Source organism: Platalea leucorodia (genome assembly GCF_965183815.1).
Source record: "Platalea leucorodia genome assembly, chromosome: 4".
NCBI lineage: Eukaryota > Metazoa > Chordata > Aves > Pelecaniformes > Threskiornithidae > Platalea > Platalea leucorodia.
In genome coordinates this window covers 95,626,538-95,770,716 of record NC_138826.1, presented here as the reverse complement: position 1 = coordinate 95,770,716, position 144,179 = coordinate 95,626,538, and the positions used below count along the sequence as shown (strand labels likewise).

General features: G+C 38.7%; 1 protein-coding gene across 1 annotated transcript; it reads left to right on the top strand.

Annotated features, from left to right (window-relative positions):
- The first annotated feature begins 41,793 nt into the window (after nt 1–41,793).
- CNTN1 (contactin 1) lies at nt 41,794–141,045 on the top strand. Its single transcript, XM_082308077.1, has 22 exons — nt 41,794–41,917; nt 57,870–57,999; nt 61,868–62,040; nt 66,478–66,573; nt 67,607–67,813; nt 69,110–69,206; nt 69,361–69,542; nt 70,726–70,850; nt 72,831–72,948; nt 74,580–74,730; nt 75,225–75,352; nt 77,992–78,167; nt 91,690–91,810; nt 96,264–96,422; nt 99,871–100,020; nt 103,574–103,644; nt 109,109–109,343; nt 112,977–113,080; nt 119,341–119,527; nt 121,099–121,211; nt 122,351–122,507; nt 140,525–141,045. The coding sequence occupies exons 1-22, from the start codon at nt 41,806–41,808 to the stop codon at nt 140,602–140,604; spliced, it is 3,072 nt and encodes a 1,023-aa protein (XP_082164203.1). The 5' UTR covers nt 41,794–41,805; the 3' UTR covers nt 140,605–141,045.
- Nucleotides 141,046–144,179: the final 3,134 nt, after the last annotated feature.

Sequence of the window (144,179 nt, the reverse complement as noted above, 5' to 3'; positions counted from 1 at the left end):
CTCTCTGTAGTCCTCACGTGTCACCTGACCTTGCTTCCACTGGTCATACTTTTTTTTTTTTTTTGCCTTAGTTCTAGCATAAGATCTCTGCTCAGCCAAGCCGGCCTTCTACGTAGTATCATTGTCCTCAGGCTCTTCTGTGGCTTTGCCGTGCACGTGTGCAGTACCCACGCAGTTTGAATGTGCTCTTACAGATGATTTGGGTTAGCGCAGCATGGCAAGTTTGCTGACTGAGACTTTCTTTAACTGCTTTCATTGTCCTTCTCTCCCTGCCCCTCTACAGGCACAGGGGAGCCTACAGGGGAATTTATTAGGGATAACACGTCTTTAAAGATCTCTGTTAAGAGAAGTCATAAGTAACCTTTATGTCCCACCTTTATTTGTCCAGAATTAACTCTGCTGAAGTCCTTAGAGTTATATCAGTATAAAACTAGCATCTCTTCTGGCCTTTGTGTTTCACTCTCCCAGCTCTCAGGCCTCCTGGAGTCATTTATTGGAAAGCACAAGCAGGGACAAATATGGCTTTCACTTGTTGCTCTCCTAGTACAAGATTGATGGGAGAGCAGGTGGTGACATGCACCATGGTAATCGCAGATCAACAAAATGTCCTCAAGATGGTGATGTCAACTAGAGTATTTGTCACGTTTAAACTGAATAAATGTCAGCAAACCATCTCATGGGATACTTTTTGTTAAGGCTTTTTTGTTGAGGTTCACCTGACTCTGGTGGCATTAGGCATGTATAAGTGAAGAGGCTTGTGTGAACCTACCCAGTGTCTCACGGCTCTGAAAGCTCATCAAGCACGTTTAGTGACAAATGGGCAAAAACCCATCTGGTGGTCCTCTCTGTGCAGTATTTTGCTTTGTCACAGTTCTGGGTTCAGCACAGGCACACCAGAAAGTGCCCTCCGGCCTCTGAGCAGGAGAGGAATTAAAATCCCATGGTCTACAGATGCCTCAGGAGGCTCTAAGTCTAGGACAGTCTTAAAGTCACTCTTGTTTTATTCCTTCAGAACTGAGCAAGTTCATCCATCTTGTTTGTACTGAAGCCTGAAACGACACAGTTCTTTTTTTTTTTTTTTTTTTCCATTTCCATTTGCTTGCCTCAACCTTCTGAAGATTTCTGTCCAACATGAGTACAATGGTATCTTTTTCCTGGTGCCTGCCTTATTTAAACACCACCGCAGTTCAGTCGTGAAACTCAAGGATGTCCTCCTTTGATTGAACTGCTTATTTAGTGAGGCTAACCAGTTTCTTACAAAAATCCAGATTTTGCTGCATAGCCTTTTTCAGAGAAAACAGTTCCAGATTTATATAGAGTTAACTCAGGTCTAGTGGCTTCTTTAGCTGGGCAGCCGTAAAATAAGAGTGGGACGGGAAACCTGACAGCAGGAAACCTCTCGATTGTTTTTCTGCGGGATGCAGAATCCGCTCTCCATCCGAGCCCCTTGGCAATGAGATTGGCATGACCCTTCAGTAAGATTTCTCAGGTTATCAGGACTGCTGGCGTAGCCAAGCACAGCAGTAATGCACTGTGTCGTGGCTGCAGCGGCAACCCTCTTATTTTGGTACAAGCAGATGAGGCCTGTAAAAAGCTAATGAGAAAGAAAGAAATGGATTTCCTTTTCAGCTTTGAGCTACTTGTTATTAGCATTTACTTAGAATAAGAGATTAGGAATATGGACAGGAGGTGATTCAACTTCAGTTTTTCTTGAATCAGAGAAAGAAATACCTGAACTGGGAGGACTGGCAGAGGTTGTAAGGGAAGACATCGGGGAGTAAATCACAGCATATAGATGGAACTTATTCTGCACTTCAGTTTAAAAAAAAATGGGGAAAAAAGTTGAAAATTAACTTTGATACTTTTTATTGCATGCATTTATCTTTAAAACATTTCCTTTTTGATGCTAGTTCTAGCAACCCTAAATTGCAGTGGTCAGAAAGGCTGTTTTGTGGTAATATGCCTAATTAAACATTTATAGAAATATTCATTTATGATAATGAAGCAAACTAATATACTGATCAGGCTTGAAATAATGAATAAGCGATGAATCAGAATCAGAGAATAGGTGAAGCACTCTTTTAATTTTGTATTCATCTTCTAGATTTGTGATACTGAAGAGTGTGTGTATACATATATATATGTATACACGCACACACACATACCTGAGGAGTTTAGAGACTTTGCCTTCATTTTGTATCTTGCTTTTTAATGAAATGTTCACAGAATGATTAGACTGTTTTAAGAAGTTCCTACAGCTATAAAATTCTCTTGAGATGTAGGAATACAATAATTAGGGGTTGAATTATTTTATGTTACACAAATCAGAGCAGTTTACAGAAGTGTTTTTAACTACATCAGCTGAACTCAGAGGCCATATTAAAAAAAAAACCAAACAACAGACCCTTTGTTATATTTTAAATCATGGATAAAAATAAATTTAGAGACCTTTGAGAGGTTTTCTGTAGCAAGTCCTAGTACAGAACAAGGTAACAGAGATTAATCTATCATTGAAAGTGCTGCTTAAAAAATCTCCCTGCACCACTCATTGGTAAATATTGTGATAGGCCAAATCCAGCTGGCCTTTCTCAAGCAGGTTTGTTGGTCAGGACTCGTCGATACAACAGACATTATATGCACAGAGTCACCAGCAGAGTATGCCCTCCATGTAGGTCAGGAGCAAAGAGAAGTTTAATTCAAAACAAATGAAAACATTAGAGTGCAGCTGTCAGATACTCCATGCAGGAGCAGGATGAGACCAAAAAAGAGCTTCAGGCATTTGGAACCTCCTTCAACCTATCTGTTTTCTATGAATATTAGTTGGTGCTCAGACATTAAGTATTTAGGGCATGTCTACAGCACACATCACAAAATGGCAGAGCAGTATACCCAAGTAAGCTGGCGATGCGGTGTGGCCAGACTCCGTGCCTGTCTTGGTGCGTACAGCGCGCTTCAGGGCTCTCGTGGCTCTTCCACGCTGTGGCCTGCGTAGGTTCCCTAGGCTCAAGTCCAGCGGTGCCGTGTCCCAAAACTGCAGAGCCTCAAATGGTTGCATGCAAATAGATGTTCAGGTGAGGATGTTTTCCCATCTGATCTCAAGTTACATAGTGCATCAGTATATTATTCCCAAAACCGTAGCTTGAATGGGTTATAAATTGCTCGTAAGAATCTGTACAGATTCTTCATACTAAAAGTTTGGGGAATTAAAAAATGTTACAGAACTTCAATAGCTCAAAATTATCCCTATTTTAAAATTATGTTAAAGATTTCTGTATTGCACACAAATCTAACAACATTGGCAAAACCACACAGTAAAATAGAAGACTAGTAATTAGAAAATTGATAGACTGGAAGTGTTAAATGCAAAATGGAAGCCTTGCAATGATGGGTGTCTCCGAGCTAAATGTCAGTGGATTTGCTGTGTCATCTTTAGACCTTTAGAGGTAGGAACAGTGTACCTGAGATTGTATCATTTGCAACTAAAAGAAGCAAGAAACTTTCCTGGGCCTCTAAAGTTAGCCTCTGAACTCCATAACTTAAATAAATGTGATCAAGCTTTCAAAAATGCCGACAAGCTAATTCCAGTCAACTCCAAATGGATATGTAGATGCATGAAATGTTTAAATGCAAGCCATTTTTATTTAAAAGACCATATGTGAATTTTAAACTTACCTTTAAGAACCCAGGTTTACAAAAACATGAGCTACAAGTTATACCTGACACTGGATCACGTACGAGCTCTCCTGTTAGGGCAGTGCAGGCATTCCCGCTTTGCCCGCCCCTGACATTTCCTTTCCTTAATTACTTTCTTAAACGATTCCTTCTTAACACAAATGTTTTTATCTCTGGTCTTCATTCAGAGCTGAAATACGTTTGTCATTCTTCGATAATCACGAGACTCAAAAATTGTATTTTTTCTTCTTATAAAAATCTGAGTGGTAAAGTGACTGACTGTAGGTGGAAGAATGGATTTGAAATTCTGAAGGAGTGGCTCTTAGCTGAGGAAATGACTTTGAATGTCCTGGTAAAAAAGGTTTCATTTGATTGGCTTCGAAATTACCGGAGTAAGCAGCATTCTTGTTTTTTCCCTCCTCCGACAGACAAAATATGTGTCTTAGAAAGATGTTGTCCATAGAGGGCTAATTTCACTGTAATATGTGTAGTGAAGGCATGCACCTCATCAAGGGCATATGTACACCTCCAAATAAACCTCATGCAGCCAAAGAAAAATGACAGTGGCTTTACAGTACCTGGCACTATTTGAGACACTCTATGCAGCCATCCTTATTCCTATGTTAATGCAGAAGTGCTCAGTATCCTGGTGGAGAGGTGGCCCTGTTGTTCCCAGCTTGATTCTCCCTTTCCCAGAGAGCCCATGTAATTGCAGGTATTTTTAACAGGACTGAGCTCTTGAGAGCTGACAATCTGGTCACAGTACTAGAAGTTTAAGCCTATGGTGAATACACAAGTGTGCATTGAGTTTAAGCCTATGGTGAATACACAAGTGTGGACTGAGTTCAGTTGTTTTTGTCATTTTAGCACAGAGTGACAAGGAAGAGAGTATGAAAATACTCTGTGTTGAAAGGAAATTGTCTCTGGAAGACAGCCTTTGAGCTGTCACGAAGGAGAAACATATTCTAGTGTGATTGTGGCTAAACCAAGAGGCCTGGTTATCCTGACTTTGCCTGACACTGACATTTGAGTGTTTTACTCTGTATAAACAAGTTTTTTATAGCTATATATAATAGTACCTAACTTTTATGCAGTACTTGAGCAAAGTCATCTATCTGGCTAAGTAGGATGGCAGTGCGACATGACAAAGTAAAATCAAAGAAGCCGCCTCCAAAAAGGCTCATATTTTGTAACAGGAAGATGAAAGGAGACGGCAATGAAAAACTACTGCTTTTTTCTTTTGTATGGAAAGGGGCATGCATATAAGATTTACTGGTTTGTGAATAGTGCGAATACACGTGAGCAAAATTCTGTGCACAAACAGAAATTACATAAAATTTTAAAAGTGGTCCATCTGGCCTAGTATTTTCTCTCCAGGAGTTTCAAATAACATATAGTGAGGAAAGAGTATAAAAAGAGGGAAAAGATTGCATAATATACTCCTACAATATTCCGTCTATCCCCAGCAATTTGTTACTTGGGAATTCCCAAATCACAGCTGCTGTCTTTGGGCTTAGTCGTATTTTCGAGATTTCTGTATTGCATGGTTGTGTAATTGCTTTGGAATTCATTAAAAAAAAATTGACATCCTTACATAATTAGTGGTGAGCTCCACAGTAAACATGTTGCTACCATGGAGTGAGCTTTTGATGCCAATCGCCAAATTTTCCTCTTTCACTGTAAAGCTGCAGGGAGCACACAAACTGAATTTCTTTTGATGAAACTAAAGTGGAACTTATGCTCCACATGCATCTTCATTTTAAATGAAGCCTCTCTCTGGGACATATTGCATGAGCAACCTGTTCCTCAAGAGACTCTGTAAGCAGGATATACGCAGCTTAGGAATACGAAGCATAATTTATTGCTTAATATATGTAATAGATAGGACTAAAAAGCTACCACTCTCAAAAAGATGTTCCATGTGTCCTGCTGTGCCACAGCAGGCATCAGCCACACGAGGAAACGATGAGCCTCCAATGTGCCTTGCATCAGCTTTGATGTTGCTGAGTTGCCATCTCCTGATTATTGTTTTTTTTTCCTTGCGGTTTTAAACCTTGGGGTTTAAACCATTACTTTTCCTCTAGAACCGCTGAGCTTCTGTCTTTTACCTTCTCAGCAGTTACACTGCTGTCTGTGCTTTTCCTTCTCTTACCTTGCCTAATTTTAGGTTGCATAGCGTTTCACACTTTGCTAACACTTTTCACGAACAGACCTGAGCGAAGGTCGCACAGCTGGGCTGTGCTAAGCTGGCTCTCGCCCCAGAGGCGGCTGGGTCCCTGGGCTGAGGGGGGCACTGCCAGCAGCGAGGGTGCAGTCCTGGCACCACACTAGAGCTAGGCAGAAGTGAAACACCCAAAGCGCACGTCGCGAGGGTCTTAGGTCCTCTGTGACGGTTCCTCCCCGCTGCTTCTGGTGTCGCCGCAGCATCCGTCACCGGTACCCTTACACCTACAGCGTTTTGCAGAGGAGGAGAATGAAGAGACCAGAACTGTTTGCAGTGCCTAAGCTGGGGATGTCAGGCGTCTATAGAATGACATTTTCTGGTGTGTTTTGTGTTTCTTTTCTAGTAACACTTAGCAAATTTTTATTGACTGTTAATGAACAATGAGTTGACTTTCTTGTTGGCTCCTTCAAAGAACTCCAGCAGAGCTGGGAGGCATGGTTTCCTGCTAAAAAAACCCAACTAATCTTCACTGATATATCACACTTAACAAATTAGAAGAATATATATGCAGTTTTGAGTTACCATTCTATAGAAGATTTCATTTTTAAAAGAATAATTACTGCTTTTTCTCATAACATACATAAGTATGTTAATTTCTTTAGTATTTTTAACAAAAATGATACTATTACATACTGCGTTCAATTCCTAATAATTAATGTACTGTTACTAAACATGTAGCATCAATGACTGCAAAAGAATATAGAATACATAAGGAGTATAAAAATGCTGCAGTTTTTAGTCTGTGCACAAAGAAATGTTACAGAGAAATAGCTCTTACTAAGTCTCAGCTGTGCCTTGACTACTAAACATATTATGGTATAAAAGAATATATTTTAATGCATTTGTATTAATTTGTTATGGTAAATTTATTAGACATAATGCATATAAATGAACTATGGTGTATCAAATCAATTAGTATTCTTAATTGTGAGTCTCAAGTTATTTATTCTGAGCCCACAAGCAATGCAATAGATGTTGAGTTTTTACAAAGCTACAGTGTTTTGTGGACTAAGTTTACAAAGCTATTTTTAAAAAATAAAAATATCTTTTAAATTATTAATTGTAACATTATTGTAATTAAAAGCATAAAACTTAAGTGAAAAGCAATAAAACCAAATTATTATAATTTATTTTTCTTCCCCTTCTGCCTTCTGGGGACATCGGAGCAGCTGTAATTACTGTATGCAAGCATTTACACTTGCCAGGGAAAGGCTAAATACATGTAATTGGTAGCAACAGTTCACTTTCTCAAGTGAGGAGAATGAGTGCTTGTGCTTACATCCAGTAACTGCAGCCAGTTTTCCCTTCCCAATCTGCAGCAAGTGACCTTGCCGTGGCTGCAATGAAAGATAGCTGTTCCCTTCTTCAGGGAGTAGAAAACAGGTAAATCCAAAAGAATGTGGCGCTTACAGAAATTAGAGTGACTGTTTTCTAAATTAGGAAGCAGAAGCTAATGTTGCTATAGTCTCAGTAATACCTGTCTGTGCATGCTCAGTTTGCCTCAGGTCGTATCCTGTTGTCCATCTGAAAGATGGACACCCAGAAGAGGGTGAACTAGATGTAGGGAGAGGATGCCTGCGTTTGTTATATGGCACATTCTTTCCAGTTTCTGGGAATAGCAAGATGGTAGTATATGTCTTCTTTAAAATCTCTTTTTCAGATTGCAGACCAGCAAGAACACAGATCCTGATTTAGCTTCACTGGTTTGAGAAGGGAAGTTAGGGCAAGAAAGCCAGAAACAGGGTGCATACCCAGCATGGATCCTCCCTGCACATTTTTCCACAAGCAGTTGTTCTAAGGCATTGTGAGCTGGAGGTCGCATCTGAACCATCATTTTCCATAACTGCCAAAAGTCTGAATGTCTATTTATACTTTTGGCTTCCTCACCATTCAGTAACCACAAGTTCCCTAATTATCTATTTCTTTAAAGTCCAGTGCCTGATGATATCACTAGTGATATCACTGATGACATTGCAAGATACAGTGTATAATCGCTCTCTTCATTTCCTCTACCTCATTCACAAGGTTAGAGACCTCCTAACATTACCAGTCACTGCTTTTATGAAACAAGGAGTACAGGTTTATGCAGTTCTTGTGTGGAAGATGTTCCATACCCCTGGTCCTCTTTCTTCTCCATCTCTCTAATTCTCAAATTCTGCTTTTTTCCTTTTGAGTATGCGTGGCCACAATGGCAGCTGGATAAAAAAGGTGGGCACAGCACATACTTACAGAGCAGCATAATGATTTTTTCTGTTCTCCTGAATTACAAACATCAGTCTTAGAGGCGAAATGCAAGCTGAGAGCAGTTGTTTTGAGTTCAACTTCAGTGTTTAAATCAGTTAGACTAGCTGTGAGAACAAAAGTTTGTAACCTGTGATGCAAGGTGGGAGTATTTAGAGAAGAGGGATGAGATCACTAGTTGTTACGAGAAAGACAAGCAATTTATTGCCTCAAGAAAGTGGCAGCGTTTGCTAGAAGCTAGCTGGTAATTTAATATAGCTTAAAAAACTAATGACCCTATTGAGTCCAAGATATTTGGTATATGATCTTCTTGTTCTGAGGCTTATCTTTAAAAGGTATTGGGTAGATCTCCTCAGGTCTTCAACACTGAAACGTCAGAGAAGCAGCTGTCGTTTTGTAAGATGTGTTTTCCCACTGACGACAGGGTGTTTCTATCCTTTATCAAGGGTAGAGTTTGTTCTGATGCAAAATGGTTGTTTAGTGTTAGCCGCATAGGTGCACATGGTAGGGGTGTTTGGTACATTGCATCAAATGTATTGCCGGCCATGCAGGTACAGGAGTTTGGATGGTTCTTGTAGGAGCGGCACTTTTGTTTGCTCATTGTGGAGATGGTCACCAAGCCTTGCATTTGCTGCCCTGGCGTAAGCTGGTTCCAGTGGCAGCCTATGTTTGTGTGAGGAGAGTCTGCTCCTACTGAGGAGCTTAACAAAGCTGAAGGATTGCTTGAGCAGTAGGAGCAGATGTTCTGGAAAAAAATACACGAGGTAGGATCATTTTTCCATTGAGGTTATCATTCTTAAATTATTTTTCTGTATAGCTTTCCTGGGAAGGCCGTATGTGGCATCTGTGGATATAGGACAGTGTGAGGCTTCTTTCTCCATCAAAGCAAGTTCGCACATGGCATTTGGAAAGCTCATTTAAAGCTGCCCATTCAAGTTAGCGTACTTAACACTCCCTATCTGCCCAACATGGTGTAACCACATGACATAGTTAAGTTGAACTCAAAATTATTGTTCTCAGCTTGTAGTAAGCTTTGAAGGCTGCTGCTACTGCTAAGAGCTGAAGAAGAGTTGGAAAGTCTGAACGCTTTGTAGTTTTTTTCCACCCGTATGAGATACCACTGGTTCAGAGACTGCCATTGCCTTTATCTAGGAGTCATTACAGCTACAACCTGACCAGTAGTATTCCCAAGTCTAGTTCCCTTTTTGACCACTGCTGAGAACTGGATTGATATTTTTAGAGACCTTATTCATGCTAAAATGTGGGGGGTTTTGAGTGGTGATGACTGATTTAGACTCTATTTTTCTGTATGTACAGTTGATCACTTTCTATTATCAGAACTGAATTTCATCTGCTATTTTACCATTTTTCCTTCAGTTACTTGGTATCACAGCCTCCTGTAATTCTTCATGGATAGCTTAGATCTTACTGCCTTGAAAAGTGTTGTATCTTCAGCAGTCTTCATCATCTCAGTGTTCTGCCCCTTTCCCTCTCCTTTATGGATCTGTTGAACAGCAAAATATCTGACAGATCCCTCTGGCAGCCTTGTTGCATTGTCAAAACCAACCCATTATGCCTACAGTTTGTTTCCCTGCTTTTAATGCTTATTAATCTACAAAAAGAGATTCTGGGAGGAGAGAATATTTGCCAGGGAACAGCCCTGTGAGCTGTGGGTAGAGGCTGCATAGAGCTCTAGTATCCATTGCTTTGCTAGTTTCTGGGTTTGGTTTCTTCACAGAGCCTGAGTCAGCAGAGAAGGAAGCTTCAATACAATGCTTATATGGCTAGGCCATTTTTTCCCTTCTTTCTAGATTTGCCACTGGCCTAAAATAAATAATCTGAAGAGTCTAAAGATACCATTTTCATTATAGCTATATCCCATGTACGTGAAAGTAAGGTTGTATCATGACTGAATTCTGAAGCAAGATAACAGTAGATGCGTGAATTTTGATAGTTTCCAACTTTAGCTGTTGGGACACATCTATTGCAAAAGTTGCTGTTTAGATTTGTGGTGAGTATCCCATTTTACCTGGCCAGTAAAATTCATGGTGTGGTAAAACACGAAGATGCTAGCGTACAATAGGGAAATTTTCAAGTCTGTGTTGAGTGGACACAAGAGTAAATACAACAGATGATATTACAGGTGGCCTGGTATACCTACTTTAAAGCAAAACAAAACATGATGTTAGGATTAGGATAATTGCAGTAGTATGGTTGCCAGCTGTAAAATTAATTTTCTTCCTTTGCTTCTTTAAGTGTTATTGAGGCTTACTGAACAATTTCAACTTCTGAAGTAAGTTGGAGAGATGATAAAAGTGAAAAGCACGCTAAAGAAAAGTGTTAGCATGAGAGTATTTGTAACTCCCAGTACTGCCATTGCCAAGCTGTGCAGCCTGATAAATGCATGTGCAGTGGCTTTTCTCTGAAGCACCAGTGACATCCAGCGGTGGCATCCAGTTAGACAACACCCAATCTGTCAACTTGTAGATTATCCAAAGATCTTTAATACTCAGCCATCTGAAGTTGGCAACTCAGGATTGTTTTACATCCTGACCCAATTCAGCTTATCTTTGTTTTATTGTTTTCATTTTGGTAGAACAGGATTTCTTTTATTGCTGCATTGACAATGAGGTTCAATGAATGCCTCCAGCTGGCATTGCCTTTTTTGTTGCTCTGCATGATATCCTAATTGACATAGTATTTGGGAATCTGCTTGAGATTATGAACTGTATACTTTGGCAAAAGACTCCAGGATCATTAAGATTGCATAGTTGCCTTCCTGCAGTGCTTATTAGGGATGAATTCATGTTTATTTGTAGTGTTGACAACAGAAGCTGAAACCACGTATCATTCTACTTTATTTCATTTTTATCACTTTATTGTGAAGTAAAAATAGCTGGGATTTGTAGGAAATAATATGTAATACAAATCTTAAATCTCAGCTGGTTATAAACTGTTATTCCTGTATTAAATTTCTCTTCAGGTTTTTAATGGGTTGTGCTCAATTTTGTCTCTTGGTACTCAGCGTTAGCACAAGACAAATGCAGCTAGGATGTTAATTGTCACACTTACTAGAAAATAATTTCACGGTAATAACACCTGTCTGGCATTCAGCTGCCCTCTAGATGTATTACATGAATTAGAAGGACTGACTCATTTTTAAATGCATACATTTTTAAAAATAATTTTAGCAGTTTGTGAGGTTGCTCTTTCGTGTTGGAGAAGTAAGTGACAGCAGAATCTGTTTCAGTTAAATGTTAGATTGTTCTCTCAGTAATTTAGTGTTGTTGGGTCTGTGTGCTTTCAGCTGAACTGAGAATATTGATTTTCTGTAGGGCTTTTTATATAAAAAAACCTGAAAGTAGCAGCTCAAACAGAAATTATGGGGGTTTATTTGCCTTTTCCCCTGAGATACAGTCTTTTTGAGATCATAGAATCATAGAGTATCCTGAGTTGGAAGAGAATTCAACAACATTCAAGAAGCAATTGGACAACACCCTCAGACATACGGTGTGATTTTTGGGGTTGTCCTATGCCGGGACAGGAGTTGGACTCAATGATCCTTGTGGGTCCCTTCCAACTCAAGACATTCTATGATTCTATGATTCTCTGAATGTTGTCAGGCTTGGCGCCATGACTGCCTCCTGGGGGAGCTTGTTCCAGTGCTCCACCACCCTCGGGGTGAAGAACCTTTTCCTAATATCCAACCTGAACCTCCCCTGGCATATCTTCCTGCCGTTCCCTCGGGTCCTATCATTGGTCGCCAGGGAGAAGAGATCAGTACCCACCCCTCCTCCTTCCCTCGTGAGGAAGCTGTAGACTGCGATGAGGTCTCCCCTCAGTCTCCTCTTCTCCAGACTGAACAGACCAAGTGACTTCAGCCACTCCTCGTACGGCTTCCCCTCTAAACCCTTCAGCATCTTTGTGGCTCTCCTCTGGACACTCTCTAGTAGCTTCGTATCGTTTTTGTACTGTGGCGACCAAAGCTGCACGCAGTACTCGAGATGAGGCCGCACCAGTGCAGAGTGGAGCGGGACAATCGCCTCCCTCGACCGGCTGGCAATGCAGTGCTTGATGCACCCCAGGACATGGTTGGCCCTCCTGGCTGCCAGGGCACGCTGTTGGCTCATGTTCAACTTGCCGTTGCCCAGAACCCCCAGATCCCTCTCTGTGGGGCTGCTCTGCAGCCTCTCGTTCCCCAGTCTGTATGTACATCCAGGGTTGCCATGTCCCAGGTGCAAAATCCGGCACTTGCCCTTGTTAAACTTCATACGGTTGGTGATTGCCCAGCTCTCTAATTTGTCCAAATCTCTCTGCAGGGCCTCTCTGCCCTCGAGAGTGTCAACAGCTCCTCCCAGTTTTGTGTGTCATTGGCAAACGTAGATAACAAAGCTTCAAGTCCTGCATCCAAGTCATTTATGAAGACATTAAAGAGCAGTGGCCCCAAGATGGATCCCTGCGGAAACCTGCTAGTGACTGGTCGCCAGCCCGATGTAACCCCATTTACTATAACCCTTTGAGCCCGACCCATCAGCCAATTGCTCACCCATTGCATTATGTGTTTATCCAGCTGTATGCTGGACAGATATTCATGAAGAGGCCAGTCCTGCAAAGTGAGAAGTCATGTCTTTACTCCTATATTTCAGCATCATTATTTTGTTGAATGTCATCTTCTTTTCTGAGGGGGACCATAACTGAGACTGTGTAGAGAGGTGCTAAGTATCATAGAAGATGAAACCGAAAACCAGATGCTGTCACTAATCAGAAATAGATTGAGAACTATGCTTTTTATAAGTTCTTTGTCTTACTCTTTGCAGGTTTGCTCCTAAAAGGAATAGAATATACAGATCCTATAATTTTTAATACAGCAAAATGTTAAGAGCTAGGGACCATACTCACCACATCTAACTTTATACATCTAAGTGAGGTGCATGAGCTACGTGTATACTCTGCTTTGCCCCTCTAGGAGGGGGCAAGTGAAAGAAGACAATCAGGTACCTACTAAGAGGTTTAGATCTTAGGTAGGCTGACATGTTCTCTAGATGGGTAGATCTCTGTCCTCCAACTATAGACAGTATCTTGAATGACTCTGCTCTTAAGTTTGTCATATCAGGGCTTCAGGATGTGCTTCACAGTATTGGCCTTTGCTTCTAGATTATGCAACCATATAAACCAATGTATTTGAAAAATCACCCATTAAAATGTGATTTCCCAAGCATTAACTTGATTAATTTGTAAAAAAAAAATGCACGTTTAAAACCATTAGCTGTTTTTAATTACATTTTCAAACCATGAATGCTTTTTTCAAACAGATACTTTAACATAGAGCAGCATTTGTTTATCTTTTCCACTGAGTCCATAAAGTATGTAAATGGCTATTATAAACTATAGGATATTACAGCTTCTATAGCAAATCTTGGAGTTTGTGCTGATTGTTTATAGCACAATTATAGTGATCAACGGTGTCCTATGTATTTTCTGATGAAGCAGAACAAACACTCCCTGACTAAGAGAACTTCAGGGCTAAAACTCACAAATTAGGAGCCTGTCGCAATGTAGGTAGGTTTCTATTTATCAAACTGTTAATGTTGTTATCTCTGTTAGTTCTGTTAGATTCAATTGTCTTAACAGTAACAATTTAGTGGAGAAATCTGTTGGCACAGAAAAAAAACCAAAGCAAAATATAAGCTAAATGTCTTTATTGTTGAAATGTAAGTCATTTGTAACAACACTCAAGTTCTTTCATATTCCCAATTCCAACATGGAAGAAAAGAAGATCTTTTCACTTTTCAGCACTAATCATAACATCACCTGGGGGAAAAGCCAGGTAAAATTTTTTAAATGTCTTTGTCTTCAAATGTGCTAATTTACATTTATTAGCTATTTATATTATATGTATGACTGCACTGCAAACCTAAGAACCAATATTCCTTTGATTTAATGTAACTTAGTTTGTATTTCTATCTCAATTACATGAAATATTATAAAGTTTCATTACATATGAAATATATGTAAGGTGAAATAGGTGAAATTGAAAAAAAAAACAAAGCAAGTTTTGTTAGGAAATCTTACCAAGTTTTCCTCTACTTAAAACATATTCCAAATCCTGACAGGTTAATGCATTGCAAGCATTAGTACTCTTAATATCTAACTGAGAGAAGACAGCCGTTGTCCACAGCAAGGGCAAAAAATCTTCTACATGTTCACTGTAAGAATTTCTAATTCTGTAGGTCTTCTCCTTTTCAGTCTCAAGTTCTTCTGTCCATTTGAACAAAATTACTAAACCTTAAAACCTTACATGCAGGCAGCTGCTCCGCAGCACAAAGGCAAGCTGGCTTAACTTTATTAGCAATAAATAGGTTTTGTCTGACTGTTGTCAGGATAAGAGCTATTGTATACAAATAGGAGAGTAGGGGAAGGAAGATGCTGGGTTTCTAGGCACATGATGGAGATTAAGAGTTTATTCATTCCTTCTGGAAATCCCGTAGATTTTTTCTCAATTAAAGAGATGTAAAATTTAAAAATAAAATTTGCATACGGAAATTTTAGTTCTAAGGAAAAGTTAAAGCACCAGACTCATCAGCAAAGATAGTCTCTTTGAAATTGTCTTTCCTTTCACCTCTTAGGTCAGTTAAATGTATTCCTTACAGGTATCATTTACTATAGCATTTATTGAGTGTTTTCATTCATTCGTCAACATTATGGCCAGACACTTGTTAAAATTAAAGCAAACAAATAATTTACAGTGACAAAGGACTTAATTTTAAAAGGTGCTGAACATCTGTAACTACTACTCACACCTGTTGGAATGAAACAGCAGATTATGAGCATCCCTGGAAGTTGCTGGTTGATAGGAATAGCAGGGGTCCAGCACCACTCTGGATTAAGCCAATGTCAGGAAAAATTGCATTCTATATTGCATTATAAAATTTCAGGCTTTCTTCATAAGGAGTGCACGTTCTCCCAGAGCTTTAGGGAGAAGCTGTGAGATTTGCAGTTTGTCCCTCTTTACCTTTAAGCTTCTTCAGCAAGAAGTAAAAGGGATTTAATAGGCAACCTATGGCACTTAAGTAATGTTCAGTACACTACAGTTTGCGTAGTGCATGTTATGTGCTTTCCACACAGACCCTTAAGGAAATTTCTATTTTATAGTAGTTAATTATTGAAATACCTTTTGCTAGTCTTCAGTCTCATCTCTCTCAAACATTTGCAAATGCTTCTCCATAAAAGACGTAATTGCCAAACAGTTACGCTCTACTGAAATTACCGTTGGCATCAAAATTATTTACAAGAATACATGAATGAATTATTGGATGCTGCTGAGCAAAGGCACTAATACAGTTACTGAAAATCAAAGTAATCAAAGGAATGGACTCCATGCTCCACTCCTGGAACTGTTCATCCTCCAGCTTAAATGAACAAAGCTCTATTCAGATCCATTTATCTATGACTCAGTGTCCAAATTCAGTCTAAATGATTATGCATAAGGATCACCGTAAGGTGCCAATTTTGTGTAACTGTGCCAATGATAATAAAATAGAATAAAAATCCAAATGTGAATAGCTATAAATAATTGAAGGGAATAAAGCTGAGGCATGGAAAGATTGGAGGTGCTTTCAGTAAGTTACATAGTGAAGTTTGATACCATTTACAGTAGTACATTATTCTATACCATGTAAATGGAAGAGTCCCATCCTAGAAAACACCACTGCAATTATCCGATGTTGTTGACCACAGTAGATGGCCTGCTTTGCCAATGGTCTTTTCTTCAGGAGACATTAAGAGGGGATTAGGGTAGAATTGCCATCAGTGTTCCCTCTACTATTTTTAACCCACTCAGAACTTGGTTTCTAGTGCTGTGTAGCATATTTCATAAGTTTCCTCTTCATGCTTACAGTGTGTTTAAAAAGCAAAATCTGCTTGTAATTAGCATTCCTAAGGTGGCCTGCAGGTCCACCAAACCCCAGTAGGTGGACATGGGCAGACTTTTGTCATCACTGAACAACTTAGCACAGCAGACTGGAGAAGTGTGAACTTTGCTGGAGTGCCTGATTATCTTACCTTTAAGGTCCTGCAAAAATATAATCACCATAATGTAATGACAGCAAAGAAGTGGGCTAGCAAAAGCATCACTCCCCCTTGGGAAAAGGTAGGTTATACTGCAACAGGTGTATAAGGCATTTTTTGTCCCCTCTTGGATGGCCAGCTGCCTGGGCTTTCTTCCTATAGAAAATGCCCTTTCATGACAACATCCTACATTGGCTCACGACTGCTGCAATCAATTCCTGGCAGAACAGTGAGAACTGGTCTCCTGGAAGTTAAGTATTTGAGGCAGGCACAGGCCAGTCAGGACTTGGCAGCTGTGACAGGGTAAGTCTGGCTGCTTCATCCTGGAGCTTGTTCTGGTGGTGGGCTAAGGAAATATTTCTTCTCTCTTATTGCCAGAGACCAGAACAAAACAGACTGTAGGATTTAGCTTCCATCACTGATGTCTTTTTTGTTTTGGGTTTGTTTTGGCATTTGTAACGCAGATAATCATCACGAATAGAATGTTAATTTATCCCTGCAAAAATTACAGCTTGGTTTTGGGAGACAATCTGTGGGTTCGTGTGAATCTTTCCTCGCATTGAAGAAAGATATATACGTGCTAATGCAATTTATCTTTGGGGAACTATGTGACCTTGTACACTTCATGAAATGGATAGAGTTCTGATTTAATCTCATGATGGCATTTTATTTTAAATTGTAGAGATGGACCTTTTTATTGTGCTTTTGAAAAATAAGCCGTTGCTCTTCTGAGACATTTAAAAGGAAGCATGTGTGGGAAATCCTTCACTGCAGACTGAATGACAAGGAGAAATTAGAGGCTCAAGAGAGGACTAAAAGACCTTGTACCAGTTATCTATACAGAAACAGGTTTCTTCTTTTTATTACCTTACCACTAAGTAAAGGTTCATGTTAATATGGTTAGTTTCCTAGTAAACTAGTTGGCCAGGTCTTCAGGCTTCACCAGTCTGATTTGGTGTCAGAGGGACATAATGTCGATGGTGGTACATAGGATGATAACACAAAGAACCTTGAGATACAGAACCATAGCTGCTGAATTTTTAGTTATCCCTGAAAAGACAGGGACTGTAGCAGGATTTTTAAAGTGACATAACATTTTCGAGCATAATACAGCATAGAGCTGTATGAAGATTTGTCAGTCAGCCTAAGCCACGTAGAAGACTTTAGCTTTGGAAGCAAGAAGAGGCAGGACCACTAAATGAATCATCTGCACCTGAATGAATGTCACTGTGGATGCATATTTTTTATTGAAATAAGTACTACAAATATTTATAAGCATTTTAGAATTATTTGTTTATGAAGTACAAGTATCATCTGATTCCTGCAAGTATGGAAAACATAAGATTAGTTGGTAGATAGTGGAACACTGTCTATCAGTGTGTACAGAATAATGACAGTTAAGTATTGGCAGAACATCATCTAAACGAGGATAGACTTTTCTCACCATCATTGTTTTACCTTAATTTTTTTAAACATGTAAAACAAGAATAGTTCTGCATGTTAGCATGAGTAAAAATAGAATGTTTTTAACACTTTGATTGTCAAATGCAATGATGGAATTTTTACAAGCATGATTGGCATTAAACAAGCAAAACGAATACTTTTCATGCGTCTATTGTATATGTACTTTTGTCTCATTATATACATACTTTTACAGGCTGTTCAACAGTAGAGGTATTGTAGAATGTCTTATATACCAGCAGTAGACAACATCAAGTAATGGATATCTCTAAAATTAACTTTTGAGCAGCTACCTTTGTGCTGAAAATCATCTTTGCTTGTAAATGGTTGGTAGGTCAACACAGGCTATTAAAGATGAACCCACTGCAGAAAGCTAGGAAATAAAGTGTGCGCGTTGGCTTTATTTTGCTGTAACTTACTGAAACTGGGACAAACAAGCTTGGCATTGGGGCATTTGGAACTGAGCAGTCCCCAGCTGCTTTCATGACGTAGGAAACTTGCCACCAGACTATAAAAGCATGGACAATACCTCAGTGATCGTCCTGGAGTTCTTCTCTGGCTCTGCAAATGGAACTTGAAGCTTGGCTGGCAATGAACAGTAATAATCCTCTGGCTGGATGCTTACACAGAGCACAGCAAAGTTTTAAACTCTTCATTTAATTTTATTTTATTTCCTGAAGAAATGCACAGAATGGAAGTGTCTCCTTGATGTGAAAATTAGCAGGTTGTCTTCAGAAAACACCATCTTAACTTAAATGTAATAAACTGTTGGAATCAGTAAATTCAGAATGGCTCTCCATGACCTTATCATATCTGATGCAAATTGTTGTGATCTATAAAAATTACCTATTCTGAGTCTTTTTCCCCTTGTGTACAAGCTCAGATCTTTATTTGCCTTTAGAAGGAGATAATGCAATCTCTCAGGGCCTGCAAGAGTGGGCTGCTCGGCAGGGGAAGGCACGCCAGGAGCCAAGGCACGGGCAGTGTCCTCAACGAGACCACCACCACCCCACACTTTGATCTGACCATTTCCCTAGCTTGGACACACATGCATCAACTCGTTACAGTCCCTGTTTACACACACAGCATGCCATAACAGCCTTCCCCACTCACCTTTCATACACACAGACACACACACACACAAACATACGAATCCTTTTGTTTCTTATCGCTTAAACCATACTCATGCTCAGATGTACATAGACATATGCCTCTCTGCCTATAACTGAAGAAGAAGAGCAGAGGAGGTCCAGTGAAGGAAACCAGGAGTCGGGCAAGAGTCCGGATTGCCAGACAGGTTCACAGTGATGAGGCAAGTCCAAGATCAAGTCAGCAAGGCAAGGTCAGGGCAGGGCACAGGTGCCTGCAGCATGGCTCAGGCAGGAGCCTGAGCTCAATACAGCCTCCAAGCCAAGGAGCAGCACATGCGTGAGTGGAGGCCCCAGGGAAGACTTCTCACAGCCCTTTCTCATAACTGGGTTATGAACCCTATGAACTGTGTTCAAATACCTGTGCAAAATGCAGACATACAGGTTAAGAACAGCAAAAGTTACTTTTATAAGGGGCATTCCCACTATCTGTGGCAAGCATCAACTTTTAGCGGGGCAGGAATCGGACTAACTCTGTGTGTCTCTGAGCAATTCGCCCTAACGTTCTTAATAGCGAACTTGGTATAGTAATCATCGACCGATGCCTACATTTCATGAGGTGAGTTGAGTCCTCAACCCCCCAGTAAATATTTTATGAATGCAAACTTTATCAGTCAAATCAGTTTTGAGGTTTAAGAGTGGGTATAGTTCTAGTCTTCTTTGATATTACTATTAATGCAATCTTTTGAACTTTGAGATACATTGATAAAACAAAATCTTGCGTCTTAGTATTATAGCTGAAATCAGGTGAATTTTAGAGTACCAAATATTCTGTATAGACTCTATTTATAAAATTAATAGATGGTTGACTTCTTTCCAAGTAACCTGCAGCCTTATGATAAGAACATAATTAATGCTTTTAAGACTATTTTCAGTTTTGATATTATATTATTTATTTTTATTAGATAATTTGTTATTGTTTAGTTATACTAGACTTAGTTCCTCATAGGCTTTCATGCAGTATAATTGTTTCTTCTTCAAAATAGATATAAAATGCCATGAAAATAACATGTTTAAAATCTTTATTAATCCTCTTCTGTGATACAGGTTCTCCTTTAATATATAAAATGGTGTAAGAAATATAATTTTGTTTAGATGATAACTAAATTCTTTGGAGAGAGAGAGAGTTTTGTGCTGAAAACCCATGTGGCCAGTGTTGTTCTACATCTACATCATTAATTAGGATTTAAATAAAAGTTAATATATTAATGCAGAGCAAAAAAATTGTACATATGTAATTAATATCGCTGATAAAAGAAACTGAATTTTTTTAATGAGATAAATTCAAAATAATTTCTTATACTTCTGCATAAATTTCCTGGAATTAGAGTTCTTCTCCTAACCCTCTCATTGGACTAAGCAGAAAACATCTGTAATCTTAATTTTGGAGAAAACTCTTATACCTGGTAGTTCTCAGCTATGAAATTTTTCCCAAAGAGCTGCTTGCATGGTTTTGCAGTGCAGAGGTATGAACCTAGCATGAGACTGGGTCCAGTGCAGTAGCATGGAAAATATTTCATTGCCAAATTCATTATCCTTTGAAGTAAAATGGAGATTAGAAAACAAAGAGTTCTCTGAGCAGCAGAATTTATAAGACGTGTTTTGCTGTGGCATTGCATATTGTGTTTGCATTATCCGATCCATGGTGAGCTGCCAGCCCCCAACAAGCTTCTCCCACGGCTGAGCCGTCCCTGAGCGACCACCGTCCTTGTGCAGGCTTGTTGTTACCCTGGCTGTACGCCATTCCTGCGGTTCCCTTAGGGGTGGTGCTTACCAGGCCTATCTATCTCCTGCACCTAGGCAAACATTTTCATGACACTTTTAGTAAATTAACTTATTTATGTCCAGCAGACTTCTGTCATCTTTCGTTGAAATACCTTTGCTGAAAGTATAAGTTACTTAGGAGGAAGAAACTGCCAGGCAGACGGAGACACACATGCAAGCAGCTTGATTGCTTACAGCTCCTTTCCTTAGGAAACTGTTCTCAAAAGAAGGTAGTATTTTTGCAAAGATTAATTCATTTTTGACAGCTGTTCTAGCCAGAGGCTGGTGTAACAGGTCAGCATTTGCTGTGGGCTGGGAACAGATGTGAAATGTAGACCTAAAAGGGAAAGAAACTTGACCAAGAACCCCAGCGTGTCGATCGTGCACAGGGCACAGGAGATTGGGGCTTTACGTTAACCGTACCTGGCATGGCAAGCGCAGGAGGAAGTACCAAGACCTCATGCAAAGCATACATAAGGGAAGCATTTTCATGGTACCTGGCAGGCAGAAGTCTGTTAACAATCTAATCTTTTCTCTCTCTTCCGTTTTCTTTTTTTTTGGCTTGTTCTCCTGGCAGAAGGTCTCGTGAGCTCTTGGAATTGGGGTCCGCTTGCTTTCATTACTTATATTTTTTGTGAGCTTGTTCAGTACAAGCTCTTGTTGTTTACCTCTAATAATTTTCTGTGTAATGGTTCTGGAGGGCAGACAGAAGCACACCTTTGGATACTGTATTTTCCCTCCGCTTTGTGACAATAAGTGAATGCCAGCTCTGTGTTTCCTGTGCTAAAGAATAAGAATACTGATGTAACCTTCTCTTTTTCCCTGAAATTAAGTTTTAGAGGAAGCTTTTAAAAAGTGTTTTGAGATCTGCTAGAGAGCAGTTTATTTTATTTCTAATGCAATATTTTGAAAAAAGCTGGTAGGTTTCTGTGTGAGGAGAAGCAATGTACCAGACTTGTCGGGAGCTGCAAACACTTAACGTTGTCCGAGGATCTGCTTCTGCATAATCTGGGTAATATAAGCCACTCTTTCCTGATAGAAGGTATTTGTGTTATGAATCCCCAAATCTGCTATTATTTACTCTTGGCTACAAAGGCAGGAAGGTTCTTGTGATGCAGGTTGAAGAACAGGACACAGGGGAGCTGATGAATACGTTGTCTGAGCTGCCTATCACCAGATCCTTGCACAGGCTAGCCTCCAGTGGCACCACTCGTTCCCTTTCCCAAAGGACTCAGATTTTATACCCATTCCAACAAGAAGATAAGCAGCTGACAGAAAATTGGTGATTTTCAATTATGTTTCTCTCCACTGTGATTTTACATATAGATCGAATCAAATCAAACGCCTTATGCTGTGAATTAGAAAACCAGCAACACCATATGTACTGGCATGTTTTCTGCAAACTCTGAAGGAAAGAAACATGTAGGTATTGTGTTAGGACTGTCACTCATTATATAGTCTGTAAGTTGGTTTGCTCTAAGCTGTTACACGTGGTAAAATTGCATCTGTGGGAGAGATCTTTGTCACCTGCCCATCGTTGTTCACCCAGCTTAGATAATGGGGGGCAGTTTATGAGCAAGCTCCAGAGCAGGAGATAGAATCATAAAATCATACAATTGTTTAGGGTGGAAAAGACGTTTAAGATCATCAAGTCTAACCGTTAACCTAGCACTGCCAAGTCCACCATTAAACCATGTCCCTAAGCACCACAGCTACATGTCTTTTAAATACCTCCAAGGATGGGGACTCAACCACTTCCTTGGGCAGCCTGTGCCAGTGCCTGACAACCCTTTTGGTGAAGAAATTTTTCCTAATATCCGATCTAAACCTCCCCTGGTGCAACTTGAGGCTATTTCCTCTTGTCTGCTTGTTACTAGGGAGAAGAGACCGACCCCCACCGCACTACAACCTCCTTTCAGGTAGTTGTAGAGAGCAAGAAGGTCTCCCCTCAGCCTCCTTTTCTCCATACTAAACAACCCCAGCTCCCTCAGCCGCTCCTCCTAAGACTTGTGCTCCAGACCCTCCACCAGCCTTGTTGCCCTTCCTCGGACACGCTGCTGAGGCTCACATCAGGACCGTGCGATAGTCAGCTTTGTACTAAAGCTGTATCCTTCTACTAAAGCCACGTTTATGGGATAGCAGGAAGCAACTCTCTCATTTGGCACAAGGCAGTGTAAAGAAAAGCTTGGGAACCCTTCGCAGGAAATGAACTGTATCTAATCCAGTTTGATATAGTAGGCAGCATATTATTAAGCCAAATCACCATGTTTATCCCTTTTTTCTTTGCACCCTTGTCCCTGAGGCCAGTACCCTTCCCTCCTCCGGGCAAGCTGTGGAGAGTTTTATAATTGGAGGGATCAGTAAACCTTCCCTCTGTCCCCTCCCCTCTTCTACTCGCACTGCGTCCCAAGTTCATGCCAATACTTACTGCTGAATAAGATGCAGCACTCCATTAAACCCCAAATCACTGAAATAATGAACTGGAATAACTTGCCAGAGGCAAAGTGTGTTTTGTTAAGATACCGGAAAAGATCCATAGACCAAGTCCACAGGGGCCTGGTCTTTGCATTTACTCCCATCAAATGCAAAAGAAAAGACAGGAAAACAGCACAACTACTGGGAGGCTATCCTGATTTTATTTTGAGGCTTCTCTTATTTTCAGCATTGAATCCACTTTTCCTTTTTGTCCAGTTTTGGGTTTTTTTCTGTCATTTTTCTGTCATCTTCTGTCATGTTTCTTTTTCCTTGCTTTTCAAGTGATGCTGGTCAGCCGAAATGGTAATTGGCTCCCTGTCAGGCCAGCTCAAGGATTTGCAATTTATTTTTGCCTGTCACCTGTTGAAAAAGGACTGGAGATTCCTTTTCTGCCAACAGAGGAATCCATTAGTAACACAAAAGCAGCAGCTGCATCACAGCAGGGATGCACAATAGTTATATACATCACTTACTCTTTATCTGCTTCAAGACATTAGGACAGATTGTTGCCTTTAATTCTCTACCTGGAAAAAAAAGAGTCCATATAGCGCTTAAAATCAGCTGCTCTCTTTTTTAACTCCTGAAAAGACATTTCTTATCCCACAAAGCCCTCTTGAAAAATGATTGAAATACAAACAGAAAATTGTACAGCTAAGACATAGTCCTAGTTCAGTGCTGCATTGCTTCAGTTTTTAAGTTGTATAACCTTATCCAGAAGGTGTAGTAGCACAGTAGTAAATCAGGCAGGTTCTCAAGACACTTTCAAAATCTGAGATTCACTTAGGCTGACTTAGCTGAGAATTCAGGTTATAGTCTGAAGCCATAATGGTCTTACTGATGCAGAAAAAGCAGCAGCAGCCAACATATTGGTCATTTCTTTCCTCATCCTCCACTTGTTATACTGCAGCCAGAAACATTGCAAATATAAATGGTTGCATTGTATTTCAGTTTTCATTAAAAGGAGGGAGAACTAATGAAAATAAAAGCTGTAAGAAAGATTTATAAGTTGATTACAGCCAAGAAATCTGAAGAATGCTGTGGTCATTTTTTAAGCTTTTTTTATTCTGTTCTTTTTATACAGCATCACACTGACCTTTGGCAGGATACTCTCTATTGAGACAGTGTTTTCGCGATCTGTTAGCCTTCTTTAGTCTTTGCCAAGTGCTGGTAGTGATGGGTTTTAAAAGACACTTTCCAATGATGGAATTTCATATACCCTTTTCCTTTGCTTCTACTCCTTTCAGAAGAAGTAAGTACTTTCTGTCCTGGTAACCTGGTAACATCAGCAGTGCATGCAATGCGGTATGTTGAACTAATTGCCAATTAAATAATAGGGAAGGCCAAGATCTAACAGAAAATCATTGTGCACAGTTCATTAACTGCATTTCACAGAACCAAAATCATGCCACAGGATTTTTAGAAGCAGGTTTAAGGAATGAACAGTTTCTTCCTTAATACTGAATGCCTACAATGCAGAGCAGAATGGAAAGATATTCAGACTAGCAGTTCCTGGGGTTTACAGTTCTTTCCCCCTGTTCCCCCCGCAAGGTAGATATCTCTACAATTCAGTAATTTATGAGGATTAGTTTATCTTCTCCATGAGATAAATGGCTTCAAAAAAGACATGGGGAGTCTCGGAGATAATCAGTATCTTAGTGCTATGTGTAAATATGCCTTCTCTGATGTTCAATTATAATAAACTAGGAAATGCTAAATAAGATTGAGGAAAATGCTGCAGATGCCTTTCAGGCAGATTTTAAAATATCTGAGTGGCTTCACAGAAGAATCATGACCATAATGAAAGTATCAGAAAGCATGCCTTATGGCAGGGGGTGCATACCATAGAGTACTTAACTTACTTACAAAGATTCAGCTAGTAGCTACAAGCAATGGTAAAGTGCTTTAAGAGGAAGCTTTTGTTTAGTAAATAAAGGTATAACAAGGCTGGTTCTTGATGCTACTGTTTCCTGGTGCTAGACAGATTCAGACAAGAAATGAAACGGCTGTGCATGTGTTCATCTGAATGTGCTTGAATATAGGCAAAAATGGCCAAAAATAAAAAATGAGATGGAAGAAGTGAGTTGTGTTTGGGGAAGGAGCAGAAGTGTAGAAGGTCTGAGAGTGAGGAGCATTTCATCTAGAGCAATGGGCTTTGAAATCTCAGTGCTAAATGCATTGGTGGGAATGAGTAAAATATTTAGAAAAAAGGAAAGGAGGGAGCTCCCAAAAGAAAATTTGCAAATTATAATTTTTATAATAGACCTAGAAGCCAATCTTGAAAATATTTACCTTTAACATTTGAAGTACCAGGATGAAAATTTCTCAAAATAAGCTCTTTGACACATGGTCTATTGCATAAACTTAAAATTTACCATGAAGCTTGTTTTTTAAGAGAGAAGTGACACCTAGCCATAATACATCGAGATCTATTTTTAATCTTGCTGCTGATGGAATGCTGAGTGGCTGCTGGTTATAAAGATCTTTTTCATGCAGGTAGTTTATTTCTCTGTGAATGGAATGTCTTTCAAGATAATTCATAACCCAATATCATCTCAAGGCCTTTTGTTATTGATGTAGCTATTATCAAGAAGTTTTTTGATGATCAGTTCTTTCTGTATTTTTGATCTCTTGGTCACAGCTTTGTTTGCAGTTTCCACAGCTGTTTGTAGCATTCAAACATGAAGTAGGTTGGAGGATTTTTGCTTGTTAGGAGTGATAAAAATTGCTGCTCACTAAAAAATTATCTACTTTGAACCTCACTGGAGCCTAGCAATTTAATTTGTGGTCTAACAGTAGCCTTTCCTGAAAGCACTAAAAGAAGGTGCTATAAAATGGGGTAGAACTGGAGGTTCTGGCTTTGGGAACAGGTAACAAGGCTTGCCAGTCCAAAAACACAGGATGCCACTCTGGGGAAACACTGTGCCAGAACATCATCATCTGCCTTCTTTCTGCAGCTCCAATTCTTAAAAAACTCTGAGAGCTCAGAGGTAGGTCAGTAAGTTCCAACCAGCTGGCCCAGTGCTTAGTCCAGTACTTTATGCTTTGCAAGAAAGTATTTAGTATTACTGAAGACCTCAAGAACTAGGAATGTCACTGTATTCTTTGCTAAAATTTCCCCATACATCCTGTCTAAATCACTCCAGAATCAATTTCCAGCTTTTTGTTTTTATTATGCCTTTCTCTAATAGATTAAAGGACCGTTTTGGCTCCAGTATTTCCAACCCATACTTATGTCCTGTAACCAGGATATTCCTCAGTCATCTCCTTGGTATGCCAGACAGGTTGAACAAGGAAAGTTCTTGCCATAAGGCATTTTCTCCACTCCATTTGTACATACATGTATATTTTACATCTCTCCACACTCTTTTTTTCAGTGTCTTTTAATAAATATCATCCAGCATCGTAATTATTTACAGTGTTCCAATATAAGTCATCCTAGTTCCAAGCAAATTTGCTTATTTCTAATGAGCAAATTCACATGGTAACTGTACTTCTTAGTCATTTAATCCCTAAGGGTCACACAGTTCTTTAACCACAACATTGTCCTGGAAACCCCAGTTAAATGGCTTGTCCTCTGTATCCCCTAGATGCTTTTCAGAGTTGCTGCTGTCCAGAGCGCACCCATTCTGGTTTATGACCTCCGTAATTTATTCCTTTCTGCACTGAATGCCGTGGTTTTCTAAGCATTGAAGAACACTGTGGCCCCTTTGTTCTTATTGTTAATTGTGGGGTTTTTAAAACCAAACTTTCTTCATTTCTAAGTATAGCAGGAGTGATTTTACATTTACTTCCAAATAACAAATATTATCAAGCTGAACAGGTCAAAAACCTCCTGTGAAATGTAATTTCCTTTTCCATGTCCTTCCCTTGGCATTATTAGATGGGAAATACCTGAGACTTCAGAGCTTTGGTTGTAGCGTTCAGTTGTGTGCCTGCCTGGTAGCACGAACATCAATAAAGTTCTGAAAGGGAAGATGTCAGAAAGGAAGTTTCCTGCATCAAAATGACCCTAAAATATAGTCTCAAAAAGATACTCTTTAAAGTGTCTTCTCGAATTGAAGGAAACTTTTACAATACCTGCTGTAAGAAGCTAACAAGACCTGTCAGACTTCTGCCACCTGAGTGTTCTTTTAAGATCTATCCTGTGTCTGTTGGGAATTACGAAGAGCAGCGGGTTTTATATCACATAGAAAATGAAAAATGAAATCTGCAAAATCAGTAACCAAATTTTGTGGTTTAAACACTAAACAACCCTTTAGAACCATCGTCAAGATACAGATTCAGTTTTGAATACAAAGTTATTCAAAATATCTTCAAAATATGTACAGATTTTAGTCAAATTCATTAAACTGTTTAACAACAGCAGAAAATCACTTCCAGATAACCCTTAGAATTTAAAAGAATTGATTACTTGATAATGTGATGCCAATGTAAAGTCTTAACTGATTTGGTATTTTAAGCCTAATTTTGATACTAGCTTGTTTATGTAGCTTTGATTTGCAAATACTGCTTCACTCTTAGTTTAGTATTAATAACTGTAGATCGTTATGTTTTTTACATTTTATTTTAGCTAAATGGTTTAAATCAAATTTATGAGACATAAAATGAGTCACATTTATTTCAGAACATAATGGAGACCCAGTCCTCTTGATATTGGTCACTTAAGACTATCACCTGACCATTTCTCTCTGTATTTGATTCAAATGCATTTGGTTTTCATTGTTGGTTCACATTCTTTGCAGGATAAATAGAAATTGCTAAATACAAGCATTTTTATTAAAACCACTAATGATGTGTTAGAACAAATAATCTTTAGATGTGCCATGAAGCATAAAATAGTGGTGGTAAAAAAGTATGAGCAATTAATGAAATCATCTGACCCATTATATGTTACAGACATAGCACTATATTATTTTGTGAATAGTAATCTTGTACATTAGTAACTGGTTTCTTCAAACTGTATACTGCAAAACACACATCAAGACAGAGGAAGATCAATGGTAAACAAAGGAAAGAAAATCTGCTTACTCTGTTTTTTTCTCCTCGCTTTTCTTCTGATAAGACTTGAAGGAAAGTATGAAGTGTATTCTCCACATAATTTCCTTGAAGAGTATAGCAGCGTGCTTTAATCTCCTCAACTGTAATCTCAAGTGTCAAATATGATATCATAGATGAAGAGAGGTTTTCTTTTTGTCTGTATCAATAGATCGGTTCTTGACCATGTTACAGTAGTTACAGGCAAAGGGGGTTTTGCCCATGTCAAACAGGAGAAATTTAGCGTTTATTCAGTTCTCATGTACAACAGAGGTAAATGAACATACATTATTTATCACTTTATTGCTGATGCTGGGACTGTCATTTGCTCTTTTCCATCCATGAGAAATGTCCATAGACTTCAGCTTATAAATGGTTGAGTAGCCTGCTCAGACTGAGCACATATACACTGCAGTGCTATAACGCAGGAAAAAGCAGGAAGGGAGCTTCATTGTTAGGGTAGGTCTTAAAGCTGTCTTTGGTACGCGCTCTATTAGGGGAGCTGTTGCCTCCTGGAGTGAAGGTTGCTGCATGTCTTCTGAAGCTCATCTTTTCATGAAAATCACATAGCACTTTATTCCCATAGAAAACCTACCATACCTCTCAAACGCTTAGCTTTCAACATTTTTTATGTCCTAGTATCTGATCTTAATTCTATTTCTACTCTAAGAAAATGTAAAGCTGGAGTTTAATTTGAAAAGTAACAGCTTTGAAATACACACATCAAAATGATCACACAGAAATTATTCCTGATTTTCTGGTCCTGAGGTCCTAAACCATCATATTATTTCCTTTGTTCCACTGTGCTTCTACTCAAATCCTTCAGTCCCCACGCGCCATACTGACAAAGGACTGTATGCGCCTGTCTCTCTTTGTCATCTTGTTTCTGCTTAAGAGTCCAAAGAATGATCTGCAAAAGTTTGGACTTTAGATCCTGTGACAGCTCAGAAATACTGAAATTTTAGCTCTTCAAAATTGCCAATGCATTTCTGTGATTACTATAAAAGAAAAGCCAGATTGCAGCATTAAAATAAACTACTGAATCAAACAGTAATGTAAGATGCCATCTCTCAGTTAAGATAATACTGACTTATTATCAAATTTCACTATCTTAGAAAACTAATTTTCAGTTATACCATCAGCACAGAAGCTATCTGTGCTGTGACCTAGAGTTACTCTGTGTTAATGAGAAGAAAAAGGTGATATATGAAACTGCGTTGCAAAATGCCTGGTGAGTTTAATTATGAATATCAAATATTTTTGCAAGCATTGCCCCCATTAGAAGATTTTTTTCATATTATTGGTACTGTAATGAGAATTAGAAAATTTTCTTATCAAAAGGAGACCCCCAAAGTTCTCAAAATGTTTCAGAACATAATTAATATTACAGTACAAATGTTGTACATATTAAAAATGATTTATTGCAATATTTTGAGAAATAGAAAGACCAAATGACCAAATTTGTGTTGCCAAAATGATTCATTTGACAGATGCGTTAGCAGACCACAGAATGTGATATACAGCAGTTTTTGGCAGTTATAAGTAGCTGCACCTTTCACATTGCCTTTTTAAATGTACTAATAATGCATGCTGGACTATGTTCTTGTCCTATCTCCATCAGTATAAAAGCACAGAGATGCCAATGAAGATAATGATGCTATTTCAATTTCTGATATTGGTTACTGTGAGTAACATTTTGTCTGTTCTTCTCTTGTCATTTCATCTGTACAACAGGGAGGTAATTTTATCAATTTTTTTTCCAGATAAATTGAATGTGAAAGGTACCTTAAATGCCTCTCCAGTTAAATTAGTTCAATCGAATATTTGAGGCAATTAAGAAAAGTTGAGCGCTTTGGGGAAGAGGTCAGGGGAGAAGAATGAAGGCAAGCATGGTAGAAAGTATGTGTAAAAGTTAATAGATTAAAGCATCTATAATTGATTTTCTTTAAAGACATTAATGTTTGGATATTCCTAACTTGTAGATGCACTAACATATCACCTAAGATATCGGAATATATGCTGATTACTTGGCTTTTACTGGGTAGAAAAATGTCTGCAGGTGATGATGTGCTTTCCCTTTCCTTACATAATGAATATATTACTCTTCAATTGTGGGGCCAGGCAATGAAAAATCAGAACAGTTAATATTGTGTGAGTACTTAACAGTACAATTTGAATGACCAGCCTTGTTTGTTGAGTACTTCTGGTCATATATAACCCCCAAATAAACCTAAACTAATTGAAAAATTAAAATATAATAATAATTCTATTTTTTTACCCAAAAGTTTGGCATCAAGAATTAGGAAGTATTACTCTTTGTCCTAAATGAAAAATTTATGACATAGGGAAAAATATTAAAATTTCAGTACATTTTCACAAAGTCTGTTCAAGGTTTAGTAAGCACAGACAGTGGACATTGTAACATCTGAACTCTTTAGTGCTGCAAAACAGGAGTAGTAAGCACGTGAACCCCAACACTACTACATACTACATCTCATACTTTCAAATTAGAGATTTAATCAAAACCGGTAGGATGCATGTTTTGACAAAGGATTATCTCTTTCAGATATACTTTGCTGCAGTTTTCATTGTACCGGTTTTGTCAGGAGCTCCTAAACAGGGGAAGTCCCTGTCTAGGAGACCACGTGTTCCTTGGTTTGAACACTTCCAGGTCCGTATCAGAAATGCAGTAAATGCAGAATAGCTGTGCAGGACCTGTAGGGAGTTGTTCAACGGGCTCTGTTTTATTGCTTGGAAGAAGGTGGAGTTGCTGCAAGATGTTATGGCATTACTTTGCAATCAACACCACCTAAATGAGAAGGTTATTTTGATTTCTTGGCTTAACGCCATCCTGAAATAGCATCTGTGAAAGAATACACTCATATGTTATGTTCAACAGAATAGTTATAAACTAAAATATTTGTAATTATTTGAAATTCGTCTATTGGATTGGAAGTACTTACTAATGCAACTTTGATAACTACAGAGAAATGTCTTTTTTTGTGGCTGACTTGCCTAAGCTGTATTTATCTACATATCAAAATGTATTTTTTGTCACAACAATATGAAACTTGGAACAAGATCTCTAAAATGCAGTTTTCTAGGCTTCAGTCCTGCCAACTGATGAGTGCCTCCTGTGATTTTGCTGTATGTGTTCATTCTATACTTAAATATTTGCAGACACTTCAGTAGATCAGGCCTTTGGCTCTCATATACCTGTTTGGTTTTTTATTTAACTTTTTTCTCCTTGATACTTAAGAATAAAAACCAAAGCAGAATGATTTAGATGTATCAAATCAAATGCTTCTCTCTTTTGGCTTTATTTATAGACTTATTAATTGCTTAGAAGTGATCTTAAATGGTTCTCTGGATTCAGTCATTAAACTGATTAGTCATACTTTTTATAATGTAATTCTCATACTTCAAACTACTTTCTGTATGCATGAACATTATTGTATTACAAAGATAAAATACTGGCATTTTCAGATGTATTGCATTGCAAAGATACAACACTCGTGCACTCGTGGAGCCAATTCTGCACATCTTTGTAGAAATTCAAGGTGAGATGCATCTCACCAAAATCTTTGGTTGTTTTTGTTGGGGGCTGCCAAATCCAGTTGCCTGAGAGAGGCGAGGCTGCAGCAGCTCCCTGTGCCCAGGACCAGCAGCAGCGACGCTCAGCAGCTCACGTAGAGCATACATACATCTATATGTGGCTGGCCACATAGATCAACAGACAGAGAGCAACAGCAGTTGCAAACAGAAACAGCCTCATCCTGTCTGGCTGATCAAGATGAAAGCCTGTTAGTGGAAAGCATGTGTCCATACATAAATGTGGACCCCTCCAGTAGCTGGCCTTAGGCGCTCAGGCTGCCCCGGACCTGGCCCTGGATCCCCAGGTGACCCCAGCTGCTGGCAGCAGCGGCTCCAATACCTGCTCCCAAGCCTCTTACCCTAATTGCTGGCTAGTCCGGCTCGATGTCCGCTGGCGATCACACACTGGCATACGCACCCACACCACACATACCTACTCCAGTTTCCGCAGTTGCTGGCACCCTGGATACATGGGCCCCTGCGACCTGTGGCCCCTTGTCCAGTTGCCGCCACTCAGACCCCTCACACACTCTGGTCTCTCCAGTTGCTGCCACCACGAGTACCTTGGTCCCTTGGGCTTGTAGTCCCACCCCAGTGGTGGCACTTACACCTCCATACACACACGTGCACACAGAATAGGGAGCCCCTCTCCCAGGAAATTAGTCACAGATGGAATTTAATAAGAAAACAGGACATGCTTTGGTGATCAGGCCAGACAAGTGGACTGATCACCCACTGCTGATATGCAACTGGGCCCTCTTGGCCCCTTACCCGTCCATTTTCCCACTTTTGTTCCTCCCCAATCCACCTTGATTTCATAGAATCATAGAATCATAGAATGTCCTGACTTGGAAGGGACCCACAAGGATCATCGAGTCCAACTCCTGTCCCTGCATAGGACAACCCCAAAAATCACACCATATGTCTGAGGGTGTTTTCCAAATGCTTCTTGAATATTGTCAGGCTTGGTGCTGTGACTACCTTCCAGGGGAGCCCAGTGCTCCACCACCCTCTGGGTGAAGAACCTTTTCCTAATATTCAACCGAAACCTCCCCCAGCATATCTTCCTGCCATTCCCTTGCGTCCTATCGTTGATTGTCAGGGAGAAGAGATCAGCGCCTGCCCCTCCTTCCCTCATGAGGAAGCTGTAGACTGCGATGAGGTCTCCTCTCAGTCTCCTCCAGACTGAACAGACCAAGTGACTTCAGCCGCTCCTCATACGGCTTCCCCTCTAAACCCTTCAGCATCTTTGTGGCTCTCCTCTGGACACTCTCTAGTAGCTTCGTATCGTTTTTGTACTGTGGCGACCAAAGCTGCACGCAGTACTCGAGATGAGGCCACACCAGTGCAGAGTGGAGCGGGACAATCGCCTCCCTCGACCGGCTGGCAATGCAGTGCTTGATGCACCCCAGGACATGGTTGGCCCTCCTGGCTGCCAGGGCACGCTGTTGGCTCATGTTCAACTTGCCGTTGCCCAGAACCCCCAGATCCCTCTCCGCGGGGCTGCTCTGCAGCCTCTCGTTCCCCAGTCTGTATGTACATTTAACCTAAGTGCAATCATGACATCAGTATTCTTTCTGATTAGCATGGGACGATGTGATGTCTCTCAGGTGTAGCGGTTTTGACACAGGGATGCATCTAAAGGCTCTTCTATTGGTATATGTCCATGTGTCCCCCCTTGCTGACTAAGTGTTAAGAGAGATTTCTGTAGATGCTGTGTGCCTCTGGGGGTATACTGGGGTTGACAGAAAAGATGTGCATGAAAAGTACCGACTGATAATTAGCAGGCAATAAACTAAGCTTTCAAAAAAAGTTTGTTTGGCTGGTTTTTTTTTTTCAAAAAAAATTTGAAGACTACAGAAGCAATGCTTGAGTTGCAGGTAATGAAACCAATAGTAACCATCATTTGTCTTTTAAAATCCTTCAGGATGCAACTAAGTCTACGTCATAAGTAAATGTCCTTGAAAAGCAGTCTTTAAAACACAGAGGATCTTTGAAACGGTGGATGGCAGCTCAAACCTGTAAAAAATGCCCATGGATCTCACCAATAGATAGTCTGAAATGTGTAAGCTTAAAATCAAAAGGTACAAATAACCTATTATTCCAAAATCCACCAGCAAATTCTAGTAAACATTGAATTGATTTTCCTTTTTTCTCCTTTTTGCAGCTGCTAGTCTGATTCGAACTGTTTATTCACAGGATGAAAGAGATGTTTTTAAGCATTCTCAACAGTTCCAAGTGATTGATGTAAATTTAAAAAAAGCTACTCTGATTTAAAGAGAGTTGCTAGGAAACATGCAGTTTGAAGATGAAATCTCCCACTGAGCTTGTCTTTGGCTGTACAATAGGAAGTATGTTATAGGGTATCCTGAGTTACAGATTATATGGATATACTGTTACATTTTTATGGATATAAGTACATCTGCTATGAACTTATTGAATACACAATTCATTCTCATATCTTCATTTACTGGTGAATAACAAGGTATTACTATGTTTAAGAAAACATGAAAATGAGATAGAAAATGCCACGGGTTTGATAAAGATTTTCATATGATCTTGTTTCATTTTTCTAAAACAGCAAAGGAATTTTTTCTTAGAAATGGACCTATTTAAGATTTAATTTCAAGATGGTGTTCTGAGTAGTCTGTTCTTTTCTTTTAAAAACTTTAAGAAAATTGAAACTCCAAAAGATAACAACAATTATACACTTAATTCTGCTGGAGAAGTTAGTGGGTTTTGTCCCTTGAAAGCTGTTGGCCAAAGTAACCAAAAAATCCTCTTTATTCTATGAAAGAATGCCTAGTTTTAATAATGGATATTTATTTGTATTCATGGCTGGTTTTTTTCATGCTGGTTTTAGCGCATTGTGTGTGTTTGGTTATCTTGGAGTCAAAGTTAAACTAATTAGGCTTTAAGACACAAACGGAAGCTACTTGTAAGCATAGGAACAGAGTAGTATGCTGTTCTGCGTGATGCTCGGTGCTTGGCAGGAGGTTTACTGATTTTTGTTTGCTGAGATTTTTTACCAGGCAATCTTTAAGCAGCAAAGCCCTTAGAGCATGCTTTCAGAAAAGTGTGAGTAATGCTTGTGAGTTACGGCAGCAGTAAGTGATCTTTTTCTTATTTATTACCTTAGAAGAAAGAACAGCCAGTTGCTGATGGAGCAAACGGTGTGAATAGGGACTTGGAGGACTGGCTGCCTGACCCTTTGCTGCTGACATGATGATTAAAGACAATGTTTAAGTACCACTAAGCAACACTTCATTATCTAAAGGTATTTCAAAACAAAACCTTTTTGCAGCTCAATGACTCAAGAAAAGTAACCAAACTGTATTAATAATTAATAGTAAAGCTGAGTTGTTGATCTTACCACAAATTAGAAGATGCCTAACCTTCCTAAAAAATATGTTTGTAATAGCAATACTAAATGACCCTTTGTTACAGAGTCGTTCATTAACTGCAAGATGAGATAGATGCATGACTGCTGTAAAAACCTTGTAGGGAAAAGAATTAATGTTGATTCATAATGAATCTGTGGATGCAAGTAAGAAAAATAAGACATCTCATTAGTTGCATGAACCATCTGAGAGGACAAAATAAGAGAAAGCCAAAACAAGGAGTGAAAAAATGAAAATGGGAAGGATGATGTAGCAGGCAAGCAAAGAAAAGTCCCCTAGGGCTTCTTAATTGCCTAACAAAAAAGCAAAAGTGCCTACTGAGCAACTGACTGAAGAAGTTACTGATTCTCAAGGTCTGAATTCTTTGATGTGTAAATATAAAGGAAGCAGGAGAGTTAAATTCACAGTGTGATTAACTATCAGCGTGTTGTCCTACTTGAAAAAATGATGCATTAGAAAATTGCCACGGAAAAGGGACATCTTGTAACAGTAAGGTTGCCATTCAGATCCCTGGTACCTTCTGTGTCATAACAATCTTCTGCCAATATATTTGATGTTTTTGTTTCTTGTTATAGGCGCTATGTTTTCTTGCTTTGTAGAATAGGCACTATTGCTTTCAAATGCAAAAGACATGGCTCAAAACACATCTAGAGAAGGAATTTATTGTCTTTTTGGTGCTTGATTTTCGGAGAGAAGTCGCAGCTTCCAAACAAGGGGGCAGGAAGGGGAGAAAAAGGGTAACTCTGAGCCAGAGTATATTGCGGATCATCAGTATGCCAGGACATCAGTTCTTTTAAGCCTATCAACATGAGACTTTAAGTGGAAAAGAAGGCACGAAGAGTAAATTTATAAATATTTGTAAAAGAATGGAAGTTTTTTATTGCACTCCAAAGTTAAGGTTTCCTATTGAAACTTGGGCCAAGCCCTGTAACAACCCTGGAGTCCTCATCACCTCCGAGACATTGGTTCTTTGTGCTTCCAAGTCAGTGTTTATTAAGCAAAAATACAGAGTTGGTTGAATTGTCCGCTAGTGATAGAATCACTTATTCATTTAGCTTGTCTAAATATATTAATGAACTGATCCCGGGGGGGGTTATTTATTTATTTAGCACCTGTAAGCAGTAGAAAAAAAATTTTTCAGTAATTGGGGGCAGGGATTAGACTGCTCTTTGCTCCAACTTGGTGGTTAGTCATTATGTTATTGCATGTTGTACTTGAAAGTGTAAATTCTGTTCAGGAAGAGTATCTTATTTATGGGCCATCAAATTGATGGCTTTCTTAGCTGTCTTTAGTTCATGTGAAATGGAGAGAGTAGCTACATTCTTTAAGTAGGACAATGTGGAAAATATTAGAAGCATGACTGTTTGGACCAGTGGGCAGTATTGGAGGCAGTGGGTTTGAACTTGCGTTTCCACTTGAACAAATCTGGCAAAAATGAAGAGTCTAATTATAGAAATCAAAGATGGTCAAAAGGAAATGAAGTGTTTCTACAAGCCTTTGTGAAGGGAACTAAAGCCACTTTTGGACTCTAAGAGATAGCCAGCTATCATCAAAAATCTTCTGTAGACACAGCAGTGCTATAAGAGCAGGGCTGGCTTGGAAGTTTACTTACAGTAATCCCAGACCACTGTAATGAGATAAATCTGTGCAGTGGTAAGGAACTTGACTGTCATCACCTTTTTGATAATAGAAAAGACTAGGAAACACTAGTGGCTAAGGTATTGGTTTCAGAAGTAAATCAAGGGTTTGTGGGTGATGGTTGAGAAGCCAGACTAAGATGTAGTGCCCCTTCTAATGGCACAGTCTAACCTAGAATGCCAAAACTTGTTGATTGATCACAAAATTAAATGCAAAGACAAAAATAGTAGAAAAGGACAAAGGGTGATACAATAAATAATACGCAATGTACATCATTATTTTTGTTAAATTAAAAAGTTTCTTTGTAATTCTAAATACTGAGCAACTAATAAGATTTATGAGGAGTTAGTTATCATAGCAAAAAATGCCAACTCTTATAAGAAGATCAAGATAATGAGCAATTAGATGCTTACTAAAATCACTAAAAGAGCCTGAAGTAAAAACAAATACAAAACACTGATTAGGTTCAACTATTGTGTGGCTCCTAAAAGGCTTTGGTTTTGACTTGCCACTGTGTTAATTTTCTAGTGAATTATTGCAATTATATGTATTCATGTTTTGAAAAAGGGTGGAGAACCAGAGATTTCTTCTAGATTGCTGTATCTATTTATAGTCTAATTTGGTCGGAATCTCTACCAATTCTAAAACTTGAATGTGTATAATTATCATAATATACCAGGAAATGAGAATCGTAACAAGCAACTTGATTTACCTCTCCTAGCTAAGTGTACCAAGCCAGAGCTCCTAACTGCTTTCCTTTGCTCCTTCTTTGCCCGTTCAGCACTTGGGGTTCCCGAGAGGAGCCCTGAGCAGATGTTGGGGGCTGATGCAGCGATCACGCTGCTCCCACGCTGAAAGCCTCAGCGAGGGAGGGACAGGGAAGATCTTCCCATGGTAAACGTTGAGATTTACTGGCAGAGGCAACTGCTAATCCTCATATACCTTCATCTACCTACATCCCCATCTCCATCGGTTTCCCTCTCTGCCCTTCTCTCTGACTGCCCTTTTGGGTCGGTTTATTGCTTCCATCCTCCCACACATCGTGTACATGTCCCACATGACATCCCTCCCCTCTGTAACGCTGAGTTCTGTTTCTTTCCTTCCTCTTCACCCCTTTAACATCCCCCACTGTTGCTTCGCTTTCACTTCTCTGTTCCCAGTCCTTGATTTCAAATCTAGTAGATGATGTAGCCTATTTGCACCACTTTTGATCTTATGATCTTTACTCAGCTGACTTCTATTACCTGCTCTTTGTAATGTCTTTTTGTGTCTACATTATGAATGCTTTATGTCCTTGCAAAGTGATGATGTTATCTACATGTTTGGATTAAGTAGGGAAGTGATGGAAAACACTGGCTGTTTTCATAGCTGTAAAACAAGTGTCTTTTTCTCCTTAATGAATGCTGAAGTGTGTGGTGAAGACCTGAAGAAAGCCACACAGAAAATGGAAGAAAATGTAGACATTTTCTTAAAGTGCATTTTGAGAGATTAAAGAATCCTTACAATTGGGTAGTACAGAGAGGTAGGTCTGCCCTTGTGTCCTGGGAACACCTCTCATCCTAATGAAGCATCACGAGACACTGCAAGTGTTCTGGGAGGTCCCTGTGTTCAAAATTGAACGTGCTTCCTATTCAGCAGCCAACGTCCCAGTTCTCCCCCACCTCCTTTAGGAGGGCTGCACTCCAGACAGCTCACCAGGAGTTTTCTTGAATCTAGCAAGGCAAAGGCCCTGTAGTGGTGACTGGTTCTTTTGGGAAACTGAACAGTCAAAAGGGACCTAAATGTGTTAATGAGCATTAGATAGTAATTAAACTTGACACAGTTGCAGTTAAATGCCTGCTCATTTTATTACATATTTTAAAAATTTCATACTCATTTGCTAAAATTATGATTCTTTGCTGTGAGAAAAGAAGGGTAGTATACTGTGCAGACTAAAAGGAGTACATCCAGGCATGCAATCACTCTCTGCTTTTACGGAGGAGAAAAGTGAGTCGTACTAATGACTGTTCTTTTGTTCGAGAATGGTTTTTACTTAGGCAACAATATCCTTCTCACTCTGCGAAGAAAAAAGGGCAAGAGCTGTAAAGCAAAAGAGGCAGTAGATAATGCCGTGTGAGCATTGCAGCCCATGGTGCTGCCTCCAGCGCGAGTGCTGCTGCCTCAAATAAGCCTGGACTCACCCTTGGGCAGCTGGCTGGTAACATCATGCACAGCCGTACTACTTCAGACATACAGATGATAACCTGCGTGCTGTCTCATCTCGTAGCCGGCAGTTCTGCCAAAATGCAGCAGAGCAATGTGAAGCAGCCTCACTTCTCGTCCACAAGCTGAGATAAATCAGGAGGGATGGATGTGCTATGTATACAGAACCCACTCAGCTGAAAGAAGTGAGAGCAAGGAAAGGATTTTAATCCTGGCAGGGTGGATATTTTTGTATCTGAATAAAATGAGGTATTTATAGCATTTACTGACACAATTTTTATTTACTGTAATTCGAACCACTGTTCAAACCATTTTTTACTGAGCCAACAGAAAAGCATTTTTGGACAGCTAGAGGACAAGGTAACTTTCCCAAATCAAACCTGGATTCTGCAAAAGAGAGGGAGGAGGGATCATCTGCCTGCAGCAGTGCCTGTAATGTCAGAGAGAGAACGCAGGTTTACTCTTAACATTTTCATCTATCAATACATTTGAACACAGTTATTATCACCATGAGTTACTGTGTAATTACCGTTGTTCCCAACAGAGTTCCTGTTTCATTGCTGTTTAATTATGTGCATTATTTCAGCGTAACCATGCAATTTAACTCATGTCATTTGGAAATAAATGTTCTAGGCGAGGCAGTGTCATAACACAAGAAGCTTCATAGCCAAGATATGTTTCCTGGAAAAGTATACAAAGTCATTTGTTGATGTAGCCTACCACTGTCTTTTGAAGGAATCGTATAGACACAGTAGTTCATACCTTAGTCATTTAAGGTAGATGCCCGAAATAGTTGTGAATATCCTTTGTGTAACAGAGTCTGAAGAAACTTTAGTGCCAACAGAAGCAGGAGGCTAAAGATGTTTAGTAAATTCTTCCCCTTGGACCCAGCTACAGTAAGCATATGCATTTGTTGCCAACATAACAGCCTTTTTCCAGGGAATATTTCTAAATAAATCTCAGTTCTGGAGATCACTGTTTAGCTCTTGTACGTGTTTTGATGAGCACTGTTTTCATGTAACAGCCATAATTTTAGGGTCATGGCAACTAATACAGTTTTGACCCATTTGTTAAAGATTTCATCTGCTAAAAAAAAAGGAAAAATGTGAGGTGCAACAGCTTCTGTAGTTTCTGAGCCAAATAGATTCTCTTGTGATATTTCTTGCTGTTTTCCTACACTATGAATTTAATAAAACACCCCATGAAACTCTCTTCTAAGGAAAGTTCACTGTCTGAGGCATGTTCAGATAAACGTCGTCTTAGCGTTATTCTGAGGAGGAGGGGACGAGTGTAAGGCCCCAATGCCTGAGCAATGTTCCTAGCCACCTCGAGGAGAGACATGAGACACACACACTGAGACAGGCCTGTCTGGCAGCAAGTCAAACCAGAGGCTCTCTGTTAATCAGAGCAGCATTTATCCCAAGCACAGTTAGGGAGTCAGGTTTGTTTGTACATGTGCTTTGAAATTCATAACTTACTTCCCGTTTCTTGGTGTTGGAGGTGGGAAACAGGGCAATGTCAAAACAAGATCTAAAAAATTGGGATTTTGGAAAAAGAGATCAATTTAGTAAAAATTTTGACCTGGAAAGAGCAAGAGTCTTGGTAAAAGGTAGAAGCCACTATTGGAGTCATCGGTACTTGGCATGGGAGGCCGGAAAACAGTAGCATCAAGATTACATCTTGCAAAAAGTGACAATGCCATATTAGCATCCAACACATCCTAGGATGCATGTTACTGAAGGGTATTCAAGTATGTATAAGCATATTTAATAATGGAATAGTAACAAAAAGAATATACTGAGAGGAATGAATAATATCGGCATGCACCTGAGATACAACAGTATTCTGTCAGTGATAAGCTGGAAGCCTTGCTTTGTGTGAAGGTCGTAACTTACACCAGTGCTACAGCAGAACCAATCAAGAGAAGAAGTATGAACAAGATGTGATGGATGTAAAGGATGCATTTATATATTCATAGCAAGAAATCCATTAAACAAAATGGAAAATTGCACACTGCAAACATGATGACGCATTGCCCTAAAGAAATATATAACAGCCACCAACCAGAAAGAAAAAGCTAGCAAAATATCCTGATGATTGAAAGAAGTAAAAAATGTTATAGAAGTAAAGTATTCTGGAAAATGGTATCTAAAATTTTAAAATATTCAAAAGAAGCTGCATGTTTCTTTAGCTTCATTTTAGTATATATATAGGCAGAGTTTCTTCCATAGGGAAAAGAGAAGACTTCAAATACGATATTGCAATAATGATTATATTCAACATTTAAAAGGAAACTCATAAAAATTAATACCGCCTTTCCAGAGGATCATGAATTGTATGATAAAAGTTTAAAAGGAATGATATACTAGACAAAATAAATGAATCCTGAAAGAGATTCATGTACTTCGGTTTCACTGTAATTTTCTTTTTACAGATTTTGAAATCATTAATTGTAATGTACTATTTACTGAGATGAAGGAGGATAGAATCTGGACTTTCCTCATTTTATTGCAAACTGTAATATTTTAATATTTCTTATAATGTGAAGTGTTCGCAGAGAGAGCATCTGGCTTAAGAAGTTTTGGTTTAGGAAGATGAGTCTAAAAGAGGATGTTCAGTATTAACATTTGCCATATTACTTACTGTCACTGGAAGATCTGAGTACTCTTAAGCAGTGTGCACTCCAAATAAAAGAGATCATGAATTTGATCCAGCAAATTTGATAATGCATTTATTATTCAAAAGATTCTATCCTGTATTAACTCTGAAGTATTCAGTTTAGATAGATAATATGGCAAGTGAAATGTGATATGAGATAAAGCCTTATGTCAGAATTATTCACTCCTTTTTCTTTCTCTCTAATCAGGTATTTTTAGCTCTCTGAATGCTGGTGTTGCAAGGCACAATTCCTTTTGAGATAATCACTGAACAGAAGATAACCATGTGGCTCTTCATCTATCATCTTATTACACCCTGTTTCATCTTCTGCCTGGCAGGTAAGATGACCTCTCATGTTAATTCATTTAACTAACTGTTGTCAGTTTTATGCATTTCAAGGTCAATTATGCTGTTTGTATGGCTTTAATTTATTTGTGCAGATACAATGAATTACTTAATGTGAATGATGAAGCTATAAGGAAATGTACTTAACTACAGTGGACACCATAATTAAAAGCTTGAGAAAATACAGATCTGGACTTTAAATTTGTTTTTGTCTACTTTAATTATTTCTCTAGATTATAAAAATATACCAACCATCTATCTGTGCACAGATGATCAACACGATGAGAAGAATGGGAATGTGCCCACATGAAGAAGCACTACACACAAAATTATATTATATAGACACCATGTAAAATTCATAAAATCGGCATCCTACCAGCACAATATAGTGGTAGTTTTCATAATACACTGGGGCAATGCTGCGTATACTGACTTTAATTTGAAATTACACATGGGAAAACTTGTCATAAAGAGAGATGGGACCATGAACATTAAAACTTTCAGGAGTCATATTTCTAATACCTGAAATGTTAGAGATGTTTGTAACTGAAATTTTGCTTCAGTTCTAAGAGATGGAAGGAGCTCTTTGGAAAGTAAAAATTCAGAATTAAGATCTAGTTACTGTTCCAACTGTTCTGAACAACTTTGAGATTTTTAAAGCCTGTTTCAGACTTCTATTCCAATTTAAATTAATGCTGTTTTTTAGTTGCTATCAGGAATTAGATTGCCAGCATAAGTGAGCTGTTCTCAAGAAAGAAAACATTTTGCTTATGTACAGACATAAGGGAAGGACAATTTGGTTATTTTCAAGGTAGGCTGTAGATCTTTCCCTACTTTGAGGAGAAAGTTACTCATAAAGCTAGTTCTACTGCGTTTCATAAAATATTCCTGTTTTTCTCTGGGTTCTTTATCTAATTAATGAGTCCCTAACTGAAACAGTCTGTTCATAGTCTTGCTTAATCTGTCCTATCATTTCAGACATCGCCTTGATTTCACTATCATGAGATCATATTGTTTGTAGTATTGAATCAAAAAATCTGATTAATACTGTGATGTAGGCTCGTTGCCTTTAAGAAATTACTCCGTAGCTCGCAGGAGTGCTTTTTGGTTTAGTGAGAACACTATTTTATTTTATGAAGGGATTGAACTTAATTATTTATTCCATGTCTGAGTTTTCTAGAGGATATACTGATACCTAATAAAAATCAAGACCTTTAAAGTGTTTTGATCTCATGCTTACAATGTATTTATTATGTGTTTCAAGGGTGTTTTTCTTTGTTAAGATATGAGGGTTGGTGGTGGCACCAAAATTAAAAATTAAAATTAATCACTTTAAATTACTACTGGGCTTTTCCTGAAAAAAGGCTCTCAACTACCATCAGTAATGTTACACATGTGATTTCACTCTGGACATGGTGACAGCAAACAAAATTGTCAGCTGCAGTATCCAAGCAAGTGCTGGACATTGGTTGATAAAAAAGTTGAGTCAGTCACTGAGAACAAATGTTCAGTTGATTTCTTAGTGGACAAGGCCAGATGATTAATGCTATTTCTTGTGTATTATGCACATTGCAGTTGTGCCCAGAAGCCAGAAATCTCGTCACCAGAATGCACCTCATGGCAGGTGCCTTGGAGTGACATGGGAAGATTGTGTGCTGTGAGTGTCATGAGTAAATGACATAGGAAGAACAAAGATGGGTGTGATGATATTGCATGTGGTTGGAGTATGCATTGATATATTCATAGCAATGTTTGTTTAATCTTTCACTTGACTGTAATTGGCTATGTTAGGCGATGATTCCTGTAAGAAGAATAGGAGACATTGGTGTGAGGGGTTTTGAATGGGGCCAGGTTCTAGTAGTGCTGTTCCCAGTTCAGAGAAACTGCCTAACTTATCTTCTGTTATGGAATAAATCCAGGACTGGCTTGTATTTTTCATCAAAAGCCAAAGATAAGACCTACCACCATCTCTAAAGATAAGGCACCATCCTCCAATGTGGAAGATTTGTAGTCTCATACAACCAGAGGCAGTTTGTTATTTCTGGTGTATTATTGCAAGGCTGAGTAGCACATACTCACTGCTCTTGAACCTGCTCTACTTTGCATAAATAATTAAATATCCATTTGAGTTGAGAGAAAGTCTGCTTCTGTCATGTGGAGATTAGGGCGCACTTCTGGATTATATAAATCTCATGTTGCAGTCTTTGTTCTGCCCCAGCACTTGAATCTTGCTGGAGAGTTTCTCATTTCAAATGAGTGCTAGAGCTGCTGGCAGTTAGTCTTAGCAAATTTTCCTTTTCAATGTATTTCTTGGAAATGAAAATGTCATAGAAACCAGAAAATACGTAGCTGCAGTAACTAAAGTGAAATATAAGGGGTTGCTCAGGAGTGTTCCCAATATGGTTAAAAAGTGAAAGATAGATACTGTAGAGAAAGAAGGAACACAACTAGGGTGATCAGGTCAAGTTTTAGGAGTCGTTCTTGCACACATGATGGTATCAAGGGGAATGCTGGCAATGCCAACAGTAACGGAGAATGTGGGAATCAGGGATGGTTTCTGAGTAAAGATAATGAGTTCTCATTTCAATAACAAGACAGACCAAGGACTAGAGTGAAGAGACAAGTTAGCTGGGAGCAGATGTTGAAAGCAGGATATTAAAAAGTTGCTTTAGCACTTTTTAACAAAACATGGGGTTTCTTTGGAAGTATATTGGGCTCACCTTGCCTCCTGTGGTGCTGGACCCACGTTTCTAGGTGGTTCTACCATGTAAGTTGCCTTTGGGCAAACCAATCCATGACTCTGGAGCCATCAGTCATGTTTTTTGCAACCCATGGCTCCTAAACAGACCTACTATATTAACTGGTCTGGAGCCAGGAAACTGATAGCTTCCAGGGTCAATGTCCTTGGAGATGTCTCACCCTGTGGCCTGTCCGAAGTTCAAAGATACCAGCCAACAAGCCTGAAAGTATGGAGAATTCATGCTTTTGATTGAATTTTGAGAGCTTTCAGAATTACCTGCTAGAAGTATTTGGGAAACAAGGAGCTAGGAAGCTGAAAACCTAAAAGCTGTGCTGACTTGAAATGTTCAGAATTTGGCCCAAAAGGGTGACAGTTATTGTGACACTCTGTAAGCTAAGGATTTTTACCTGTTTTCAAATAGGTCTTTTTCCTGCTGCAGGAAATAAAAAAGATTTTTTTTCTCAAACTGACGTACATATTTTTTAGAAATTTGGAGTTTGCCTTGGAATGAAACCCCTGACTTTTAGCCAGTTCTGGTTTGTGGTAATCAAAGGCAGAGATTGAGAATTGTTACAATGATGAGCCATTTCCCATCAGCGGGGAATGTGCACTTACTTGACTGAAGGGAAGCAAACATTACACGAATCAGTGCATCGGAAGCTTAGGCAGGGATCATCTTCTGCAATGAGACAGGAGCAATATTTATTTTCCAGGTAAATTAGTGCTTGAAATGTAGTCTTGCAGATATAAATTGATGAAAAAGCCGTAAGTAATTTGGTCTTTCACTTGCTGATAGAACAGACAGTTATAGTAACAGTTGCTTTTCAGAGTACACTTTGAGCAGTGCAAGGCAAATGAGAGCAGCAAATCACTCCTCAGGGAACATTGTGATGATTGTCAGTCCACTGCCAAAAAAGTTATTTCATGCTTATTACTGGTAATATTTGACTCTTCTCCTCTTTCCCCTGACATCTGGGCTCTCGCCAACATACTTCTAAGTTGCCTTTGGCTTCCTGTTAAATTCATATCCTATTGCTAAGTCTTAATTTTAGACTTTTCTTTCATCTAGCACATCCCATATAAATCAATGAACCAAAGTGTATCTTCACTCGGCATAATAACCTTGCACCAAAAGAATTCAGAGTCTGTTTCAGCAACAGGCTTGTTTTGTTTCTTCCTCCAAAAGACTAATTAAAAGCTGCAAAGACCCTATATTTTATTGTGCTTAATGAATACCTGATTACATTTGGCTATAAGAGGAATCAATAGCAAAAAATGTTACTGTGTTCGTCCAAAATTATATTTCTAACCAAACTGTTCTACTTTTTAGCTTGGGATTTCATAATGCAGAGCCAGGCAGTACCTGAGTTTGGGTCAGATCAGGCCTCAAAAGGCAACTTGTCACTCTAGTGACTATTTTGGTTTGTGCAAAATGAGCTGGTAGTCCATTTTTGATGAAAAATGTCAAAAGTGCTTCTGCTGTTTAGGGAACCTAATGCCTTATTTTCAAAAATCACTAGGACCCCAAGCTTCAGTGAAAGCTGGTAAAGGCAGAAAGCCAGTAATACACAGGGCTTCTCAGTGCAGGGCAGTTACTGTGACGTGTACGTGAGGATGCAATTAGACAGCATGCTGAATTTCTGAGTACGTTGCTGGTATTTCATGTGCACTTGGAAGGTTTGTGTGGGGAGATTGTGCAGAGTAGCTGCTGCACTTTACCTTCATCCCTAATTGCTGAGCACTGTCTTTCCCATGAGATCAACATGTTAGGCTCTTAAGTCACTTTTGCAGTAGCGCTTGTGTTTTTAAGGAAGAATCACTTAAATGATTTAAGTATCCGATAGGCAAATATGGCTATGTTTAAAAGTACTATAATAGGTATTGGTTGGCATTCCTCTTGGCAGGCTGAGAAGACAAGCAAACTGTACCCTGTCATTCTTAGGCATAAGTGGAGAAACTTGCTCTGCCAAGGGCTGGAGCTTTTCTTACTCGATAAAGGATAAACTACATAATTAGCTGTGTGGCTCCTCAAGGACTTCACTGGCACATGTGAGATAGGAGTCGTTCTCCTGCTCTTTTCAGTCCAGAAAAGTAGAGGCAGCCTTCCCAAACACAATCTAACACTCCCCTATAATATGAAGTGGGACTGCTTGAATGGTTACTTTTTCTGTTTGAGTGCTGACTGGTTCTTGGAATCTGATGCCCCTTTAGCATCTTGCTGGCTTGCACTGGTACCTCTTCTCCCTCAGGATGATGGAATACAGACCTTTATCTGTATATCTTTATAGACCACGAAATTCTACATCATGAGGTTTGTGGACATGAACACGTTACTGCTTCAGCACATAGGCTTCCCATGAATGCCAAGTGCAACTTTTCCCACTTGATTATGAGAGAAATAAAAAAAAAATCCAGCCCTCAAACCTTAAGTTATATATAGCTTGGATTTTCTCCGGAACATTAGGTTCAAAAATACATGTTATGAACTGAGGGCCAGAATCTACATCATTATTTAAAGCTTTTTACCACAATGTATGACGTTATTCACAATTGCTAGAGAGAGAGATGCATTTTCTTCTAAAATACAAAGTGAGTGAATATACTTAATACCTGTTTACCTTGTCTGCCATGTCCCTGTTTGGATCTTAGAAGACCATTTCATGCTACTGCAGAGTGTCTGACATTTGTAAATAAATAATCATAATGTGTTTTGTGATCATAATGCTCAGAAACCTGGAAGTGCCTTGTTTACCTTCCTGTAAGCCTGGTAGAGATATTTTGGTTACTCCTAGGCCGTCTTGTTTCTGAGCATGGGCTTCGCAGATACTAGTAGGTCCTCATTTCTGTGACATATTGAAAACAGTGCGAGATCTGCTTCTAAATATCAAATGGTTTCTAGGCTTGTGATGCTGATATGGAGCCTGATGACTTAGTGATAGTTAAGATCATTAATGAGTCTATGGCTGTTCTGTTCAGCAGCCATTAGCATTCAAGGTTAATGTAGCCATGCACTGTGGCAACAGATCTTTGTCCTTCTCTCGTGTGAAAATACGTAACAGGATACAACAATGTCAGTTAGATCAATACTGATGAGAGTGATACCAAATGACTGTCTCGAGCAGCCACCTTTGGCAATGTTAAATGCTGGGGAAGTAGAGAGGTGTACAGGAAGCAGGAACAGAAAGAGAAGGCTCATTAGAAAAATGAAGATGCTAATTAAAATAATACTGTATTGGTCCGCAGTGGGAGTGATGGGATCTTAAGGTTTCCCACCTGTTTTAGCTTCTTCTGACATTGACCTTTGGAAGACTTTTCACTGTGATTTGCTATTGATATTCACGTCACAATTTGTGGTGTTTTTAGAATCTAGTTGATTCTTACCTAGCAGAGGACTTGAACACATGCTTAACATTGCGTTCATAAGTAAGCTTGTTGATTTGGCTCAACTTATTTCCTTAAATTTTATGATGGATTGAGTTCCTGAAAGAATATGAGAGGCCTTTAATGAACTTAAATCAATGCTGTCTCATTATTATTTGCTTTAAGCAAACAGTCTTACCATTTTACCCTTCTTAAAGATGAAGCTAAAGATCTTCATATTTCCAGCAGAAGCTCTTGTAGCCATCTGTTAGTAAAACTGTTACCATCTTTTGTTGGAAATATATTTTCATTATGGTGGAATTACTAGGTGTTTATCCATTAAAACACTACTGCTAACCTTCTTACAATTATCTTCAAAATTAATTGGTTTATGCACAGACATTCTGAAAGGAAAATTCATACTGATTTGCATTTTCTTTTTAAAGCAAAATGGTAATTTTTTTGTTAAAGTATGCAATCTGTAGGCCTTGAAGAGCATTCAAATCTTTCTCCCTTTATTTTTCAGCACTCCCTTCTCGTATATGGAGGTTTGGTCTTCTGGTCTTGGAGCCTGGGATTTTGTTACTATGGAATTGAATGCATGTACAGAAGTGTTTGCAGGATTAGGGCCTTAGAATACATCCACTGTAGTTTCTGAACATATAAATTCGTAGGCAATATAGCCCCACATGTTTTACTGCCAGCCCTTCACTGTATTTCAGTAATATCCATCATCATTTCCTCTGTTAGTTTCGTTTGCATATGGTGCCTTACACACTAATGTTGTTCTGTTTGACACGTGCAAGTTTCTCCTCCTCAGTAAAGCACCTTTTAAATGGTGCTGGATCTGGGAGCCCTTCCAGAAGCCTGAGTGCCCTAAGTATTGGAACGCTTGTTCCGTTTTGCTTAGTCAGCTGTTTCCCTTATTAAGATTCAATTACTTCTCTATTTTTTGGTGTTTTAATTTAAGGCTTTAGTGAGATTAAAGACACTTTAGAACAAATAAGGCAAATTATGGACATCCATTAAAAATCTCTTGCACGTGATTCACAGTGTGTGAATCATTTGAGTGAAGTGACTTGATCTTACATTTGACTTCTCATTAAATCTACTTCCCCAGTGAATTGCCACATGACTGTATATCCACCATTTTTGATTGAAATATTGAAATATATAACTTTTTAAAAAATTGATAAAGCATGAATAACTTTGTAAATAAGGAAGAAGTTAAAAGATTATTTTTACTCCTAAGTGAAGAATATTCCACAGATCCTGCATGAAATATAGATTGTAACTACCCTATCAGCCAACATGAAAAGGTCTATCTTGTAAAGAATGTAGAAAATGAAGACATGCTTGAAATCAGTATATCAAATTAGAAAGTGAGAATAAATGTTAATTTATAACATTTTTGCTTATTCTTATACTAGCCATATGAAGACAGAATGATGTACAAGTGTCCTAAGATAGTTTAGTGACCTGTCTTTGAGAAACATCGTTATAAAAGATTAACAGTAAAATTACAGTATACTATTCCCTTTGGGAATTTTTTGTTTTCTTCTACTTTTATGTTTTCAATTAGATAAAGAATTGATTATGCAAAATGTGAGAATGAGTATATTGAAAAGACAGGTAGCAGTCTGTACAAATAATTTAATTAAATAAATTGCAGGAATGATCCATTTCAGGTTCCCTACAAAATGACATCTCAAATCAGGTATAAAGTAACTCCCTGTGTACTTGTGGCAACTGTTCATAAGCAGAAGAAAACAGATATATTTGATTTAGGTTGGTTGTTAATGTTAGCTGTGAAGTAATGTATAATTATTAGTAGCTGTATCTACCAGTAAACATAGTGGTCTTTTTTTCCCCTTTTCCAAATTTTCTGCCATGTGATACAGAAGTCCTGATTAAGATCATCAGCTCTTTCCTTAGTGTGTGTTCCCTGCCTGTGTGATACATATCAGCCTTATGGTTCCCAGTGCTGAAAGTAGCAACTGAAGTCAGAGGAAAGGTACTGTACAGCTGGGTTTGCTGTGCTGCAACTTGCTCCTTTAACCTGGTGTCCTGGAAAACAATGCACCAGTGGCCAGTTCTCAGCAGCCAATTTTCACCTCGTTGGTGCCAATCCAGGAAATTCCTAACTCTCTGAAGCTATCCAGTGTAAACAGATGATAGAAAAAAGAGAAGATCATGATTGAACCTAGAAAGAGTCATTAAAAATTGGTGGTGGTGGTGGTGGTGGTGGTGATGTGTCTGACTCTGTTAAATGAAGTACTACAGCATGAGTAAGATGGCTTACTTCAGCCACGATGTGCCAGCTGCCTGGGATTACCATTTTCTTGGCTCTATTATAAAATAGAAAATTGCTGAACTCATGAGCTGTCTTCAGCTTCACACATACCCATTTGTCATATCTAATGTCATATTTAATCTGCGCGCTAAACTCTGCTTCATAAACGGATTTAGGAAATCTCTCCAGACTTTACAGTCCCATGAAGGCAGATACCCAAAGAGAGAGTAGTTTCATCCCCAGGAACTTCATAGATTAAACCTACACTTTGAGATTTATTATTTATAGATCCAAATGCAGTATCTGTGCTGGCAGTAAATGATATGTAGAGGTATTGCATCAATAAAATGTTTGGAAAGTTTGGAAAAGGAACTGATGAGTTATCTGATATCATGGAAATTATGTTCCTATATATATCGATAAAATCACTATTTCAATACATTTCTGCATAAGGTTCATAGAAAAAAAAGTATATTTCTATGACGTCCACTAGAGGATGTTCAATTTTGGGTAAGAAGGAGCAGGTACACTGTTATCTTTGGATATGTGAGGATGTAAGGACAATAGTATCACTTCATGCTTGACATTCTCCGTGTTCTTTGGGTGTCTGAGCCCTGCAGAACAAGTAAGAAGCAGAAAGTGCAGCTGCATTTCTGGTGCTGCACTGGAGTGGAATAATGATTTCTTCAGGGCAAGGATTGTTTTCTTAGTACTGCCTGACCATGTGCTCCCTGACCTTCCACAGAGGTTTCTAGATGCTGCTGCAAAACAAGAAAAACCAAGTGTGTAATAATAGGTCCCTCATCAGTTGTGGGAGTGGGCTGTGCCATCATTGTACCCTCCCTCCTGAGTCTTAACAATTGAAGAAATGGGAGATAAATTGCCATTAGCAGTCCTGTTGTTGCTAGTGATGGTGCTACAGCTACCTCAGAAGATTCCGCTCCAGGAGGAGACTTGGGTTCTGGGTTCAGTGCCAGGAGCAGGCTTTGGCTAGTGGGCTCAGCTGAGAGACTCCAGGTCATGTTGCACAGCTGCAGTCAGGTAAATCCAGACTCTCTTATGGGAAGATTCATCACGCTTTATTTTAACCATCTAAGGGTTAAGTATGTGATACAGGTTTTCACTTTCTCTGTAGCTGATGAAGAGAGAACAGGATATCCAAATTACCTGCTGGAAATGCTTGTCTGACCCCTCTAAAGAAAGCCCATATGACCAGTTTGGACAAAATCCCTGAGTTTTAAAATTATGTGAGATAAATCCCACGCTTAATGTCAAGAGTCTCACTTCGAATTTACAGTACACAATTGAGTAGACTTAGTAGAAAGAAAGAAGAAAGAAGGAATTACTATTCTTGCTATCACTTCATTTATTGAACTTTACTTCCTCTGTGTCATCTCATTAAGGTTTGAGATACTGGAGTGCTGCAAGCCCAGGTTATCTATTAGAAAAGCCTTTTAAAGCATTCTATGTTCGATGATTTGCCACACATAAAGCAACCTCTAAAAACATACACAATATGTGCAATCTGCAGCTGAGAATGAGTAAAAAAAAAGTAAACAATTAGCTTTTATTTAATTTTCCATATTGGAAAAAATAAGCCTAAGAACTGCTGTCTTCTCCTATAAACTAAAGATTTCACAAAGTCTTTAATAAACTACATATTTTTAACTTCCCTTTCTGGTTGTCCTCACACACACAGCAGTTCCTGTAATTATAAGCAGCTTTACTTCATGACATTATCCTTAATCTATGAGTAAAATCAATTTTCAAAATAAATTAGATGCATGTAAGGACTGAATTAGCTGATAATAAAATAAATAGACTTGTCTGAAAGTGATTTGGATGACTGGTATTGAAACAAGCAAACTAAGCCTGCTGTCTCTCAACAGAGGAATTATTTGCTCAGCACTCTAACCCACTGAAACTGATGTTTTGGGTTCAAGATTTTATATTGTCTATGGTAGTAACAGGTTGGCATAGTTGCTTAACTAGGTAGAATGTAAATATTATATTTATGTTTATATTTATTTATTGCACATCAAGAGCAAGATGAGTGGTTGTGTGCAAATACTATTGGTGCAATTTTTTCTTCACTATTTCTTATTAACAAGAGGAACGACCCAAGAGGCAGGTAAAATACCACAAGATGCTCAGAGCCCCGTCCGACCTGACCTTGAATGTTTCCAGGGATGGGGCATCTACCACCTCTCTGGGCAACCTGTCCAGTGTTTCACCACCCTCATCGTAAAAAATTTCTTCCTTTTATCTAGCCTGAATCTACCCTCCTTTAGCTTAAAACCATTCCCCTTTGTCCTGTTGCTACAGGCCCTACTAAAAAGTCTATCCCAATCTTTCTTATAAGCCCCCTTTAAGTACTGAAAGGCTGCAATAAGGTCTCCCTGGAGCCTTCTCTTCTCCAGGCTGAACAGCCCCAACTCTCAGCCTTTCCTCATAGGAGAGGTGTACCATCCATCTGAGCGTTTTTGTGGCCTCCTCTGGACCCTCTCCAACCGGTCTCCAGAGCTGGACGCAGTACTGCAGGTGGGGTCTGACCAGAGCAGAGCAGAGGGGCAACCCTTATTGGAGGGTTTTTACAATCAGTCAAAAAGACACCTTTTGAGATTATTTGGTATGATAGATCTGGTAGGATCTACCAAGATCAGGTAGGGAGAAATACCAGGTAATCAGTCACCCTTTTTAGTGATTTTTACAATAAAAACAATAGCAGGTCATTTCCTGTATTTAAAGGGATTCAAATTCATGTATTTGGGAAAATCAAAAGCCAAAAAATGGAAGACATGTTGCCCTGAATATTAGGAGTACTTATGTCTTGCATCAGGTCTTGGACAGGCTGGGACCTGGACATGAAAAGTCTAGATAATTAGAAATTTGGCAACCCTGTCCCTGGTAACCCTGTCCACATTTCTGCCAAAAAGTCATGTATTACGATGTCTACACTGGACAGTATTTTTCTGGCACCTCACTTATACCACATGAAGTTTCCTTTTCCTCTGTTTCAGGTCCTCTGATTCCTTTCCCAGCTGTATCCCAAGCAGTTTTCTAGTTATGCCGTCTCCTCTGCCTAGATGTATCTATTTCTTTTCATCGCAATAATGTCCAAGCAGCCCAAGATCACTTTGGCATTCCCACAAAACAGCCTAACACCTGCATCCTCCCATTTTTACAGTGTCCCAGGCTTCATCCCTGGGATGCTGTTACCGTGTATCTTCTCCACGTCTCAGGCTCCTTATCCTCAAATCGCAAACTGACCAAGTGACCATACTCTCTCTATCCATACTCAGCCTTTTTCCAATCTGCAGCAAGCACATATAAAAGACATTTTAAAAAAACCTCTAGTGTCATGAACAGTGTTTCCCTAAATGTGTTTTTCAGTGAAGACCTGTAAGCTAAGCTGGAGAGTTACTTGGTTAATTTAGGGTATTTTTAATGTACAATAACTGCATTGGGCTTTGGTAAATCGGTCCCTTCCCTTCTTCCTAACAATGTTACAGTGACTTACATCCAGGGCAGCTTTGCTGAAGTCATTCATCTTTCAAAAATCAAGTCAGAATTGGCTTCTGTTGTTAAGTTTATGCCAAGTTTACCTCACATGAGTAAATTAGTGTCAGTGTACCTACAGCAATACATAGAATTAATACATTTATATAGAATTGTATTATGAAAATAAATACTGAACTAATGAAATATGCTCTCTAACAATAACAGACAGTGATTAGGCTTTTGGAATAAGGACACAAGAAGTAGATCTATACGGTGGCTATATTGAAAAGTTTTGAATTACCTGTATATTTATAGATAAGCATAATATCCTTATCAAATTGGAAATGGACATGAGAGGGAGAACCAGGAGCAGGGAGCATAGAAGCTGCAAGACCATTGGAGTGGGCAAATGGTTAGGACATAGGAAGTTGTGAGGTGAAGGGAGATCCATGCAGGACTGATACAAGGATGATCAGCTACTGATTTGTTTTTAATTTTTCTTTTTATGACCGAAGTAATACAACAGGAGTATATATGGGCTGGAAAAACTGTTTGTCTCTGTGTTCTTACAGTAGTGTTTACCACGGAAAATTAAGTCATTTGAAAGCTAGTTCATTTTTTAAAAATGGATTTATATGGAAAAGTTGGACATTTCCTGAATTAAATGTATACGGAGTTAGGATGCACGGAATAAACCTTTTTATTGTGCCTTTCTTTTCCCTCTTCTGATGACATTTCTTGAGATGACTTGAGAATGACTGCCACAGGTGGTTTCTGGTTGTTACTTTCAGGCATCCTTTTGGTATCTCTTCTCTAAATGTGTTGGATATTTTATATTATGATCTCTCCCAGGCTTGTGCAGGGACATAAAGGTGTACTAATATAATTTGGTAGCTTATCTGCAAGAAGTGGTAAGGCTTTCAGATATATCTACCTTAATTAGGCAGAGGTTCTTTCAGATGGTGCAGTTAATAAGACATCTTTTTTCCACTCAAAAGGTGGAAGCCTATACCCCTGCTCCTGTTCCACCCTCTGCACTGGCACAGGTCTTCATCAGTGAACAAATTCACCTCACTAAACTGGCAGAAATGTAACCCAGAAAGCTGGAAGTGAATAGGCTTCCACTCTCTTTAGCTTTAGCAGCTATCTAAGAAGTCAGGGAAGCATGGGTGTTGCAGAAATGCTTAGAGGGAGAATGGCACTGCCCACTTGGAGAGTATCGCTTGGAGAAGGGGTGACAGGGCCACCTTCCAGCAGCATCGGTTCTTACAGAGGAGCCATGATCTCATGAGCCGTGTAGAGATTCTCTTGACCTTCGCAAAGACTTCCTAATACATTTTAACACTGTTGAAAAGTCTGAATCTCATTTGCAGAATTCACTGCAGAATGCCTCAAATAATCAGAATTAGATGATAGCTTTTGCTCCAATTAATACAAATCACAAGAAATGTACCCAGAAAATAGGGCAGTAAGGGTGTTTGAGAGGTCATGAAGTCCATCCTCTTGTCTAAAGCAGGACCAGAACAGATGAAATGTGCTTTTCTTCTCATCCCCAGTTTATCTAATGCATCCAATTTCCTTCTTCTTTTCCCTACTTTTACTTCTCTTTTTCTTGTAGGTACAACTTCATTCAACTGATCTTTTTTCCTTCTACTCTTTAGTCTGCCCTTCCTCGCTCTCCAAACTTAGTGAAACAGGCATAGTACTTCACTTGAAGTGTGAACATTTCTTGCTGATCTTTTCACAGACCCTTTCTCTGCTCTTTTCTCCCCCATGCTGTTTACATATCACTGGTCCACACTCAGCTTATGACTGGGAATGAAAGGTTTATTGGTGGCCACACCTGACGTGCACTCTGCGCGTCTTTTTCTGCTCAGCCAGACATCTGAAACCAGATTCATAATAGATTGCAGCAGAAGCGCCATTATAAGGCATACTCGGTAGGTGTGAGAAACAGACGTTCACTGAGTATAATGAATAGTGCTGGCAGCATTGAAAATGCATGCCATGAAATGCCTAAGTGGTCTGTAACATCATTTGAGTCCTCAGGTGGAAGGAGTCAGCTGCGTATGATACGGCTATTTGCTGCTACAGGCCATTGTTCCTCTGTATTCATATTTAAGAACCGCACAGAAACTGCCGTCAAGTTTGTCGCTCACTCATTCCAGGCTCTGAGGAAATACGTGATTCTTGCCTTTTCAGTTTGAAATTACTTCTTCTTTTGATCTAGCGATATGTAGATTTTTACATAATGTTGTGCTTTAAAATATCAAAGAAAACAGACCATTTTTTCAAAAGCTCTGCCTTTCTTTCTAGCTGCTCTTCTTTGCTTCTGTGAAAGGCTTCTCTTCTCATTACATGAATTAGTTTGTAAAAATGAAATTGCCTGACCATACTTGTCACAGCATAACAGTGCCTTCTGGACCTGCTCCTGTCTCTAAGGGAAACGGTGGTTTATTTTTTTCCCAAACTTGAACTGGGAAGGGAACTTACTTTTTCTCTCTAACCAGTGTTCTGCCAGTGCTGTAATCCAGTGTCTATCTATGAATATGGAATTTAGGAACAATAAAAAAGATATCTGTGTAAGGATTGTTTTTTATATATATATATATATATGATATTTTAATACTGACATAATTTCCATTCTTTAGTTATATAGATAGATTCTTCCTTCTCTCATAGGTTTTATAAAACGTGCCTAATTTAGTCCAAAATGTTTTAAAACCAAAGGCAAGAATTTTAAGTGGATCAGTACAAAAGTGTAACTTGATTATGGACATTCATCTGTTACGTTGCTAGTTTATGTCTCAATCTGTGAAGATTTTTTTAAATGTAGCATTACAAGACATGTAGCAGATTTTTTATGGGCAGTACAGATACTATTGCAAAATGTTAGGATTTTTCCGTCCTTATATTGCTTTTGGAAATTTTTAAGCTAAAAAGATTGAATGGAAAGTGAACCTGGTAGCAGTCATGTACTACTTTGCTTTTCCCATGAGTTTGCTTACAAGTAAGTGTCCATACTGTCAGTTCAATCTCAGTAGAGATCTGTGAGAATGAGACAGCTGTGTTGTCTAAAAATTTTATCTATCTATACTGAGCATGCACCGTCTTCTCACAGTGCCATTCTGTACCTAGAGTGCACATTTGCCGTTTTCACAGAAAAAAACCAGTTACATCCTGGATTTACTGAGCTGAATTTTCCCATAGTGTTCACCTTTGCTCCTAGTCTTGCTTTTAAAGACCCCAAAGAGCAGTCTTGTACGCTTGGAGGAGATAAAGGAGATGGGAATGCAGCCGGGGCAGGCAGAGCCTGCAACCTTTACAACAGCATCAGCAAATGGAGGGTAAAGATTAAAAAAAAAAGTCTGTTGTCAAACCTAGTTGACATTTATTCACCTTTAAGTGCTTGACTTTACAAACATAAATTATTTTCAATGTGGGGCTTCTTTAAAATTTTATTTTGGAGGAGAGAGACTTAACATATACATATACCTAAGCATCAAAGGAAGGACAGAAATGTGTTCTGGAAACAATGTAATTCTCAGCTGTGATCTCCGACATCAGTTTTTCTTTGTCTGATGCAATAAAAATTCTTTCCAAATGTATAAAACAATTGCAGCTGCTTAGGTTATAAGATAAGAAACAATTTTTGGATAGTTGTTTTGCATCTGGACCTGTTTGATGATAATTTGTTGGCCTCTGTGAATTAAGTTGATCCCACTGCATTCCTAAATGGCACATCTTCAATTCATAATTATCTTCATCAAATAATTAATGACGTCAGTGGAGAAGACAGAGAAGGTAGTTTTACAGGAACATAGTTTGAATTACTTTTATTCTCAGAGGACAGGAAGGAAGAAGAAGTCAGTAAAGGAAGGCCAACACTTCTATAACCCGTACTGTTCTGGTTTTGTTGATGCATCTAAAACTTCATTTTGCAGGGCTCACTATTTAGCCTTCTCATTTTGAATGCAGAAAGTGTGATGTAAATTCATCTTCAGTTTGCCTACTAATTAAAAAGTGATTAATTTCAAATTCCATTTTTCAGAGGAAGGAAACAAAGGTTATGGACCCGTTTTTGAGGAGCAACCCATTGATACCATCTACCCAGAAGAATCTTCAGATGGACAAGTTTCAATGAACTGCAGGGCTCGAGCAATTCCTTTTCCTACTTACAGGTAATCATCTCTCTTGTTTTGATTTTCAGGTCTTATGTCTTATGTATTTTACTTAGTGAGTGTTTCAGGTTGTGGTGTTAAATGATTGACTGTCTTAACAGGTTGATACAAAGTCTTCAAGGCAGGAAAAAATGGGGAGATTTGCAATTTTTTTGAGTAAGAATCAACCTTGATTCAATCTGCTAAAATGTCTAGACAGTGTTGAAAATAGTACGTTCCTGTTGTGTTAGAAGTTTTCAGCTTTTGAAAGGAATACTGATCCACATGGCGGGGGGGGGGAAAAGTGACCTTTAAAAAATTATTAGGAGGCTATCTTTCTAGCTTGGGTTAAGGATGACTGAGGTTCAAGTCCTTGTTCTTCTCGATTCAGAACACCTTTTTTATCCTATTTTATGCTGAAAGAAGAAGGACTGTCTGTTTAATCTGGATATTCTACATCCTATGTTGCTTTTGTGTCCACCATATTGTAAAGAGATGCTCATGAATGTATGCTACTGAAGACATTTTCTTCTGGGAAAATGTTTCATCTAGTTTTAGTAGAGATTCACACAATAATTATGTTGTTATTAGCAGAGCAATTCTGTTTCATTGTGGGAACTTGGGACATCTGTATGAGTTTATTGGCTATTATCTATTCATTATGTACAGAGAAATGTACTTAAGATTGTCGTTATTAAGACCATGACTAATTTACAACCTAGTCATGGGCAGAAAAGTACTGTCGTCATACTAAGGGCAAACAGAATTTCTTGCCAACAAAAGAGATCAATTTCATTAAGTCATCCTATGATCCTGTGATCTGCCCCCGTTACTCACTTATGCATCTTCCTAAACTCTGGCTTCTAAGACAGTAAAAGCATTTGAGTCTGCTGGCCATTCTTTTAAATCTGTTACAATATTGTGGTCAACTATGGTATTCTTATATCAAAACAGCTTAGCTAGTCTTCATTGCCTTTTTTTAAAATATGCTTACAGATTGTCTACGTACACAGAGCCACCTGTGATTGAAGGATTTGAGGGGAAACTAGAATACCCCTTTTGAATATGATCCCTGGCTCTAGTATCTTTACAAGTTTTTCTGCATGGCATTTTGCTGTTGTACTTGTTTGCTCTCTGCATGCTTGGAAAAGACTGGAAATGTGGAGAGATCTGATACACTTAGATTTGGTACCCTTCTGATATACTTACACATCACTTCCAGTCTGCCCAGAGACACCCCCACCCTGTATGCAAGACTATGTAAACATACCATCTAGAGAGTGATTACAGGCTCTACGTAAATTTTAGCATTCTTCTTTATCTGTCATGGGCTCTGCAAAATCTGAATTAGTAAAGTCACTCTGGAAGAATTGCCTCACACCTCCAGAGCTCTTCTATCTAGGAACAGATCTGACAATTATTGCTGATAGCTGATGTGATGATCATTCCAATACAGGATAAGGCCACTTCCCTTATTTCCTGACATCATTAGTCTACCTTGATGTATTGTCTTTGTTTCTTAGCCCTCCAACAGTTCATGAGCCAAAATTCCCGTTTCAGAGGTAGATAAGTCCTTCTTGCTGCTTTTTGTTCTTTCTGACCATTCACCTTCTTAGTCTTCTTTTAGAAGTTTTTTATTTTCATTGTTTGTTAAGCATTCATGCACTCTCCCTTCTGTATTCGATGGTCCTTCACCCTTGCTAGAGTTCAAATACTCATTGGAGTTTCTGGGAATCTGTTTTTTCCCCCAGTCATTGCTGGAACCTTCAACACTGCTATGAAAGACAACATACTTTCACGGGGACAAGATATGAGTCCTTTAGTCCCTAGTCCTGTCTGCAAATCATGGACCTCAGATTACTGCACTGTTTCTCCCGAAATGACCTTTTATGCAAATATATACTGGTGATTACCAGTGACCTTTTTCTGTAGCCCTCCTACCATCTTTAGAGATTTCATAGGTCTCTTGGTGGTTCTAGCATTTCTAAGATTTCTTCAAACACCTTCTCTTTCTGCAGGCTCCCTTCAGATATAACCTCTTGGATTGTTCCTGATTCATCTGTAGAGATCTTTATATGTATATTCCTGCAGTTTTACATCTCAACTGGAAGAAACTCAGATGAGCCTTGGAAAAAGAGGAGAGAGATAGATAGCTACACATTTTCTTAATGTACCTTCCCAAGCTGCTAGGTAGTTTATAAGAAAAAAATACAAAGATTTGTTCCCAGCTCTGAAAAGAGACAACTTCTTTTAAATTCAGTGCATCCAGTTGGGTGTCATGAGACAGCTTACTCTTCATTTTCATGTCTGAGAAACACTATGCATGTGTGAAGTCCAGCTGAACCTGGTGAGAACTGCCCATGTGATGGAGTTACTCACAAACACAGCTTTTGTGGAATGGAGGAGCTGCCATTTAAGAGACAAGGTTTGAGCAAGCAGATCGCATGACTGCTTGATGTGCACTCACTTGAATATCTTCGTTAAGGTTAATTTTTTTATACTGCAGAGTAATCTTGTTTTACAAATGCATGTAAATAATACTGTACTCAGAGAAAAAAAATGATATATCATAGAAATATGATTGTGTTTTGATTTTTAAATTAGTAACTTCAGAAGAAAACAATTTTTAATGTGTTTTTTTTTAATTCTTATTCCTCAGTTACGCACTTTGTGCAATGTTTTCCTAATCTCTCTCGTTGCAGCATAAGCTCTCCTCATGACAGTTATTCCTAGGTATTTCTGAACAGTAGATTTATTATTTCTAATACAGACAAGTGGTATGTCTCACAGGACTGAAGTGATACCTCTAAAATCCTGTAAAACCTAAATGCTATTTACTGCATCTTGAAAATCCTGTCATTTGACTATTTTTAATTTATTTTTTATTAATACCACTTTCATTATTGTTTCTATTACAATTACAATTTCAGCTTCCAAATAAGTATTCAGTGCATTTTGGTAAATCTTCAATGAGGAAGGAACTCATAGGGTGTGCACTCTCGTTTTCAAACACTAATCCCTATCTTTACCTTATGGCAAAAAATGGTTTACACTGAAAGAATTTTGTAATCTTTAAATGTATTTAAGTTTTATCTTTCCTATTTGCGCTCAGGAAACGTGCAGTTCCTTTCAAAGAAGGTTATGGGCTCCCCCTTGTGGACACAGTAATAGGTAGAAATATAGATCTAAATCATGAATATTGGTTCCCACTCCTTGTTCTGTAACTTCATTGAAATCAGTAGAATTCAGTAAGGGCCAGACCTGGTCCATCGTGTTCCTCTCGTAGTCCCTGAGGTGAAAGTTACAGTGACTCAGTCAACTGGCTGTGGGGTTTTACAGTAATTAGGTGGGAGTGTCCAGCAAGTTTTTTTAATGTCGTAAGTAGACCTTAAATCAGGCACGCCACTGTTTTTGCACAGACTTCACTGGCACGTTAGGCTTTACGAAACATTTTTATCTCGTACAGCAAATTTGGAAAAAGCTCTTAAAAATTCATTAGTCCATACTTTAAGGGTGCAGAGGGAGTATTTTCTTAGCCAATATGGCCTTAGATAACTATTTGAGGATATGTTTATAATCCCAGTGCTTGATCACTAGCTAGCTCACTCACGGCCAGCTCAAGCATCCTTTACTGCATGGCCAGCAATCAGGTTTTAACCTATGTCACATCTCTGAGAAGGCTGAAGCAGACTGAGACTGTTATGTTTAAAAGACCTATGGAGGTCAAATCTGTGGCTCTTGCTGAAGAAAAACTTAAAACATGTATAAAAGTCTATTAATAACTTCTTGTATAGTTTATCACAACTTATGAGTTATTTTTCAAATCATATTTCTTACCAGGTTTGTTTTTTTGGGCCAAATCTTACATCTGGCTTTTCTTTTTTAATAGGTGGAAACTCAACAACTGGGATATTGATTTAACAAAGGATCGCTACAGTATGGTGGGAGGCAGACTTGTTATCAATAATCCAGAGAAATCAAGGGATGCTGGAAAATATGTCTGTGTAGTGTCGAATATCTTTGGAACTGTCAGAAGCAGTGAAGCCACTCTGAGTTTTGGATGTAAGCCGATGTTTACGTCAAAACGTAGAAACGTTACGGTTAGCTTGGAATGCCCAATGTTTTACACTGTAGTGTCTTCTGCTAATATGTGTTATAGCTCTGTTACTCTGTAAAAACTTAAGTGCTAAAACTTAAGTGTAAAAAATCTTAAGTGCCTTAGTCTGCAGAGATCAGCACAAAATAAATTTTGTAAGCATTTTATATTCTTAGCATTCAGCTGACATGACAACCTTCTCAGTGAATGATTATTAAATTATTAATTGAAGAGACTCATGGAGCCAGATCTTGCAATAATAATGTCCACACTCTTTTTAAATCATGGTAGGACCCGAGGGGAGGTTGTCACAGAAGAAAGATGCAAGTGGGGGCATATGGTGATGAGGCGCTGCTGCTGTGCAAGCACAACTGGGATGCCTTTAGGAGGAAGGCAGGGCAGTCGCAGTAAAGCGTGCTCCCTGACTCCTAGGCTACGATGAAGACCCTGCTGGGGGACATTCCTGTCAGCTTCTGACAGTCACGAACTAGTCTTGTGAATGCATGCATAGGCACAGAGCCGCACTGTCGACAAATACATGCATTATAAAGAACTGATCTACTACATGAAGAGTAATGTAAAATTTTACCAACTGAAGACAGAGTTTGGGATTTTTATTTTATTTTGCCTTAAGATCCTTTTTTCCCTGCATATATTTTTTCATCAGAGGACAAAAAAAGGAATCCACAAGAAAAGGAATTCACTCTTATCTGGTGACCATTCACAAAGCCCTGTGTGCCCTTTAATCCCAACCTTAAGTGCTTAGTGCCCCTCTTGTCTTTCAGCAGCCTCGGTGAGCAGAATTTACTGCTTACTGTATAAGATCACAGACGAAGAAAAAAGTTCTGTTTTCTGCTAGTGATTATAATACTGTGGGACCACATATCTCAAGAAAACTTAAGAGGCTGTCAAGAGCTGATGGATTGCATAATAGTTGATCTAGTCTTAATCTGTATTTTACGCGGTGTATTTTCTAGAATGAATAGAAGGCCAGGTTGTTATTTCCTTCTAATGGAAATGACATCAAAATTCAGTTTACAGGATATTTATTTATACCAAAAGCAGGCATCAGTGGTGCCAGTCCTGAACAACCAGTAGGATAAAAGCTATGACAATAGCTGTTGCTACTTAAAATGAACCAATACACATAACAGATGAAAAAAAGTGCAATCAAAACAGTCTGAGGCATGTTTTCTGCCTACCAGCCCACAGATTGCATGAGCTGAACATTGATAGTTAGTGTGCTGGACAATTATACTGAACAGAACCCTAATATGTAATATTTAACTATTTCAATGAAAATAGGGTAAAGAGCAAGGAACAGAAGTGAAAAGATAGCTGGAAACTGATAAATACTTGTTAAAAAAATGGTACTGTCATTCTTCTTTACACTGTTGCATTTGCTCCCTCTATTTTTTATGATCACCTACAAAAAAGATTTCCTTCCACAACCACTGTTTCTAAAAAATTGAATATAGAGTTGCTAAAATTAATAGAGAAAATGTCTGATCTTTAGCTTGTGCATAAACTGATTGAAAAATGGCAACAACCATTTAGAAGAGTTAAAAAAAATCTTCACCAGCGATACTGGAGTGAGACCTTTTATTTTTGTCTTACTGTCAAATTTGCTGAAATTATGGAACAAAAGCCACACTATCTATCTCATAAACTTCATGTCAGTTAATCCATCTGAGAACACTGTCTTTAGTAGAACTGGGTCTTTTTAGATCCAGTGCTTTAAAACGCATTAAAATCTTTTTTAGCTGTTGCACACATACTCCTGACGGAAAGAATTTTATCCTGCAGGAATATTTAGTGGCTTTTTGGTGTGTGCTGAGCAAAATGAGAAGCTGATGTATTGTTCTATTTGCTGGGAAACAGTTTCAGAGTAGTAAAACACAGCAATTTCAAAGCAGAAAGGCTGCAAGAATGACAAGGAAGAGAAATTTCCATACTCCCTATATATTAAGGGTATGCTTCTAGGAGTGCAGTGATTATGCTAATTCTTTCATTCTAGCTAAAAATGAATGTCTTCCAATTAAGAGTTCATGGAATCACACTTACTATAATTATTGAGTAATAACCAAGTAGTGCTTATGCAAAGAAGACATCAAGACCCAATCAGAGTACAGAGCATTTCTTAAGTGGGAAGAAGGTATACAACTACATCTCAGTAATTGTATGACTTCCCTGCACCTGGTGTAGACCATTCTATTTCAGTACTAACATAATGTTTTACATATACAAATTGCCTGTCCTTTCCCATGTCTTTAAATTTGTGGTGACTGTCTTAGAGTTTCAAAGATTATTCAAGAACACTATAAACAAAATGCCTAGACTTAAAATATAAACTGGAAATAGCTAAAATAACTGAAAAGCAGTGACAAGTTTTCTTTTCACCAAACCCTACACTGCCCATATGCAAAGCAGTATCAAATTAACAACCGATTTGTTCCAATGATCGTAACTTTTTATTTTTCTGTATTTCTGTAACAGATTTTAAACACTAATCTGTTCCAGTGAAGACAGAAATAAGTAATAGTGGCAAGTTTAAACGATGATCAAAAGGTCAGCAACAAGGGAAACAGATGTTTTCAGGAGAGGTCAGTCAGTATTTTGAAGATAGAAAGTAGTAGTGTAGTTAGGTCCACGCTGACAAATGGAGTGGGAATATGTTCAAACTACTGCAGATGTTATGTAAATATTCCAATCTATGTGAAGAGCTTCCTTGTCTTCAGTTACAAAACCTGTCTGGTCAAATAGCTAATTCTTACTAAGTCAGTCTGGTACACTTAATTTCTTTTTTATCAAAGAATACCCCAAATTAATTGGGAGCTAGTTGTGGAGAACTGAATACATTCATTGCACTAAGGCACAGGCTAAAATTATATTAAATTATTATTAAATAATCATCAGAAATCCTTAGAATGGCCCATTACAATGCCTACCATGTACTATTTAATGAAAAGATCCAGTCAGTCACTGGAAAGATCTATATTATCATCTGGTCTGCAAGAAAGATGAGTATTTCATAAGTTGGGAGAGGTGTCTCCCTAGACACTGATGTAACCCTCCTAGGGTTTTTTTTCCATGCGTTTGACAAAGCGTAATGACATTTTCTTCCTAGATTCTTGTAGTCGTTCAGGTCTGATGGCTGTGGTTGGCCTTGGAGGAATCCTTTACCTGTACCATGTTTAGTAAATGTAGCAGTTGTTACAAAGTTAAGGAACTAATTATTTTTAGATAATGCAGAGTGTCTACTGGATCTATCTAACTATACAATGCATTTTACTGTAGTGAATAGTCTCTGGTTTCTACTTAATTTCTTTTTCTATGTAGCTCTGTCCTGATTTCTTCTTTATTGTTTCTGGCTGTCTGCTCTTGAGCTTGTTCTAGGTAGATCTCAGAGCCAGCCTTGGGAATTTAGTAGAACTGGGTAGCTGCCATTGAAGAAAGCTGAAGTAATCTGAATGAAGTTAGCTTAGGTAGTTTCTATGGCAGAATATTGCATTCAGAGGCTGTGCACTTGGCTATTACTGATATACTGTTTACACCACAGTAGCATTTAGAGCAGAACTCTGGTCAGGATCTCTACAATCTCACTGCGCTTGGTGACATGGAGAAGCTTCAAAAGAGACGTTCCCTGCCTCAGGATGTTTATAGTTTAATCTCAGACTGGATACTCAAAATGAGACTGAAAAGCATAAGCAAAATGCAATTATTGACCTAGTTGAAGTTACTCAGGCAACTGTTGTCTTATCACTGCAGCTACCATTACTGTTCTCCCACAGTCTGTGGGATGATACGTAGCTCCACGAAGGACTTGTTTCTTTACCCTTTTACAACAGTCTCTTTACCCTGCTGCATGGAAGTTGGTTTAAAGAGGGTCAGCTAAGGTTTCTCCTGGGATCTGAGCCACTTCTGTCCCAAACCTCTGGCACAAAAGATGTGTCTTAGCTAACTGTTTACCAGCCCTTGGCTGCTGGAGATGTCAGGGAGGACAGCCAGGTTATTTTAGAGAAGCCACTTTAAGTTACAATAAAGAATTAAACTTGCATTTTGGAGAAGCCCATTGAAAAATAACGTAAAATCATTTTCCTTTCTCTTCCTGAGTTTCCTTCTTCAAATGTAGCTCACCTGGCTACTCTTAGGGCTACAATCTGCACCCCTTTTTTTTTCCTGGCATTTGCAATTATGATGACTAAAATATTGTAAAAAAATTCATTGCAGTTGATAATGACAAAGTTAAAATGAGCAAAACTGGCATTATGGGTCCACAGGTATCTTTCTGTCTGCCATATATTGTTGTATTTTTGTACTAATCTCTACAGGGCTGAAAATAATAATTAAAAAAATTGTAGTGAAAAACCCAATTTTCCTCCCCCTCCCTTTCTTTAAACTAGATCTGGATCCCTTTCCACCTGAGGAACGCTATGAGGTTAAAGTGCGAGAAGGTGTTGGAGCAGTGCTTCTTTGTGAGCCCCCTTACCACTACCCAGGTAATTCAGCTCAAGTGCTTCATTTTCAACTGCTTAAGAGCAGAGGACAAATTAGTATTTATTTTTAAAAGTTTCCTTTAAGTTGACTTAAACGGTAACTTTTATGCAGCTTGAGAATCACTGTTTAGATTAGGTTTCCATTTTGAATATATGCTTGTAGTTGACCATAGGTAAAAGATATTGTTGAATTTGCAAATAGGTTTTGATACTACAAATAAAATTACTCAGACTAATCTGGATAATAGAGGGGACACTTGGCCTACCGTTCAAAAGACCTGAGTACATGTCACTGTGGCATGCCAGACTTTCTGCTGGCCTTGGACAGGGCCCAGCTTCATTCCACCTAATGAAGTCACTTCAACAGAAATGATCGTGGGCTCCTGTTAAAATCATGGAACAGCAGCAGGCACCCCCAGAGGGTCAGAGATGAGGTGATTTATGCTCTGGAAGTGCCTTTTTTTCATCATTAGCTACTGAAGAGCTCTGCAGGGATTATGCCTGTAACCTCAAGCATCAGCAGTTCCATCATGAGGGGTGAATTTGGCTGTTAGCATCTCTTTTACCGTGTAAAGTGGGATAATGTTTTAGTTTTCATACTATATGTCTAAGTATTGCAAGAACTGAAGAACTGAGACATATTTCTTGTTAAAATATTCTAAGGTTTTGCCTAAATGGCAAGACTGGTGAGGGCTTCCCACCTTCTCAGTTGCGTGAGGTGAAGACGCAGCTGCCCATCTCCTCCCACCCCACTCCAGTTCCTGTGGGAAGGCTGTGCCCAAGGGCAGCTGTGTGCACTGTTGTCGGGTCCCCAGTAATCTGCACTCATGGCAGCAGTACCTCGATGTTCAGTGTAGACAGGTTATTAGCTGGCTATTGAGACACGTATATTCTCTCTCACATAGCTGCCTCTCCTGAAGAAAAGATCTATAAGCTGGAAATCAGAGTGAGGTAATTTATACGCAGACAGTATTCCATGGCTTAAGTAGCTGATAGTATTGTTTTTTAATATTGACTAGAAAATATTTTCCTCCAGATGATCTCAGTTATCGCTGGCTTCTAAATGAGTTCCCGGTGTTCATTGCTTTGGATAAACGACGATTTGTGTCCCAGACAAATGGCAACCTCTACATTGCAAATGTAGAAGCATCAGATAAGGGCAATTATTCGTGTTTTGTGTCCAGCCCTTCAATAACAAAGAGTGTATTCAGTAAATTTATTCCACTTATTCCACAGTCTGATCGTAAGTATTTATTGGAAATACTATGTACGTGCAGTGTTCTAACTGTTTTTTATTTTAATTTTGCTCATTAATAACTACTTTCAGCTCTGTGAGGAGAATTATATGGCAAGTTATAATGGCTACTACACAATGTTACTTAGTTTTCCGGATACAGAGGTCCAAATCATTCCCATCCACAATGAAAACTGTGAAGGAAATCTCCCTGGGTTCATTCACGAATTCCCTTTCATATCATAGAGAAGAGAGTTCTCACCCCCAGAGTCCCTATCTCTTTTATGTGATAAGCCCCTGTACTCATCCCCAAATCTTTAATATCTTTTCTGGTCCTGGCATTGGTTCAAAGGGGTATGATTGTAAAGCAGAAAATTTATGTAAAAGTTGATAAACAGATTCAGGAATTAATTTTTTTCCCAGGAAATCCCCCATGAAAATGGAAAATCCTTTTCCTCTGTTGAAATTTCCTATCCAACAGTGGCCTAAAGGCTTTGTGTTTCATGGCCAATCCCCCAAGACACCTATGTGGCTTTGTGTCACTAGATTATTCTCTGCCATTTCTTCATGAAAACTGCATGTTTTCTGAATTGTAACCAAGTTCCCTTTTGCCACTTCAGGCTGTCAGTCACTAGAGCCTCATAAACTGATTATCAGGATTTCAGTGCCCCTTTTGTCTGTCAAATTTCCCATATTGCAGTGAATAACAGTGATTGAATTTGGGTAATTACAAATCAGTGATCTTTGTGCAAATTTTCCATGGCCAATGCTCACACTGAGGTCTTCATCTAGAAGAACTGCAAGAGGAGTCCTACAGGGATCACCAGTAGGTAGATTTGATTACATTTGCATCCCTGTGCCCTCATTAAGCTGTAGATTTGCTGGCTCTAGCTCCTTCATACCTTTACTAAGATAATATTGAGCTTAAATTCACAGTAATGCAAAATATCCCATCCAGTAAAAGAATCTGTAGAAAACAGAGACTCAGGCTTTTGTCTACCCACACATACACTACATCATCACACTTCAAATGCAAGCAAATGAGTTTATGTTAAAGCATTGTGCTGTAAAAAATGTTAGGCATTACCGTCCAGAGAATGATAACTAGTTGCTGAGTAAAACAATTCTGCCTTACTATTAAAAGTTCAGTGCTAAATCAGACTTCATGGATGGCCAGGCTATTTATTCACTGTAAAGAAGAATTTGGCCTGGAATTTTAAGAACAGTTTTCTTGAACTATGGAGACTTTAATACCTGTATTTGTTTCTGCCTTGCCTTTTCTGAGAATCTCTTTTTTCATGTTAGGTGCAAAAGTATATCCTGCTGATATCAAGGTGAAGTTCAAGGACACGTATGCTCTCCTGGGGCAAAATGTGACACTGGAGTGTTTTGCTCTTGGGAAGTAAGTATGTTTTAAAGTTATTGTAGAGCACTGTTTGCTTTCATATTCCAGGGAATGAAAATACATGTTTCATCATCAAACATTTTTTTGTAGTCTGCAATTTAACAGCCAGTTCTTGAACATGCTGATTTGTACTTTACTGTATCTTTTTAAGTCCGGTTCCTGAACTCAGATGGAGTAAATACCTTGAACCCATGCCAGCCACTGCTGAGATAAGCATGTCTGGTGCAGTTCTTAAGATCTTCAATATTCAGTATGAAGATGAAGGACTTTATGAGTGTGAAGCTGAAAACTATAAAGGAAAAGATAAACATCAAGCAAGAGTTTATGTACAAGGTGGGCAGCACAATTTTATTCTTCATGCTGTATGTTGCTTCTACTTGTGTTGGAAGCATCTGTGTTCTCAGACTTTATGTCAGTGCTGACTCATTGCATCATCCTGACACAGTGCTGTTCAAGTTAATAGAGCAAAATGAAAACTCATGCACTGAATGCTAGGCATAACATTTGTGTATTAACTGAACAACTACTCAATTTGTCTGGTTATGATAGCTGTATATACACCTGGACAGCAATGTCTGTTAGTATTAATAAATTTATGCATAATGGAAATCAAGGACATTTAGAGCACTTGAAGTGAAAAAACAGCCGGGAAGAAAAAGAGACCATTGAATTTGTTATGCTTTCTCATTTGCTCCTTTTGTTTGTCTTTTCTAACTGTCTTAACTCTCTTACTAGCTACAGTCAATTCTTTATTCCTTCAGCCTCTGTCCCTTCCCCTCATGCATTTGGTTAAATGAGGGTACCAAAAAATTGTATCTTATTGCTCATAGTGGAATCATCCCAAGTAACCTGACTCCTTGACTGAGACTTTTGCCACAAAACTGTGACATGAAAAGATCATAGGTAACATGAATTTCCTTTACAAGATTTCTGTCTCTTTTCATTGACTGTAAAGAACATTTCCTGAGTTGAGATCCTCAGTTAAGTGCTTGAACTTCAGTGGGATAAATTGAAAATTGGTGTGGGAAGGTTGTTACTGGGTTTTATAGGTAAAGCTAATTAATAGATTCGTTTGCTTAGTAAAAGCTGGGACATTTTCAATATTAATTTCTTAAATATCTTCTCTGGACCAAGAGAATATTTTTCTTGGAGACCCAGTCAGTACATAGATGATTTTGCACAATTTCATGTAATTTAACTATAATTTTTATGGCGTTACTGAATAATTTCCACAGGTCAGTGTAAGCAGTAATATCTTTTATCTTTGGACATTCATGAAGCATTATTTCAATTCCATATTTTCTTCTCATAAAGAATAGTTTAAAATTATTTTGAGTCTATGTGGTAAGACAAAAGCATCTTCATTCTTTCTTGTGCTGGTGCGTTGCTGAGTTATCATTATTACTTTGTGCGGCCTCTGAAGTATCATGGAAAAAACAATGGAATTAATAGATTGTAATGCTAATTAAGTATGTAACTGCTATATTTACAAAGCATCGTGTTTTTTATTCTTCAGCTGCTCCTGAGTGGGTGGAACATATCAATGACACAGAAAAGGATATAGGCAGTGACCTATACTGGCCTTGTATAGCTACAGGCAACCCTATTCCAACAATTAGATGGTTGAAGAATGGTGCCTCGGTAAGTACATTGCCATAGTTAACGCAGGATTGATTGGTTAGCTGATGGAAACGATTTTTTGAAGCATGCATTATTAAAAGGTTAAAAGAAAATTAATTATAATAATACAAATATTTGCTGATTCCACTTGCATTAGGGATTAAAATCTATTTTTTTAAGTTTTATCTCAATCTTCTCTTTGGTTTTGAAATGCATTTCTTCAGGCTATTTAATATTCAGCTCTGAGTCATGAACTTGCCTTTTTACCACATGTTTGGGAGGTGGATATCCCTTTTTCTCCAGGCCTTTATAAGTAAATGCTATGTTCTTCTCCCTGGATAAAAAACGTCTGTCAGCTTCTCTCTAAAAATAATCCTTTTTACCACATTAAACATGACTTCGTCTAAAAACATAAGAAAAAAAGGAGTCAGTAGAGACAAGAGAAGAAAGAATAATTTTCAAATGATCAGTAGTGTTCCTACATCATGTACTTTTTCATATTTTTTCTAGCCACAGAATATTGCAAAATTCCATTATTTTAGGTGATGTGAAGTTTAAATGAGTACCATTTGATAATTTAAGTTTATTGCATTGGATATTTTGTTTAAACGAAGTAGATTTTCTGTCCAGGCATTTCAACAACGTATTTAATATCCATTGCTTATACTGTATGATGAGCCTTTAAAGAACAAAGAGAATAGAAGAGGGCACAATGTAACGCTGCATCTGTTGAGCTGTGGTGACACTGATCTTGGCAAGCAAACAAAAAAAGACAATGAGGCAGCGTTGTTTTGGCTGCGTATCTTAAGAAAAATGTGGGAGGTTGGAGGGAGAACAGAGATATCACCATCTGCCATATGGAGATGGCTTAAACCAGAAAAAACAATGACGTTTTCTAGCTTCTGTAGTTATTACAAACAAGTAATTTAGCAAGTGAATTGCTTGACAGTCCCCACTGAACTTGGCTTTCGCTGACAAAATCTGCATACTGGATTGCAGGAAGGGTTGTGTAATTCTCCAGTAGTACACCAGAAGATTATGCTGTGTGTTAATATTACGAGACGATTTCCAAATGAAAGATAGCAAAAATATTTAAATTGCCTTGAGAATATAGCTTGTTTCTAAATCAGATAATTTTTAATTAGGTATTTCACTTAGCACGAAACAAAGATTTCTTGTAGAAAAACTGATTCAAGTGTTTTTCAGTAAAACAGTACAGGAAATACAATTCCTTTAATCTATTCTTTTTTTTTAGATAAATAGTATTCTTTTAATCTTCCACTACTCTGTGCACTCCAGTTGACTCATACACAAAGTTTAAAGCTTTTCAGCTTCATTTTCACAAGAAAACAGAATTTATTAATATGATCTTTCAAAAACCGATTGACATCTATTTATAATTTACAAAATATCTCACCACGCTTTGTGCATTTTTATACAGTGTTTTTTAGAAATAGATGAAGTACTTCATTTCGATTTACTAAATTTTCTTTTTATATTAAAAAAAGTAATAGAAAATAGTTTATACTACCTCCCAGAAGAATCTTCTGACTACCTCACTGGGACTTGCTTTGAGCTTTTACTGTTGTAAAACAATGTACATACAATATAACATACTGAACAATGAGCATGGCGAAACAAAGCTCATGTGCATAAAATGAATGCAATTTCTTGTTTCTTATTTCTGAATCAGTAGTGTTTGCATTGGTATGATAACAGTGGACTGAAGAATAGATGTGTCTAGTGCCACTCAGCTATGAATTTTCCAGAAAAATACCAATCGACGCTGAATCTTTCTTTAAAAAAAGGTGAACGCATTGTCACAAAGACTGAAATGTAACATGGATAAAACAAAATCTCATCAGTGCCTGAATGTTGTGTGAGGGACTCTCTTCTGAACACTGTCACTAAAAAAAAATGAAGAAATGTGGATGGGTGTGAATTCTTCAGCATATGTAGTCTCCATGAATATCTTGTTGTTTTATTGATTCTGTGTTTCAGTTCCGGAAAGGTGAACTAAGAATACAAAGTCTGAACTTCGACGATGCCGGCATGTACCAATGTATAGCAGAAAACACGCATGGAATTATTTATGCAAATGCTGAACTGAAGATTGTGGGTCAGTGGGATTATTTGCTCTATTTACTCTTTCAGGTTTGAGTAAGATAGCAGTCATATTTGCAAGCATTGTTTGGTAACAGATTCCTGTGAGGATAAAGCTAAGAACCCTCACGGAATCTAGGTGAGGTGGGGTTTATTTGAGCTCCCTAGCTGGGTATTGGTAACGACTTGAGGAACCAAGTTACTAATTTATGGGGCATGTTTGCTGTATTATTTCTGATATTTGCCTGCTGTTGTTACCCCTCAGAGGAACTGGTAATGCAGAAATTATATGAAGCACGTAGAGTTGCTGACTACCCTCTCAAGCTTGCAAAATTGGTTGAGAAGTGTTTTTTTGCTCACCCATGCTCACTCCTCTGTGGGGCAAAATCTGCTTATTTAGAAACCATGTTGTCAGTCACCAGTCCTCTTCACTCTCCCCTTTGCTTTTGCCTTCCACAACCCATTCGGACCAGCTGCAATGTTGGTGTGCAATATAACTGTCTCTCCCATTTGATGGCTGGATATAGATTAATATATCTTTTTAATATCCTTTGTGTTTTCCTGAGCAGCACCCTGTTGAAAGTTTGCTTTTCGGATCCAGAGTGCTCAGGCTTAAAGCAATTTCTGACATTTTTACTGATGTCATTAGAGCAGGCGTACTGGCTGTATCACATGGCCTTCTTAGGAGATTTCCCTGCAGTATTTACCCTGGGTTCTTTCCATCTCACACTTGCCTTCAGACTTTCCCAAGAGCTAAACTATTCTTGACTTCCCCAACCCATTGCCCAGCAACACTTCGTTCTTCACTGTTCTTCCATTGCTATGTACTCACTACCAGCCTGGATTACCCAGAAACAAGCACTTTTTGCATGCACATTTTCAAAATTCAGCATTGGTAAGATGTGGATGTTTATCAGAGTTTTTCTCTGTACTGCTATAATTAACTAAGAGCCCTATTTCCTCAAGCTGTGCACACGCTTGCTGGAATGATTAACAATGATGGTACGCCGAGACACAAAATAATTAAAAGCATGGGTTACAAATAAAGAGAAAATCAATAAGCAAAGGTCTGACCTCAGATACCTAAGTGTGGTGCTCGCTACAGTCATGTCTCATTACTCTTGCACATCTGAGAGTACACCTAAGGCCAGTCCGCCAAACAGAAAACTACAAAGAGGAAGAAGGGCACAACCTTAAAGTTGCTAGAGGGGGGTTAAAACCACTGAAAAGTAAACCTAATTATTATTTGAAAGTACGATCGAGTGAGCAACTTTTTACAGAAGTTGGGCTCTAGGAATCTAAATTTTATTAGGACTGATCAAAAGGCCTTTGAAAGGGAGGAACTTTCTATTGATTTCCAGGGACTTTGATCTTGTTAGATTAAACTTAGGTGGAGGTTCAGAAATCAACAGAAAGAAACCTCTGGTGTAACACAGCATAGAACTACATAATGATTTTCTCTGTTTCTTTCAGGTCACCATCTACTTCTCACCACATCTCTGTATCGTTAATATTTTTCTCACTGCTCTGAAAAATGGGCACTTGTATACAATTCAATAGTTTTGTCATTTACCTTTATGTTGCAAACAAACTGTATTCTGCAGAAACATCACTAACAGCAGTACTTGTGTTAATTTTTGCTTTCAGCTTCACCTCCTACTTTTGAACTGAACCCTATGAAGAAGAAAATCCTAGCAGCTAAAGGAGGCCGTGTAATCATTGAATGCAAGCCTAAAGCTGCTCCTAAGCCAAAATTCTCATGGAGCAAAGGAACAGAATTGCTTGTAAATGGGAGCCGGTTAGTATTGACTGTTAGAGGACACTGTGAGTCTTAAAAATTCTGCCTTATGTTTCTATTTATCCTGTAGGCTAGTTCTCACTTTTGCAGATTTCAGGGGCAGAAGAATGTGTAATTTCAGGAAAATGATATGCCAAAATGTTCCTGGCAGCGTAGCTCCAAATAGCTAGCAGGGTATCCAACTTTAATCAGTCTATTTGGTGCTGTTCACATTTCAGAATTGAATTGGATCACAAAACTGTAAGAAAAATATTTGAATGACTAGAAATGCATAAAAGTACACTCTCTTACTCCAGCAACGTGAAGCATCTAATCACGCCACAGTCTGTTTAAATATTTTTTACTATAGGAGTGTTTATAAATGCAGTAGTTAGATGTGAGCTTCCAAGAGATATTTGTGGTTTGTCCTTTCACTTACTACAATTCTACTGAAAGTATTGCTTTCTAATATAAAAACCTAATTTCTCTTGATGTATTTTTTGCACTTTCAATAGCATACGTATCTGGGATGACGGGAGCCTGGAAATTATCAATATCACAAAGCTGGATGAAGGTCGCTACACCTGTTTTGCAGAAAATAACCGAGGAAAAGCTAATAGCACTGGTGTTCTAGAAATGACAGGTAAACCTCTAAATTGCATTAGTTTGTTTCAGGTAGAATCCCTTAATTCAAAATCACTGATTTTTGTTCCAGCATTGTACTACTTTTGCAAGCTATTTTATATCTTTTCTTTCTAATTTAATTGCTCATTAAACAATGAATTGATGCTTTTAAAGCATATTGCTCAATACAGACTGGGTATGTTTGCACCAGTTCTGAGTCTGTATCTCCATTTTCAGGGTTGATTTTTCCATAAGAGATTATTAAATCTGATCCATTAAATTGACATATTTTAATGCATTCATTCAATTTGGTAGCTTAGCGCTCAGGCTAAGGTGTGATTCTGGGGCCATGACTCAAACAGAGAAATGGGACTCTTAACTGACCTTCCTTAGTTTTTCTTTTCTTTTTTTTTTTTTGGTGGGGTAAGCAAGTTAGAGAGTGCATTGCAGTTAAAGAAACATGCATTAAATTTGTGAGATCGGGGCGTATAGCCATATGATTGCACTACTACATTCCCTTCCTTTGTGGGTATTAGTATTTACTGATTGAGTACTGATATCCTTAATTGTGTATTTTAAATCTGATGTCAAATAAATAAATAGCTGTAGAATACAGACAGGAAAGATGAAGTTCATGAACAGCTATGTCTATCAAGTATCACTGATAGTAGAAGAGTCATTTATCAAATACATTTTTTAATATCTGTTCCAGAAATCATGCTGGATGTGACAGTTCAATGCCACAATATTGATGTACTAATGTAAGAATTAATCTTTATCATCACATCGTATGAAGGCATTTTTCTGGCTGATTTATACCAAATTTATTGTACCAAATGAATTGTAAGACTTTATTTTGGTTAATCAGATTTGTTTAATGTTTGCAGTTACTTTTTATCATCTTCTGCAGTTTTATATGTCTTAATATTACCCTCAGGCATTTCATTATTTTGAAGGGTTATGTAAATAAATATCCATCCCCTTCATAGTTATATCATACCTTCTAAAATCAGGAAGAACATTTGCATACTAAATTCACACTGTGAAACACTTAAATCATATGCTTATAAACATTATTAACGAGGTATAAAGAATTGTAAAATTTTGGTGAATTCTGCTCTGATTCATCTAAAAAGGAAAACCAAAAGACTAAGACATCTCCCTTGCATCACAGAGGAAACAGAAGGGTCAGATGACATATTTAAAAATTATTTTCACATTGTGGACAATGATGAGGGTTGACGAAGAATGCTTTGAAAATGGTATTCCCAAGCACGTTGTGTGGCCCATAAAACTTCTCAGACATTGCACATGACTACAGGAAATTAAAAAGTTAAATCTGAAGCTGACAGGCACTGCAAAGTCTGATGTTTTTTCCCACGTGCTGTTTGTTTACTGCCACTGGACCACTCTTTCAGCAACTTCTTAGACTGGGGTAGAGTACGTAAATATTTAGAAAATCACTGGTGGTAGAACCAAATGCTACAAGTACAACGCTAGAATGGAGCAGGTATCCTAAGCCTGTGTCTATAGCTAGGACTTTAGAGATCGGATGTTAACAGGTTGCTCCAATGCACTATGAGATACTCCATTCTGCAAAAGCCAGTAGTTGTGCCATTCTCATAGTCTCAGTATTAAGCAGGTTTTAGATTACTAGAGTAGGATCCAGGGAAAGGTTTCTCTCCAAGGCAGATGGATAAGAAATATTGGCTTTATTGAGGATTTTTTGCTGTTCTGTGTATCGTGGGATGTAGTGTGCTCCTTCGAGCACGCTCAAACCTAGGTCTTAACTAGTAGAAATAGCTCTTTTCTTAGGGCTTTTGTCTTCCAGGTTTTGGTACCCCACTCCCACTCTACTATTGGTGGGAAAGATATTATATGTCATGGCATGAGGAAGATATTCTGTGGCTTTTTGTTTTATGATAATATTTGAAAGAAAAGGAACAGGTCTCAGTGATCCAGTGAGTCCCCTCCAGAACAGTGTTGCTAATTTGCCATATGAGTTTGATTCTTGTACCAAGATCTCTAGCAAGTGTCATGAGATCTCTGCCTTTTTTTGCTTCTGTAATAATAAGAGGCATTGCTGAGGGATATATATACAGCTTTCTTCCTTTTGTTGTATTATTTTCTTTTCCTTTCCACATGTAGCTATTTGCATAGTCTGTTATGCATCCATTATATTGTTTCTCAGTAGATAAATTAAGATCTCAGTCTCTCCAGTGCTCTAATGGAAATCTGACTCAGCCTGACAACTGAGTAGAATTTTCCATTTGTTAAAGAGACAGGTTTTAAAACATAAGAAATATTATAATTAAAACAAGAAATGCAACACAAGTCACATAAGATTCATCATCTGTCTTCTTTCTACCTGAGATATAGTCAATGAATAAAAATAGCTTTACATAGTCAGTAATGTGATTCAGAGACTGAAACATAGCCATTTTCAAAGGACAGCTAAATAGAAGTCAGGCATTTCAGTTGCAAAAGGTTTCCTTTGTTCTCTTTAGTTTGGTCCTTTGAAATATAGCTGCATGAATAACATGTGAACTAGAGTTTGAGGGAACGTTTAATGTATAATCAAACAGTTATGGAGCTGAGCTTACATTTGGATAAACATTTATTTATTGGAATTTTCCATGTTTGCTGTTAACTTCACAGAAGCTACAAGGATTACTTTAGCTCCGTTGAATGTTGATGTCACCGTTGGAGAGAATGCTACCATGCAATGCATTGCATCCCATGATCCCACATTAGACCTGACATTTATTTGGTCTCTAAATGGCTTTGTAATAGATTTTGAGAAAGAGCACGAACATTATGAAAGGAATGTCATGGTAAGATACTATAGATCCTTATTTAATACATGAAAGCCTAGTTTTTTCTACTGTAAATAGCTGTCTTTTCTGTTTTACTTTTTCTATTGTGTTGGTTCAGGTCTAGAAAAATGCAGTAGGCTAAGAACATAAAATAAAATTACAATTTAGACACCTTACAGACATGTAGACACTTGCAGTTAGATACCTGAAATCAGATATCTAAATTGACGTAAGTATTTTGGTACCTCAGTTAAATCCCACCCTGATTAATAGTGAATATAGCTGGTAAGTAAGTAGCTTGATCGTAAACAGGGTGCAAATTATCTCGAAAAAGTGTGCATATGCATTCACTTTTACTTACCCATGTTTCTCTCATCAACATTTCTGGAATTTGGCACAAGGCCGGGCCAGATGGTGGGTAGGAGTCAAACAGTCTGTAAACACTGAGCAAGAAGAGTTTGTGTGAAGGCTAAACAAGTTAATACAAAGACACTCATTTTGGCACATAGAAAGAGGAATCATAGATCTTTCGTGTTTGCATGTATAGTATCTTTTCACAGTCTTCTATCAGGCTTATTCAAAATTAATACCTCGAGTAGAAATCCCTTCTGGTTATGTCTAATCACATGCTAATTTACCTAATATTCAACAACAACCTCAGAGTGGTTGCCCACATGTATATGTTTGTTCTGTTGTTCTGGGTTTAAATGATACAAAAATCCTCAAATTTAGGTACCTTTTTTTGTGCTCCCAAGAGAAACTGTGGATGTGGAGAGAAACACTAATGGTGTTTAGAGAAACTGCTAATGGTGCCTGCAGTGCCCGGGAACGCCAGGGCCCACGTTCAGTTTCAGCTCTGTGTTCAAAATGATCTACCATATTAACGGTGCCTCCTGCAGAGTCTTTCTCCTAGGCTGGCAATATTATTTGATTTTCCATGGACCAAGAGATTCTTTTTCGCTCTTTCTTTTTCAATGTCTCTCTATCTCCATGTTTCAAGCGTAACTGTTCTAGTCTGACTTAGAACAAACCAGTCCTTTGAGGAGTCAGAGTTGCCTCAGCCTGCTCATTTGCTGAGTTGTAAACGTCCCTAAGAAGTCACACTGCTCTCTTTCCGTGAGAGAACAAGTCCTTGTCCAACAAGCCAGTAGAAGTATGCTAAAATCAGCTGAAAAACATTGAAACCCAAAGACATAACATTGAAAAAAAACCCCATTGAAACCCTTTCTGCAATAAACTTCCCAAAAGTCTATGTCCAGACTTAGTAGCAGGGTACTAAGCAGTTTGCAGTGTATTTTGTGTTGCCTCAAGAATTACAAAATATGTAGATCTACACTAGTACACTAGCATCGTTTAAAACATTCCCTGCATGTGGCTATGAAGCCATGCTTTTGATAGTTTTGTATTTACGCTTTGGTACTAATCAGCGCATAGGAGTACTTTGAAAAAGCTTGAATCACCTCTTCATGGAATTAGTTTGTCCCTAGATAAAGGCTGAAATGAGTCTGAGTGTCAGTGAAAATAAGAGCTTAAAGATTAAAACCCCATTAAATGTATTCCTTGTGAAAGAGCAAATAAAACTACTCTGGTTTTGTCAAATTTTATTTAGTTGGTTGCTTTTAGTTACCTGACAGAAGTCCCACAAAGAAATTGTGTTCCATGAACAGAAAATCAGGCTGAAAGTGTTGATGAATCAGTGATTTTGGTGTGGAAAGAAGGTAAAAACGCCTTTACCAGTGGACTTCGTAATGCAAGAGCATGTAATGCAAGAGGAAGGAACCTGAACTTTCTCCATCTGTTGGTCATATGTTGAACAAAAGCTTTTATATCATTGACATACACTTTTGGGTTTTCCTCTTAATAATGAAAATAGAAGGAAACTAGATTTTTTTTCTTTTAGGGGAAATTAATTCTGAAATGTAATTCCAATTCTAGGGCACTTTGTAGCAAAGCACTTCAAGTGAACAAAAATTGGGCCAAATAAGGGCCTCGGCAAGTGTGTAAGGTGTAATTCTCTGTGAAGATTGACTTAATATTTAGGTTCATAGCCACCTGTTTCATCTTCCAGATAGCCAGTGGTCCTGGATCTCCTGATCCCAAATTCTGATTAACTCCACAATACTTTAGACACTTCAATAAAAAGTGCTTGATTTTAAAAACAAATTAGCCTAGCTTTACTAGGCTAGCTTGGTCTCTACAGACCTTCTGTGGTCTGCAGAGACAGAGAAAGAGGTGGTTCACTTCATATGGGTCTTGAATCTTGTGCCGGAAGATTTCCTTTTTCAGTAGGTTATAGAGATGGGTACTCCATAGGATGCAGAAGCAGCTGAAGAGTGACTAACTCTTAATGCACTTAGACAGTTAAAGTTAAGCAGGTTAGATCCAAACATCAATTAATTTATTTGTCAGTATGGTACTCCATCTTCCTGAAGGATATTTCTTGGTTTGTTGTGTTCTTTTTGCACTTGATCAATACCGGTAGAAATTATTTTAGCAGGGGCAGCTGCTTGTTTTGCATTCCTAAGCTTCAGTTCTGGGCTTTCAAATGCAAAGTAAGTGCAGATAATCTCTGTTCCTCTTCCATGGGCAGCTCAGTCTGTATCACTCAGGACAGAGGAGGCGGTAGGATTGCATTTGAAGTCTGGAATTGCGATGTGTAGTTATTCAGTGATTCAGCACTTAAGTACTTACAAATGCAGATTTTTTTTAACAAATTCAACTAATCCAATACAAAGGTTTATATAGGATGTAATCAAAAGTAATATGCACTTCCAATATTTCTGATTCATTCATATATTACCGTATTCTTACATTTTTCCTTCGTAAGCCAAGGGCTTTTCTCCTGCCTCCCACTTCCATCTCTGGCAGTTCTCAGCTCAAGTCACTGGGTGGCAGGTTTGCTCAGGCTTTCTCGCATGCAAAGGGGTGAGCTGCTGTGACAGCAGCAGCCCTAACTGCTGGGCTTCAGGCAGCGGAGTCCCATGCTGCTTCACAAACATAAAAGAAAAAAATATTCCATCATGAATATTAAAATTACTGGATATGTGATGCATGCTGTCTGTGCTATAATTTCCTGTTGATGAAGGATCCTCATCTGTCTTCCTGATAATATCACTATTAATTTATGTGACAGTGCAGATCAACATGCTAAAACTTGATACAGCCACAGCATTTCAGTTCTCAAAATAATACTGATATTGTTGTCACATACACATAATGGAATGCTAATGAAATTCATGTAAATACCTGCATAAGTCTTCTTTCTTTAAATGGAAGCTTTGGTAGCTCCATCATTTGCTGAAGGCGAAACTAATTTGCATTACATTAGTACTAAAACTCATTTATTAAAAGAACATTTGTCACTGCTATTTTGATTTCCTATGACAGTAATATTGTAAATGAAAAAAATATATATTAATTGGTTAGCTTTTGAAGAGTCAGATGGAGTCTTGGAAATCTTACTATTAAACTGATTGCTTTTGACTTATGTACGGTTGTTCCTTTGATTATTTGATTGAGGAACTGAACATTAACACATCCTTTCAAGTAATCAGGAAAACTCAAATGTTCAGTCATTTGCTCTTTATGGATCTGCTTTTTGTCAGGTACATTTAAAGACTGAAAAGCTTACTTTTATGATATATTTTAAAAGTATACACTATCCAAATAAGTATATTCTTTTAAGTTTATTACAAAAAAAATGTCTTTTAATATATGAGGGTGTGTAACTATATTTTTAATACTTTTGGAGCCATACTAGTCCATTTGTATGGATAGTCAGGAAGAGGAACTCCACAATTTAACTGATTCAAGTCAGAAACTTGTACGTACACTTAGGAAGAGTCCAAATGCAGGCTGTAATAGTCTTAGTCACATATAGACATGCATACATTTTTAAATACTTTCCATACCATCAATACTCCTCTGTTTGCTACATTGTTTATTAGTTGTCTTAAACAATTCCGTGAACCTGAAACCCTGATATCTTTCTCACCATTTTATCTTTAATAAATTAAATTGAATTGCCATACAAGTGTTCAGGAAATTGGCCTGCTTGCAAATAACATTTTTTAATAAGAATTACAAGAAAGAGGAAGTGGTGATGGAAAAATACAGTAAGGCCAGACAATAAGTTTTGCCATAGAGACAATTGACTTGTTGCTTGCTCACATCTTCTCCTATTAGTAGTGAGATTATCAAAAGAACATAAGGAAAAACAGTGTTTGGGTACCTGAGATCCTTTCACACCTACCAAAATGCAGGCGTGTATCACCTTATCATGTAATATCTGGATCATTTAAAGTACCTTACTGAAGTGGTTTGTAAGTTCTGTTCTCGGCATCTAGTGTGTTTTTTACATCCCACAGAAGGTACTATCCTTATTTTTACATCAGATATATAGCTTCAAGGCTTCGTGCTGCTTTGTGATCGTAATTTATCAAAAAAAGCATTCCATGGAGCCTCACTTGAGATGTTGACTTCCCCTCTCCTATGCAAAATGAAAATAAAGCCAACAAAAAACAGAATTCCAAAATGGTAGGTGCAAAACTGGAGTGACCAAGGCTATTTATAAGAGAAACTTGCAGTTCATTGCTTTATTTTTATTTTAAGATAAACAATTTTTTTTTTACATGGTGAGAATTTTGGAATTCTCTTAAAATTTTTTGCATGTCAAAGATTCTTGGTTTCTGTTGTTTGGTACTTGAGTTTCGTTATGAAATTTACATCTTGCACTTAAAAAATATTGAAAAGTAGAAAGCAATCATTCTGTTCCTATTGGTTTGTGAAAGGGAGGTCCTGCTTCACTAACCTGGTCTCCTTCTATGACAAGGTGACCCACTTAGTGGATGAGGGGAAGGCTGTGGATGTTGTCTACTTGGACTTTAGTAAGGCCTTTGACACTGTCTCCCACAGCATTCTCTTGGAGAAGCTGGCTGCTCACGGCTTGGATGGGTGCACTCTGCGCTGGGTTAAAAACTGGCTGGACGGCCGAGCCCAGAGAGTGGTGGTGAATGGAGTCAAATCCCGGTCACGAGTGGTGTTCCCCAGGGCTCAGTATTGGGGCTGGTCCTGTTCAATATCTTTATCGATGATCTGGATGAGGGGATTGAGTGCACCCTCAGGAAGTTTACAGACAACACCAAGTTGGGTGGAAGTGTCGATCTGCTGGAGGGTAGGAAGGCCCTGCAGAGGGACCTGGACAGGCTGGATCGTTGGTCCGGGGCCAACTGCATGAGATTCAACAAGGCTAAGTGCCGGGTCCTGCACCTGGGTCACAACAACCCCATACAACGCTACAGGCTGGGGGAGGAGTGGCTGCAGAGCTGTCTGGCGGAAAAGGACCTGGGGGTGTTGGTTGACAGCCACCTGAACATGAGCCAGCAGTGTGCTCAGGTGGCCAAGAGGGCCAATGGCATCCTGGCTTGTATCAGAAATAGTGTGGCCAGCAGGACCAGGGAGGTGATGGTGCCCCTGTACTTGGCACTGGTGAGGCCGCACCGCAAGTACTGTGTTCAGTTTTGGGCCCCTCACTACAAGAAGGACATTGAGGTGCTGGAGCGTGTCCAGAGGAGGGCAACGAAGTTGGTGAAGGGTCTAGAGCACAAGTCTTAGGAGGAGCGGCTGAGGGAGCTGGGGTTGTTTAGTTTGGCGAAAAGGAGGCTGAGGGGAGACCTTATTGCTCTCTACAACTACCTGAAAGGAGGTTGTAGCGAGGTGGGAGTCCGTCTCTTTTCCCTAGTAGCAAGCAATAGGATGAGAGGAAACGGCCTCAAGCTGCGCCAGGGGAAGTTTAGGTTGGATATTAGGAAAAACTTCTTCACTGAGAGGGTGGTCAGGCATTGGAACAGGCTGCCCAGGGAAGTGGTTGAGTCCCCATCCCTGGAGGTATTTAAAAGACAGGTAGACGTGGTGCTTAGGGATAGGGTTTAGTGGTGGGCTTGGCAGTGTTAGGTTAATGGTTGGACTCAATGATCTTAAGGGTCTTTTCCAACCTTAACGATTCTATGATTCTAAAAGGAGAAGAATCAAAGATGCATGCCCTCAAACCCTCTGCTGAACTTCTCAGTGATAGGATTAAGATGATTAATGGTTTGAAGCATCTGACATATGAGGAGAACCCAAGGGAGCTGGGATTATTTAGCCTCCAGAAGAGAAAGCTCAGGAGGATCTTGTCAACATGTAGAAATAACCGGTGAGAGGGAACTAAGCAAGATGGAGCCAGACTCTTCTCATTAGCACCCAGCGAGTGGGCAAGAGGTGATGGGCAGCAACTGAAAAACAAGAAATTCCAATTAAACATAAGGAAAACTTTTTCATTGTGAAGGTGGTCAGACATTGGAATAGGTTGCCTGGAGAGGCTGTGGAGTCTCCATCCAGCAAGTTATTCAAAATACTTGGACTGAAGAATGTCCTGAGCAACCAGTTCCAGTTGACCCTGCTTTGAGCAGGGAGGTTGGACAAGACACATCCAGAGATCCCTTCTGACTTCAACTATTGTGTGATTCTGTGATAGTTTAATATAGTTGTGTAAAAAAATATAGTTAAATGAAGTGTATCAAAGATGGTATTGAGTGTTGAAAGCAGATGGCAGCAGTATTTTGCTCAGCCAATACATTTATAGGCACAGTTATTTGTTTGATGGTGTATCAGCACCTTTCGCCACAAGCAGAAGCTCCAGTGTTTGAAATAAGGAGTTAAGGTATTGGACCAAAGCTTGGTACCAGCAAGAATGAGGTCATTTTAGAAAGTGTATATCATGGAACTTTATGCTTTGTTCTTTCTAATTTCCATCAAAATAGGAATTTTAACACTCTGAGAATTGGCAAATCATTTCATTTTAACATTTAGGAGTTATTTACCTTAGCAGCAGCTTTAATGATGGAATCTTTTTACAGAATTGGTAGGGAATCCTTCCCAGGGAGTTCACAGGACAATAAAGGTGTCTACTGATGCTGAGCATTGCATAGCATTGCACCCAACTAAAAAGCTCTCACAGAACGAGGAGCATTGTTCAAGATGGTGCTGGCGCACCTCAGTGTCAGGGCTGCTACTGAGCAGGAATTAAGACCTGAATCCACAGTGTGCTTTCCAGCGTTGATAGGTTCAGGGATGTGGCACAAATGCAACCAAACATGTTCACCACAGAACTTGCAGGGCTCGTAGCTCAGGCTCTGTTCAGCTTCAAAGTCACTTCTGAATCCAAGCTGTATGTATATAACTTGTTCTGGCGTCCCTGCAACCATCGTAGAGTTAACCTTCAATAGTGTGGACTTCACTGTGTTCTCAAAAGCTTTTTTTTCCTTATGCAAATATTATTCATCTTACTTTATCCCTCTCCAAAGCACAGAAAGCTTTACAGTCTTCTAGGACGACGTTCATAATATTCTGGAGATGCGTGGCCAGACAGTTACTTTACACTGAAGTAAATCACACATGGAAGGGCCTGTTTCTTCACTTGGACTGTAAAAGGTGGTTAGTTCAGATACCAAAATCCACACTGCAGATGTTCAAAATAGGTGAGATGAATTCTAGACTGGAGACAGGATTTGCCAAAAAGGAAAGTTCTCCAAAACAGCTGGTTTTGTTAACCCCGTAGAATAAGTTGGACTACAAAAATCCTATTAGAGGAGTATAACTTAATACCTGCTTGGTTTTTGTAAATTATTATAATTTGCAGTTCCTTGGCTAGACATGGTAGACAAAGGTGTTTTACTGCATGCTCGTGCTTCAACATATTACTGAGTAGACACTTAATTTTATTGTATAAATTTCTCCTTGCACATTCCACAGTTTTCTGCAGCAGAAAAGATACAAAGATTTTGGTTTTAATTTTTCTTCACTGCTTCCCCTGGTAATCGTCCTTATAGAGTGTGGAGTCTAGCTACAGCTATATGACAGGAAATCAATAGAATCCTCAGGAGGAGAACAGAAGAATTACAGAAAAATGTTTAGATAGGACAGCTCAGTTACTCACTGACGAAGAAGAAGAGGCTGTGTATGGATTGGAACAAAACCTGGGAGACAGCGTCATAGTGAGTTCATTCAGTACAATTTGTTGAATATATTGAGGGGGCAGGTGGTTGTTCATGAAGCATGGCCAACCAAATCAGCTGAGCTACTGCTTTTTCTGAAAAAGAGTCAGGACTCTCCAAAGGCACTGTCTCAAGACATTGCTTTCAGTGCCTTGATGTGTTAGGGAGGTGCTTTAGACATGAGTGAGTTGGAAGTCTAATATTTTGGCTAGGTTTGGGGTAAAATTTAGAGGCTAGGGCCTAATAGTAACGTAGCGAGCATGGAATGAGATGGATGGAGTCAGTGGTTAAAAGCAAGGAGTTGAAGGAAAGCAGAAGACATAGGGCTGAGGGTGAAGCCAATGAGCAGTTAACTCTGACAGAAGCCTTTCAGGAAACCTATTATTAATCCACAGTGCTATTTCCAGCACAAAGAAATGTAGTCTGTTTAGAGGATCAAGATATGCCAACTTCTGTGCTAGAATTAAAAAAATACACTGCAAAATCAGTTGACTGTAACTTTATGTGCTTGTGAGACCTCGCAAACTACCAAAATCCATGTACTATCCCAAGTTAGGTAGCAGGAGCTGAGAAAGCCAGGTGTGAGCACTACTCAGAGAACTGTAGTTTGCAGTGTATTGTGAATTTTCATCATTAGCCGTAAAGTTGTGAGCCAGGAATATAAGTGAACAAGTACCTAGGCTGCTTCTGCTGTTGGAAATGAAATAATAGGGCATATTACCACAGGGATGCCGGTACAAAGCACAGTGTCCTCAGGCATTCTCAGCGGTATGCTGAATGGGGAAGAATAATATATTTGTTGGAAATATTTCCCAGTCCACATTTCAGGGGTAGAATTAGCACTGTACTTCCTTTACATATAAATATAGTTCACTGAAGGAAGAGATTCTTCAGTGGGAATGACTCTGTCATCATTATCCTGCTGGGTTTTTTATTTACCCATAACTTTCATGCCATTCATGGCTTATAAAACAAAGTAAGATAAGCTCTCCTGTGAATAGGTTGAGGCAATAGAGCTGCACTGGTGTTGTCCCGATGTCATCTCTGATCTCAGTATCAGGAAAACAGCTATAATCACATTTACATTAACATTAGTCAACAGCTCTTGGATTATCTGTTCTACTTGTATCTACCACATAGCAGATCCTCTACTGGAACAAAACGATTCACATGAACTCATTTAGAGTTAATAATTTTAGGTATAGGTAATAGGTAATAGGCATAGGTAATAGAAAGAGATGTTTTAAATTATTGCTAGCTTTGGAAAAGCTGATCTCATCACCAAGAATCCCATCTCTTCCACATTACTTCCTATCAGTTCTCTTATCATCTTACGTCCACTGTGTATTAAACATCTCAGATGTCTAGTTTTTGAACCTGAATTAAAAAAAAAAATACTCTGTCTCTGCTTACCAGGTTCTTCTCTTTCTGCCAAGTTAGTTTTATTATTACAAAGGGCTTGGTAGCTTCATACTAACCTAAGTTCCTTTATTGTCTCTAAGGTCCCAACAGAAGCGGATACTGCTTTCAGTCAAAAGACTAGATTTCCTGTAAATGATTTTTGATCACACAGGGGCACGTTCTGATGGCTTTCAGTAATATAGTGCACTGGCAAAGGTGATAGTCAAAAGAGAACAGTGAATCTCAGAAATAGGTCACACAATGCTATTTTTGACATCACTATTAAAGCATAAATATAGGGCTCATATGATGAAAGTCTTTGCTTGAAACTTGGTAAATAACTGAGTGGTGAACCACAGATACCCTTGGAACATCCCTGAGTACTGCTATCACTATTTCCAGTCTGCGATTCAGTTTTCTCTGAGTTAAGGAAGGCATTTTTAAACTTAGCCAAGCTGAGGTTTTTGAACGAAAACATACAGTGCATTCATATCTAATTTGTGGACAGAATTTGCTGATGCCCATGTTCTTTATTTGCTTTGTAAGCTCTTCTCTTACCACCAAGAACTTAGGCTTCTTCTGAGGTATGGAAAGCTTCATCACCAACTGCATAAAACCTTTCTCCAGGGGAGCTTCTGAACCAACAAGATACAGTACCGTATCTATGAGTTGTTGATTTTTAAATTATGTTACATTTTCCCATCTGTTTCTCACCATTTAGATTTTAAGACCCAAGTTCCCGTAAGGGAAATTAATGCTAGAGCAAGTGTATAGGCCCATCATTAATAAATATAATAAAGTAGTTTAATTAAAGTGCTAACATAGGAATTAATGAGTACTAAGACTGTTAAGAATTTGTAATCATTTGTTATTGAAGTAATAATACGATTATGAGAATTCTAAGTTTATGCAGTTTTTCTAAACCTTACTGCTTTGCCCAACCTTTGCTTATGTTTATTTGCAAATCAAAGTGCAAGCAATGATCAGAGATTCACAGGCAGTGTGGTTCTTTCTAGGATGACATTTAGTGTTAATAAACTAAAGGTTTACAGCACTCAAATAGAGAACTATTTGTCTCTTTTATTAAAACTAAAACCAATAAGAACAAAACAAAAAAAAAAAAACCAAAAAAAACAAACCAGGAACTGAAAACTCAAGGAGTTTGAACTTCTGCAGCTTCTTTTTTGTAATTTTTTGGAGGGCAGAGGAGCAGGTAGCCGCCCTCTCTGCTCCCACAGAAGTACTGACATCATTCCCACTGATTTTTCTTCCTCAAAGCTGTTGACAGCATTGCTTAGCCCACTGTAGACAAAAAAAGGCTTACATGTGGTTAGGCAGGCAGCCAGCCAGTGTTCGCTTATGCAGTGATCCCCACAGATTTTCACAGGATGCTGTCCTAAGGCAGTCCCCCTGGAGTCCTCCTGAATACATGGGGGAGGCACCTGCACAGAAATGCCACTGTCCCAGACTCACCTTTTCTCTGTATCCTGCATGCACTTTGGCAAATTAAATTAAAAGCCCTGTTGTATTAGTCTTGAGTGAAAAGTGTAGAAAAAAACCCATATATGTACATGGGCATAGTTTAATAGTAACTAAAAGAGAAATGGTCAGAAATACATCAAGAATACTGGATTGTTCACTGATCCAACTAATCTGTTTGATCATTGCTAACAGCACTTGTGTCACTCAAAAATTGAAAAGGTACAGTGTAACCTGCATTTCTGTCTGACCCTGTGAGGCAATCAGCTGAAGTATTGCTAGCCAGAATTAAGCAGTTTCTTTCATGTGTGCTTGATTCTCCTTTTATCCAATCACTGGTTTACCTCAGTAATTTCTTAAAGATGTGAATTCTTATGTTGGACCAAAAAAAACCTGGTGTTACCAGATTTCAGTTTGTGCTGAAATTTTATGCAGTGGAATTTGAAGCTGGCATCTAAAATCCTCACTGGAGTTTGGAAAGGAAAAGGATAGTTTTATCTGGCTATTTTAATCTCCCCTAAATATAGACTCTAAACTGGCATTCTAGTTTCAGAACATTTGGAAAAGATTTAACGTTGCTTTTTTCCCCCCTCGTTTTCAATCGGGAAACATAAACTGGATGACATAGCTTTATTTCATTTCTTCAGAATGTCTAAATGCAGAGACACTAATGACAGCCCGTAATATTTGAGATCGTGTTGAAGGTCTTTGTTGTTCCCTAGAACCTTCCATGATGATAGCACTAGTTCTTACACCTAAAAATTTAGCAAGTTCTTTTTTACGTACCATTTTGCATCATAATTCCTTTTGTTCGTGTATGTGAAGGTTTCAGGATTGCAGTGAGTTATCTCAGTTGTTTTTTTTTTACATTATATTTCTGAACAATCTGCAGTGAATTAGGAAATCTGAACGTTGCCCCTTTCGGTATAGCGTGGTATAAATCCATCTGTTGATCTTTTGTAACATTTTGACTTCCATGAAAGCTATCAGATATATTTTGGAGAGAACATTTGGGTTTTTTCTGAAATACCTTTAAGACTAACACATGTATAACCCTGTGATTTAACCTAGTAATCTTTTTGTGGAATAAAATGCAGGATAGATAAGCAAAATATTTCAAGTGTGTTATTTTTAAACATTTATATAAATGTCTTAACATAAAATGTGTTTTTCATTAAGAATAGCTGTGGTGTATACAGGGGTCGCTGTTCTACTCCTTGTTTTATAGGTGTACGTCTAGTTACTTGATGGGTTCAAAGAAGTGTCATAGGACAAAAATGCTTTATTCAGTTTGCCTATCTGTACAACCACAGGTAGCAGCAGATAGTGGACCTTATAGCCATCTGAAAACATAGCTATATATTTTCCCACTAGTCTAGCACTGGTGAGGAGTGTTGAGGAAGGATTAGGGTCTGTGATGATGATGATGATGATGATGACGATGATGATGATGAGTGTATGAGCCTTGTTGAGCAGTAAATTGCTTCCCTGCGGGTCCTGCTGCTGTTTGCCAGGGAGCAGCAAGAGCTGGGGGATAGCTTGAGGTGGGGATAGCGTGGCCGGCAGGGCAGGGGCCTTGCCAGCAAGCGAGGTCCCACAGGGCCCGAGGTCGGGGAGCAGGGCAGGTCTAGTGGTGGCAGCCAGGGCCGGGCACAGCCCAGGGGTGGCTGGGCAGGTCCAGCATGAGGAGGCCGGGTCACGGTCGGGCTGGGAAGTTGGCTGGCCGCTCAGCAGGTCAGGACCAGCTGGGCCCACGGCCAGGCTGGGCTGTGCCATGACGGGAGCTGTAGTTCTGGCGGGGCCGGAAAGGCAGCGTTTCAGCTCCACGGCAGCTCCCGCAGGAGGGGCCGGCCCTGGCTGAGGCCTCGCTGCAGCCCTGTCTGTGTGCGCCCCGTCCCGTGTCGCTGAAGGAAGGGGCTGCCCTGGGCTGTGCTGTCTCGGAGCCGGCCCGGAGCCCCGGCAGCCCAGCCTCCCGCCACGGGGGTTATGGTTACTGCCATCGTCCTGTCCATCGCCAACACCACTGCGCCGAACAGGGCTGGCCTTCCCTCTAAGGAGCTGTGCCACTTGCTGAACGTTATTGTTTCTTCACAGTCACTGCATTTTAGTATCTCTTTAGTGCATCTTTTTTTAAGCTGTGATTGTAGCCTCTGCAATAAAAACGTACGTACTCCTTTAGGCTTGTAAAGGAAGAGCCAAACAGTATCCTGCTCTGTTCGTAGGACTCCATGACATGTTATCGTACAAACGTGCATAAAAAAGCAAGTAATGGTGCAGAAAAATCACCTGACTGCTGTTTATGAAAAAATTCTTCACTAAATTTAATGTTCAGATATGGGCTTCAAAAACTAAAAGGGAGATGTCGACTTGTAAAAAAACATCTACTAAGACGTCTGGTTTTTTTGTGTCTGGTAAAGAGCAGCAGCTCCTCAGGAAACAGAATACTTTCAACAGCTGTCATATAAATCAGCTCTATCTTTGAGGGTGATCCATGTTCAAAGTAAGCACTTGCTTTTTGGAAATAGCAAGCAACTGTATATCAGTTGGGAGGGATGTGTAGCCAGGTATCACATAGCTGTACAAGGATGTTTACCAGCTTCACTAAGTGCTGTTTTTGTGACGGACAGATTAAATCCAACGGTGAGCTGCTCATTAAAAACGTTCAGCTGCGGCACGCTGGGAGGTACACCTGCACTGCTCAGACGATTGTGGACAACTCCTCGGCTTCGGCTGACCTTGTGGTAAGAGGTAAGGTTCTCCAGGTAAAACAGAAATGTTGCTGGTTTCCACCTAGATAAGCAGAGTGTTTCTGGTTGTTTAGAGTATTTTGTTTCTCATCAAGAAAGGACAGAAATTAAAATGAGAAGTGCATGAGTATGTAAAGTCCTTAAAGTCTACTCACGGTACTGATTCTATTCCAGACATTTAGATGTCTAACTGAGCGTGTGTTTTCCTGAAAAGTAATAAAGATTTTTTTATTATGGGTATTTTCGTTATGTTGAAGTAATTTTTACATAGTTTAATTCAGTGTCATTATTAAAAATAGATTTTAGGTATCATTTCAATGTATCCACTGTATAACAGTTTTAAGATGCCACTTCTGTTTTCTCATAAAGCTTTATGGGTTAAATTATTGTGTATAGTACTAGACCTACATGAAAAGGATTCCTAATTTTCAAATTACAGAAACCAGGACATTTGGAGTTAAGGTTGTCACTCCATTGTTAACTGATTCGTGTTTATTAAGTGTTACTGCTGTCTCAAAGCACTATGCTTGCTCATACAGTACCTATCCTACAAGATCGGTTACAATGCGTGGTTTCAATAACGGGAGTTAATTCATGTCCGTTGGGCATTTTACTCTGTTTTGTGCCTCCGGGTATAACACGTTCTGAAGTGCTAACGCCCTGTCGTGCTGACAATTTAAAGCGGACATAACTTGCACTTGGAGCCTCATTGCTGTCATGTTTTGCCCCACGTTCCAGTTGTACTATAGAGCTGTATAGCAGCTGAAGTATAGCTTGTGCCTTGATTCTGAATTTCTGTCATCTGAGGATTTTGTGGACTTGAATCTTTCTGTATTTAATTTTCGCTGGGTATTAACAGCCGGTGAAATGTCATCAGCTTTGGATGAAATGTCAAAGCAATGCGATAAGGGGTGAAACTGCAGAATACATCTGCAAAGAAAAAGAGAAGGGTATGTTCGTGTGCCTTAGTGTTATGTAAGTAGTTTCTTTTAAAAACAAAAAGAGAGACGAGTTGCCTTATCAAGCTTCCGATTCTCTTTCCAACCCAGTAATTACAATTAGAATCATTGCTCTGAGGTTATGTTGTAAAAGAAATTAGCATTCATTTTATGCTTAACATTCAGGTTTTAATACTATGAACATATTTCTACTTAGTGCTGAGGAATTCTCACTACCATTTTTGTTAGTGGAAGATTCAGCATCTCACTGGGGCAAGGTTAAATATCTGATGAAATATGACAAAGGTGGCATTATAGTTTCACTGCATTGGTAGGAAGAGGCAAGTATGAAAACATAGAGCTAGGTTTCAGAGCGTCTCATCAACGAAGCAGTAAAGGGTAGCCACTGTTCATGCAGGCACCTGAAGATATTTTGTTTGTCCGCAAAACAATTTAACATTTCATATGGATTGTCCTATGTGATCTTAGAGTATTAAAATTGCTGTTGTGTTCAGAAGAATTGCAAGAGATCTTAGTACACTGAAGACCGTGAGGCCCCTGAGTGCACCAACAGGCCTTAATGGCCCTGCCCAGTCTCGCCCAGGACACCCACCCATGCAACTGCCCATAGGCCCAGCAGCCCCGTTAAGCTCAGCCCCGGACCTTCAGCCCTGACTAGAGCTACGTTACAGACATGCCTGCTGCCAGCTCTGTCTCTGGTCCTGCCTCCTGGATGGGCTTCAGACTTACGCTGTAGGTAGCTTGTCTCCTGGATGGAAAGATCTTGGGACTGATGAACCTTTCCATACCTTCCAGCTTGAGGGCTTCTGAAGTGAACAGTCTTGCAGGAGAATGGGTCTCTCGGGCCTTACCTACCTGAGTCCTTAGAGCTGGGCTAGCGAATATGCATGTTACCAGGGTGGAGAGTTGACTAACAACCCTCATCTTAAAAATCAGCTCTTAGCAACAGCTTCTACTTTGTGCATCCTCTGTGAAGTGCAAGAGGCTGTTTCCACATGCAATGATGTATTTAGTCCTTACCTTGAAAGGGAGGTCTGAGGACAGCTAATTAGTAGATTGGTTTTCAATGCCAAGATTTGAATTTTAATAGATGTTGGTTATGAGCACTACAGTAGTCAACTGACGTACGTTTTTCCAAGGATACTAAATGGAAACTATTCTTGGATCTTAAGAGAAGAAACAATCAGGAATTTGATTGTCAAAGTCATAGGCCATAGCCCAATAGATTGTGTAGAGTGGTCACGCTTATTTCTTTTTAAGCAATGGCATATATATTCTTTGAGGAACCAGTCTAAATTTGAATACTTTTGGGGTCAGGAATGGAATTGCTTGCTTGTTAGAAGGATAAACTCATTGACGCAGAGGAACAACAATATATGGTAGTATATTTGCTTAATTCAGTTAATTTCATTTGGTTCCTTTTGCTCAGATTTATGGAGAAAATAAAGAGCTCAAGAGCTGAAGATACATTTGGCACACTGCGTGTTTAGACCTGATGTAGAAATCTCGTTCAGTTCTTTCTGTTGAGTTGTTTTTGTTTTGATTTTGACTTCTCTGTAAATACTGCAGAGAAATATATCCTGTTATTTCCTGGGTTTTTTAAATATGCTCTGGGACTTGTTCAATCAGATTGTTGGATAATTACCTGAATCATGTTGGCATATTATTATCTCTGAATGTGGAGTCAGAAAATACTTCTCGATAGTTCTTATGCATTGTCTCTGTTTTTACACAATAGTTAATATATATCACATGACTGTGTATCATATAAAACAGAAGCATAGTAACAAAACTGAAACAGTCAATATGAAAAGAATGATCTGAAAGTATCTATAGGCCAAGTTTGAAAGTAGGTACTAAGCTTTGGGTTACAGAATTACTGTAAGTTTGAGGGGTTTTAACACAGCTTACAGAGCATCGTGGTGTCTTTTACAGATGAAGACTCCTGTACTCACATATGTGTGCGCCTGCATCACTCTCTTCTTAGCTTTCCAGTCTATGAAAAAATCATCTGCACATTTTAGCCTCTCTTCTGGGGACCAAAGCACAGCACAGCAACAGTAAAAAAGTTACTCACACAAAGTGGAGATGTGGGAGTAGTAGTAATTAGAAGACAGGTTTTTAAATTTAAAAAATGCATTTAGAAAAATGCAAGCATTCACTCCAGCAGTTTTTGTCTGTTATTACTGTTCAGAAAGAACCCTGATGAGGTTTGGTGAGAGATGTAAATACCATTTATTAGGTTTAGTGATACACCTGGAAAAAACAGGCAAGTTTTGGGAACAGGCCTATCTCTTCAGATCTCAAGTGCAACTAACAAACTTAAAGCCAAATATGAATTGAGAATAATTGCTGTTATTTTAACATAGCTATTTTAAGTAGTTGATTTGAGCAGAAATAGTATTTAATACTTGAAAAGCATAGAGATGAGACTGTAAGCTAGTTTAGGACAAGCAACTTCTACCTGTAACAATTTAGCTGGGTGTTGGGAACATAGTAATGTGCCATCAAGCCAACATCTGTATTTAGTTCATGACTTTTTATATTCACTAGAGCTATGAATTTTGAAATTAATCTCTGCAAGTATCTGCCTTTTGAAGAAAAAGAAAAGGCTCTTTAGAAATTATTTTATAGGTCCTCTTGATGATCGAGACTGAAAGGGCAGATGCGGAATGACTGTTTTGTGAAAAATGTTTTCCCTTTGACAGCTTAGTGCTTCTGTTCCTTGTTGGTGGTCTTTGTGGGGTTATCCTGGTGCACAGAGGTTGTTCCATTTCACCTATGTAGTTCACAAGACTGCATTTAGCTCAGTGGGTGTAGTGGATGGATTCCACATTTTGGCATGGATTTTTAAAATTCTTGTTGTGGGAAGGCTCTTGTAGAACTGTAGAGAAATGTTGCCTAGTTCTGCTTTCACTCAGGTTTTATTAGTCTTTAGGAAGTTTGAATGTGATGGTGGGTTTACCACATTGGGTTAATATGAAGGCCAAGAGAAATGTGAAGAGGTCTATAGAAATGTCTTTCAAGGTATGATTTTTCTCCAATATAAGTTACAAGATTTTCCATATAAATCACAGTCAAGGCCAATATGGCACAAGCAGAAGTGTAGATTAAAGATGGGCCACCAATAAGGTCATCATTAGGTGGAATTTAGGAAGGAAGATTTTGTGTATTTTTTCTGACTCTGAGTTCACTGTGTTTGAAAAAAGAGTAGCAACAGTTTCAAAGCATGATTTTTTTACTTAAGAAAATCCTAATATTACTACTTAGGCAGGAGTCAAGGAAGTTTCATTTGGTAGTTTTTAGATGCAAGAGCTTTTATCCTCTGAATCACTCTGCAGAGTATTAAAATGTATATATACATTTTCAATCTGTTCTTAAGTAGAAAGTGAGACTCGAAAGCCTTGTGTCTGATAAATACAAGTAGGAAAGTTAGCCAACATTCATTTTTAGAATATTTAATTTGTGAATTGAATTGCCAATTGTTTTTCTCAGGTCCTCCAGGCCCTCCCGGAGGTATAAGAGTAGAAGAAATTAGAGACACTGCTGTAGCACTTACCTGGAGTCGTGGAACAGACAATCATAGCCCTATTTCTAAATACACTATCCAGTCAAAAACGTTTCTATCTGAAGAGTGGAAAGATGCCAAAACAGGTAAGAGTAATGCCAGAAGTAATAAGATCAATAAATTGTAAAGTGTTTGATTGTTAGAAAGCTTGGCTAATCAGAAAATAGTGCCAATAAAAGGAAACCAGGGACGCTATTAATGTCTGCTACAGGGTTTGGGAGCAGGTACCATCCTGTCAGTGTGTTGTCAACACGTTTGTTCCCAGCACTTGGAGGGCCTGAACTGAATATCAAGAAATACAGAAAAGAACAGGCCAGAGTTTTTACCTGGTTTTTGCCTCTTTCCTTGTTGCTTGAAACATTCCACATCAACTACTAGAATCATAAAAATTTATTTACAGGTTAATTTGGATGGCAAACGGGTGTCTTCATTTCTGTATTTGTTATGCAGAAAGTTGGTTAAAATTGACTGCATTTTCCTGGGAGCAGACTAAGTTCCATTTGTGTTAAAACTGGCACCCCTAGAGAAAACATAGCTAAGATTATCCTTCTAACCACTGGATGTCATCATTGTGCCACATAATTGCAGCTGAGGAGGCACCTACCTGAACGCAGGGCATGCTAATATATATTTCTTTGCAAGATTTAACATAAATGCATAAATTATGAAAATATTTTTAAACTACTAGTATCTTTGAATGCTTTATAAAGGATAGCATTGCTACAAGCTATATAGAATTGTTCTATCACTATGATTCATTATGCCACCCTAATAAATTATAACTTAAGTGCTTTTCCATAGAATTAGGGCATCACATACTCAGCATTCCTAAATACTAAGAATATTAATAGTTTCAGCTATTGTCTTTCATTTAAGTTGTCCTTTGAAACTACAGAGATAGATGTCTAAGAAATAGCCTTTGACATATTGACCTGAAAATCTCTTACATTTTTAGAGTAAAAAGTTAAAAATACTAGGCCTACTGCCTCAAATCATATTTCTCTTCTAGAATATGTAGTATATGTAGCTCTATTGTATATGATTACTTCAACAGCCAGCACTAGTATATGACATGTTAAAGTAGCTTGGAAAATGAAACTAGAAGGTTCCCCAGTCCCTTCCTATCTCTTGTATCTTGTTTAATAGTTTCTGTAGAATAGATTGCTTTGAACTTTAAAAAAATAATTAATGTAGAAATTAGAGCTGTTTAAATAACTGATGATTTACTGCAGTAACAATATACGCAGGAGGGAGGATCCTTTTAGACCAGCCTCCACTTTTTTCAGGATAAATTCTATTTTATTTCCTATTCTTATTTTTTTCTTTTTAATTGAAAAAAAAAAAAAGGAATTGGGAAGAAACAAGGTTATAGGAAGATATAGGAAGAATTTATAAACAGGGAGTGGCAGGTCTGATGCTGCTTCCTTTTGTGCTGCGTGTTACTGGAACTAGAAATGTGTGTAGGAGATACAAGTGCTGGATTCAGATCTTCACTCTGTCTGGTTCAGAGTAGACACTTGAACCCATCTCTCTCACTTCTGAGGAAGATTCCCTATTAGCAGTGTTACAGGCATGAATGGATGCACTTCTCTGCATCTCTGAAGTTCTGCTTCACAGAATTAATGAGATAGTCGTTGAGATATGCAGCTAGACCTTGAGTCGTATCCTGTAGCAGGTTGAGTAGGATTTACATCTTGAGTGGGACAGGGAGGAATCTAGATTGTTAAATTCCTTTTTTAAGAAGCTAGCAGGAAAGATATAAACTATTCATTTCTGAAAAGTTGAAATGAACTATTCCAGTGTTTTCAAAATCATTGCTTTTTCATTTGAACCACACTGAGTAATTTTGATTAATAGATTATTCCCTCAAAAAATAGGTAAAATCGCCATAGTAACCATCACTGGCACCACTGCAAGCTTTTATTAATTTCTGGGCTCCTCCCAGTTTGGCTTGGCGCTCACTTTCATATGAAAGAAGCATGATGAAGAGTCCAAATTGATCTCTCATCAGTATTCAGGCTATCATTTAATGCTGCTAATTTTCAATGTGTGGAACAAAAAAACATACTTTGGCATTGCACTTTGGAAATGTTGTTGTTGTTATTGCTACTACCATTATTCCCAAATCAAATCATTTATCTCAGGTTGCATAATATCAAGTGTGTTTTATGAAAGAGTGTATTCAACTTCACAGTATGGAAATATGTATGAATAGGTTATGTAATAAGTTGTTTACATTTGTATTACTCTTTCCAGTTAAGGGGATCAGGTTCTCATTGTGTTGAGTATTCATAATTATTCTGGGAATTTATGGCACAGTAACATTAAATGAAGAGATTGAAAGTAGCCCAGGAAAAGGAATGCCAAATTTTTATCATGGCTTGGATGCCATAGGAGGTTTGCAATGGCTCTATTGACTGGACAGAAAAATAACTTGAGTAAGGATGAGGGAGGGTGGTGGGCAGGTGGAAAGACAATGGAAAGTGTTTTTCTTTCTCCTTCAGGGTCTCACTTTGGAGTAAAAAATTTGATGATCATTAGGTAGAGGAAAGTTGTGTCACCATCCAGTGCCTACTCTGCCACGTCTGTTTTTTTTGCAGCTATTGCATTCATATTTTAATTCCAAATCAGCTGCCTTCTCAGTGCAGAATATCTCATTTCTCATCTCCCTCTGAACTGTGTAGATGTGGTGCTTAGGGACATGGTTTAGTGGTGGACTTGGCAGCGCTAGGTTAACGGTTGGACTCGATGATCTTAAAGGTCTTTTCCAACCTAAAAGATTCTATGATTCTATGATTCTGTGAACCCAAGACTCTAGTTTGACAAACAACTCTTGGCCCACACAATGAATGAAAATCCTCTGTCTTTCCATAACTGCAGACAGCTATAGAAATAACCGCTATAGTCTGTGAATTGTAGACAGAGAGTCATGAGTTACACATTTTATTTATGGTAAAGAAGCTCATCCTTATGATAATAATAAGTCTTTTCGCAAGAATTACAAGAACACTTTCCTTTGCTGGATCAGAACTAGACAGCAAGTTGTAACATGCTTACTAGTAAGGTGCACCAAAATATGACCACATTTTATAAACCACTCTGTATCAATTGATTGAACCCTATATTTGCATATGTCTAGCCCTTGTCTATATAATGAATTTTTATTTTCCTGTTTTTGCATTCCAGATTTCTCATTGCATTTGTCTGTAGGTAACATGAAATTCTATAACTACAATATGTAATTAGTAAGGATACCTCATAAATATGTGTACTTCTTGTGCTAGTTCACGCCCAGTTAAAACTTACAAGTCTATAAGGGTTTATCCAAGATAGTGTCAGAGTTTCCAAATTCCCAGTCACTGACGTGAGCACTCATGGGAAAACGCGGTATTCCTAATGTACAACATCAAGTTTCCTTCAGTTGGCTATGTGTGGTTGCAGAATAGTGGTAGTCTTGCCGAAATCAACCACATTGTTGGCTGACCTTATTGTGAAAATGCTGTTTTCTAAAGCAATTTCTTATTTTTTTTTTAGAACCATCAGATATTGAAGGAAATATGGAATCTGCTACAGTGATTGATTTAATTCCATGGATGGAATATGAGTTTCGGATAATAGCAACAAACACTTTGGGGACAGGAGAACCTAGTATGCCATCACAGAGAATTAGAACTGAAGGCGCTCGTACGTAAACAAAAAATGTCAAGTTTTTAATGTGCTTCTGAATTTTCACGTTTTCATTAATCGATTTCATAATTTTGTTTTTCATTTGAAAAAAGCACTTCATAAGATGCAAGTCTAGAGAATATATTTTCAGCCACCTACTACTATAGATTTCAGTAAGCAAATACCAGACCGTCCAGATATGATAATATCAAAGCAGACAGGAAAGAAACATCGTGATAAAAATGGCAAATCTGCCTCCGTTGCTGAAACAGAATCATACTGTATCTTTCAAGAGATCCCCCACTGTATCTACCAGTCAGGTTGTGTGTGTAGGAATGCATGCACGTGCTTGGGACCAGACTTCGGAAAAACCATGCATGTGTTTAACAAGGAAAATGTCCATTTGCTGTTTGGTTTGTATTCTAACTAAAGAATACACGACAGGATATGTGTTATACTGGGCAATGCCATTTTTCTGTGGTTGAAGGTTTGGTCCTGTGTCTTCTTATTCCATGTCAAAGATGTGACATTATCTGACACAACATATGCCCTTATCAGTCTAATTGCTCAGTGTTAAAATCTCAGAGCATATTTCAGGATATCCTTTAGGCTCAGGCACATCCTTCTTAAAATGAATTCTCCAAAATGAGGAATTAGATATTATTATTCAAGATAATACATTCTGGTTTGACTGTACAAAGGAGATAACGGCAGTGCTCTAGGAGGTAATGTATCTCTGCAGAAAGACTGTACCCAACAAAGCCTGTATACCAGTATATCCTCCTTAACACATATTAGCACCCATGTGCAAGCTAGATATATTAACAATTGTTGTCCCATAGCTTGAGATTTGAAACTAAAACTGCAAAACCAAAGCGTAAAAAATAATTTCTGCAATTACACCTGCTAGGTCATTGCTTTGAGTAGATAGTATTTTCAAAATAAAATGTATTTGCATTGCAAATTTCAAAACATTTACTAAAAAAGACACATATTTGGTCCATTAAAAATTTTGTTGCTTAGGGAGAAAGGAAATACAGATTGGTTAAATTAATCTGGACAGGGAAGGAAAAGCCACAGAACTTTTATACTAAAGTAAAAGGAAATTACTGCCTATAAAATTGACTATTAGCATCATATGTTTTATGACTCAACAGCTGTATTTGAAGGCTCAGGAATCTAACTGAGAATGCGTGTAAATAAATCTAAATGAAATCTGTTCACAACAGACATTTTTGAAATGTCAGAAAAGAGACAGAAAGGGAGAGGAAATAATGCTCACAGGTGGAATAGCGGTAGTGTCCTGCAGTTTGCAGTGTGCCACATTCATGGTATTTGGTGTAGCCTCCCAAAAAATGGCATATCCTCCAGTTTTGCAGCAGGATGCAATGCGTTTGCAAGAGGTAGTCTGTTCAGTCTGTTATCTGATTCCCTATGTGCAGCACCATTGTCATCTCTGGCAGACTGTGAGACGTTTTTGCTGAAATAAAGCAAAATGTTAATGTAGTCTTCCTAGGCATCAGTCAGCACTGCTTGCCATGCCAAAATAGGGTATAAAGCAGTAACAGTTTGCAGATGAACTTCTGTGCCCAAGTCCATTTTCTGCCAGGAGCTGGAATTTGTTATAAGCAGCAACAATAGGATTTGGGTTGCACCGTCAACTTCCAGGGTACTACAGAACCAATACTGTGTTTGCATACTCATGTAAACCTGAAAGTCAATGTTTTATTGCACAAACAACAACCCATATCCACAACCCATATCCACACATTGTAGTTATTTTTAACATTTCTTCTGTCTTAAACAGCAACCAACAGTGCTGTGTCTTTGTTGTACTGTATGAGTGACAAATAATGTCTGTTAAACTCAAATGTTATCGGTGTCTTTTTCAATTTTGAAGTCTCTCTTCTTGTAGATAACTGTAATTTCAGTAACATTTTTATTAGCATGCTAAGAATGCGTGCTATGATTTTTCTTTTTAATGAAATCTGCTTGCTTCATCCATAACACATTTCACAGTGATTTCTTGAAATTCAGTGGATCAAAGTCTGCTTTTATGTATTTTAGCTTCTGGATGCATTAGGGTAATTGTCTAAGTATAGCTCTCTGAATTGGTAACCTGGTCTTAATGGAGAGAGAAACCTGGGCTTAATAGTTGAGAGAATGAGGAAGATTCTCTTGAAAAGGGTGATTTGTAAGACATTAGACAGTATTTTTCTCTTCTCTGGCAGCCTGTGTATCTTCCTTGACTACTTAAGCATGTTAGCAAACCTCTGCTTCTAACTTAGCGCTGAAGTTATATGCTTATAATAGATAGTGTGAGTACTGTGTATTTCAGTAATAACCAGGTTGAGTAATAAGTTCAAGCTTCCTCTTGAATTGTCATCATAGGTATGTTTAGTCTCGTTCTCCACTAATCTGTTTTCTGGAAGACCAGAAATAAATAACGCAAACCATGCACTGAATGCTGATTTCAATTTCAAGCTTATTGTTACATATTTTTATCCTTTCTGAAAACATTAATTCTTCTCTGCTTTGTGTTTCTCCTCAACTGACCCTCAGAGAAGGCCTCAGCAAATGTCTTAAATAGTGGGAGAGCACTTAGGAACTATCCCCATACTATCTTGTGACATTCACTGATTAGTGGAGAAAATGCCTGATCATGTAAGAATTTTTAACACAAAGAATGTGTTCATGTAGATAGGGCATGTAGCTAATGCATGATCACCTGGGGCATATTTACATCATTTCCTAAGTTTTCAGTGGTACTTTGTGTGTCCTCAGTATCGAATACCAGCAAATAAATACACAAACACCATAGAGGATAGCAATAGAATCATCACACTTAGTGCAAAGAGTCTTACATAAATGAGAATACAGGAATGATTTGTAATGGAGTCCTTGAGAGTATCCGCTTTACCACTCAGCTGTACTAATGCTAGATCAACAGATTTTATTTCATTAGACAGAATAGCAGTGTAAAATGCAATTAGTAAATTGCTAAGTGCTATGCTAGCTTTGCTTCTGAACATCTACCCATTCTGAACATGCCAATCAAGAAGACATGTGCCACTAATGTAGAACAGGATTAGGATGCAAATGCTTCAAAGATATATCCATGGGTTTAACACTATACATTGTGAGTAAATCCACTGAAGTAGATGGAACTAATCAGTCTGTTAAGGTCAATACATGTGCAAGTCCTGGGTGCTTGTGCCCTTGGCATACCAGAGTCTGAGGAAACACAAGAACAATACACAGTGCTTCTCTTAAAACCTATGAGGAGTGTTACGTTTCTGAATATTCAATTCAATATTTGTAGAGAATATGGTCAAAAAGAAGAATGATTGATTGCTAGCTATGGTTAGAACTGGCATGTTTCCCACAGCAGTAGCTATACATTAGTCTTGGCAAGACCACAGACTCTCACAGCTATTACAGACTACCATTATTTTAATTGTGTGTGCCACATGTGCTCATTGGCCCTGCTGGTAAAAAGAAAAGTAAATAGTGATATTTTTACTGACTTCATACTTTGTAGTCATTTTTCTTGTCTCTTCTATTTTTCTAGCTCCTAATGTGGCTCCTTCTGATGTCGGAGGAGGGGGTGGAAGCAATCGAGAGCTGACAATAACATGGATGGTAGGTATTTCACTGAGATGACATGAAACCTATACTTTCTTGTGTCTGCTCTTCCTCCTCCTGAAACCTATGGATGGTTTATCACTGGCTCCTGTGAAAGCAGGATTTGTACACAGTATGTAGGTTTTCAGACTTTTCTCATAAAAATACATAAAAAGGAATGAGGAAGATGATATTTTATATGTTTATGTATTGGACATTTCTAAATATGATCTAAAACATTCTCTGATTATGTTTCAAAATGATTGAAACATACTGACTATGATAATGCACTGATGTAACTGCACTTGAAAATTCTGCATATTGTATCTTTCTTCGAGGCTTTTCTTAAGTTACAATCTGAATAGCATGCAGATTTGCTTACAACAACTAGAAGTATAATGTCTTAATTATGACTTCAGTGTGCTCTGCACAGATTTGCAGGCTTTATTAAAAAAAAAAGAAAATACATTGCCATTCTATAAACTAGTCTGTCATAATTATTAACTGGAGTTTTAGGGAAATTCTTGTATTTTGACATTTTATAGTTTTATTTTATGCTAATGTGACTGGTAAGACAAAACAATGTTGCCTCATACCACAACTTAGTCATTCATTGATATCCAGGTACTGATGATGTTGTTCTTTTCCTCAAAGCCATTAATTTTTCTTTAATGATTATGTATTAAGCAAAATAAAGAAAAGGGAAAGGGGCAGAGATAAAATATTAATCACAAAAATAATGTAATGAAAAGTTAAAAAAATTACAGTGTTACCAGGAAAGCTTTTCAGTAAGCAAAGTCTTTTGAAAATTTCATCTCTGTCATGTACTGTAGATAGTCAGTCCATGATATTTTGTCTTTAAGAAGTCTTGTATAAATAGCTATATATATAAATGCTATCTTCATTTTGGTATTGAAGCAATGGTTTTTAAAATTTACCTATACTGTGGGGAAAAGAATACTTCTGAAAACAGGGAAGAAGGGAAAAGAGACAAGAAGATAGGAAGAAAGCAAAACCCAGAACAAGAGAGGATAAGAATTCATAAGCAAAGTTGTTGTGTTGGCAAAAGTTGCATGGAAGAGAGAGTTGAAGTCTTCTGAAGGGTATTTGGGAAAGCTAGGGAGGAGAAATAAAGCAAAAAAAAGCCTATCTATCTGATTCATGTCAGAGCCTATCAGTATCCAGCAAAAAGATAGTTACAGAAGCATTACCTCTAGCAAAGAAAGATGATTAAATGTTATGCTTGAAAAAATTACCAAGTTTATTTTGCTATTGACCTCTCTGTTCACCTCCATAAGACTATGAGCCACATAAGGCACATTACACCATTTGTGTCTTTTGGGGAATAGTTTGTTTCAGATGTAGCAGCTTATTTACCTCTACGAAGAGTGCTTTTTCTTGTGGGAAGTAATATAAAGATGACATAATTCCAACAGCAACTTTGTCATTGTTGTGTAGGAGTCCTCCTTATGAACGTACAAATTTTAATCCATATGTGTATTTCCTTCTTTTTGAACATAAGGTTGATCATACCTCTTTGGAAAGGTTCTCAGGTGTGACACAGAAATAGCCAAACATATGTTTGAGCTAACAGATTTGGGCTTTCCTATTTTGTTTTGGGTTTGGTTTTTGTTTTTTTTTTAATTCAGTTCAAAATATTTATTCAGTCTTCCTAAATATTTTAGCAATGAATTTACCTGAAGAAAAAATTTCTAAGTTTCTGAAAAAGGAAGATTTACACTTGTGTTAAAATATATTGAAAAGGTTATTTCTTACTTCCACTAACAATAGGTTAGGAAGTAGATGTATCCTAATTGATTTGATTCTGATCTTTATTTATTTTTGAAGAGCAAAAGTGAAATAAGAACACATGCAATGGACAGTTGCACAAGACCTAGATTATTTTATTATTTTTTCACAAGTGCTGTCTTATAAAAACTTTAACAAGCTACAGAGCTACTTCTTGTGTTGCATATAAAGACCTATACTCATGGCATTTTCAATATAATGAAAACTTGGCTGTGACCAAACTAAAAAAAGAAAATTATAACCAGGAGAATAGTGACTAATGCAAGATCTGAAGTACAAGATCATTTCAGTCTTTCCTATACACCAAAGTAGATTTATATTCCAATTATTTCTCTTACCTAATGTCATGCTTTTTACATCTGTTCCGTAATGAGTAGTTCATTTAGTCAGACAAATTAAACATGGCTTCAAATATTTACTTCCCAAGAATCTTCCATACGATGTCTAGCAAGTGTTTTTGAATAGAGGCATTAGATTTACGGAGCCTGTCTGACAGACAACAATATATCTGTCTGTAAGGCTAAGATAAGGTGTGTATTGATTCCCCCAAATGTGCTGACATTTGCATATGCTCCTCAAAATAGTCCTTAATTAAGAAGAGAAGAACAAAATGTATGGTAGGTTCACAGGTTGCTGCCAACCCCCTTTCAGCTTTTGCTATGATTCATAAGCCCATGTTGAATGAGACAGACGGAGATGCAATCAAAGCTCTTCTGAGTCTTGTTTTGAAAGAAGAACTGAGAAAGAGAGCTAGGAGTGGCATGCCCATTCTTCCCTATTTGTCTTTCCCTGTTCCGTTTTGGTTTTCAAAGTTTTTAGTGGATACTACAAACTATTCAGCTACTTACACCTCCTTATTATGTGCAGCCATTGGAGGTCAAGCTGCTTTCAACATTTTATTTAAGGCCTTGTAGAATATAATTTTTAAGTGCTAGTCCTGGCTTTCTAAAGTTTGCTCTGGCTGAAAATCATTCTGAGACTAGGGCCACATGCAGGCTGCTTACTTTGGCACATGAGATAGGATTGTGATTTATTTTAAGCAGCTACATACAATGATAGATTCAGAAGACGAGCTATCAAAGGTGACCCAGACTGTGAAATCTTCTACTTTTTGAATTGCAAGGTTGTCTGTGAATCTAAACTTAGGTACATGAGGGTACGTTAGCTGTTCTGGGAAAGTAGGTATCCCATTTTCACCTGATCTCCAGTCAGGCCTGAGGCAGAAAACAAGCTAAGACATGAGTTATACCTCATCCAATAGGTACACTCAGAATATGCCTGACACACAAAAAATTAAGCACATAAAATAGATTATCTAGGGCTTTTTTTCCTCATAGCTGATTTGTAGTTAAAGTCTTCGCCTGGTGGCTTGTGGTTAGCGTCACAGCTAGAGACCAAATATCCATCTCTTTTTTTGGCATGAGAGGTTTCTTGAATTTTATCTGTTGGCAGTCATCTTAATTACCAATTATACTTAAGTCATTCATGTGTTTTCAGAAGTCATGTTGTAGGTAGATGGGTATCTTTCCACTGTCTAAAGCTCCATTATAATTCAGATGTGACGTATATCAGCATTTCACCCGTGTTCCCCAGAAAAGCCAAGGAAGTCACGTATGTAGAGACCTGCAGTCAGCTGCATCAGTCAGTTGTCTTCTGCAACATGGAGTCGTGGTTGGAGTACCCACCCAGGAAGCAAGAGGCACTCAGTCCAGAAGATTGTCCATACATATCCCATGTTCTAGAAGGGTGCCCTAACCCTAGTCATGGTGTGCTGAGGCCACTTTCCAGTTTTTGATTGAACTGAGCCACTGTTCTGCTAGAGATGCAGTTAAGTATGGGGAAAAAAGAACAGCAAGCAAGAGGAAACTTAGCGGTTACTGAGCTCTGCAGATGGTAAATCCTGATGGATTCTGGGCCTTACTCCCACAGCTGGTTTTTGCTTGTATCCAGTGATGATCCCAAGCTGAAGCACTGGTGTCTAGGGAGCTTCATCTAGAACCAGCTTTCTGTCCTCACCCAGCTGAAGGCTGCCTGCTTTTAATATTGCTGTATTGCTATTCTTGTGACTTCAGCACTGGTGTTGCAGAGTGGTGAAACGTTACAGCAGCAACAGATAAAACAGGATGCAATGGGATCTGATAGCTGGCACACCGAGGGCAGCGGTCAGTTAACCTTAAGCTGCGTAAAGTCAGAAGTCCCAGCCCTTGGTCTGATTCTGTACATTTCTCCTGGAAGCTTTGTCATGAAGAAAAGAAGTTCCATCATTGTTCATATGTCCTTATCAGACATTTTCCAAATTTTGAGTTCCGACATCTGTGTTTGCCTTATTTTTTTTCTTGTTGTATTATGTATACTAGTGTTCTAATCCATGCGTTATGTTTCTGAAGTCAAAACTTAAACGTTCCTATTGTTCAAAAAAATCAGTGTGTTTTCGCCAGAATTTTGTTTCTCAAAGAATTTTTGCTTCAAACAAATAGGAACATCAAAATTTGTGAGCTAGGGTGGGTTTTTTTGGCTTGTTCCACTATTAATACTTAAGTTTCATAAATCCTTGATCAGAGTATCTCTACACATGTTGGCTGAAGTGCCACAGTAGTGGGCAAACACCTGAGGAGGTGTTTACTTTTTATTTTTTATTACTTTCTGTTTGTTTATTACTTTCTGTTCTACTGCTCCAGGACCTTTGCCTCAAGATAAGCTATTTCATCTCTTTGAGGTTTACAGTATGGGAAAAGGTGATGCATCTGGTCAGCCTTCAGATGGACTGATGAATGACATGATTTTGGCCAGATGCACTGTCTAATAGTTGTGGTAAAGGCTCCATGGACTGAGGACAGGTCACTGAATGTAGAGCTTTGGTGAATGAAGCAAAATTCATTATAGCAGATGGTCTTCCATAATTTTGCATTTTCTAGTATTCCTAGGTATAGGAAATCAGCTATAATTTTAAGAAATATTTTGGATAGGTACCTTTAATGCTCATGCTGAAAGTGGGAGTCAGTTCACTTAAATTTTACCAGTTAGAAGCCAGGTGGGTAGTCTAAACCAGCAACTGGACCCCCTCCATCATCAGTGAAAACTGGTAGGATTAATCGTTCTTTGAATGTGTCCATCTCTCTTCATCAGCTGTGCAAGTTGCCTAGGTGACTAACTTTAGATAAATTGATGTAATTTAGGCCAACCACATAAATTTTCTCTTCTCTCTCTCTGTTTCGCAAGAATATCTGTCTCCACACGTGCACATGGACCCATATACTTGCATAGTGTGTCCGTGTTACATATCCACTATCACTTGCTCCTTAAGAAAGCCTTTTTTGCTAGCTACAGCTGACAACAGTTTTAGTACACAATCATTCTTGTTTTCTTTCTGTAGGAGATACCATGATGTGTCTTGCACTGAGTTTGGATGAGGAACAAGATCTTAAAATATTTTAGTAGCAGATATGCTACTACTGCAGATCTGCATAATGAAGATGGTGTATTTTTAAAGGAAGATGGTGTATTTTTAAAGTGGGGGGGAGCAAACCGTAGAAGTAAACCAAAACAAAATGGAACTTTAGTTCAGTGGTTTTACAATGCATATATCAATGCTTTCTGTATTATTTGTATTTCATTAGAGATCCATTTGTTTAGTTGACTACAAGAAATAATGTTTTATCTTTTGCCTCTTTAGCCTTTATCAAGAGAATACCACTATGGCAATAACTTTGGTTATATAGTGGCTTTCAAGCCATTTGGTGAGAAAGAATGGAGAAGAGTTACAGTTACTAATCCTGAAATTGGCCGGTATGTCCACAAGGATGAATCAATGCCACCTTCAACCCAGTATCAAGTAAAAGTGAAAGCTTTTAACAACAAAGGGGATGGACCATTCAGCCTCACTGCTGTCATTTATTCAGCACAAGACGGTGAGTAAAGGTTCCAGAGAAGTTTTACACTGAGGGCCCAGATCAGCACTACCAGCATCAGTAGAGAGAACGTGGTCCTTGACACTGATTAACACAACAACATACACCTTTAGCAAGGAGGGTATATATTGCTCGCACACAACACTTGCAGTTGTTCTGAATTAACAACTTCAGACTCTATTTTCCATGCAACGCAGAGCTGTACTTGAGGTCTGAATGAGCAATATACAGAAGTGTTCAAGATTTTTCACACAGCTTGTTAAAAGACTTAGGAAGTAAAAAAAAAAAAAAAAAAAAGAAATTCTGACCTTTGTATTTGTTATCTAAAACATTTACATTGTTATCCAGCAATGTCTCTGTGATCTTAGTACGTGTTTGACATATGTATGGGTTTTTTCTTCTTAACAGACTACACTAAAGCCTATTATTCAAGTAGATCAGCATCAGAATTTAGCCCAAAACTTGTGAATGAATAATAGTTTAGTTCTATCTAGTTATATTTCAAGCATGTTTAGAGTCTAATATAAATTATCCCTGCCACATTCTTTATTCTGGTTTTGGTGTTAGAGCTATCAAGTGAATAATTTAAGAAAACCTCTATGACATTTCAGTAAAATCTTTTTCTTAATTCTTGCTGGAATTATTTCACATGCTGTGATCTTTAGGATGCAAGTTTAAATGACATTTCCAAACTCAGCAGGAGAGAGAAAGCACTAGAAGAAGGTTTACCTTAAATCAGAAGAAATATATACAACATCCTAATTGCAACATAACCACTCAAGTCTGTTTTAAAAAAAATTGGTTTATTAATTTCTGCCAGAAACCCAAAGAAGAATTGTTCATATTTTTCTTTCCATAGAGCAGAATCTCCTTCACAAAGTCAACAGATCCAGACCAAAGAGCCAAAAGGAGGGATATGATAACATGGCCACGTTCTCACACTTCCGACTCTGTTCTTTACTCTGTGTCCTTTATGGGAGATTTATGTTCATGATTCCCATTAGCACTAATGGGAGCTTTGCACACAAATCACCCACACACAGAGAAAAGATAAAATAGTCCTTTTGTTTCTTACGATAATTCAGGATTCAAGCTAGCAACACTTAGCTATCTGAAGAGGTTAATACTAATCCTTTTTCTCAGAAAAGCGTACCTTAGGATATCATCTTCAACAGCTGCTACAGCAACAGAACGGTTGTTTTTGCAATTGTATAAATGAGTTAGTAAATAGCTATGGTGTAATAAAAGCCGTATCTGCCAAGTAACATTTCGGTATCCATCCTTTCTCAGAGACATTATTGACAGATGACTGATAAGCTCCCACGTGTTTATGTTAGGATTATACTAACCATGTCAGGGATGGGAGTGTGTTTGTGTAGCTCTCTAAGTTTAGAGACATGGCAGAGCCTAGTAGCTCCAAAAGAAACAAGAAAAGCAAATGTGCCGTAGTGCCAGCTTCCAGATAAAGAAGTCACTTCAGTGGCTGCTGATGTTCTAACATAGACTTAGCAAAGTCCAGACACTTGATAGAAACACTTGCGGTTAAATGATGCCAGATCCAGGCAGCGAAAGGAATAGAAGCTCAGTGAACCTAATTCTTTTCTTTGATTTCAAGCACAAGAGCCACCAAAACAGTCAGATTCACGGTGCTCCAAACCTGACCAGTAGTGCTTACAGCTCCTGTGCAGAGCTGTGACCCTGACTACTGACCATATCAAATCCAGGAACTTCAGGGTGGGTTAGAAGGAATTTTTCTAATACATGTAATGAAAGTTATTCCAAAGAACATTCTGCAGATTTTTCTGCTGGCATCAGGACTTGTACAAAGTCACCTCAGTACCTTGTGGCATGTTCACTGGCTCCCAGCCTTAGCTTTGTATAGTTATGCTTAGAAGATAGTTGTGTGATGACCGCTATGTTTTCAGTGAAGAGAACATATTGTGAGGCCTACATGATTGCTGCTTTTATTGGTAGAATTACTGAATTAGAAGTCTGGAGAAAAGCAGCTGATGTCATCTTTCTGGCTCAAGAGAGCCTGCAAAATATTTATAGAACATAAATGCCAAATAGGGATATAAATTATTTGGAGATCATAAACAAGCATAAGCAGACAAAATATTGTTTAGAGTATTGTATCAGCAAAATCCCTGGCAGTTGGAACTTTTCAATATGAAACATTTTGGCAAATTCTGTAATTGATACAATGGAGAAGAGTCTGACAGTGATTTGGGAACAGATTAGATGATCACATCTATTCCACCTGTACTTCTGTACCTCTGAATCAGCGAGTGGTATTACTAGTGTCAGACAACACAACTTCTCAAAGGTATTAGTGAGATTTTAAAGCAATATGGTCATACAATATTGAATACATACATAAATATAATGACAGCATTTCCACTAAGTTGTGTATTTTGTAATATATCTATGTATGTCTAGTTATAACTGTGGGCATCTTTATTCACTTTAGTGGCTGGGGAATTTCTGCGTTCCCACATGTTTTAAGCCAAGTTCCATATCTGACAACTACTAGTCATACCTGCCATTGCTAGTAGTGAGTAATGATTGCTAGTAATGAGTGCACAGGCCGCTTGCTTATCTAAATTCCTGTCATTGTGAAAACAATTTTGCAATAATGTATCATTTTTTAATTATACATTTGCATTATTAACAGTCATTGAAAGACAATTACAAAAGCTAACTTTGCATATAAGATTATTTTGTTACCTAGGATACTTTTCATGAGAGATGTAACTGATTTTTTCCTTAACAGTGGCTGTTTTGATGCATAGTTGACTGGATGCCCAGTTGGAAGATTAAGTATATGAAAGCTTTCCTCAGCTCAGGCTGCCATGCCTGTCTGTTGCAACTTGTTTCAAAAGATTCGCGACAGAGAACTGTTCTTAGCTTGGAAAACTTTATCTTTTATAGACATTGCTAAGTTTATGCCTTTTTAAATTCCTTACCTCACTTAAAATGCAAGAGACAGTGAAATTAACAGCTTCTTGTAATTAAACTAGAACTTAATATTCTAAGCCCTGAACAAAAGCGTACCACGTTATAATGGTCTGTATTCTGCATTGGCTGGTGTCCAGAACTAAGAACACAAACAAAATCAGCTTTGTGATGTATGCCTAACAGAAGGGTGCTCTTGGATTATTTCACACCTATGTTCAAGTTTATATGTGCCACTGGCCAGCTCTATATCTAATACCTGGTCTCATAAAAACCTTGTATCATCATGACTAAGTGACATACACATGAATATTTGTGTGCAGCTATCTTTAAAAATCCAATGTACATAATCTGTGAGCTGCTGTCCAGTTTAGTAAAAGATCACTGGATGCTTCATTCTATTTGTCAAAGCCTGGTTTTAATTTACACAAATTTCAGCACAGAATCAGTTGAAGCATAAAAATACATAGTCTGAGCCAAGTAATAGAATCACTGCTTTGTTTTTATAGAGTCATTTCCCATACAGATCATCACTGAATTTAAAGTTTACTCAAGTAAAAATAGATTAAAGACTAACACGCTCGGCCCCCTGATACCAAGAAAATAATATGAAATACAAGCCAGTATAACACTATCACTGTATGAGATGAGATGTTTAATATGTGTTTCATCTTCCAGCTCCAACTGAAATACCTACAGATGTGAGCGTAAAAGTTTTGTCATCTTCTGAAATGTCTGTTTCTTGGCACCATGTTTCTGATAAATCTGTGGAAGGATACCAGGTGAGTTTAGAGGTGACACTGTATATCTTTTTATTCATTTAATTTCAGTAGATAAATGCCAGGATAATTCTTACTCTAGCATTCTGTCTCTCGGGGTTCACTTCTCTTTAGTTGTTAGCTGTATACATTTCACATCCTGACAAACATATTATTTTTGGTGCTATGTACATCATTACTAAAACACATTAACGAATGTATGTGCTCAGTATTCAACTGAAAAAAAGCATCATTATTTCATAAATGAATCTTGTCTCTTCATGTTACGTAATTGAATGCCTATCTCTACCTTCTCAAAACATGTTGAGATTAAGTTTTGGGTGTAATTGTCAACACGGACATGAAATTGTAACTAACTCATGGCCCATTTAATTTCTCAGCAGTTATTAATATAATTTACCCACAAATCCTATAGTAAGTGGGACCAGGTGACAAATGCCCAGAATCCAGTATAACAGAGACAGTGCTGTTGTGCAAGACAACAACGTTTTGTTCATGGTTTCTATTCTCTACATGAAAAAAAGCTTCAAGGTATGTTCATCTGGTCCAAGACTAAGTGGTACTACCGGTAAAAATCGTTCTTGTCCTTGTACAAAGATGACAAGAGCCACAGGGTAGGTGCAAGCAGAAATGGCCACGTAGTACTCCAGCATGGAAGTCTTTACATCACCCACACGCAGTGGATGCTGGCGAACTCTGCAGCATACAGCCGGCTTACTTTGGCTGCACTCCAAAATGGGGATTTGGGCCTTAGTTTGTTAGTGACTTGCTTTGTGATTTAAGTTGTTGGCTGCTTGATGGTAGCCTCTATGTTCCTAAGTAGCACATACAAATCTGGAGTAACCTCATAGAATGTATTTTTATGACTGAAATCTATGAATAAATATTCTTTTAATTAGTAGTACTTGTTTCTATATTTCCTGATCTCTGTTTCTGTTTCTGTGATATTTATGTAATACTTTTGGGATACTATAACAAGATCATAGCGAAGGTCTCAATAGGAACTAGCATAGTGTCCCATACAAAGCTTGATTCTACATAGCACACACATAAAGTTTTAAAATTAGCAAGCAGAGGACACTGGGGTTTGAAATTAAGACACTGACATCAACGGTAACTCCTAATTTACTAAAGCAGCCCACTGGTTTGGTGTTTCATAGGGACTGTGCAACTAGAATAGGATAGGCAGATTCATGGTCGTAACTGAGAGCGGGGTGGAGTACCCAGATCTGTGAGCTCGAGCCAGCCAGCCAGGTAGCAGTGTTGGGCTCCCGAGCTGGACAGTCTGCACAGAAACTGGGCACGAAGCCTGCGCACCCTGAAAAACCAGAACAGACACTGGGCAGGCACACACCGAGGGACTTGCGAGGGTGTGGAGAGAGCAGCAACACGGAGAGCACTAGGAAGGCTGGGACTGCAGTGGCGATAAAGCATGGCAATGGGTGCTGGGAGTTGTAACGGGGAAGGGAGAAGGAAGGCTGGAGGGGTGAGGATGAATAGGGAAAGAACATGGTGGGAGAACTTTCCTGTAGGCAACCCACTTTTGGCCATTTTTTAAATTTTACTTTATTTTACATAAAGCCATCTGAATTGCTGTCAGGGAAAGAAGGGAGGGGAAAGGATTCAGCAGGGAAGAACAGGATGCACGGAACAGTTAATAGAAAAAAGGAAAAAAGACAGCAAGAAGTGTGGAGGATCTTTGGGCTGAAAAGAGAATAAGTGCTGTTCTGAAGAGAGATGGGGTACCCTGGGAATGGGTGGAGAGCTCTGTTACAATGAATACAGAGGTGTGGGGTGTGGCCTTATTTGGATAGCTGGAGTGTAACTTCATCCATTTATTTCTGGAGAAGTATTACACTTCCACAAATCCAGTGTGAACTGGGTGGCTTGAATATGTAAAGTGAGCAGTGGCATTAGAATGCATTTCTTCTCTTTTTTTTGTCTTTTTTTAAAGTAACCTTCTAGTTATATCTAACCATCTGGCTACACAATTAACAGACTGATGATAGGCATGAATTACTGCCCCATGGAGGTCAGTCAGGTGTTAAGTCTCAGATCTTTTTCTCTAGAGCAATCACCAGTAGTAGTGGGAAAAGCAGCAAAGGGCGAGCCTGTGCTTCTACGCTGAGGGCAAAAAGAAAGTCTTGTGCTCCTGAAGATCACATCTCCCATCAATCCTGAAGGAGCCATGGGACAGGGCAAAAATAGAGAGGGCTCTTCTGGAAGGTCAAGGCTGTAGATAGCTTTTGTGAAGTTACAATACAAGTTGTGGGGGAAGAAGCACTCAACCTACATTATAAAATTCCAGTGAATGTGTCTGGAAGGCTCTATCTCTATAGGCATCAAGAAATATTCCAGTATTTATTTTTTAATTACTGCTCAGCCATAACACAGGTTAGCAAAATCCCTCATTCACCAGAACACCTTCTCAGTTTCATTTTGGTCTTTATTATTACCTGAAAATTGCACAATTGACTTCTAAATGCTAGAGTTTAAGAGGTGGGAGTACCCTGAGCAAAGCACCTGAAGGTATTTCACCTGTGACATAACGCTTTTCACACCAGGAGGAGTCAGATTTTCTCGACACTAATGCATACTGTGGGGATGACTGCCCTCATGGTGATGAGTGTGAGCTGATGCATTTTGCCATTACAGAGGAGTATCCTCAGCTGACACTTAAAGAACAGATAAAGTATGAAAACTATCTCCATCCATATAGAGAATTTAAGATTTATGAGTTCTTGCAATAGCCTGCTAAAAGCCACAGCTTTTCAGTGCATGCAATACCAAAGACACTATCTGTATTTCCTGATGCTTCTATGCAATAGATGTGTTTATTTTATTAAACGAATTCATCAGTACTTACCACCATTGTCCCTTGTTTACTGAAATATGCTATTAGCATTCTTTCTTAATATGAGTAAAGTATCTCTTTTATGTCTCTCCTATGTAAAACTTTCATGAATATGAGAGCTGTTGTTTCATGCTACTTACAGAAACAACTTCTGATGTATTTCAGTATATTAAAATTTGAATAGAGGAGAAGACCATGAAAGAGAGTGTTTTTCCCTGATTTCAGCATGGAGGGCTGCACTAATTCATGATGGCTAAGGCATTCCCTTCCCGCAGATCACTGCTGGCTTATGTCTTACACCAGCCTCTAGAGCTGGGGTGAAATACCCTCGCGTGTCCCCTGGGGATTCATTACCTATGGGTTACCCTAACCAAGGTAAATGCAGAGCACCAGGAAAAAGCAGACTGTCCGGCATTATTATCCAGGGTCTTTAATAAAAAGAGAGAGGGCCTATTGAGGAAAGTGGGAAAATGTGGTATCTTGAACCAATAGGGCAATTAATTCTAGTATCACTTCCACAGAGGCAAGAGAGTGACAGAAATTTCCAAGTTATTTCAAGAGACTTTTAAAGTATTTGAATAATAAGTGAGAAGATAATGTAGGAATAGCGTAAAGAAGACAGTACTTTTTCTTAGCTCTCAAGGGAGTCATCTTATTTCAATTTTTTTTCTTTTCCAAGAGTAGTTACAATGATCCCAATATGTAGATACGACTGTATATTAAATGAAGAGGTAACGAAGAACATTCTGAGTGTGTGACGCACAGTTCACACACTATAGGATGAGTTAAGTCCACAACACTGCTGCCAAGAACAATAGTATTTGGGATTTAAATTTAATTTAATTTTTAAATTATATTACTTCTGCCTGAAATATAATATGCTCTCAGTGAAGTAATTTACATTTTCATTCATTGTTCTCACTTGTCTTGTTTGATGCTGTATATTACTTGCTATATTACGCCCTTAGCACCACTGTAGTGCAAATGAACTGGTAGGATTGTAGAAAGTTTTGCAAGTCAGAGGTATTCAAAGGCTTCCAGCATATGCCCCATGATTAACAAAAGCTTCCCATAAAGTGTGTTTGTCATCTTTAGGTAAAGCAGGTACTTAGTTAACATAATAGAACATACTAAAAATGAATTAATTAGTCTTCAACGGCCAGTTAATATCAACAACAAAGTTACCATTGGTCCTGTCATAGCTAAGAAACTTTTGGCCACCTAGAACTTCACAGACATCCCTTTGCTGCAGTCTAGAAACTTGTTTGAACTTAGGGACAGAGATAGACATGACGTCCTCTAGCTCCTGATGTACACACCCTCTCACGCTTGAGTCAGCCACTCATCGTTAACAGCTTATGGTATGGTTGCATTCAACAACAGCAGCTTATCTGCAACAGTTTGTTAATGATAATCATGTAAAAAAGAATCTGACTTGAAGATCATAATCAGACCGTCAGCTGAAATGACTGTGACGGTTTCAGACCCACGCAATTTTGAAATCATTCATCAAGTGGAGGTTACCACCTTGCTGGAGAAGCCTGCAGGATGGATTGGGTGCACATTCCTCACTCATTTTGGGGCAAAGGCTATTGACTCAGTAAAACAGTCACCTCGATAAGGGGGAATTTCATGAGTGTGAGTGCCTAAATTACAGGAAAGTGATGTTTAGGATGCTAGTAGATTAAACTTCCAAAACACTGTGCAGGACATACATTCATATAACTAAAAATTACCCATTTGTGCCTGCTGAAAGGCAGGTATGCATGCTGTATTTAAAAATGGGAGCCAGTTTGGCCTGCAGATACAATATGATTCTCTCTACACCAAGAAGGAGTGAGAAAAGCCATTATGATATTGTCACTTTTATAATAACCAGAGTATGAGTAACCTCTAACAGTGGCGGGCAAGACTGAGGCAACAAACTCTGACAAGAGACTTTACTCTTTAAATGAGAATAACCTCTGTGTAGTGATATCGACTGTTACCATGTCCAAAGACATTTGAAGTAAGTGAACAGAAATCCTCTCCTTCACCTCATTCAGCCACAGCACATGGTCTGAGGTAAAACAAATGTTTTTATTAAGCATTTTAATATAAACGTGAACAGGAGAAAATAAGACCTTGCCAAGCAAGGGTTGTGCCCATAATTTGTAAAGAGGAGAACTGTGATATTAACACCTTGAAAAGCTATCTGCTTTTCTAACCTATTCCTTAAATAAAGTTTCCAAGGAAAACTAATGTCAGCAGAACAGAAAGTTAAAGTGGTTGCTATTTAAAAGATAAAACAACAGGATACCTGATGTCACCAGTCAGATCTTACAAAGCAAGATTTTTCCTAGAGCCTGAAATTACCAACAACATTAACCTCTTCCTAAAAAGATTTTAAAAGGTCCTTGTGTATCATACCCAAAAATCATTATGACAACAGGCAGATACCGAGCAGAAACGCTGAGAGTGAAAACACTCACAACCAACATGTAATGGGCATGGCTTTCCACTCGTTCAGGTTAGTGCAGTAATTTAGTCTTATGCAAATGGTTATAAATCAGACAAAACCCAGAGACTGACAGTGTTTTACTCTCATTTGCATCTCACAAGGCCATGCAGAATAGGACCCTGTGTGAATGGCATCACTCCATAGGAATTACTCTCTTTTAAACTGGTGCTTTGTAATGTGTAATGAATTAAAGTAGAATAGAGCAATTTCTTGGAAAAAAACCTCACATAATTTCTATGTACAGTTAATTGACTTTGGATTTTAAGATGTTACAAGCTTATATTGATGCTTTTCCCATAGTCCAAGCTTTTTCAGGTTCTTTCTCATCTACTTTGACAAATGTCATATTTTACTATGAAATATGATTTAATTTAGCAAAAGAACTTTAGAAAATGGTTAAGTACATGTATCTAGACCTGCGCATACAGATAATATGCCTGAATACTTCTCATTCCCTAGTTAGAAGTACAAAAGGATTAAATTTGTAAGACTTTTTAAAAAAAATGTGAAAACATTAGCAGAGTTTAGTCTACACTGTAGTGTAGGAAAACAATATTAAAGTTCAAAGTAAAATGCTCATATAAAACAGCAAAAAGAAAATAGTCTTGTTCTCTGAAGGCATTATCCATCTCCCAGACTTCTAATGACTTAGCTGAGAACAAGTTAAACCACTGTGAGAAAAAGTTTCATAATAAAATCTGAATTTACTTCTATTTCTTTATGTCTATATACAACTTGGTTAAAATCATAGCCTGTAGAAGGAATTCCATGCTATTGCTGTTAGATTTCTTTGAGCTCGCTTATTATCCAGAGTATGTAGTATAGAAATACCTAGCGTACATAATTTTTTATAAACTTTCTTTTTGACTAAATATGTTAAATGTAATCATTCAATTTGATTGCTTACAGATTCGTTACTGGGCTGCTCATGATAAAGAAGCAGCTGCACAACGGGTACAAGTGAGCAATCAAGAATATTCAACCAAACTCGAAAACCTGAAGCCTAATACTCGCTACCATGTAGATGTTTCTGCTTTCAATAGTGCAGGCTATGGGCCTCCCAGTAGAACCATCGATGTTATTACCAGGAAAGCACGTAAGTAAATGGAGCATTAACTTATGTATAATGTCGTGTACTTCATTACTGCATGTTGCATCATGTCTATCATGTCTGCAAACTTGGCTTCTCATTCATATACCCAGTGTTCTACCTTTATGTTGTATTGGTTCTTGGTCTGAAAAGTGCTAGCAAGGCTCTCCTTCCTCACTTTTGTTGCCATGTACAATGTGGGTATCTTATAAAAGATGGTAAAGAGACACAGATTATAGGCTCATAGGATAATTCAGGATGGAAGAGACTTGGAAGGTCCAACCGTCTGCTCAAAGCAGGGTCAGCTACAAGCTCAGATTGGGCTGCTCAGGGTCTTGATCCAGTTGCGTCTTGAAAACGTCCAGGGATAGAGACTGCACGACCTCCCTCCCTGGGAAACCTGTTCCACTCCCTGACTGTTTTTCCTGGCATCTAGTCTGAGCCTCTTTTAATTAAGTTTGTGCCTTTTGTCACTCCTGCCATGCACCATTTTGAAGAGCCTGGCTCCATCTTTTTAATAACCTCCCTATAAGAACAGACAGGCGGCCCTTGGGCCCCCTCCAAAGCAGTCTCTTCTCCAGTGAACAAGCCCAGCTCTTTCACCCTCCCTTCACAAAGCAAGTGCTCCAGCTCCCCACCAGGTTGGTGGCCCTCTGCTGAACTCACTCCAGATTACCAATGTCTTTCTTGTAGTGGGGGGCCGAGAGCTGGACATGATATTCCAAGTGATGAACAATTCAGATCAGCTATTACTTAGGCAGCTATACCCTGGCTTTCTGTTTAATCAACAGCAAGAATATTTTGACTATTTAGAATGTGACCAATTGCCTTTTTCATTAACAGCAGAGGGAGCCAGGATCAGGCAGCCTTGAAAAGTGGGTGATCTGAATCACACCCTTGAATCTACATTGTATAATAGGCTTCTGAATATAGCTCCTGATTTAATGATGATACCTAGCACTAACGTATGCTGAGAAATGTTCAATTAAGAAACACATCTTGTGTATTTAAAACACACTTATATGGGCTAAAAATATGTACAACTAATTTGAGGATATCTGTCAGTAAATAGTGTATTGTGCAACTTGGACCTGCAGGGTTCATTTGTGTTGAATAAGATCACTCCATTTTTATAAGCTTACTGTGTGAAATATAATTAATGGTTTCTGCAGGGGGGTACTCTGGTTTCTATGGAGTTAAATACTGTAGAAATCCCTTTAAATGGTTAATTTAATCTCAGTGAATAAATATGACTCAAGCCACATTTCTGGGAGGTTCTGAACATATAGTTGCATGCCAGCAAACACACACGGTCAGCAACATAGTGAAGGGTAATATTGGCCACTTCCATTCTGGCAACACAGAAAGGCAAACCCACAACACAGCCACTGCACAAGCCAGACAAAATTGCCTGGCTGGAGCTGTAACAGTTCATTCTAGGAAGGAGACTATCCTTTCATCATATAAAGGTCAGCCATAATTTCCCTTTTTACATTTTTACATATCTTAATAAAAATGACATTGAATGTTTATGAAATCTCATTAATGTGCACATTATACCATATGTTGCTTTTCAGCTCCAAGCCAACGTCCAAGAATTATCAGTTCTGTAAGATCTGGTTCGAGGTACATCATCACCTGGGATCATGTGAAGGCAATGTCAAATGAGTCTGCAGTTGAAGGATACAAAGTATGATCTATGAAAGTATTTTTTATCTTTGTGTATGCTACATGAGGTATATTTTATAGACAGTGTTGAATTTTGGTACCTACTCAGACTTAAACATAGTTGCAGGCTAAAGATGAAGGTGTCATGCTCAGAGATCACAGACATCCAGTAGGCTTAGGGCAAAGCCAGTGGGCTTGGCCAATATGATGAGAAAACATTGAGGCACTGAATTTCATTTGGGCAGTGAGCCATTTTATGGGAAACTTTAGATCAGTGACTGCAGCAACCTGATTTCCCATATGATTACCTTTATTGTCTATTGACTAAAAATAATGCTTAAAAAATGTACACTTTAGTAGTTTTTCCTTGTACCAGTATGCATTATTCCAGCTTTCCTTTACCATCTCCATGGAAGCTACAGTTCCTGGAACATGAGTTCTTTAAAGTCTGGGAAGCTAAAGGAAGGGAAGGGACACTTAACCTCGTTAGATGCAATTACAGTATAACTAGAGCAAGTGTATATACTAACTATAGGGTGTATAGAAAGCTTCAAAAATTAATTCCTGTTTAACTTTGCTGCTTGCTTGGCAGTAAGAAAATTAGTGTCATGTTCTACATGTACAAATTTTGCTCAAGGAGTTGAACTGCTTCCTGGGAATTGCTGAAAATGTTTCACAGAGATGATTCCAGAAAGAGTGGCAATCTTTTCTAAAGGTCCTACAAGACATATACCATCGAATTTGCAATAGTTTAACAGCACTGAGAGTTAATAATAAAATTAGTAATTGTTTCATTTATGAAAATGGTAATAAATCTTATGTCAGGAGACCCAGCTGAGTTCTGAGATTTTTATTTTATGCTCTTTGCCACCCTGCATTATTATCCTCCATCATTTAGTTACTTATTTTGAATGTAGGGGCTGAAATTATTTTTCAAAAGGTGGCATACTTTTATAAGAGAAAAGCAATGAGGAAGCAACCTGTCTAGATTCACCCTATGTAAAAATGGAAAAAGTAGTATCCGCCAGTAAGTTTTGATATATATAGGCTTCATATACAAATGAAAACCTACTACTTTTTAATTTACACAGGGTATATAAGTAACTGTGTTTTCATGGAAATGTAGCATTTCAATAACTATACTTACTATGACTTTCCTAGGTACTGTATAGACCAGATGGACAACATGAAGGCAAGTTGTTTTCAACTGGAAAGCACACAATAGAGGTCCCAGTCCCCAGTGATGGTGAATATGTTGTTGAGGTCCGAGCACACAGTGAAGGAGGAGATGGAGAAGTAGCTCAAATAAAAATTTCAGGTGAGCAGATAACTTCCTTTCTTCTTTCCCACACTCCTTGGAAATATTGGATTGAATATTTTCCTCTTGCACACTATCCAGAGATGGGCACACCATTCCCATCCAAAATGGGAGAGGTAGCTCTTCAGCAGTGACTGCACTGAGAATTGGGATTTATCTTAAAACTGTTCTGAAGACTCGTAACGCACGCAGGACACTTCAGCAGCAGTCCAGCTCAGTCCCGGAAGCTCTGCCAATCTTCCAAAAATCAGACTGTTTCTACTGGTGCCCCCAGTTAGGCTACCACTTTTAGTAGTGTCCTACAAGCATAACTACATGGTGCAGGCCTCAGGCTCAAGATGTCGGCTTGCAATAATCCTATAGTTCCTAGTACCTGTTGCCTCTGTATCTCATTCCTTTGTCAACTGCCACTAAGAGGAGAGAAGGTAACTGAGAAAAGTAGGTGGTCCACAGAGTTCCACCGACCAACTGCTAGAGGAGTTCCACTTTTCAGGAGACAAGGGAAGCTGTGACACATACAGATGAATAAGCAATGAGAAATGCAGCATGCTCAGCTTTAGAGTGGTCTGGGTGATTGATAAAGAGGGGAAGGGAGCTTGCATGCATCAGGCTGATTCAACTTCTACTCAGTGTTGATTCTATCTACGAGCTCAGACATGGTCTGCACATCTCTTTCTTGTTAGTTTTGTCATTTAAGTAGTGCCTTAGCACACAGTGTATGAAGTAGAACATATGAATAAACATCAAAGACTTGGATAGTGTCTTTGCAAGGTTATGATTTAAACACTTTCATTGTGTTCTTGCCTTTTTAATTAAAAAATTAACTTGGGGAATAGTAAGGATTAAACATCAGCAGTATTCTTGTCACACAGTCAGTGCAGCCATTATTGTGTCTTTTAAAAAAAGCAATGCCTGTGCTATATTATCTGTGTACTGTGAGAGAATTCCTGCCCATTCCTAAAGGAGTGGACCTCCGAGCTGCTGGTTTTCAGTAATAGGTACATCACCTGGTATGAACTCACAGGTATCACCATTTCTGTTTGTATGAAGCATCTGTTCCAGTCTTGATCAAATGGAATCTGGAGGTGGAGGATCCATCATTTGCCAGATACTTTGTTCTCATGATTAATCACCTGCACTGTTGACATTCTTTTTTGCCTAATTTTTAATCTATATTTATCTGGTTTTGGAGTTTGGCCATTGATTCCTTTTATAGCCTTTGTCTAGATTAGAGTCTTTTTATGCCTGATGTGTTCTCCCCAGTAAGAAACGTATATGTATCAGTCAAGTGGCTGAGCAAATGCTAAACAGACTGAGCACCTTGAATTTCTCCATGATAACATTTTCTTCAGGTCTTAAATAATTTCAGCAGCTCTTCTTTTCACCTCTCCGACTTCTGAGAATTCCTTTAGGACTGTAGACACTATAACTATATGCACTGTTTCAACTCCGCTGTCTGCTGGGATAGTCTCACCTCCCTACACTTACTACTTCCAGCGTTATTCACGAAAGACTTTCATTAGCTGTTTATTTCCTTGCACTGGGCTATAAAATGGTGTTCGTCTTGTTTGTCCAACACCAACTCTAAATCCTTCCTGGAATCCTTGTTTTCCAGGATACAGTGTCCCATCTGAATCTGTGTGGCGTGTCTCTTTTTTCCTTAGTGTGTAATTTTGCACGTGGCTATGACGAAGCACTGTCGGTTTGAATGGCTTAAGTTCCCATGCTCTCTGGATTTCTGTATGAATGTGTTGTCGTCATCACTGTTTGCTATTTTGCCATTTTAGTTCACGTACACAGTTCCTTAGCTGTTTACTTCTGGTTTTGATGAAAATTATTGGATTGGGTTCAGTCTATTACTGTTCACTGTGGAATTACACTAGAAATTCAACAACTGTGTTTTGAAATCTGCCAGTGACTGAATTCTTAATCCATTCAGCATACGCTCTGTTAATTGTATGTACCATTTTCTATGAGAATGTCTTTGGGGACTAAGTCAACCACTTTACAAAAGCTGTAATACATTGCATTACGTTATCATACTCTGGGTGAATCACTTTAACGTATTTTATGAGTTGCAAAACAGTTGAAGCAACTGCTATCTTTAGGACATGTCTTAGGTCATCTTTGTATCTATCATACATATATTATCATCCATCATCAGTGCGGTGCAGAGACCCTTTAGATAGCAGCAGATAGATCACTTCCCAGACTGGAAGCAGAACCATCGTGTCAGTACAATGCTGAGCCCAAGCCGATCAGTCTTGCAGTGAGGCCTGCCCCAAGCGTGCCCCTACAGAGTTAGCACCTCTGGGAGAGTTAGCACTTTACAAATGCTGGTTGTAGAGTTTTGTATTGCTCTGGCTTCCACACTGTAGCCAAGTTTTCAGCCACAACTTCTACCATACCCCAGCTAGACAGAGAGGGACGGTGCATCTGGCGGCCTAGATAAAGGCAGCATTCCCTAGGCTCAGTTTAGGAAAGGAGATCGAAAAGGAGACAAAAGGCAGGGTAACCTCTTTGGAATACACAGTATATAGAGAATTGAGCAAGCATTTCCAGCTATTTCTGGGCTCAAACCATGCTTTTTCCAGAGAGCAGAATGAAGTGTAGTTTTAACACCTACACATGGCAAATTATGTCTGCTAATTTTTATTCTTAAGGAAATTTTCCAGTAGTGCGACAGGGTTTAGAATAACTGCCCAAAAAGGGTGACAGAGTGGTGAGAAGCTTTTAAGTAATGATGATTTTTCTCAGAGACTTGCAAAGAAGCGAAGACCTAGTTTGATATGTGTTCTGGTGGTTGACTGGCCAAAATGGAACTTACATAGTTACAGAGAGATGTAAACAATAGCTAAGGCAAAACATAAGGCATCTTATCAAATTCAGAGAGGACCATTGCCTTACTTGACCTTTAGGCATCTGATTCTAGAGTTCGCAAACCAAATTAATTTCCTGCATAAGCAAATGAGGAGAATGAAGAAACTAGGGCAGGGGTTCAAAATCGCCTGGATGCTGACCAGGAATGATCAAATCAAACAAACTGGAAGGCTGCACCAAAAAGAGAGGAATGTCTAGAAAACCTATGTGTCTTCCAGATTGGTGTTTTCCTGTTGTTCATTGGGTATCAAATCCAAAGTAATCTACCTAATTCACCTGTGTTAGGTGTCTATGCCCCCGTTATAATCAGTTGTCATCTAGGGTGTAATTCAGAAGCTTAAACAAAGCCTACAGCATTTGAGATGCCCCAGATTCCCAAGGACATCCACACAATGCTGGCAGGCATGACGTGATCTACAGGAGACCTGAGGTCTTCTGGATCAGCAACTGGAGGCCAGACAGGACACCAGAAGACATCTTTTGGCCTATATTTCAGGCATATGCATTGCACCCTTTTGCAAACCAAAAGCATTTCCTTGATTTGTGTGCCTGCCGTTGCTGTGCTGGGCTACCTTGTTGTCAGCCTGTTGTAGATGTACGCTGAGCAATTCTTAGCGCTTGCTGAATTAGGTCTGAATTAGATTTAAGTACAAGAACATCTAGTTCAGGAACCCTAACTGGCCCCGAGGTCTTAACTTAGGTATTAAAAATAGGGCACGTTTTAACTAACAAAAGTTATGTCTGAAAGTCAAATGTAAAATAAACTAGAAATATATGTTATTTCTAGCTCAACCCCTTCCTTGTCTAAGGGAGAAGCGATCTTTTTATGTTTACCTCATCCTCTTCCTTCTCACAGAAAACCCAGGCACATGCTGAAGAGGGAGGCAAACGTCCTGCAGCAACTTTGTTCTCATATAACCACTCAGCTCCCTACAGGATACAGTGTTTTAGCTGAGAATAATGTAAAGGAAGTTTACCAAACACAGCCATCTCACATCCATTTCTCTTTAGTGAACATCTTGAAATATAAGTGCTTATCATAAAATCACTAACTATATATATGCTGAGCTGCACTTCAGCATACAGCTATAATTAGCGTAAAAGACAGTCATGAACTGTTGTATTTCATTGGCCGGTGCCCATTGTACAGTTAGGGGATTGGAAATATTTTTCAAGCCTATTACAGTAAATAAATGAGCTACACAATTTAAAATTCATTCCTGACATAAAACAACCAGTTGAAGGCTGGAATTACTTGTTTAACCAACGGCGTCTGTTTCAGTGGCTAATAACAGGCTTATCTGTTTTCTTTGAACTATCTTAAAGGCTGAGATTTATTTTTTGTCTCTTGCATGCTTTTTGGATTGCAGTGCTTTGTCATGATGCTAATATTAATGTAATCAAAGCAAGCTCGCAATCAGTAGGAACTAAAACTATATGGTGCTTGGTTCTTTTCTCACTTCGCTTGTGTAACTGCACTGGCATCAGTGCAATTAATTTATGCCAGAGTAAGGAAAAATAGAATCAAGCTCTCAAATTTTAAAATTTCATCCGGGGTGGGGGAGCGGGGAAGGTAACTTCTGATTTGGGAAATTATTGTGAAAAAATGAAGATACCATGTACCTTCACCTTCAAATATGAAATCAGGTTAGTGTCTCAGTTTAAATAGTGGCATGGACAAAGAACAATTTATTTATTGTATATGCTTACAGCAAGAGAACAAAATTACAGCTTCTCTGTGTTCACTGCACACATATATATAGACTTATGAATTCCATTTGCCAGAGGCATGTTTTGGGATCCTGAAAAAGTATTTACTTTGAAGCACAGCTTTTTCAAAGGAAAATGCAAAATTTTTGCCTGTAGTAACTCATACAAACATTTTAATTATTTTATATTTTAATTTCTTCTTTTATTATTATTTAAACGGGACATTAATATTTATTGCACATATTAGTACCAAGTAGATCAGGTAATCATTCACTTTTCATGTGGTATAATCAAAATCTTTTGATCATAATTTGAAAATGTCCATCTGTTGCAAAGATGGTGGTAGTGATAAGAAAAGAGGAGAACACAGGTAAAAATCATAAGGAATGCTGACGAAAAGAGTCCTCTAACTGGTATGACAGTCCTCTGTTACTGGTCTTGGAACTTATTATGCATCTGTGACAAGAATGTAACAAAAAGCTTCTACTAAATTAAAAATACATTTCCAAAAGAGCTCTCCTCTACAAGAACTGTAATTTTCACAATGCATTTGGCTGTTGTCTCATGGCTTGACAATTAAGTAGAAAATACTCAGAATACCCTCTAACCTGGTACATAAATCTGCCTAAAACAACATACTTGGTTCTGTGGTATTTCTCTTGATTTTCCTTCATCATCACATTTCATTTCCTCAGAGTTCTGATTTATTGGTACTGCCTCCTACCAAGCCTTAACTTTGACAACTAAGGTTTGACAATTCCATGCATTGCAACATATTCAGTGCTAGAACAAGCATTTTCTTCAAAAGCCATATTCTCCTTAATTTCAATTTCTTCTCTTTTTCTTGCATTCAAACTGAACCGTAGGACAGACTGCAGAAATGTTTTTGTATCTAGTTACGTTTTCTTAGTCTGCATTATCCTATGATAATCCCAATGCTGTTTATTTTGTCATTTATGTTTATTTATATGGGAAAACCTGGATACGCAGAAAGTGTGACTACAACCAAATTTCATTTTTAGCCATAAGGCTCATAACTAAGCTGTGCAGTGGTGGTTGGCAGGCTGTATAGCGAGAAATTGGATGTGTGTGTACACGGATTTAGAACATAACAAAGGTTTAAGAGAACAATATCACATAAAACAAGAGCAGGATAGGTTACTCATTACCAGAGAATACTGACAAGACAGGAATCCATAGTTGCTATACATCAGAAAACAGAAAAAGTGGCCACTGTCTCCAAAAGGACCGTGTTAACTTCCTCCTGCTTTCATCTGCAGTCTGAGTTGCTACACGCCTGTCTGTGTGAGCTTGGGAATTGCCTGCAAAATCCCCACTGAGGGCTATTGCTCGGTCACATGGAGGCATGAGAACTCTGCAGTGCCTTTAAACATTAGCAAAAAAGAAAACTATGGCAACTTCATATACCTTGTTACATGTTTTAACTTGTCACATGGTGGAGATTTTGCTGGGTATCCCCAGGCTTGCAAGAATGCTGTAGGAAGGTGTGACTGTCACGGGAAACATATATTCTTGTTGGAGCTCAGAAAGAAAGATACTGAAGATGCTAAAAGATACTAAAGAAAGCTACTATGAGGATACAGAGGAAATCGGTGAGGGTACTGCAGCTATGGAGTGAATTCTGGGTGAGGTGTGCGAGACAGGCAAGGAGCCTTCAGCTAGAGTAAGGATGGCTAGTAAGGTAGTCTTGGACAATAGGAAGAGGTAAGTAGGAAAAGATTATTCACTTCACATTACAAGAATGAAAGTACTCAGTAAAATTAGCAGGCAGCAGACTGAAAACTATCAAAGTAATACTCTTTTGCATGGCACAAAATTAAATTGTGGAACTGCCTGTGTCAGGATGGGGTGCAGGGCAAAGTTACAAACAGAGGCTTGGTCTATCAGCCCTTGTTTAAAACTGTCCTATGTTCAGGGTTTGACTCAGGAGCTACTGAACACAAAGTAGCTCAGGAGCTGCTTCAACACAAGTGGGAAAGAATATAAGAGGAAAGTCATCTTCTGCATGCCATGATTTTTTTTCCTTTCCACTGCATCTGTTACAGCCCACTGTTGGATCTTGAGCTGGAGTGCGTCCTGAACTAGAAAGGCCTTTGGTCTGACTCACTAAGGCTGACCCTACACTCCCAGCTTCAGGAAATGCCTGAATAATATTTAGTTGATGGACAAACGATTAGTTCTCCTTCTGAAACCCTTAAATACTTTCTTTACTGTTTTCAGCAGTTTGGATGTTACCCACCAAACAATGACTGACTTTTTAAATGTTTAAGGAAAAGAAGAAAAACAAATTTTGGTTCACTGTGCTGTTAGAAATACCTTCTTTAAGCAAGGTTTTGATTGCCACTGTTTCAGTAGCACCATCAATTCATCAATGAATTACAGGTCTGACATTCAAATTCAGTTTGGCTGAACTATTATTCTCCATTAATTTATCCAGTTGTTGAGATACATCATACAGGTACTTTCAGTTTTTTTATTACACCAACACAGGAACACTATACTCCTTCACTTCTATGAAACAAAATGCTTGGTATTTTATGTTCATTATACTCTACCATTAGGAGAAGATGGAAAAAATCCAAAAGATAATTATTTAACTCTCTTGTGCTTAAGTGTAGCAACATAGCAAAAAAGAATATCACAGAAAAAATCACATGGCTCATAGAGTGAATGCTAAGATTAGTATTTTGCTTTACTAGTGTAATCCCTTTGATGCATAATGATTTAATTTAATACAAATGCATATTCTGCTTTCACCTCTCGGTAGGACATTTAACTATTGAACTATATTTATACAGTATTTTTAATTGCTTTGAGAAATCAAACCCAGCCAAGTAGTGTTTAGAGTGATTTACAGTAATCTTTGGAAGACTCATCTCATTAATTTTTTTCCCTTAATAATCTTGCAGACGTGATCACAGGGGTGAAGGAATGAAGAAGAGAATACTTTCTAGTCATGACAATTCTGAAGTGTTTTCATTTTCAGTGGCAAGCCGTGGAACTGCATTATTCAAATCCTTGTGGTATTTTTCAGTCCAGTGGTTAACAAGCTGTCTTACTTTTTATGGGTGCCTTGGAGTGGTGGTGTAGTCATGCCTCTCAGTTTTATGCACCTAACCTAGCCAGCCTCCTTTTCTTCTCAGCGAGGGCAGTGATTCAGAAGTCCTGGGTTAGACATCTGCTGTAACACACTTTTTGATGAAACCTCTCTCAAGAGAGACAAAACCCAGTGATTCTCTGGCAAAGGCAGCAGTGATAGTTTTCCAGTTACTTCAGTGGCAAAGTCCAAGGGACTTCAGAAACACTCTTTGGTAGTAAGGAAGGTGCACACCTCTTTAGTATTAAGGAACTATCACAGAGCCTAGGTCCTTTAATAAACACCAAGGTTTAGTGTGGTGGAGTGGGGTGATCTAACAGAGGTACAGAACTGTATACAGAGCAGTTACAAAGATGATGAATCCAAAGTCTTGATAATGGCAGATGATATAATACAGGGCAGTGGCCAGAAATTGCAATCTGGGAGGTTCAGGCTGGACGTTAGGAAAAATTTCACCCAGAGGGGAGTGCAGCCCTGGAGCAGGTTACCCAGAGAGGCTGTGCAGTTCTCATCTTGGGAGATTTCTGTGACTCAGCTAGGCAAAGCTGCAGCCGATGACATCCAGTGTTGGCGACAGGCCTGATACGAGTGGGAGGTCAGACCAGACAGCCCCAGAGGTACAACCAGGTTGTACACCAGGCGTTTTGCGCTCCTGCGAACCGTATAACTTCCAAACTTCAGATCCACTGACAGTACATTAAATGATAAATGTTTCATTAGAAGCACAGTTTGTACTGTCATTATTTGGCAGGTTTGTATTAACGTATAAATAGATTTATTTGTTACTACAGATATAAAGAGCAGATAAAAACACATACTTGCTAACTCAAACATATCTTTTAAGTACCAGTGACCATGTAGGAAATACTTGTGTATATTTTTGCCTTCTTTGCATAGTTATATTAAATAGTACATCTTATTACATACTGAAATTCTCCGTGCCTTTTTCAGAATACTTGAAGGACTTCAATGTCAAAATGTTCTTGCCTTTAAAGATTAATACCATATATTTTACCTTCACCATATTTCTAAAGCCTATTCATAGAAGCAATAGATGGAGAGTTGACAACAGAGTTCTTAGAAGCAGGCCCAGGAAGAGTGCTACCTGGTCTGTCTTCTGTGCCTGTTCAGTGCAATTATATTAAGCCAATGGGAAGAGAGAGTAAATTTTCCTTTACTTCTGTCAAAGTAGGAAATGTCAGAAGGATCCTTCATCTGAGTTCATGTGAATGTTTCAGAGTATGAAATTTGGTGCTTGTGGCTGTAGCTATAGAGTGGCTGAAGTAAGAACTTTATCAGGAGAGAAATTCTAACAGAAGATCAATTTGAATATTTGTTCTCCAGAAGCCAGAAAATCTGCTTGATTTTTTGCTTTTTAACTTCTCGTGTTTTTAAATCAAGCCTGTGAGCCATTTTAGAAGGTGTGTTTTAGAAAAATCCATCTGCCTGGGCTCAGTACAGGAGAAACCAAGTAAAAGCCTACTTAAACTGTATTGTATGTGAGGCAATATTTAAATGATACAGGATATATATTAAAAAACATAACGATCCTTTCTGTGCTTAAATTCTGTAACAGCATTATTTTCTAATACTGCAGAGCAGAAATAAGTGAAATGTAGGATTTAATGTGGCAGCATAAGTCACTCATCTGAACAGATGAGCAGCTGTTTAAAGCTGGGTTTAAGCACTGCTGGCTCATTTAGATATTATCTGTAAAAAACTGTTTCCCTCATTTACCTCTACATGAGAAGATTTTGTCTCTCTCTCCCTAAAACAAGTATTCCATTAATTTCTGAGTTGTTATTTTCTATAATAATAGAAGGCAGTGATGGGTAGTTTCAGATCCTTTTTCTGAAATTACACATTGTGGAGGTAAAAAGCTTTGTCTGACCTTAAAGGAAGCATTTGCAAATTGGAGCATTCCCAGTAAAGGTTCCGTATTAACCAGTGTACCTTTTCTCTGGTTTACGCAGCCTATGCAGTCCTCTAAGATGATTTATCTTGCCTATTCCTATCTCCCTTCTTTACCAGAGATTCTGCTACCCAGCTACCTTGGAAAAGTGTATTGATCTTTCTGGTTTAACAGTACCCAATTCTTCAAAGTATATCCTTATCAGTAAAAATTACATTATTTTGCTCTGGAGAGGCACATGCTAGGCCAGCTGTTTGCTTTCTTCCTTTCTTCAGTAACTTTCATGCCCGATTTAAGATTTTTCTCTGCCTTGCTGAATAGCAAGGCCACATTTAAGCTGAGCTGGCCTGTTGGACTAACTTATTTTCTTTGGTGCTTCTCAGCCCACTAGTTGACTCTGCTGCATGCTGGCCACGTTGCTCCCCAGCCCTGGGTCAGTCCTGTTCCTGCTGTTTGTCTCCCTGCTCACTGCGCTGCTGCGCTCAGGGAGCAGAAGGAGGGAGGCTGCCCTTCACTTCCCTCCTTCTCAAGGGCTGCACGGTGGTGGGACTTACCTGTACGTGAAGACCGTGTAGGACACAGCCAGTTTCATGAGCGCGAGACCTGCGCTGTACTGTGTGCGTGCTGTGGAGGGACGGTGGCCTTTCCCTGCCATGAAGCGAGCACTGTCATCCAGCCCACTGAGACTGGGCGCTTCTGCTCCTGTAGAAGCTGAGGGCATCCTTCTTCATCTTCTGATGTGCGAGCCAGGCTTCCAGGCTGAAAGATGAAGATTTTTAAGACAGGCTTTTAATGTACCTCAGTATTTATACGTGCCACATTTGTTCCCAAGAACACAGAAATTCCCAAACTGTAGTATTTTTCCCATTAATTCACCACCATTTTGCACCCGAAGAGTTTCTACTGTTCACTCATTGTACCGTGTGGTTGTTTAAATGTGGACTATTTGCAGGTGAAAAGGAGTGACACGTCTGGTGTATACTTGGGGTGAATTTATTTGTAAAGAACATTCACAAATCCCTATTTTATTGAACAAGGAGGAGCAGGTTCCTTGCTCAGAAATCCCCAGACATGCCAACTGGCCAAAGAAGACCTGTCCTTTTTCTTCTTTTCAGGGTTACAATGAAACTTTCTCTTGCGGCCTCCCATTTTTTTCCTGAAAAATTACCCCTTTTTGGTGAAAAACCTGTCAATGACTCTCTCAGAGGATTCCTCTGAATGACTATCAACCATAATTTCTGAGGCCACGCAGAATACATTTATGTGGGAACATTCACAGCCAAGTGTTCTGCCACACCGGACAATCCGTGTAGTCACAGATAAGCTTTTCTATAGGGGCGAGCTACCGAAACTCGCCCCAAGCTTCTCCTGCTGCTTCAGCAGGCAGTTTCCAACCGTGAACACCTCGTCCTAGCTGAGCACGATCCAGCCTTACTTGGCCTGGCAGTACTCCTGGTGCTGCTGGTGAGCCAGTTTGTCTAGAGTGACTGGTCACAACTGGAGAGACAAGGCAGATGCTGAGAGGTATGACAAGTCTTTAGGTCATATAAGCAATCCCGAAACTCACAAAATGCGTGTGAAGTACAGCTACAACTGTTGCCTGGGTCACAGAAGGACCCCCGGAGATTGTTCTTGCTATTATTTGTTGAGTGTACTGCTTTAAAAGAGTACATTTAGAAAATATTACCTGTGGTCTTCTATTTAACTCTCCATGCAAAAGAATACGTAATGAACAGTAACAGTGAAGGGGAAGAGGTAGCTGAGAAATAATTTACATTTATTGATAGTTAAGTAGGAGCCCACCGACTGAAAATTATCTCATTTCCTCAGTCCAAGGCATCTTTTCATTTTGGCAGCCCATGTTTGTAGCAGGGCCAGAGTCAATGGCAAAGAAGCCCCTGCAGCTGCCTGCCGACACAGCCAACACGCCAGGTGCCACCGCCAGAACAAAACAAAACATTTACTTGGCTCTGGCATATGGATTTTCAAGTAGGAGAAGACAGACTTAACCTTGTGGGGTGGACAAACCACCCAGACCATCAGCAGCCCTTCAAATAGGTTTTTAAAATTCTCTCTCTTTTTCTTACAATAGGTTTAAAGCTGTTCCACAGATGCACAGCAAACCTTAACACGGCACAAAGCATGGGCAGATGCACAGGCAGCATTATCACCATCCTGTATATCTACTCTGCTGCAAAACAGTAATTCACAGGGTTGTGAATTACTCCATAACGCCTTTCTTGAAAGGTTTATGGCACAGGCAAAAGGAAAATTTCCTCGTGCCCAAGCAAAGGTATTCCTAGACAAGGGAAAGTTGGACCCATGACTTAGCAATGATGCCAGTGATGCAAGATAAGGATATTCTAATTAGTTCAGTTATTTTCCATTTACCATGAACAGGGATAGCAGAATTTAAATCATGTCAGCTGATACTACCCATTTCTTTTGCAGTAGTCTTTTGTGGAAACAATACTTCCAGCTGGGATAAGTGGAATTTCTTTTCAAAAGCCAGTTGACAGAACTACAAACCCAGTCACTTATTTTATGCAGTTTAGTTTAACCTGAAGAAATCACATTTTCTCCTTTCCTGCTTTTCTGTTCTACCTGGTAAATATGAAAACACTTGAAAAACAGATATTAATGAAGCCTAATAGATGCTAAAGAAACTAACAAACAGAGCAGGCAAAAATCCCTTTTTTTTCAGGTGGCTCAGTTTTTTCCCGGAGAAGTGGGTGAGCTTAGTTAGAAGCAAGGAGAACAGAATACGACAAGGCTTTGCATTTACCTTTCTTGAAATAAAAAAGAGAGCTATAAAAACAGACAGTCCTGATGGAAGATGAGTCTTGGGTCCTGGACCAAAAGGAGAATATTATTTACAGGAAAATGGGTAGGAGTTTGGCCATTCTTTCAGAAAAAAAGAAATCTACTTTGCAAAACAGACACAAAGGCAGACTCATTTCTTAACAAGTTACAAAATTTACATTACAAACTTAAATCCTTTATGAACTATATAAAATACCAGTCCTGGTAAGAAAAATTTCTCTTTTCCTTACTCTTACTAAATGTATGATAACTTGTGTAATAAAAAATGTGTTGCAGCAGCTGTATCATTCATGTTGCTAGTCTGCCTCTACCTGAACAGTTTGTGCAGCACGAGAGGAGCGGATCTGTAGAAACAGCGGCGTTGAGGATCCAGCTCCACACCCTATGATCATGTCAGGTTTTACTTTGGACTACCTCTAATCTGGTCCTGCACAGGGTATCCAAGACAGCTCCACAGTGCGAAATAAACCCCAGTGAAGGGGACAGCTGAGATACTCATTTAAAAACACACTCCTTCTCAAATTAGGGCAGTCATGTAGACATCCTCCTTGATGTTCAGTACCTGGAAACTCAGAAAACTGATGTCATTTAATACAAATTAATTCTTGAACAATCTTCCCTGACAACAAAAGCAGAGAAGAGTTTTGCCACAACAGGATTAGCTGAGGAATAGCTTCAAGTTTGTGTATGTTGGCAGGGCAAACACTTTCCCACCGAGAAAGAGAAGTTCTTCACGTATGACAGCTTCACAGATGACCAGTAAGTAATTTCCTGGTTCACAGGTCTGATGACAGTAAGATTTCTAAACAGGCCTCTAGATTTTTTTTTTTACAATCCAGTATAAAAAGATACTGATGTTGGGAAAAGGACCAAAAATGTCATATCTTAAAGATAAGTAACATTTAAAGGAAATAATGACGTATTTTTAATAGCAAATTGTTACAAAGGCTTGGGAAATAGCCGAATTGTTTTAATGCCTGTTTCATTTAGGCATTAAATTGATTTCATTACTTTTGAATATAATTGGAAAAATGTTGCATACCCTTCAAGATGTCAGTAAAATCCAGGATCTTATTCAGAAGTGTAAAATATTTCATCCTAGACTTTATGTGATTGAGATGGCTGCAGAGAATTTAAAATACGAATAGAAAGCTGTGGATGAGTGGGATGTTACCAGGAGTTCCTGTGATATGTAAAGGTCTTGCTGAAGAAAAACCCATCCAGCAGCTGTTCTCTTCATTTACTCAGATAAACAGCCACTTGTGAGAAAGGCTGCTGAGAACAGGAGGCATGAAAAAAGTTAGGTTACCTGCATGCATCTCATACAAATTGTATTCAGTTTTAAGCTACATTCTGAGTAGATGTTTCTGTAGATACTTGTCCTAGGCTTAAAAATATCAACTACAGGAACTCCATAGCAGACAGTAGCAAGGTCTCTATGGGAATATGGCAAGATTTCACAACTTCTTTTGCTTGGGGCTGTTGGAGAAAAAACAAATTTAAGGTGTGCGTTTCATTGTTGATTTGAAAGAAATGAGGACTCTTGACATGAAGTCCACACATGGTGTATTAGAGTGGTAGTTAGGTCATGTGAGACTGCTTTGGTTTTGGCCTTGACTTTGATGACTGTAGCTTGCAATTGCACGCACACTGGATATGCAAGATGCTGGTTGAGAGGAGAGATCACACATTGTAAGACTGAGGAGAGAATGAATCTTGAGGTGCTAAATATATCCAGCTCGTACCTAGCCAGACTTCAGAAGGAGCTTAATAATCCTTCTGTTTTAATTTACATCCACATGTTTGTTTGTACACATTCATTAAGTCTTTATCTGGCGTTTCTCTAGTTTTTAAAGATTGTTAAAACCAACAGATCACAATTGCATTACCGCACAGAATTAAATCTCGTAGTCTGTACTCAGGCAAAACTTACATTAATTTCCATTCGTGAGCTGCAGGAGTGTACTGGCTGTCATGCACTGGTGACTGGTGTTTCAAGTGAAGTATGGTTCCTGACATGTGGGTCAGTAATCTAACAAGAAAAAAGAAGAGATGATCTGTTTAATGTGCATTTGTCCTCCTAATGTCCTGTTAATGTGCTGTCTAAGGGTAGAATTTGCTTCCTTGCGGAGAGCTGTTACACATATCTCTGCAACAGTGCCTAAACCTTGTAAGGAACTGCTGTAATGGGGTGAATTGCTAACTATTAATTCTGGAGCCAGCGATCACATCTCAGGGGAAGATTTATTATTCCTGTCTCTTTGTAGAATAGTTACATGCAAATAAAAATTTCCTCATACTTGCTCATCATTTAACTTCACCAGAAGCATTCAAAATATGAGTTTAGTTGTATCTTTCCAGATGCATTATCCTGGTCTGACAAAGGCAGAATACATTTTCTGTGGATATTCTTAAATATGAAATCCAGACTTTCTTTCTCCTATGGCTATTATTCATTCATTAAGAACCACTACTTTGATATTTAGGGATAAAGACTCCAGAAAAGATTAATGTGTCTCATAAATCACTTAAATGTACAGATAAATATACCTCCATACTTTCACAGTTGCCAAAATGTGCAGTTACTCTCTATGAGAATATATTGGAACATACGTTCATCTTAAGCATAAAATTCATTGAGGTGGATATACTGCTTCCTATGGAAAAATGTACTATTCATCAAAATGTGCTTTTTACAGCTGAATTGAGCTGATGAAGACGGATTGGTAGGTCTTTTGTCTTGGTTTTCCAAGTGCTTGGATATCAGAAAGGACTTAGGAAGAAATCTTGACTTCAGAGAGCAGTAGGGGAAAGGATGGGTATGGGAGCAGAGAAGAGTTTTTAGGCATCAGAAGCAAGAGAAAAAGGGTGGAGTTTAGTATGGGGGAGAGGGAAGAGCGCGGAGCAGCAGAAAGACTTGATGCGAGTGAGGACCAGAGTCAGGAGGAGTAGGGTGGCAGACCTAGAAAGAAGGGGGACAATAACAAGAATACAGCTGAAATTGAAAATAAATTCTGTAGGGAAAGCCCTAAAATTCTGGCTTCATGGCAGATGCTGTGGACTTTCTCCCTGGTGGGACAATGGAGAAACCAGGATCATGTAAAAACACGTTTCCACCTTCTGTGGTAGAAACAGGAGGGGAAATAGTTGTCTCCGTCTTGGAGGCTGTCTTCTGAATATATCCCTGATGGGGTCTGCATAGAGCTTCAGCCATGGGTCAGGAGACACTGCCTTTCAGATCTGCCTTTCTAATAGCACTTAAATTCACTACTAAAGACCAACTGTAAACACGTCAGGCCTTCTGTTTGCTAGAGGCTTATGGTCCGCTTTTTGTTAATGATTTGGTAGGTGACAAGCTGTACATACGTGCATAAGGACAGCTGTAGGCACATCCTCTCGTGCAGTATGCACCTCATAAGCATACTTCTGTTCCTGGGCTGGGGAGGGCACACTCCTCTAACACCTTCTCTAGAGAGATCTTGGATGAAAGGTGTCTTTAGACGCAGCGCTCTCCAGTGATACGCATGTACTACGCATCCGGTGGGACATGATTGCTCCCACCGTACCAAGGCTCAGGATTTAGCTGGGAAGTACTGTCACAAGCCAGCTGTGGGGAAAGGAGACTGAGCGCTCTAGTCTGAGATACGCTCCCCACTGGCTTTCCGAACAACTGCCTGAAAAGTGCCGTTGTTTGGAGTGGGGCTGTTTAAAGCCAAATGAGGAGAGAAGATAGTGCTATGAACACGGGGAACTGCAGATGAAGGCTGAATTAAATGACTGCAAAGAGGAGAAGCATCCTTAGGCACGACTTGTTTGGGGGACAAAGCCTTCAGCTTGGAACTGCAAATAGTACACGTATGGCACATCAGAGAAGGCGCTGATCAGAAGGAAGTCAAACCCACAGTGTATTGAGACATATTGTGAAAAGGCCATCAGAAAAAATCCCTGCAATTATGTATGTAGGAACCACAGATGACTAAATACCATCACTTCCATATACCCACAGCTAACCAATGAGCCGGGGAACTCTGGAGTTTTCTGATTTGGACTTAATCCACAAATTTTATAAAAAATGTTTTTTTGTTATCAGTTTCACTTCCATCTAGTTTCCTTACTTTCTCCTTATTATTGTGGGTAGGAAATACTGTAAGAAATAAATGCTTGAAGATAACTTACAAATATTTATTTGGCCAAATTCTGACTTCAAACCAGCATTTGTTTCACACTCAGGATCTTGTTTTGCTAACTTATAATTAATAAAGCACCTTATTAATAGGAGGTTTGAGATAGACAGAAAATGAAGAATTAAACTCTTTATTTATCCTGAAAGATGCAGAAACTTCTGTGGCAGACCCGTAAAACCTACAGATGTGTCTTTCTAGGAGCCTGCATGGTGCTGGGCCAGATGATGTGATTTACTTGTCCTTGCAAGAGGTCTGATGAGAAAATGTGAATGCTCTTTTGGGACTTTACATTCTATGAAAGAATACTTGAAATTTGTCATGCTGTGCCTGTTGTTAGCTAAAACAGGGCCGCCTGCTGAAATCCGTGCTGTTTGGTTCGCGTGTTACCTTTTCAGTCTGTTTTTTCCTCATTTAGAAGAACATTGGCTGGAGAGCTGTGAAGCGGGTCGGTTCCAGCAGCTCCTCAGGATTGTCACCACCAGCTGCAAGCACTTCTGTCCTTAGCCTGTGTCCAACAGCAAGGCGAGCAGTAAGCCGGGTCCCACATTGCCCACCTACACGCTACTCTCCTGACCTAGACGAGCCCAACGCGATGAAAGAATAGACCGTTCCCCAGCTCCTTTGGCCCATCGCCAGGGCTGACAGGCAGGCTGCCAGTCGGTATCAGTTTGGCTGGGTCATTTTCTCATGTTGATGCTTCTTAACAGGGAGCTGGACCATGGCAACACAAGCCATTTAACATAACAGCAATTCTTATGCCTGTTTGCCCGAGCAAGTCATGTAAAGTTTGTAAGCTGTCAATTAATATTTTTTTGTCTTAAAATATTTGTTTAAGAAAGACCTTTGTGACTTTAAGAGACATAAATGTGTAAATGCCACACTGCTAGAAGTCAGCCATCTGGACTTTGTAATCTGGCAGGTAAACAAACGGACCAGGCTCTTTGACATCTCTCAGATTATTGCTGATCATATGAACATTTACATTTCCAAAGGTGTCTCTTTGCTTCGTCACATTTGAAAGACTCCATTAATTTTGTTTTCACATGTTTAAATATTTATTTTGACCTTTTACCTCCTGGTATAACCTCCTGGCTTGTTGGACCGGCCAAATGAAAATACGCTGATGTGTTCTGAATGGCCTTGCTGCTTGTATAAACACGCTGCATAAACAGCTCTGGCAGAACAAAAGAGCGAGTCCTCCGCTGTACTGTAGCAAATCTCTTTGTCCGTTTCAGATTATCCATGCAGGTAGGGGCTGTGCTGAGATACGCCAGCTGGTTTTCCAGCCTTCGTACCCTGCCTTCTTGCTCGCATCCAGGGTTGCTCCCCCCCCGCCACGAGTAATACCGAAGTAAGACCAACACCGTGTTGTTATCTGTTTGATGCGCAGGTGCCACCGCGGGAGTACCGCCTCTGCTCCTGGTCCTGCTGGTGCCCGCCCTGGGTGTCCTCGCCTGCTCGGGATTCTGAATGTAGCTGGATTTACCTTGTCCTCCGCCTAACACAAAGGACTCCCTTTGAAGATGAGGACCACGACTCTTTTTGATTCCTGTGGCACCATCCTAAGCCAAATAAATTACCCCTTAAAATAAATTACCCTACCGATTTCCTATGAACTTTAAGAGGACTGAGGCATCCAGGAACTCCTTCATGAAGTAAATCAACTTTTGAAAGGCTAAGAAATATTTTTAACTTGTTCCAATATGCCTTATAAAACACTTATGCTGATCTGTGACAGTTGCATGATTCGGTCCAATGGGGCAAGTTACAGTGTTAAAACCCAATAACATAGGCTGTACAGTGAAAGTAAAATCACCATACGTAGGTGCTTTAACTTGAATAACAAATTGTGAAATATAATAGAGATTGAAATGTTGATTGTATGTGATAAATGTAAGAGTACTACGTCTGTCTGTACTATCCTATATGTTTTGTGTACTACATATTTTTGAATGGCCCCATCATCATTTATTGGGATTACTGGTTTTTAGAGAGACAGTCAAAGCAAAAACGTCATTTTTTTAGAGCTATATTTCTTGAGGCTATTGGATAGAATTCGAAGGACTTGAAATAAAAGTCAGTGTCAAGGAATTTTTTATTTTAAAGTTGTTCAGAACACCCGAGACATGCGTAGCATGCTCAGCTTAAAGGAATTGCCCTGTACTTCACTGACACGAGATTTACCCTATTCTTTTCTTAAAACAGTTCTGTTTGAAAAATTCCCGTATGGTCGTTGTTGCTGATTTTAGGAGTGAAATGTCAGCTTTCAGGGAAGCAGCGTAATGTATTGGTTTTGATTTAGTATTATTACTATTATTATTATTAAGGTAGCAATATAACACTTAGGAGTTTGGAGATGGAGTCCATGTTAAGATCAGCCAAGTGGACCATGAAATGGTAGGAAACGTATGTTATTTTTTAAAGTGAAAAGATTTAAAATATAAAAAAAGATATACAATAAATGGCAAAAACAGAGTAGCACAGTAAAAAAATTATTATATTTACATTTTTATGCTGCAGATGCCAGGTGTTACCTTCTTGTAGTGAAGGTGTACATTTGGGAGAATTATATGCTTTTTCAAGAACTTGATATTATTCTAATGTTCATAGTGTTGTAAATAAGAGTTTTAAAGTTCTGAGACCGTCTCCCTATTTGATAGAGTCCTGAATGATCCAACTGTGTGTTAATACATGCAAGTCAGATCCCAACTGTTAGTCGAATCTAAGTGTTTACTATGGCCTTTGCAAAATGGGAACTCGATTAGAGATAATGTTTTTGTTCTGACTGTGTCTAGAGTGTTTCAGTGTTGGGTTTTTTGTTGGTTTGTTTGGTTTTTTTAAGTTGTTAAAGAAATGCACGTTCCTTTCATTTTCCATGGTGTGCTGGGAATTAGTTTGAGTGTGAATGTTGAAGAAACACAGTGATATTGAATCTGCTGGCTCAAGTAATAGTGCAATGTCTGATGCTTCAAGAATTATAAGCTTTGAATCATATTTTATTAGCACAACCTTGCTAGCTACTTAGAAATAGATTTTATCTTTTTAGAACTGATACTGTAGAGGTCCGTAATAATATTTACATGAAGCAAGAATAGGTCTATTAATAATTTACACCCCCTTCTTTTATTTGTATAATTTTGTACTATATATTTACATGTAAAAGTGTAGAGTCTTCATTAAGAAATATCAATAATACTGGTTTAGTTTAATTTTAACTATTTGTTACAAGATGAAAATTTTTTAAATAGGTGAAAGTGATAACTTCCCTATAGAGGAATGTCAAAGTGTCAAACACTACTGAGTTTCATAAATTGTATAATTATTTGAAAGAGAAATGAGCTGTCTTCATACGTAAGAAACTAATATGCTGTAAGCCTTCTGTACAAAAAAATGTGGTTTATTGTGTTTCAGTTGGTTTGGTTCTTTTGCAGTACAACTCATTTTTATATAATCTACCACCACAGCTAAATCTTTTGCCAAATGCATGATTGCCTTTTCCTTTTCTACTACATGGTGTAAAAAGCAAAACTGTTCCGTTTTTGCATGGAAGTGATCTGGGAGGGAAAGCCACTTCTTTTTTTAAATCAGCAACACAGATGAGGTAGGTCTCAAATACTGATCAGATAGTTGGAGATTTTTCTGTTTCACATAATTGCGTAAATTTGACTGGGACCTGCAGTTTCAAATTGTTGTCAAGAAAACCTAACTAATGTATCATCTGTTTTAAAACGCAAGGTTCTTAATTAAAGTTTATATAGATAGACATATTTGTTGTTTCTTTATATTTCAGGAAACTTGATATTACTATGATTTGATACTGATGAATATTGAACTGTTTTTTTAGTTACTTTTTATCTTTTTTTTTTTTTTTTCAAATGAGTAGAGCAGGACCGTGCTTTGTCCTTTTTATGAATGAAAAGTAAATTACAATTAAATAAATGTATTAATGTTACTCAAAATATAACAGCTGTCTTTTGAATTGGAGCTCTCTAATTTCATAACAGTGCTGTGGTCATCTGTGACAGTAAAGGTGTGGATGGAATGAGGTCCTGTGTGTCCCTGCCCTGCCTTCTTGTGGGTTTTGCTGGAGTTAAAGAGCTTTTGTGGGATAAGGGTGGCTGTTTTGCGTTGGTTATGGGTCATGTAGATAGAAAGATTTCCTTAACATCAGTGGCAGAGAGTCTCCCGAGACCTCTTCAGCATTTTTGGAAGCAAGAGTTAACCAAGCAGAGTATTTTTTTCTGGTAATGTTTTCTACTCCAGTAGATACATTACAAAGAAAGGTGGCTGAAATGGCAAAACTTTGTACTGATTAAATGCTGTGTGTGATCACAATCATTTCAAGAGGTGACATCGAGTATAACTGACTGAGATACCGCCTGTCTTTGAGGGGTCACATTCAGGCCTTAAAACGCACAAAACGTGGCGTATAAGAAGCTGGTGAAGCTGACGGTCATATTGCAGAACTTGGTTTCATTTGTCTTAAGAGACAGCAAATGAGAAGAGTCAATGAGAGAATGTGGTCCTCGTGCCCCGCACCTAAAAGACTGCCCGGTCAATGGGAGCAGGGCTCAGACCTGGGGAGGAGGAGATTATTACTACTTTGATTAGGTACATTTTGTATTTTTATCTTGGTCTCTAAGAGAAATAAGGGTTTGAGTGTCTGTCTGCCAGTTCTCTGTTAATGATTTCAAACTTACTGGGTGGTGGCAGACAAATTCAGTAGCTATCTTCCTGAAGAAAGTCGTAGTCTGAGTAGAAGGTAGAGATTTAAATCAGGAATTTGCATTGAAGGCGGCTGCAGCATGGTCACTGGTCTTACCTGTCCTGCTTGGCCTGGCAGATGCCCGGCCAGCAAACACCCGAAAGCCGGGCAGGGCTCGCCTTGCTCCTGCCTTCCCCAGGGGCTGGACAGCGTGGGACGAGCGTCGGCTGCGGGGAGGCCCGCGCACACGGCGCTGCAGGGGACGGAAGCTGAGATCCTGGCAGCGACACAGCGAGGAGGGGAAGAGTGGGGCACAGAACATAAACCCATGGGAGAAAAG

Excerpts from the sequence above, each read along its gene's own strand:
- CNTN1 (XM_082308077.1), top strand. The coding sequence starts at position 41,806 with ATGCTGGTGTTGCAAGGCACAATTCCTTTTGAGATAATCACTGAACAG. Across the intron at positions 58,000-61,867 it reads ATTCCTTTTCCTACTTACAG|GTGGAAACTCAACAACTGGG; the intron begins GTAATCATCTCT and ends CTTTTTTAATAG. Across the intron at positions 122,508-140,524 it reads AGCTCAAATAAAAATTTCAG|GTGCCACCGCGGGAGTACCG; the intron begins GTGAGCAGATAA and ends TTTGATGCGCAG.